The sequence below is a fragment of the Manis pentadactyla genome, chromosome 10, assembly GCF_030020395.1.
Source record: "Manis pentadactyla isolate mManPen7 chromosome 10, mManPen7.hap1, whole genome shotgun sequence".
NCBI classification, from domain to species: domain Eukaryota; kingdom Metazoa; phylum Chordata; class Mammalia; order Pholidota; family Manidae; genus Manis; species Manis pentadactyla.
The window spans coordinates 18,752,863-18,877,985 of NC_080028.1; the positions used below are offsets into that span (position 1 = coordinate 18,752,863).

At 42.4% G+C, this 125,123-nt stretch overlaps 1 protein-coding gene and 2 long non-coding RNA genes across 5 annotated transcripts; 1 reads left to right on the forward strand and 2 right to left on the reverse strand.

Moving 5' to 3' along the window:
• Positions 1 to 2,438: 2,438 nt before the first annotated feature.
• DRAM1 (DNA damage regulated autophagy modulator 1) lies at positions 2,439 to 84,474 on the reverse strand. Of its 3 annotated transcripts, XM_036891259.2 has the most exons (7): positions 84,200 to 84,474; positions 66,000 to 66,067; positions 61,050 to 61,192; positions 54,387 to 54,564; positions 42,582 to 42,640; positions 39,535 to 39,627; positions 36,642 to 38,947 (listed from the first exon to the last, which is right to left on the reverse strand). In XM_036891259.2, exons 1-7 carry the CDS (start codon positions 84,328 to 84,330, stop codon positions 38,903 to 38,905), a joined length of 717 nt encoding a protein of 238 aa, XP_036747154.2. In that variant the 5' UTR covers positions 84,331 to 84,474; the 3' UTR covers positions 36,642 to 38,902. The 3 variants fall into 3 exon arrangements, with proteins under 3 accessions (XP_036747160.2, XP_036747154.2, XP_036747156.2); XM_036891265.2 differs by lacking the exons at positions 36,642 to 38,947; positions 39,535 to 39,627 and adding an exon at positions 2,439 to 2,738; XM_036891261.2 differs by lacking the exons at positions 36,642 to 38,947; positions 39,535 to 39,627 and adding an exon at positions 39,634 to 41,441.
• On the forward strand, positions 7,995 to 17,096 carry LOC118915418 (uncharacterized). Its single transcript, XR_008991937.1, has 3 exons — positions 7,995 to 8,183; positions 12,463 to 12,573; positions 16,753 to 17,096. It is a non-coding gene; the product is annotated as an uncharacterized LOC118915418 (long non-coding RNA).
• An 8,824-nt stretch (positions 84,475 to 93,298) lies between the features above and the next one.
• On the reverse strand, positions 93,299 to 101,914 carry LOC130678957 (uncharacterized). The gene is made up of 2 exons (XR_008991938.1): positions 101,617 to 101,914; positions 93,299 to 96,626 (listed from the first exon to the last, which is right to left on the reverse strand). It is a non-coding gene; the product is annotated as an uncharacterized LOC130678957 (long non-coding RNA).
• Between the last annotated feature and the right edge of the window lie 23,209 nt (positions 101,915 to 125,123).

A 125,123-nucleotide genomic window follows, 5' to 3' on the forward strand; every position in this document is an offset into this window, starting at 1 on the left:
GGAATTTCTGTTATGGGGAAGGCTAGAGGTTCCAATGCGCCAAGAACCATGTCTGTGTTCACTGTTGTATCCTAACACGTAGTGTAGATGCCTGGCATACAAGTAGGTACGAATAGAAATTTAAGTGAATAAATGAATTACACATGTAAAGCACTCAGCACAATGTCTGGCATATATCAAGTACTCAATGAGAGCTATTTAAAGTATTTTTAATTATTGTGTGGACTCCCTCAATAGAGCTTATGTTCAATCCTGACCTCTGTGCACAGTAGTGGGAAGTCTTCACTCCCTGGAACTAAGACCCCCAGGAAGCTCTGTTCAGTGACATTACAGAAGAAATTCTTAGGCCTTGACTAGAAAGGATTTAGTGGTAAGAACATACAGCCAAAACCCAGGAGATAAAGATTCAAGTCCTGATTGTACAATTTCCCCTTACAACGTTAAATTTTGTTCTCTGTAGTTGATCACTGACCTTCAGTAATTACTAGTCATGAAAATCGAAGAATACAATTAGATTACAAAGACAAAATTTGTTTTTAAACTTGTCTTGAGAAAATTTAGTTATATTTTCACTTCAAGTATTTGGCATAACTTTAATTTGCTTGGGCCTTTGCTGTTTTTGGAAAATACTCTTTGTGGGGACATTGTGGAGCAAAGGAGACTACTACACCTTTTGTGACTACTAATGCAAATAATTTGACTACAGAGAAGCAAGGGAAATACTGAAGGCTAGTTGGGCCCAAATAGAGGCTCACAGATGTTTGGATTATTTTATAAGCATTTTGTGATACACTTAATGTGAAAGACGCTATATGAAGTTATAACTATCTAAGACCGTTGCACTTTCTTTGGGCCTTTTCTTAAAGCCACACTTAAGCCAAAGAAATTAATGTTCTTAAGCGGACAGTGGGTGGGTTTTCCTGTGAGCTTTTGTTGGTTTTCCTGTGGGCCCTCTAATGGAATTGATCTCTTTGGCTGTTCAGTTTTTTTCATACTGTATTTTTTAAATTTGTTGTATGGTGCCCTGTGAGCATCAAGTACTCCCAGATGAATAAAACTTACTGTATCTAAAGTCTTAAAAAAAAAAAAAAGTCATTTCACCTCTTTGAGTCTATTACTTCAATTGTAAGATGAATAGTTTGGGTTGAAAGGTGCTTTTCTAACTCTGGATTTCTATAATTTTAGAAATTATGAATCTTTGTTCCTGAGCATATGAACAATATTGTGGCTTATCCCTCATGTACATAGCATGCCTATTACACACACAGACACACAAAAATACACACAAATTTATATGTATGAGTCAGCAATGCCTTTTGAACTTTTTTTCTGCAACAATGAATGTCTCTCTCCCTTTATACCTTTTTTGATGATGCCTGCATGAGAGTTGTACATTTGAATCTGGCATCCACATTAGAATATAAATGAGAAATGTCCTAAAAGGAAGCCTTGATTAAGAAAAATTAATGACTTATTTTATTCATTTCAATCCCATGTGATATCCCTCCTCCACACTCATCCAATTTTTCTTGTTTGTGCCAATTATTTGCGATTTCTTATACATCCACTGGTCAGTAGTGTCTCCCTATATAAGAAGAATTTTCATCCACTATTTGCCAGGCATCATGCTAGGGCATTCTCTAATTGTCCCAACAGTCCTCAAGAATTACAGATGAGGAAGCTGAATTTAGGTGCTTACACAGGTGCACCAGTTTAAACCTCAGAAATTGATGGAGTCAGAATTTGATCCTGGGTCTGTCCTCAGTGAAGTCAAAGCCCTTTCTACTCTATGCTGTCTTTCAACAGCTGCTTCCCTTATCAAATCCCAACAGTCTAAAAAGTTCCCTGGAAGCACATCTGTTTATTACGGTTATTTGAACTTTCCCCCCACAGTGCACACACACACCAAGCTGTGAAAGTAACAGGTGTTCAGTAAATGTATGTTGAGTAAATGGAAGAAATACAAGGGGCACACTGGACCTTCTTCAAATTTGTGGACTCATTTCTCTCCTAGAGTTTTCGGATCAAAACTGGAAGTCATAAAGTCACTTGAATACAAATCAAGGAGTTGTGACAAGTGCCAAGCTGGCTTTTAGGTATCAAAGACGTCGAAGCATAGTCCCTTCTATTTCTTTGCCAGCATTCAGCATGCCTGAATGTCAGTGTTCCCCTTGTATGACACAGCCTCTGCAAACAGCAGCCTGTCCTGCCCAGAGCGGGGATCACTAGACACTTTCCTATTTTACACTGAAGAGTTTTCTCTGGGCTTATATTATTCTCTGGGTACATATGCTCAGGACAGTATATTTTTAGAAGTTGGTCAGTGCTGGGCTGCTACCATTCACATATATTTTGAAGACAACAAAAGTGAGAGGTTGAATAAGGCCATTATTTCTGATCATGGAGATGAGAAAGCTCATGGAAATGAGAGGTAATAAATGCAGTTTTAGAGTCTTCTTTATTGGGTACTCTTTTGAAAAGTCGGTGGGGCCATGATAAATCTAGGAAGGTTGCAATATACTTAGTACTTGTATTAGGCAAGTAAAACTGACAACTGTAACAAGCAGTCCCAAATATTCAGAAGCTCTACAAATTACAAGTTTATTCCTAACTCATGCAATAGTGCAATGCAGGTATTCTCGGTCAGCCAATGATCCTGCAAATGGTTTCTCAGAGGTGCAAGCTCCTTCCTTCTTGCAGTACCACCTCCTCTAGATCTTCAGGTCCTCTCCATTAAGCTTCAGAATGAAAAGAAAAAGAATGTGGAAGATTAAACAGAAAGTTCTTATAGGCCAGGCCTAGAAACTTATCACTTCTGGCCCACATTCCATTGGCCAGAATTCAGCCACCTGGCCATGCCTAACTGCAAGGAAGGCTAGGAAAAGTAGTCTAGCTGAGTGCCCAATAAGGAAAAGAAATGGGGTAGAGTGAACACAGCAGTCTCTGTATAGATGAGTCTGTATTTCTCATCTAGCAATGCTAATGCTCCCATAATCAGAAAAGGCCAACAAATGGTTTGTCTTATTACAATAGATGCATCTGACACAACTAATAACCATTATCTGAGACACTATATGGTACAAAACCAAGTGTTAATTGTGGGCTATAATAAATAAGGCATTTTGTGCCCCTAGGAATTTTTCACTAAAATGGAGCTTTCAACCAACCCTAAAATGGGGAATAAAGTAAGGGTAAAATAGAGGTGAAAGTCTTTTATAGCATTTGAGTATATGTCTATCTCCCCTAACTTTAAGTCCTGGAAGACCAAGACCTGGTAACACATCTTTGTTTTTATAGTCTTTGTTTAGTGCCTGGCATAAAGTAGCTATTATATAAGTGTTTTTTAAGTGAACAAAATAAAGTACCATGTTTAAAGAGCACAGAGAATGAAATAATTATTTATGACTTTGTTTTAAGTTGTATACTGTGCAACTCTAGGAAATGCAATCACATCGTAATTGTTGTGAGTGGCTCTCCTCAGAGTTGTACAGTACACAACATGCACAGCTGTATGAGGCAGACTTGGGCAAAAGAGCAACCAGAAAATGTATTCAGAACATGGAAATTGATTTGGGTATTCAGATAGACAAAGGATTTCTGTATGTGTTAAGGAGAGCAAAGGCATCACAGACTAAAGAAACAGCCTACACAGAAACCCAGAGTCCTAAAAAGGCAGCTAATAGACCAGGTAGCTGGGAGTTATGCTGATAAAGGAAGGTAATGGATGAAAAGTGAAGTTACTTTGTCACTCAGTAATGAAAGGTGTTGATTACCACACTGGGAAGTGTGAAGTCTTTTGGTAAATGTTCAGGAACTATTGCTGTTTTTCAAGGGCAGAAATAATGTGAGCAGCCTCATAATTTAGGAATATCATTTTGGCCATCATGTAGATGATGAACTGAAGAAATGATAAGCAAGGAGCCCTCTTGGGAGGCCATAACCATATTGCAGCTGAGAGAAGATAAAGACCTAACTAGGACAATGGCAGAATGCATAGAAAAAAGGACCAAAAGGACTCTCGGACTTACTGGCAGTCCCTGGTGAGAGAGAGGTGTGAAAAATTACTCCAAGGCGACTTGGAAGATAGTGGAGGCTATTAGTTTCAAAAGAGAACAGCAGTTTTAAAAAGAGATATGATATGTTCGGTTTAGTATGTATGATGTTTGAGGTGCCAGCAGGACATCTATACAGGTACCAAGTCCAGAACTCAAGAAAGAGGTGAAATTATTTTTGAACTGTCAGCCCCTGGATAGTGGCTGAAGCCATAGAGGCCAGGCAGATAGTATAGAGGGATGGTTCTTAATAGAGTTGTGTGTGTATTGGGGTGAGGGGGTATAGATCTGGTTTACCTATTATTGAGTCACAAACTACCCCAGAACTTAATGACCTAATACAACCATTTCTTTGGCTCATGATTTTGTGGGCCAGGACTTTGGGAAGGACTAGGGTAGGTAGTTTTTTTCCATGTGGTACTAGCTGCAGTGGGTGGTCCTGGAGGATCCATTTTCAAGATGGTTCTTCACCCGTCCAGCCAGGGAGTCTTAGTGCTCTGCACATGGCATCTTATCCTTTGGGGTGCTCCATATGGCTTGGGTTTCTCATATCAGGCTGGTTTCAAAATATCTGATCATACTTCTCACAAAAGGCAGGAGTTAAAGCAACAAGGCCAGTAAAGGCCATGCCCAGAAATGACACAGTGTCACTTCTGTTACATTTAATGGTTATAGGTTCTAACCACACTCAAGAGGTGAAGAAATAGATTCCCTCTCTTGATGGAAAAATGGCATAGTCTTGGGAAATATCTGGGGGCTATCTTTGGAAAGTATTATTTGCTACAAGAGTGCCCATCAAAGTCACCTGAGGGTGTTTTTCAAATTACGACTAGTATGCTGCCAAGTTTTAAATAAGCTCCACAGGGAATTCTGATACATATCCCTGGCTAAGTATATAGCCACTGATATAGAACAGAACAGAAAAAGTGTTTAGGGCTTTTGTTAAAGGAAGAACAACACTTTTGATAGACCAGAGATAAATGAGATGGAGGCATTATGGGTGCCAAAGAGGAGAGAATTTCAAGGAGGGTGTGGTCAGAAGCACCAAATGCTATGGAGACAGTGAGAATGAGGAGAAGTAAACACAGGCTACCGAATTTGGCTTTAAAAGCTCACCAGGCGTCTCTGAACTGTTTCAGTTGAAATTGGAATCCAAATTCAGAAGCTTGAAAACTGAGTCTGCAACCAGAATAGGTTCCTTTTTTCCCCAGTAGTTTGGCTATCCTCATGAAATCCTATTCATAAGGATTGAAATAAGAGCTATATGAGAGCAGTACCCAGTCTGCAAGTGATAAAATGTTGTGACAAACTTTAAAGGGAGTTGAGGTGTGAACTTCAAGAAAATGAGGACATTTTCTTCTGCTCCTCCCCTTTATCTTTGCAAGTAAGTTGGTTGGCAGTCAGTTTTGTGCTTTTCTTTATTTGGGGTATCAATTCAGAATTATATAGTGTATCAGCTAGCTCTTGTTGTGTCACCCCCAAACTCAGTGACTTATAATCAGGGGCCGGCAAACTGTAGCCTGTGAGCCAGATTCCTGTCTTTGTTAATATGTAAATACATATTTGTTTTATTTGGGCATAGCCATATCTGTTCATTTGCGTATTACCTATTTCATCATATATCTGTTTTCTGCATTACAGTAAGCAAAGGGGAGTTATGATAAAGCTAATACTTAATGAATCTATAATAGTCACTATCTAGCCCTTTAAAAAAACTTGACTGTATTTCACTTGAAACAATAAGTATATATTACTGCTCATGAGTCAGCTGGGCAGTATTCCTGGTCTCAGCTAAGCTCATTCTTGACCAGCCATTGATCAGGGCTAGGCTCTGTCATATGTGGTGGTTGACTAGGTTGCTGCCTAGTCTAACTTCAGCTGGGGTAACTAGGATCTTCTGCATGTGACTTTTCCTTCTTCAGCAGGCTCATCTAGGCTTGTCTCTATGGCGGTGAGGTTCCAGTGGAGCAAGCAGTGACACACAGGTCTCTGGGGAGCAAGGCTCAGAAGCAGCATATGATCACTTTGGCCATATTCTATAGGCCAAAGCAAGTCACAAGGCAGCCTAGATTCAAAAGGTGGGGAAACAGAGTCTACCTCAAGATGAGAGCAGCTACTAAGTCATATTGCAAAGGACTTGATCCAGGGAGACATGAAGAGTTGTGGCCATCTTTGCAGTCCATCTACCACATAGAGTATGCAGAGCACAACGGGCTGGGACTCTAGAGTACTGAGTTCAGATTCTGCGTTTGCTGCATTCTCACTCTATGATCTTACACAGGTCCCTCCGGGCCTCAGACTCCTTAGCTCTGAATTCTATATTAATGTTAAAAATGCCATATTCTGTTCCTGTTTGCATCCAACAAATGTTTAATTTCTTGAAATATTTTTTAGCAAGACTTGAAAATACCCTCTGTTTTCTAATGTGGTATTACTTGGGGCCAGCATAAGGGAAAACATCTGCTTTTATTTCATTCCCTTGACAGGGAGTCTAAATATTTGTAGTTTACATGAAAAAAAATTAGAACAGTCATACTGGGTTTCTTTCAAATGTGAAGAAAGAGAAAAAGTTTTTGCAAATAAAAATGATAGAAGCCACCTTAGTAGAAAAATAATCTGAAAATGGTGTTAGCTCAGAATGGCTCAAAAAAAAGTCCCCAAGCCCTTGCCTTCACCAGGAAGTGCTTGCTGGTCGACAGGTAACATAAGAGAGATTCAGGTTCATAGCGTCTCCGGAGAGTGCTGTAAGAAGAGTTATGATGCCTGGGCTTGCTTCATGCTCATCAGTCTCTTCCCAAATGAAACTAGTAAGACGTGGTATAAGCCTGGAGGTTCCTGGATCAGCCACTGGAGAGATCCTCAAGGAGTGTCCTTCCTACCCGGCCCCCAGCAAGGCTTGCCAGGCATCTGCCTTCAACGAGGCCAAGGCTAAGCGGAGTTTGCACAGCTGGGCCTGGGTTTCATGGGGATCTTCGTTCTTTGTAATCTGGTACTTCAGTGCTGTACCTCTGGAGATGGGGAACCAATCTAGCACCGATCATCAAGTCAATGACTAATCAGTCCTCCCATTTCCAAAAACAGACCCTTTTATTTCAGCCAGTTCTTCTTCCCCATCTGCCCAGTTGCTGCTCGCTGCTCATTCCCAGCTCCATGTCTTGTTCAGATTTTCCCTTCCTCCTCTTTCTCCTTCTCTTCTTCTTATTTAAATCCTAACCAGAGTCAGAGCCAGGCTACATTCTGCCCCTCCCTGGAGGGTCCCCTGCTAACCCTAGGCCTCTGTGACCTCTCCTACACAGACATGAGGAGTGACCAATAGGCAGGCTGAGTGTGTACTTAGAGCACTGGAAGTCAGGGGTCTTACCCCACCCCACCCCTGCCTTAACTCTGCCCCCTCCCCGCCACACAAAGAGAAAAACCTCAGCTTCAGTGAATGTATCCAGTTTTGAAATGGAAAAATCTAGAGAAAGTTTGTTTTAACTTTAACTTTGTGACATTTCAAGAAATAACATTAGTCCTCCATTACATGGGGAGGAAAGGCATTAAAAAAGGTGCTTTTTTTTAGTGTCTTTAAATTTCTTAATTTTATGCCTATACTATAAAACCTAAACTGATCTCTCCTCTGAAAATATATTTTACTGTATTTTCCATAGACACTGGCATTTAATTATATATTGTCATGTGTAGGTATATGACCTAGGGGTTGAGCAGGTGGATTATGAAGTCGGACTGATGTGTGGGAATCCTGATTCTGACACTCTGTGACTTGAATTATTTGTGGTAGATAGTCTCCAGTCTTGGCTGTCAACTTCCCTCCCTACCACTCCTCTGCTGAAAGGTGAAACTTATTTCCCCTTAAGTCCTGCTGGGCCTATAACTGCTCTGACCAATAGATCTTGGCAGAAGTGATGTTCTGAGATTTCTGAACGTGGGCCTTAGTGAACCTGAAGCTTCTCTTCCTTTCCTCTTGGAATGCCCCTTTTTGGAATCCAGCTGCCATCCCAGGAGAGGCAATGGAAGAGCATGGATGTGTTCTGGTGGACAGTCCCAGCCATGATCCCAGCTGTCATCCAGCACCAGTTGCCAGCCGTGTGACTAAGTCATTTGGATGTCCTAGCCCAGTCGAGCCTCCAGGTAACTGCAGCCCCAAACAGCATCACATAGCTCTGTCACTGGTTAAAAGACTTCAAGAATCAGAATGCAGAAGGTGGTGGAGGTAGGGGAGAAAAGAAGATATAGAAAATAAAAGGAACTAGTATTTATTGGGGACTTACTTAGTGCCAAGCCCCTGCTATGTTTTCACATATATAATCTCACTTGCTCTTCACAGAAACTTTGTTAGGCACCTGTTTTTTAGCCTCATCATGTAGTGGACATTCAGAGAGGTTAAGTAATTTATCCCACAGACAGGACATAGTACAAGTAGGCTTCAAAGTGGCCTGTCTGACTGCAAATCCCATTCTTTTTCTGTCACCCTCTCACATATTTTGGACAGAGGAGATCCTGAGAACTTTCAAAGTGTAGTTTCTGTTTTCAATGAGAAATTACATTTTCAGCCAGATTGTATTCAATGCAACCAATATTCTGCCTCTGATAAGAATACCAAGGGAAACATAAGAACATTCCCCAAAGTCCTTCACTTCTAGTAATAAGTTATTTCAAACACAGCACCAAGGAATCTGGATAAAGCCTTCAGGAAGCTAGTTATTTTTAGCTTATGTCACTTCTCTGAGAAACAATTTCCAGACGTGGAAAGCTGTATGCCTTCTGTTTTTTTCCTAATGTATCACCTTTGACACTCTAGGAAGGGCTGTGCCATCATGCCTGTATACATTGCTGTTTAATTTGTAAATGAGAAGTTATCTTTTCTCATAGAGCCGGTTTGCTTGGCAATATCAGCACAACACTGACCAGAAAGCCTATACTAGGCCCCTCAAGCGGGCCTCTGAGATCCTGGCTGAAAGCTCACCCCAGATCTGTGTCCAATAATAAACTTGCCCTCAGATCTGGGAGTGCTCAGCTCATTCCTGCCTTCTCAATCTTCTCAGTGCCTCCTTCCCATGCTCCTCCTTTTCCTTTCCCCAATCTCTTGCAAAATCTTGTTCCAAAGTGTCAGTCAACCATCAGCTAATGGGATCAGAAGTTGCCTCATAATCACAAAACCTGCTGGTCCCCAGCCCGAGAGCCCCCCATTACCATCCAGAGTCCTAAGATGACCTCCCACCCTCCATGACGTAAGAAGACATTTCACAGCAGCTTTATAAATGGAGAAACTCATTCGTTATTTTTTCAAGTGTCCAAGAAAAGAAAATGTTATGAACAAGAAAATTGTTGGTTGTTCATTGGCCGGGACACTGAAATTTGAACACTGAACAATTGATTTGAAGATAATATAAACAGGTTTCATTATACGGATTTTAGGAATAGGATATGAATAGTCTGTTGTTTTGAATTCTAGAATGTTCTTCCCCCTACAACCCCCACCCTTCCCCAGGCCCTCTCACCGAGTTGGCATTCTCCCTCCTGCTACTCTGCTTGCTGGTTTTCTCCATCTACGCCTGCTGTTAGAGTACAGATGAACTCACTCTGTGATTGGCTTTATGTGGTTATCTTACCTACATTTTCTCTGGTTTCCTATTACGTTACCAACACACATTTTTAAGAGTTCCATTATCTTAGTTTTTTTCTCCCTGCTGTCTTCAGAAAAATTGACTATTCAAAGGACTATTTTTTAAAGATTTTTTGTTGAAAGAAATAAGATTGTTTCTAGCCTCTTGTCCTCTTTCACAATTGCAGCCGTGTAATCCATACGGAATCCATTAACGTGTGAGAGGCTTTGAAGCTGCTGTGTGTGCGCGCGCGCTGTTTTTTTTTTTTCTTTTCTCTCAGCGTCTTGCTGCTGCCAACCACTGATTTAGGAATGTTAAGGGGTATATGCCAACTCAATAATCAAAATCATTTCGGTACTGGGAACCCAACCACAGTCTCTGTAGACCAGTGGAATTTATTGCTTGCTCCAGTTTATTAAGTAATAGTACCAACAACATTTTGAATAAAGAAGAGTCTGATAAGATGTGATAGAATGTCAGGATAATTCATTTTGATCATAAAACAATGCTTGTTTTGAATTTAAAATACTAAATGCATAAATAGACTCATGGTCCGTGGCTTCCTTCCCTCGACCTGGTATAGGAATATGATTCATAGCTCACTTCAGGAAAGAGGCTCAGTAAAAACTTCGCCTATATACACAGCCCTGTTTTCATTCCACAAATACATACCTAGTACCAGCTGTGGGTCAAGCACTGACCTAGGCATTGGGACCACAGTGGTAAACAGGATAAACACAATTCGGGCCACAGGGAGCTTTCTGAAGGAAGATATCTTGGCTGCATAGATTACTTGCTGCTGAGACGTTTGAAGCACATGCAAAATGAGTAATGGTGAGGCTTGTGGACTCGAGAGTCCTACTGAACTATCTTCTGACACGGAGTATAGCACGCAAAGCTGTGTCATCTTGAACACTTTATGAGGCCTCGCTAAGTGTCAGATCCTTAAATTGCAATATACTTACCTCACAGGATTATTTTGAGGGTTAAGTGAAAAAACCATAGCTCAGCTTTTAGCAAGTGCCTGGTGAATTTTGGTTTTGCTGGTTTTAGGCAGAGTAGTAGTAAGAGCAGCGACAGAGAAGACGCACACTGACCCTCAGCAGAGGCTAAGCAGACAAGACTGTTTCCTCATCCTGGACGTGGCACATCCAGGCGCCCGATCTTCACCAGGAGGTGGCAGATCACCACACCCTGGGCGGCTCTTTCATTTGAGGGAGAGGAAAAAGGTTTGCCCAAGGCTTGGAACCGTATCCTCTGCCTTCTAATCTGCAGTGCCTCCTATTGCTCAGGGAAGGAAATGCAGCTCCTTCCTCGCCGGGGAGTGTAGTTGTCAGCCCCACTGCGGCAAGGATCCCTCGCACGATCTGAGCGCTGACGTCTCCAACCCCAAAAGATGCAAAAACCCCCCATCACCCCTGAGACCTGCCACTAGTCGTAGTGGCTGCAGAAACCTGCCATCCTGTGGCATACTGGGGCCTTCAGAGATCACAAGAACCCATCTTTATGATGGATCTAGATTGGTTTTCCCTAGGGATGACCCTGATTTCAAACATTTATCTCCAAAGAAGCACTCAGGAAGCTGTGTGTACCTGGTTCCTCTGCTCTTCTGACTCTCCAGAGGCTTCATCTTCTACCCAGCAGGAGAGTTAATTTGTTTGGTTTCCTTTCTAGGGACGTAGGTGCTAAAAGAACCCACCGAAGCTAATCTGCCCCATCCCTTCCCTATGAAATGGGCACATCAAATCCCCCCTCCAAATCCTGCCCAGCTCATCTACCCCTGAGGGGCCTTACCAAAAGTAGTATGTGGGAGGAGAGCAAATTTAAATGAAATAAACATGAGTTTCCTCCTAACAATAATAGTTCTAGTCAGTCAACACTGAGTGCCAATTACCTACTTGATGTCAGAGGAAAGACAAATCCCAGCCTCCTTCCTGATAGTTTAGCAAGAGGCTGGCTGAGCAGCTCTATATTCATTCGAGGGAAAAACAGGCTGATGCCAAAGGCTGATCTCTCAAGATTCTGTCTTCAAAAAGACTGCTTCCTCAACCAGGAAATGCCTAATATTACATAGTCTACCAGATGTTCTCTGCCATGCTCTTCCTATAAATCCATAGAATAGACCCTGGAGCTGTTTCCAGGGTACATCCAGCTCTGGTTGACCAAACACACATCTGTGTTGGGTGACGGCAGCCCAGGGTACCCATTCTGATGCCTCTCCACATAGACACTTCTCCATAAACTATACTTTATTTTCTGCTGCGTTTTCATTGTCGCTGGTATGGTGTGTGTGTGTCTGTGCCACCTTGGCATGACAGCATCATGCCCCTGGAAACTGGTCAGCATGCAGGTATGAAAAACTCTTTACCTGAGGAGTTCACAGTTGTAAAAAAAGGAATCAAAGGCTACTGTAAAAGATGTAAATACACGTGTAGACACTGAAGGCAAGAAGGGACTGATGGGCTCTCAGTGCACCCCAACCCCAGGCAGCAGATTATAATCATAACCAAGATGCATACTTCTGCCTGATCAGCAGAGTCCTCTGGGGTCACTCATAAAGGGGGTCCAAACTGACTCTTGGACGCTCACTTTCACTCCCCCAGGGAAAAAGAAGCCAGCCCCCCAACACACCCCACCCAGATGACAGTATCTGACAAATTCCACATGGAACAAACCCAAAGAGTGGAGGTATATACTAAAGGAGACCTAATTTTTGTGGAGTATGAACCATAGACTAACTCTTTACTTACATTGACTCATTTAAGACATTAACAGAAAATACTAAATTTTTGCTACACCCACAGGTATCACTTCAACATGAGCAGACACGCCAAGTGGATGGAAACACGGTGGTTGGCCCTTTGAAGTGAGATGGCAAACCTGGGAAAACACTCTGCCTGAGCTGCTGTGTTCAGGTAGGGCCTCACAGATGAGTGCAGGGCTGGGGGGGAGAGGGGCTGCTGAAGTCTGTCCCACACTCCCCGCTTAGCCTGTCTGTGCAGGTACAGTCCCGAGAAGAAGGGGGTGCCACAGTTACATTCCACACACACTACACCAACACCATGCACCACAAAGCCTAGAGATGCCACTTTTCCTAATTCATCTGCCTCAAAGGGCCCCTTTTTATAATTGGTATAATTTGTATGTGCTAGCAGGTACCTCAGTTTCCCTCAAAGCCTTGCAGGACTTGATGGTTCTGAGGGCAAGTTGGGTACAGGGCATCTCCCATTTGGAAATGTCAACTGCTTGAAGACTTGTCTTGGATTCTGGTCTTCTCCCTAGAAGATTGTCCCCAGGGAGTAATCAGGGAGCTTTAGAAAATAAATGGCTCTGTTCATTAAGTTTTTTTTTAATTAAATGTTTTTATTTTGAAATAATTGTGGATTCACATGCAGTTGCAAGAAATACAGAGAGATAGCAGTGCACTCTACCCTAGGTTTAATTTTTTTAAACCAATGTTTATTGACTTCTTTTTCTGTGTCCAGGTATCAGGAAAACAAAGATAACTCAGATAGGACCCCTGCCCCTCGATACCTTATATTCTCATGATTAAGGCAGACACAAAAGATCTCTTTGATGAAGTTCATCATGCAAACTGCCACGAGGGAAGTAAGCATCTTGGAGGAAGAATGCCGGGCAGTGTCTTAGGGGATGAATAGAAGTTTTTCTAGAGATGGGTGTCGGAAGGGCAGTCTGGGCAGAGAAAACGGCACGGGCAAAGGCTCAGAAGTATGAAATAGAGTGATGTGTGCTGGGAGCCATTCAAATAATTCAGCATGCATTGGAACAAAAAAATCAAGAAAGGGAGTTCAGAGGCATCTGGGGAATGAGAAGGGAATGTTGTTTGATCCTGGCCTCCCACATTCTATGCTCGGAAAATGAAAAACAGATGGGAAATATGCTCCCAAACATGGCCCAAGCCTGGTTCTGGGAGAAGCAGAAGAGAATCTTGTTCTGGTTTGAGGAACCCACAGAGCCTTCACTTCCAGTCCTTGGCTATGGCCCACTTCCTTCTGTGACCTTCACTGAAAGCCAAGAGCAGGAAGTCTAGTTCACACCCTTCCTCTTCTGCAAAAGGGCCACAGCTGAATGAAACCAAGCGCCCCCTCTACCAATCTGGGCTGCCACCTGGGGCATGCCTAAGCCCAGCCATCCTCATCTCCCATCTGGCATGGAGATTATCCAGAAGCCACTCAAGGACCCAGTGAAGGACACAGAAGGTAGTGGACGGTGCTGTTGGCAAGCTCGGCAGAGGGTTACCAAAGTGGGGGCTGCAAAGCAGACTTCCTGAGCTGGGAATCTAATGGGAATCCCTACTGTACTTCAAAGAAATAGACAACCCCAGAGACCGAAGAGGAGGCCAGTTCCAGGAGGTCACCAGGCCCTGACTGCTCTGAGAAACAGCAGAGCCGGAGTATTCTAACCCCCTGCAGAAGATGCTGGTAGTGAGGAGTGACCAGATGCACAGGGAAATCATTTCTTCAGACATGACAATCCAAAGAGCAGCCTAGGATCTGAGTTCCCACCCACTTGCCACGCGGACATGATAAGCAAACCCACGCGCTCCCAGGCATTATGGAGGAGAAGGCAGGAAGGTGACGCTAAGATACCTCAATGGGAGTTTCCTTGTTCCTCAGCAGGAGGGGCTCATAAGGAAGAGTAGGCAATTTATAGAAAACTAAGCCATATTTTCTTTGAATATATTCTAAATGCTAAAAGATTCTCTTACTGAAGAAGAGATGAGCTCTGTTTTTACCTGTCCTCAGGTCCAAGGACGTGACAACCTTGGTCCATCCCCAGAAAATAGCGACATGGCCTTTAGAAGAGGACCGGGACAGACTTTAGACCTGTGAACTCATTTGCTTCAGGAAAACCTCATTTTGTAGGATCCACCTTGTAATGGAAAGAAAGGGAGGAAAAGAGAGGTGTGGGATAAAGAAGAAAGTGGTGTCCTTTACGGGCAGGACTTAGAATTTGGTGACTTACAAGTCACTGGTGGCCATGCTTTTAGGTGTGTTTTTTTAAAGTAAAAGAGGAATTTTCTTAGGGAGGTTTGCTGTGTTAACAAAACCCCTCACATCTCAGGGACTGACAACAATGGTTTATTTCTTCATCATGCTACTTGGAAGCTGAGGTGGGCTGTGGTTTTCACCAAGTCCCATTAAGAAAAACTCACCTTTCCTTCTGTGTCTACCCTTTACTCTCACACAACTGCCATTCTCACTACTTCTGACACCAGATCTGAGGAGGGTTTTCCCACACAATTCTCTGCAACCTGAGTTCAACTCAGTTCTGTTACTATCTACCTGGAGACAGCATCAGATCCCACAGGTTAAGGGCTTGGTCCCACAGACAACCCCACGCCCCTCCAACCACCACCACTTCAGATGCTAATCGCAAGTCCAGGTGGTTACCTGGGCTTCTGACCAATTAGCTGCAGATCAGAGGTTCCCACCACTCTCTTGTCTACTATAGTTAATGTGATAGAGCAGCTCACAGAACTCAGGAATTGCTTCCTTACTGCTTACCAGCTTATTATGAAAGGACATGACAAAGGATACAGATGAACATCCAGACAGAAGAGATGCATAGGGCACAGTATGGGGAAGGGGCAAAGAACTTCCGCACCCTTTCTGGGCTTACCACTGTCCAACCACCTCCATATGTTCACCAACTTTCCCAAACCCCATACTTTTGAGATTTCTATGAATGTTTCATCACATAGTCATGATCAACCATTAACTCCATTTCTAGCCCCTCTCCCCTCTTTGTGGAGAATGTCTGAAAATCCCAAGCTTCTAATCATGACTTGGTCTCTCTGGTGACCAGCCCCCCAACCAAGAGTCAGCTCATTAGAACAAAGACACTGCTGTCACTCAGGAAATTCCAAGGGATTCAAGAGCTCTGTGTCAGGAACCGGGTCAGAGATCAAGTATTAGAACAAAAGATGCTCCTAGTGCTCCAATCACTTAGGGAATTACAAAGGTTTCAGGAGCTCTCTGCCAGGAACCAGAGCAGACACCAATATGTTTTTGAATATCTCATATCCCAGGCTCTGCTCTGTTTTCTCATTTCAGGACCCAGGCTGAAAGAGTAGCCCTGATGTGGGTCATGCCTGGGAAAGAGGAGGAGAATTGGCCAGAACTCAAGATGAGGCTTCAATTCTGCTCCAATACAGCAAATGCCATATTTACTCGAATTTCATTGGCCAAAGCATATCACATGGCCAAGTCCAAATCCAATGAAGTGAGGCTATAAAATCCTCCCATAGGAGGCACAGTAAATCACCTAACAATGGACCAGTAGGGGATGGGCTGTGATTGAAAAAAATATATGTATAACCTGTCCTGATAATACACACTTATTACAGATAATTTGGGAAATATAGAAAGGAAGGAAGAAAATGAAAATGACCTGTAATCCCACTATTAACATTCTGATATATTTCCTCCCAGAGCATCTGTGTGTTTGCTTCTTTTGACAAATTTAGGATTATTAACATATACAAGTATATACCTGCTTTATAGGCTGCTGGCTTACATAGAATTATTTAATAAACCCTTTCCCACATAAATAATCTTCTTCTAAAATATCACCTTAATTCCTACACAACTTTGGTATTATAGATAGGCTAGGTTTTGTAGCAATAACAAAAATTCTCAACTTTCTTGCACAGCTTTAACCCAAAAATATTTATTTCTTATTCAAGCCACACATCCAGTACAGGTTGGCATGGAGGCTCTGCTCATCTTATTCACCCAGAGCAGGCAGACACAACTACCATCTCAAAAATGTATCTGGCTATTGCACAAGAGGAAAGGAGACTATAGGAAAGCATTCATTGGCTCTTAAAGCTTCTGCCCCCAAAGTTTTCACATTTTAGTAGTCAAATCAAGTCCTGTAGTATAATTTCTTTTTAAATGGCCCCAATATTTTGCAGATCGTCCAATAAAAAGGCTGTCTATTTCTCCACCCCTTGACTCTGAGCTTGGCCCTGTGACTTGCTTTGGCTAATGACACGTTAGCAAATGTAATGTACACAGAGGCTTAAAACATGCTGTGCACTGGAGCTTCCTCTCTCTTAATGCTTTTAGAATAACCCAAGATTGACCTAGAGGGAGACAGACCACATGGAGAGGGAGACCCTGCTGTCCCAGCTCTTCCTACCTTCCCAGATGAACGTGAGGCCGTTCTCAACCACTCAGCTCCAGCCAGCCAAGAGCAGAAGAATCATCCAGCCAGTCCACAGAATCTGTGAGTTTTTAAGCCACTAAATTGTGTTTGTTATGCAGCAAGAGTTGACTTATACATGTGTCTATATCTAATTTCATCAGGAAAAGACCGGTGATATTTTTTTAAAGTCTCAATGACTACTTCAACATTAAATCTAATGGATGTGCCATCACTTATTTAACCATTTTCTTATTGTTAGAATCACACTGTTCCCTATTGTTAGAATCACACCGTTACCTAATGTGTTACATCACATTTATTACAACTATAAACAACATGACCATGAACATCTTTGTGTATAAATTTTTATTCAAGTTTTTAATTATTTCATTATAACAGATTGGTGGAAGAATTACTGGATCAAAATTTAAGCCTCTTAACAATTACCAAATTATGAGCCAAAGGACTGTACTAGTTTATGTCTAATGAAAGTATGTAAGCCTACCCATCTCACTGTACCTTCACTCACCATCACTGAGTGTGAGCTTTTAAAAGTATGTTTGCTAATCTAATGAGGGAAAAAAGTCTCCTTTAAATTTTAATTTCATTACACATTGAGGTTGGCTTTTTCTTTCAATATTGTTAATGGTTAACAATTCTTATACAACACTAAATCCAACTTGAATACCCCACCTGACAAAATTGGCAGGAAGCTCAACACCAGGTATCTTTCCCCATTTCCTTTCCCACTCTTAAATAATGAGGAACCTAGAGCTCTGAATGGTTATTGTAAGGTTTGGGAGGCTCTGTGCTGGTGCCTCATCCATCCAAGCTAGGTGTAAGGGAGACTTCTTCAAGGGGTAAGGCCATCTGAGTTTCCACAACCTTGAAGGTGATGTCCAGTTCTTACACTTACACATGCCTTATTCAGGTCCATCTATCTCAGACGCATTGGAGTGGTTGCAGGTCTCATCCTGCTCAGATCTTTAACCACGTGATGCTTGCCCAATATTACATACTATTAGCACCACAGGAAGTCAATGTTAAAAGCATGATATAAATGTCAAATATCTAAGAAATCATATATGGAAGTATGCAACCATAAATCATCATATTTCCTCTGTATTTCTTGGCTGTATTTCTTGGAGAAAAACAACCCACAACAATTTATTGGTTAGAAAAGAAATAGAGTCAGACTATGAACACAACCACTTCATAGACAGACTTACTACCAAGACCATCTGTATTCACAACTCCCACCTCCACTATTTTTTCATACCCTGCTCTTTGAAAAATCTTCACTTCCATCAACTGTAAAGAGATATCACTTCAGTCAGTCAACGAATCAACAACTGTGCTCATCACTTGGGGTCAACAGTCAGTTTCTTGCCTCCAAGGACCATATAGTCCTGTCTCTAACTCTTCTTCCTGGAAAAGTTGCTGAGTAAAAAGGCAGTCTTCATGAAACTGACTACCCATTCGCCAGCTTGCCCGTGTTATAGTGGTCAGTCAGCACCAGACCCAGCTTGCCTGCATCTAAGGCAAATGAAGAACTTTCAAGGAAACTCAAAAAGGGTGCTTAGCCAAACCTGTTGTGAGGCAACGTTTGCCTGTACAGTCTGAGTGCTATGTTTTCTATAAAGGAATGTCAGCAAAGAAAGAGAATGGAAACCATTCCCAGTGTGGGCATCTTCCCTCTCCCACACATGCTAGAGCCGGGACAGTGGGCACAATAGTGAGTGGAGGAGCAGGGGGTGCTGAGAAAGCAGATCAGGAAAGGGGCCAGCTCTTGTACTTTGATCTGTTGCTGGAAAAGAGTTTTTATATGGGGCCCCCACAGAGCTGTTTTACTCTTCCAGGTCTACTTAGGGTCCTTTTGATGTAGGTCCACCACATCTCCTTAAGATTCAAATTCAGCTAAAGGTCCTGAAGAAATAATGCCTCTTTTGAAAGAACAGAAGGGTCCAGAAGCTTCTGGATTCAACAGGCCACTGTCTAAATTGACAACCTGTTCTCAAGCCTGAGGGATGATGAAACTTCAGACTGGGAGAGAATTCCACATCAAAAACGTCTGCTTCTGAGGTCTCACTCTGATTGCCCTCATCCCCATTAACAAAAACAGATGTGTGCTCACGAGTAAAGTAAACATTCAATGTCAATATATGTTCCTCTCCACCAATCTAATTTGGCACGTCAATATGAGCAAATAGTCTGTGAAGCAGAGTGGAACTTTTCTATAACATTGGTGTCAAGTGACAAGGCTGACATCTGTGTATTAGTTTAACTTATATTAAGTATCTATGGAATAGACTTTTTCATGGGGAATGATTCAAGCTATGGTAAATATACTGACATGGAATACATAGTTTTTCTCTACTAGAGAAACAAGGAAGTATGATATTTAAGAGCCCGAGTTTGAATGCTGTTTCTAGTGCTTACTGTCTGTAATCTTGGGTAAGTCACTAACCTGTTTTCTCTCTCTACAATGGATTTGTTAAATACTACATATCTCCTACCTTGTGGGTACCATGCAAAAATGTGAGGTCACTCTAGGATTATTCAATTGTACTAGAGGAAGTAGGATACCGAACCTTTTCTTCATTCATTATTTCATTAGATATTTATTGAGTACCTACAATGGGCCAGATAGAAATATAGCAGTGATAATGAAAGACATCAAAGTCATCATTGAGTTTATGGCCTCCTGATTCATCTGCCACCCTAGATGTGACCATCCCCTAACACTCAGTACCCTGAGCATGGTGTTTCTCAAAGTTACTTGAATTATAAGAATCACCTGGCACTCGTGTATAAAGACAAATTCTAAGACCTCCTCTCATCCAACTGAATATAACATGGGGATTCTTTCTTTTCCTCATTGGCAAAATAGGCAGCAGAGCAACCCCAACCACCATCTTTTACTGTGTGTTCCAAGAGAAATAGCAAATAGCAAATAGCTGAGTAAAAAGGCAGCAAATAGCAAATAGCTTATTGTGTGTTCCAAGAGAAATAGCAAATATGATTTTGGAAATCATGAAGTTGCTTGTCACTGTGTGGCATCCAGGCCCTCTCTGGAGGTTTAGAGAAGGCAGCCAAGGGCCACTCAGAGCCCAGGGTCTGTCTTGGTGTCCTCCCACTTCTACCTCCTCTTTCTGGACTCCCTGAAGACATGAATCAGAAGCCGCCAATCCCCATTTTCACCTAATGAGCTATGAGTCTCAGACTGGAACTAGCCTCAAGTCTACCAGAAAGGTGGATACTTTCATCATATTCCTAGAGTGCCTATGATGAAGCTTCAGAAGGCCAGTCAGTGGCATACTGGTGGTTTTCAGGAGAAAGCCCTTCCTTCCCTTGGTACCTGACGATATGAGAGATGAACACAAATAGTAGTAAGGTCTTAGGTCATTATTTTATTAAGGAAGTAGGGTCTTGGAAGTTCTCATCACCCAGCCCCTGCCCATCTCTCCAGCTTCATCTCCCGCTCCTCTTCCATATATCCACCTAGCCCCTTCTTTCAATAATTAAATACTCCCATTTTTTATGGGTCATGAAGCCATCAGGAATAATGACTACATTGCCCAGCCTCCTTGCTACTATGATCAATGGGATGTAAGCAGAAATGTCATATGGCCACATCCAGGAGTAGTCCACAATAAACAAATGGCACGTGTTTTATCCCTTTTCCATCCTGTCATTTCCTCCATCCTGCTGCTTGGAATGCAAATCTCTTTTGAATGTTGGAAATGAGACTACATTTAGCAGTACTGGAATAGAGGAGGAGCCCTGCGCACTGTGTGGAGCCGAGCCTCTAGACTAGTCTTGAACTATCAACATCTGGACTTTTACATAAGAAAGAAACTTCTATCTGGTTTGAGCCACTGTTATTTTGGGTTTCTGCTACTCATATCTAAAATGAGTCCTAACTGATAATAGTGCTCAGGAGCATGGGTTCTGAAATTAGACTACTAGGTTCAATCACTTATTAGCTCATAGTGACAGGGCACTTACTTTACTTTTTTGCCTCAGTTATAAAATGAGGATGCTAAAGACAGCACCTACATTCTAGGATTGCTGATAGGAATGAACTGATACATGTAAAGCTTAAAACATGTAAAGCCTGGCACAGAATAAACATCCAGAGTAAAGTTGTGCCCAAAAGGAGCAAGATTGAAAGTTATTCTTCTCAGATCAAAGGTAGGCTTTTCTGGTGTTACAGCAATAGCAATGGTGCTAATAATATCTTTTAAGTTTTTTATGGAGCACTTTTCAGGAATCCTTTCAACTACCCCATGAATTATATATCATTACTTGCATTCTGCAGAGAAGAAAATGGAAGCGTAGAGAGGTTAAGTAATGTACCAAATATCACAGCTATAAGGGGATGGGATAGGATTCACACCCACATCTCTTACCTTCACATTCTGTTCGTTTTCTGCAAACCTTCACTTGCTCTTAAATGTGAATGGTTGTATATTTTTCTATCAAGTCTATTTTTCTATCATGCCCTAGACATATAAATTTTGCAAAACGATTCTCAGGCTAGATTTTTCTATTTATAAGTAATCAAAAAGGGTGTCCCAATTCCCGGTGTAAGAAGTTTTATTTTTTGGTCCCTGAAAGCTCAGGTGCAAATAGGCCCTGTATCTGTCACGTAAAATATGAGCCCTAGAATATACAAGGAGCTTGATCAGGGCTCAGCTCAGAAATGTGAGTGGAAGAAAAGCCTCAACCCATCTTTGATGGCAATCTAGGTCATGGGGCCTGAGTCTGAGTCTATTTCAGGGGCAGGGGTGAGGCTCCGTGCATGTGTTTGGGTTGGCAATTCTTTTGATTGAAGGAGTGTGGAACCAGGACTGGGCAGCTGCTACTTACCTGAAACCTTGTAGCTATTTTCCACATTCCCTAAGGGCAGGGCCAGGGGCACTTGTTGCATCTGGAGGGATTTAACTTAGATGCTAGGAAGAGTGCTTGCTCACTCTAAGAAATGTGAAAGGCAGACACAAATGTGGTTGTAGAATATTGGTACCTGTGCAGATTTAAAGAACATATAGGAAAAAAATCTTATGCATAGAGGGGATAGATTGAGCATCACCATGGTAGAAAATAGGAAGTGAGAACAAAAGGTAATGGTTTAACAGTTCTAAGCAGGGAAAATAGACCTGAGTTCAAAGCCTAGCTTGCTAGTTCAGTGAGTTGAGCCATTTACTTATGTACTCGGATCCTCTTTTTCCCCTCACTATAAAAAGATCACCGTATACCTACCTCTGAGACTCACTGTAAGGTTGAAAAAAAAATACATCCAGTAATATGGGAGGTGTCCAATAAATATTCATTGTTTTCTCATGAATCTTTTCCTCTTCTGTGACTCTATGATTCAGCACTTCCTGGAATTCTAAGGCACTAGAAACTTTCCAAAGAGCTTAAAGTGCTTAATCTCTAGCTTCTGAGCTCTTCCCAGCATTACTTCTTGAGGTAATGGGGCCTGATTCTGAGTGATATTTCAAGCTCATGTTCAGAAGGGCCAAACAAGAGGTGAGTGCGAGACGTGGGTCAGCAATCAGCAGCCACTTTGGGCTGTTAGCTGGCCCAGCGGCTTCCTCACGTGTCGTTTTCTCCACTGCTTCATGGGGGAACAAGAATGGGATTGTCAAAAACAAGACACTCCACACAGTGTCCAGAATCAGTGTGGCTATTGCTTGTGTTCCTTGCTGCCTGGGGTCCAGCATGAGGCCCTGGGAAAGGCAAAGCCGTGAGAAAATCAGGCATGGGCCACGCTGGTCCCCTTCCCTGCATGGCCTGGGGACTCCAACACCCTCACAGGCATAATGAAAGGACGAGAACTGGTGAATGCTGAAGACTCTTCAAACTCAAAGTTCCTCTGAGGCAGAATGTAGACAGTTTCTATCAGTGGAAAATGATTTCTGTGTCCTCTGAATCTTGTTCACACTTTCTCTTGAAGAAGACACTCTTTAAGTCTCTGTAAGTTTCCATCCTAACTGGGGGGGCTCCATGTAGGTGCAGCTTGGTGGAAAGGGGAAGTTAACAATGAGGGAGAGTGTTGGGGAAAACGGCAGCATCATCTCAGAACCAGTCCTTCCAGTCTCTCCTTTCTGACTCTGACAGGGAGGACTGCCTGCCCCCTTCTGCCTCACTGGAACGGAGGTGGAAAGTGGGAAAGGGTGAGGCATAGTTCTTAGCCGCCAGCCTCTCAAGCCTGCCATGTCATTAGAAAGTCTTATTGTGCAAGTCTTACACCCAAAGTTTAGAGAAAATAAATTAAAAAGAACTTATATCCTAATAAAGGTCGTTCTTGTCCTGTACAACTTTTTTACTTTAAACTGACAAAATTGACAAAAGAAAGAATTGTTTTTCAACTTGTAGGCTCTATGTTTAGTCCAATAAGATCTCCCACTGCCAAGTGTACCTGCCGCAGTGTGAACGTGACCAATGAAAAGCAGTTGAAAAGAGTTGCTTTATATGATTTTCTATCTATAAAAGGTACAGTGTACAATGCTATCTATCCTAATTCAATCCCAATTTTTTCTCTAAAGGAGAGGGAAAGACCAACAGAGGGAGAGGAGTTGGCTCTTGCAGTAGCTTTCCATTCAGCTAGAAAAGGAATTGCTCTGTGGCTACATCTTGGGTTTGCCCTTTCTTGCTGATTTTTTTTTGGAAAGGTGGCCATTACTACAGTCCTCTAGTGCCCTCTGTTGTCCATTACTGGAAACTCACAGGGCAGCATGACACGCTAAACGTGGGCAAGTCATCTTAACACCTCTAAACTTTTCCAGCAAAGAAACCTAAAGAATTCAAAACTGTGATTCCACTGTTAGCTCACTGAGGGGAAGTTTATAGTCAAGTTACACTGTTAGTTCAGAGACTTACAGAATGTTAGGAAGGATCTTTAGAAAATATTTAGCCATTTTTTTCTTTTTTACCTAAGTGGGGGAATTAGCCCTGAGAGATATTAGCAGTTATTATGTGAAACTGCAGAGGGTTACAAAATGCTGGGTTAAATCAACATTAAATGAAACATTAAATAACCAGGTTCTTTCCTGCTGACCTTCTCAAAGCCTTTAATATGGAGTGTGTGTCTCCCAAGGGGAAATGGATTTTCCCAATAGCAGTTGACAGTAGAACCACTTTTTTATACGAATTTCTCGTAGGGCCAGTATTCCAGGGAACACACTTGGGTAGTGCTAGTCACATCCAGATGAATCATTCTATAAATTTAGAGACTGAGTGTCAGGGAGGAGCTGGTGACTGGGTGGCAATGGAGCCGCCTTGAGGATCTGTGAGGGAGGCCCCCGGGCTCCCAGAGCTGCTGCTTCACCGGAGCGCCCCCTCCTTAGCGGGCCTTCAGGGTTCCGTTTCTATCAAGTGTGTTTGTGTGGGGCACGGGAAGTGGCATTCCCTTCAGCCAAGGATATTGGGGAAGTGAAGTAGACCCTTTCAAGTGCGTTCCAGCTGTTTACGGAGAATTTGTTTCTGGCATTTTCAATGAACTTGCAGTCTCTTGTGAAGAACTTCATTATTTTATAAAAAGCCTATATCCAACAAACACTTATTATGCACACAGCCCATGCTAGCTAAACGATACAAAGAAGGGCAAGATAATAGTTCTGCCACGTTCCGGCTGTGTGGATTTGGACAAGTTACTTAACATCTTTTAAGACTCAAAATATGGAAACAACCTAAATATCCATCAACAGATGCATGAATGAAGAAATTGTGGTAAATATACACAATGGAATAGCATTCAGCCTCTATAAAGGAGAGTTTGCAACAACATGGATGAACCTGGAAGACATGCTGCTTACTGAATAAGCCAGACCCAGAAAAAACTGCATCTCACCCATCCATGGAACCTTAAAAAGCCGAATGCATAGAAGCAAAGAGTAGAATGGTGGTTCCTGGGAGAGGCGGCAGGGGAGATGGAGAAAACGGGGAGATGCCGGTCGCAGGGCGCAAAGCTGCAGTTATGTAGGATGGAGATCTGACATATAGCATAGTGACTGTAGTTAACACTGGAAATTTGCTTAGAGAGTAGATTTCAAGTGCTCTCACCACTCACAAGAAAATGGTAACTATGCAAGATTTGTTAATTAGTATGAATGTACTAATCATTTCACTATATATGAGTATCATCATGATGCACACATTAAATCTTTATTTACAATTTTTATTTTTTAACAAATCACACTAATACCTAAATAAGAGTCAGACTCCCCAGCTATAACATGGGAATAATACTAATACCTTCTCCACAGGATCATGTTGAGGATTAAATTAGAAAACACAAGTGAAATGGATACTACAGTGCCAGCACACACACCGAAGTATTTAATAAGTATTTGCTACTACATTTATTAGTTATTCTTATTGATACTACTGTTATGAGTATTTTTATTATTATTGTTACTGTAGTCCCCCATTATCCATGGGGGATATGTTCGCACACCCCCCGTGGATGCCTGGAACTGCACAGAGCACCAAACTACACATGCTCTGTATTTTTTCCTACACATACATAACTATGATAATGTTTAATTTACAAATTAGGCACTGTAAGAGATTAATAATGACTAATAACTGAACAGAGCAATTATAATATACTGTAATAAAATTTGCATGAATATGGTCTCTCAAGATATTGTATTGTACTCATCCTTCCTGTGATGTGTGAGAAGATAAAATGCCTACATGATGAGATGAAGTGAGGTGAATGATATAGGGACTGTGATGCGGTGTTAGGCTACCACTGACCTTCTGACCCTATGTCCGAAGAGGATCCTGTGCTTCCAGACTGCAGTTGACTGTGGGTAACTGAACCCACAGAAGGGAAACCGTAGGCTGGGGGACCACTGTTGTTATCTCTGCCTTCAAGGACTCAATAGCTCAGTTGTAGAAAGAAGACAAGCATGCTCAGAAACTTCAAATAACAACATAAGGGAACGGATCTGAGATAGCAACTAGGTTTCACATCCCTTGCCAACCAACCCCAGGGAGCTTTTGGTAGCTGCCTCAAGTGTTATGTTAAGAATTCTGAGGTTCTTGACAGCGTGGGAGGGAAAGAGTACCAATATCAGTTATTTTTTTCTTGTGGGAATGGGGAGTGTGACTATGAGGTTATATTCCAAGTACTTGCCATTCTTAGAAAGAATAACAAAATGCCACGTGTGACAGATTAGGTAAAAGAGTCATTTCTGGAGAAGGGTTTGATGCTAAGTATTAGCTTCTACAAATATGGTGACCAGAGATACTGAGCTGGTCACCCAAGATCAAATAAACTGTTCCTTGTTCCAATAAGTTCCTTCATGTGCACTGGGCCATGTGCCTGGATTTAAAGTTCAGAATATATAAGCACCAGGAAGTCTCTATATACCACCTTGTCTACCATGGAGCTATTTAAGTCTCTTTCCTTTTGGCCTTGCTCATGAAGACCATCCTCTCATGTTCAGTCCATGGCTGCTGTTCAGAGCCAGTCACTCTTATGTGCACTTTAGAAAGTCCTTACAAATGTCTTCCACTGCAGCCCCAAGCATCTGAGATTCTCAACAAATGCACGTCAGATAAAAAGTCACTGAAGATGAGAAATGGATCAACCAGCCAGAAACTGCAGCTTCCATTTATGCCATGTGCCTCCTCTATATTCAGAACTGTGCTAGCTCTGGGACGAATATCAAAGAGATATTTATTAAAACCACAAATAAGGATGGGAAGTTGTGAAAAGTTCCTGTTTGCAAAACTTCATAACTTGGCATAATTGAGATTTTATTCATCCATTCATTTTTATGGAGACTCTACCACAAAGCAGGCACTGCTGTATTAGTTAGAACTTGTGTGGTTACAAGTGGCAGAAACCTAACTCAAACTCATTTAAGCAGAAGAAGTTATTAATAAGGGATAATGTTCCGTGATGTTTGTGACACCCAGACAGGAATGTGCCCCGGACATGGGAACGTCTGAAACCAGAAACTCAAAGACCATCAGGGTTCTCATTTATTCTTCTTGTCTCTGCCTCTGTTCACTCTCTTCATTAGTCCCACTCTTCATTCTAGCTAGTGGTCAGCTTCTTCTATGCGGTGAAAAACATGGGAGCCGATAGCTCCCAAATTTACCAGTACATCTATAATGCTTGGCTCCTGGCAAGAGACCTTAACATTCTCTCTAGTTCCAAGTTGAAAAATCCCAGGGAGGGACTCTTTGAAGCAGTACAAGTCAGGGAAACTCCAGAGAGTCATGAAACAGCACGGCAGCTCCTGTGGGAACCACAAAGGTGGGGAGCAGAGAGAGAAAATTTCTGAAAGAGGGTGAGCTGCTGGGCAAACAAAACTAGAGGTGCCCGTTACATCCTTCCATGTTTATTTTTTCACTCCAACTCAACCCAGCTACCTGCCAGTAATTCCATTCATTCACAAGCACCTATGCATTTAGTGTCTGCTGTGAGCCAGGCAATGTGCTAGATTTACGGGATGAAAAGATGACCGTGAGGCCTCCTGAGAGTTCTAGGCACTCAGAGATACAGAGAAATACAAAATGCACTTGGTACAGAACCTCTAGGAAGTTACCGTGTAACTGGAGAAAGAAGCTATGGTTTGGAGTCATTCAGTGGCAAGCTGTGTGCTGTGCATTATGAGAGTAGACTATGGTAAGTAGGGTCAGTGAGGCCTGGAAGATTCAGGGGAAGCATCTTGGAGAGGGTGATATGTCTATAGTGTCTTTAGTAGGTGAGGAAGTTTTTGTTTGACTACATGTGCTTTAAGCGCAGGATTTTCACAGCATCACACTGAGGCCCTCTGTTCATGGCTGTCGGCGTCCAGAGGCCATTGGGAATGCGGCCAGCGGCAGGGGGCCATGTTCCTTTCTCAGAGACAGGACTACCACCCACAGCTCTTCTGATAGTCTTGTTTTTAATTGTCACGGCCCGTTGGATGAAGTCCTCTGAGTTTGATGCAAGTTCAGAATAATTCAAGGATTAACTCATCTTTCTGGGCTCAAGGAGCTACACAAGCAACATCTGGTACAGCCTGCAGAGGGATTCTTCACCCAAGGAGTTTCAAATTTCAACATGTGAGCCATTGTCCTGAATAACATCATCGACGGGAAACAGCGCTCAGAGACCTCATCTCATAACAAAAGCTCTGTGTAACACCCCGTGGTCATGTTTTGCACATGACAATAATAAATGGTGCAAACTGTAACAGGTTCTTTATCACTTTGTTTCTTGCCAAAAGGAATAAATTGCATACTGATGGGGTTGGAATCCTCCTGTAGGTTTCCTTTGGGGCCATTCCATAGCCCATCTGAGCACCATTAATAACACCCTCCCCGTACCTGGACCAGCCCAGTCTCTCATTTTACTGTAGTCACAGGAACTCTCTTGGTCCGTTTCTTTGTCAGATTCCATCTGTCACCTGCCTGTCTGTCCAGGCCTTCTGGAAAATCCTTGGTTGGGACCGTTTTCTTGTCTCTTGGTAAATCCTGGCTTTATCCCTCCATACTGTTTTTGATACTCCTGGCCCTGCCCTCTGCATTGCAGGTTTAGGCCCAGCACTCCTGGAGTTCTCTCCAAGGTCAAGATTTTGCCAACTTCTTAAATGTGGAATACTATACTGCTAATAGTTGGGTGTTAAGTGTCGAGGATATTATTTAGGGGGGGGGGGGGCACTATTATCATCGCCCATGATTCACCAGTGAGGAAAATGAGACCCAGAGTTTGAGTGAATTGCCCAGTTCCAACATATAAACTCATGTTTGTCTCACTTCTAAAGCTGTGCTCTTTTTAAGGGATAAATATAGGGACCCAAGAATATGGTCATGGGAATCCTTATTTCCAGGTGTGAAGGGAGAAGGAAAGAGAAATGGAAAACACCAAGAACAGTGGCTCTGAATTCAAAGAAAGGGAATTTTGAGACATGGTGAATTGTGTCTACACCAGAACAGGTTGGAGAATTTTGAGACCATTGGCATGAAAAAAGCTGTTGGCAAATGTTTTCAAGAGTAGGGCAGTGGGTCTGGAAGATGTTAGGAAATGGGTAGAACTACCAGACAGCAAACAAAAGGAAAGACACCAGACAGAGGATGGAATGAAGGAGAGGGCTGATCTGTATCTACTAAACTTGAAACTCGGGGGCTGGGGCACAGGAATTGTTTTAACAAGTTCTCTGGTGATTCTGATACATTAAAGTTTGTGGACCGCTGCCACAGTACGGTTTCTCAGCCTTGGCTGCACACTGGGACACCACCCAGAGCACCACTGCTTCTACTCCATTTTCTAAACAGATTTCATTGCTCCAGGCAATGGTGCTTTACAGACAGAGTTCTCCAGGTGATTCTAACGTACAGCCTGAGTTGAAAATCAGTGCTTCAGTCAAAGAGGAGGTGGACGGGGTAATGATAGCCGCAGTGCAAGCTCTGGCTGTGCTGGGCATTGTGCTAAGAGCATACTTTTCAAGCTTTAATGGGCCTGAGATAGCCCAGCAAACTCCAGGGGCTTCACAGCCACTGCTCTAATGAATCCTCATGACAAGTCACGTACCGTAAGGCAGTACCCTCATTATTCACGTTTTACAGATGAAGACACTATGGTTCCACGAGGTTACCAGACTTGCTTGGGATGTCACAGCAAGGAGATGGCAAAATTCAGACTCTAAAGTGCCCAATCTTTTTTTGTGTGTGATAAAATATACATAACACAAATATGGCCACTTTCACCATTATTAAGTGTACAAATTCAGTAGCATTAAGTGTATTTGCAATGTCATGCAAGCACCACCACTATCCACTTCCAGAATCTTTTCATCATTCCTGACAGAAACTCTGTACCCATTAAACAATAACTCTCCATTCTCCTCTTCCTGCAGCCCCTGGTAACCTCTATAATCCCGCCTCTATGAATCCAAGTATTCATTCCAAATCCGATGGGCTCGAAGAAGAAATGGAGGTGCTGAAATTGATACATGTTTCTTCCCTGAATGAGGGTATCTCTGAATTAAGTGAGGCTCCCATCTGCAGCCCATGCTCCCAAAATGCTGAACACCTTGTAATTCCCACCAAACAGCACGTTCTTTCTTGCCAGTTGAGCCCTAGCACAGGTGAACCCCTCCCACTGGGTGTAGCTTTTCCCACTTTGCCTTCCTTTAGAAAACTGTCTCCTCCTCTGCATCTCCCCCCAAGGCATGACCGTCCCTGGGGATCTGAGCCAAGTGTCAGAACCAGCTTAGTCCCTTAGCCCAGGATTTGCAGACTATTGGGCACTCGGATCACCTAGGCATCTTGTTAAAATGCACATTTGGACTTAGTGAGTCTGGGGCAGAGCCCAAGATTCTGCATTCCTACCAAGGTTCCAGGTGACGCCCATGTTGCTGGTCCCCAGACCACACTTTGAGCTGCAAGATCGAAGAGTGCAGGATTTCACCACAACATATTTTGCTGTAGTGTTTCTTTGGCTGTTTTTCCACTCCACTGTAAACACCTTAAGGGCAGAAACCCATCTTTTTGTTGTTATATTCCAGAGTCTAATATTGTATCAACCCAAAGAAACTCTCAATAAAAGTTGAATGAATAAATAAATGAGCTCACAGGCTGGAAGGTTTAAAAACCAACCAGATCTGTGAAGAGCCTCATAAACCATACTGAGGAACTTGAAATTTATCCTTATGAAGTGACAGGGAGCCACTGAAAGATTTGAAGTAAGGTGATAAATCAAATGTTTATGTGCAGTGTGTAAGATGTGTTAGAAAGGATCAAGACTGAAATCAAGGGAACAATAGTGAGCTACTGGAGGAGTCCAAGCAAATAATTGTGAAGGCTGGTACTAAGACGGTGATGGTGGGAATGGAGAGGAAGTGGAGGATTCAAGACCGTAGATGAGTTGACCGTGCATCCCCATTTGCCTCAGACAGACCCAGTTTACTCTGGGTGCCGTTATTCATAGTGTCCCTTTCATTCTGCTAAATACCATGGTTTGGCTGATAATTATCTGTTCACCCTGTGCATGAGGTAGGGGTGGGGAGCAGAGTGAGCAGTCTGGGATGTGACTCAAGTTTCTGCTCTGGGTGACCTGATGGATGGTAACACCATTCAGCAAGCTAGATCCGCTAGGAGGAGAAGCAGTGGGAAGAGAAGTTTCTCTTTAAAATAAAAATAGTTAAGCTAAATAGCGAGTTATTAGTATTAAATACATTGCAATTAACAGCGTGACAAAAATTGCAGGGGAGACACACAAATGGCTGAAGTTTTGGGAATACAGATCTAGCTATCTCCAAACTGAGAACAGCCTTCCTCCCTGAAGCTCTGGATGAAGTTAGTCTCAGAGCAGTTTATTAGAAAAATCTGTTCTAATCTTTCATTCAGAGCAACTGCAGATGGGAAGTCAACATGGCCAGTTAATTCTGAGTTTGTTTCTCACTCCCATTTGCTTCCTTTCAAGTCGCTGTTGCACCTATTCCCTACACCTAATGACTTTGGAGTTACCTTCAGGATTAACTGCATCACAATAGATAGTCGTTTGGACAGTCAATATGACATACAACCCCAAAGCCTAGTTAATTGAGTCAGAAGAACACATTCCCTGGTTTGACCTGAGACAAAGGTCAAGGAACACCAAAATGTTCTGCCTCTTCTACAAGCCACACGAATCAAGATCCTGACTAAACTCTATTCATACTTGCCAACGCTTCAACTCTTTTCCTCCCCCTACATGTCAACAACTAGGTAATTACTTAATAAACCTCAGAACATACCCTTGCTTCTTCTCTTAGCCAGAGAGACCTGGGATTTTACTGGTTTCAATTTCAAGGTGGCTCTTACTTAAGGGTTCCAAGTGCGGTCAAGCCCTTGGAGAATAAATTCACCTGCTGGAGCTTTTTGAGGGAACTTTCAAACAAAACTGTGGCTTTTCAAGTATTAAGAGGAAATGACAGACTGAACTAAGCTCAGGATTCATTTTAATACACGTGTTAAAGGTTATGTTAGCAGCTGTCAAATCACTGGCCAACTCTAAATACATCACTCTTCGCCTTAAGTCAGAAGTCTTGCGTGGTACCCGAAACTGGCTACTCTGGGCCAACTCTGAGCAAAAGGTTTGTTCAAGAAGGTTAAAGCTGTCTTCTGGCCATTCCTGTCATTCATGCTAATATTAGCCTGATAAGCAAGAGAGCTGGAACCAGGGACCCTAAGTCCTAAGGCCTTCACTGCTTCCCGCTGCTGGAGGCTCAGAGAAGTCTTAATGGGCGCTTGAGGTCTGATGCCAACACCAAACCATGTATCTGACAAGTGGGACCGCTGAGGACTTCTTTTACCCAGCCTGGGACAGCCTAAACGGTCTTTACTCTGGGCTCCACCATGTCTTCTCCCTTGGGAAGTAGAAGCAGTTCCTTTCCAAACAGAAGACAACGTGAAATCCATCTTACAACAGCAACTAGAAGCAAAAGATACTAAGGTGACAGTCCTAAGAAAGCACACCTCACAGTGACCAGAACCTTAATCATATAGAAAGCCGCCTCCTCCCACCACCCCGAGGCTCACTGCCCGATGAACCCCTTGGCCATTTCTGTGTTCCTCCTCTGGGGTCGTGCACGGGTGGAGGGCTAATTGCAAACTCCCACCGAAGAGCAGGTATGCCATGCAAGCCCTCCCTCTCTATTGTGTTTCTACCTCTGATTCCCACCACCTGCCCCCTCCCCATTTTTGAAGCAGTAACACAGAGACATTTCACCCATTTGTCTAAACTTGCAAGTTTAGGGATTTCACTCCTCAGGACCTTATAAGGCCCTAGAAAAGCCGACAGATTCATTTTCACATGGTAATGGTTGATGATCACATTGTCCTGGTGAAAAGGTTGCTGGTCGGAGTCCCAGCCGTTGGTTTGGTCTTGGCACCATCACTGGGTACCTGGTGACAATCTCACTGCACCTTAATTTACTTGAATGAGGCTAATTATGAGGAAATGCCCTTTTCAGTGTCTTTGATTTGGTTAGATGCTCAATCAATGCTAACAGAACCTGAGTAATAATGCAAGCAGGCAAAGAAATACCACTGGTGTTTGAGCAAAAGTCCATGAATACCTGGCAGTGAACAAAATTGTACTGCCTTTTGTTAGGTAGTTCCAAAACAATTTTCCTTTTCAAAATGACAAAAGGATTTTTAGGACAGTGAAACTTTTCTGTATGATACTATGATGGTGGATACAAGCCACTATACATTAACATTCATCAAACCCATAGTGTATCCACCAGGAGTGAACCCTAATGTAGATGATGGACTTTGGTGACTTAGGTTTATCAACTGTTTATTAATACAAGTACCATTCTGGTGGTGGGTGTGGGTATGGGGGGGAATGCGCATGGGGGCAAGGTGAGGAATGCAGTACTTTCCCCTCAATTTTGCTGCGAACCGAAACTACCCTAAGAAGTTAAGTTTATTAATTATCTTAAGTGGCATAAAAGGTACATTTAAGCAAATGTGCATGGAGGCAAGGTGAGGAACACAGTACTTTCCCCTCAATTTTGCTGCGAACCAAAACTACCCTAAGAAGTTAAGTTTATTAATTATCTTAAGTGGCATAAAAGGTACATTTAAGCAAAATTAAAGCCTATTATTTCTAAATAAGTTTTTTAAAGTCTCCCAAAGCTGGACTTTCCATTCTCTCTCTTTGTGGCCTCTGTGTTGCTGTGTACCCCCCCTCACTGGGTCGTTTCATACTGACCAAGCTACAAGGTCAGGGAGGGCCAAAAGGTCTGGATTCGCCTGTTCTGTAATGTGTCAGTTTTCGAGAAGAGGGAAAGGGAACACTGCGGTTGATGAGTCGTGTCTGTGTCGTGTCTGTAAAAGCAGCATGTTCTCAGAAGATAAGGAAGTGTAAGTGGCAGCCCTACAAGGAGATACCAACTAGAGAAAGTGGATACAAAAGAGATGAGATTAGAAGAGGCAAGATCACAATGAGAAACCCGGTGAGACAGAGACGCTCTTGACCATGAAAAGGCGAGGAGGAGCCGGAGGGGATGAGGCAGAAGAGGCTCCGCTGCCCGCAGAGAGGGGAGCAGACAGCGTGCCCTCCCTGCCCTAGGTGTTCACATCAAAGGAAGAACGAAGCGGGAGAGTGTCTGTGGGATAGTGACACGGTTAGTGGGCCTCTGTCCCACACATTTGTGAATCCACATCGGTGCCAGCTGAATGAGTCACCAAGACAAAGTGAACTTGAGAATCAGCACCCTCAGTTCAGAAGGGTGACCAGTGGGAAAGATTTGCCGCCAAAAAATGCTCAAGTGAAAAAGTTCTAAAGGCAAGACGACTATTTGTCAAATTACAGATGCAGTTCCCATTTGTCCCAGCCTCCCCGCCATGGGACTCTCTCCCACAGAGGTCCTCACACATGTGTGAGATGATGTATGTACAAGGGCATTCACTTGTAATTGCAAAAGTTTGGAAGCCACACAATTGTTCATCAAAGAGGGGGCTTGTTACAGATAAATAATGGCACAGCCAGACAGTGGAATACCATACAGGTGTAAAGAGAACAAACGAACTAAAAACAGTGAGGAAGCTCTCCATGTGTCAATGAGGAAACATGTGCAAACACACTGCTTTGTCAAAAAAGGTAGGCTCAGAACTGTTTGTAGTGTGCTACATTTAGGGTAGAAGTCAAAAGGGTAACATTTGAAAATCAGTGGGTTTCTGCCTGAATTTACATAAAAAGTGTACATCAGCAAGAAGAGGGGTGAATTGAGTAAATGTGGGTAGAGAAAGGTACAAAACAAAGGCTTTTCATGGAATACTTTTTCATGCTGTTTTGATTTTTTGATCACCTGAATATGTACTGATTCGAAATGTTTAAAATAAGAACGAATGGTTCAGAGAGCAAGGGCTGTGAGAGGGAGATGAGTCCCCACCTATCTAGACATTATCCTCCCACCCTAGCACAGTAAGTCCAGGTAACAGTAGTTTACCGTATTTGTGTGCTAGAACTCGGGTCTTTGTATCAGGGCTCTTATGGGGATAAGCATCAGAAATCCAACTCAAGTTTATTGAAGTTCAAAAGAGATTCTAGTCACTCACGTAACTGGAGTCGAGGTGGGCTGGCTTTGGGAATGGTAGGGCACAGAGCACTGCGCATTGTGGAGGGACTGCCTAAGCCACAGGCTTTCGAGGCATCTCGTGGCAGCCTGGCTCCCACCACGAAGCAAACTTGGTTGGTATGTCCTTCAGCATTTTCAAGCATCAATTTTGGAAGTCACAGTCATCCCCCCCCATATGAGTTTGGCATCCTGCTGCCCTTCGTTTTAGAAGATGAATCTCCTGGGGATGATTAAGGAGAGTCGAAAGCTGCTCCTTCAGGGCTTGAGGCTGTGGTCGCTCTCTTGTGCAAGAGACAGGACACAGACGCATGACATTCTGGCCTTGAGAATGCGGGGCATTCAGAGCCAGACCAAGAGTATGTGTGTGGGGAGACAGCCGGGCTTACTGGCCTGCCAGAATCAGGGAGTGGGAGACAATGGGATACCACTTACCTCCCTCCCACTCCTCCTGCCTCATTCCGGGCCCCAACACCAGACCAAGATGTCTCCAACTGAATAAAAAATGGGAACATGGGACAATGCCACATGTAAGGGATGTTAGGAAACCCAAACACAGCACAACACTGATGCACTTAATTTGATTTATGAAATGCAATTTCTGTGGAATTCTCTGTCAGTGTTTTTTTAAAAAAAACAAAACACCCCCCGCCCCCACTTGATTAGAAGTCAGACAAACTAGAATCGCAGACGGCATGTGTTGCCATCTGGTAGTGAACTTCTTGCAGGTCACTGAACCTCTCTTTGCCTTAGTTTCCTCATCTGAAACGCATGACAGTTAACTGCCTGGCCAGCCTCACAGAGGTGATAAGAGCACAAGCTTGAGAAGGTATAAACATAACTTTGAAGTTTCCTGGAGGCATGTTTAGTACCTAAAGGGCTTACATTTCCTTTTTTCTGACCTGAAAAGGCTGTCAGCAAGTATAATTTGGTTTACTCTGAAACAAGGTAGGCTGGCTTTCCTGGCTTCAGAGGTGTGAGGAACTTTAATGCCAGAGTGGAATCTGCTGCTTTGTGTCTGTCCAAGATCCAGTGCCCATCCCTTTCTTCTGGGAAACAGCTTTCACCCACCATCAGCCCTGTAGTTTGGGCTGTGTTGACCCTCCCCTGCTCCAGAGGTGGACATGTGACAGAGTCTGATTAATTGGAGCGCCACACCTCCCTGGGCCACAGACCAGCCATGTGATCCAAACCAGCCAGTCAGAGGCAGTGGGTTTCAACTTGCAGGCTTTTGTTGAACTACTGAGAATTCCTGCCTTTTCACTGGATAATTTGTAGGCCTGGGTCCTGTAGAAGTCATCTCACCCCCACCAGAGAAAAGCCTGCCTCAGAATCATACCAACAGAGAGAAAAGCAGAGCTGAAAGAGAGCATAGATGGAGTCCTGGTAGTAATTCTGGATCCAGCCGTTCCCCAAACCAGCTATGGCCCTGGACTTCTCTCTTATTTGAGTCAACAGACGCCCCTTTCCCCTCCAATTCAGCAAATATGAATTGTATTTCCGGGTGCCTTCAAACCTACGAGTCTTGACTGATGCAAGCTTCTGATACTAATGTTCAAGAATCTCTACAAAGATGAGCCACTGTGCCCATGTGCAAAGCTCTACGGTTAAGAAAACAAGGCTCAAACTATACCTTTATAGAGTCCAAGTGAAGCTAGAATTATTTCCCCAATAAATACACTTCATAGTAGTACCCAGTTGACATATTATAATTTAACAGAGACAAAAATTGCTAAAATAAAGAAATATTTCATTTTATTTTACTCTTTTAGCCATGAGGTCCAAGGAAATGCAAGTTCATGGAAATTAGAAATAATAACAAAATGTGGTTAAGACCAGCTTTAGAGGTTTCATGGACTCAGCAGAATGTGACTGTCTGGAGTGATTTCTGGCCTTCTCAGTTTGCCAAGCCAGGTGTACCATTTTGTCTAGCCCATGTTAACAATTTCTGGTAACTGTCCAGGTTGAAGAGAGTTGTCATAGGATGGTGAGGCTCAAACAACTGAAATGTTTACAGTACACAAAGCAAAGCAGTCAACATTACCAGGTGATACAGACTATTTGTTTAAGACTTAACTACCAAACCAGAATAACTGTCATTATACACACTACAAATATCCCTAGTTATTCCTTCCTTTGCTCACCCATTCATGCACTCAACAAATACTTATTAAGCACCCACTGTGTACCAGGAGGCACCCTGATAAATACTGGAGTTACAGTGATACAGATTAAGGCACATACTCTGCCCTCAAGGAGCTCCCAATCAAATCTTGCAGAGAGATGTGGGAATGAAGGGCAGGGCATCAGGTGAAGTGTTGATAACAGAAGTCTGTTCAAAGTGGGAACCAACCATGGATTCATTCTATTATGGATTCCACAGTACAGGTATGCGGCACCCCAGCCCCTCTGCAGAGCAAGGAATGCTTCACACAGCTTTAATCAGTCTTTTAGTGTTACAGTGGGGATCCACAGCATTAAGACAAGGTACAACAGATCCAGAAATGGTTACAGGCTTCTCACTGCTGAACACAGAGGGCAAACACAGTTTGTGCCTGCATAAGTGGCTGACCAAAGCTGCTTCTCACTCACTCAACAAACAGTTATTGCAGAGCCAGCACATGCTCACCAGTCCCAGATGCCCCGCAAGGCTCCTCTGGCCTTGGTACATCCCCTCAAGGTCTAGACCCACATGGCCAGAAGCGGGTTGTGGTCCAGAGGATCTGTGAAGGAGACTTCCTTGTCTTACTCTCTAACCTACACCTTAACATTCCAAGGCCCACCTTTTTCCTCTGGAATGACTTGCTTTTCAAAAGGGGGTGTCTGTGGGTCATAACAAAGGACCTGATTCCCTTTTCATACAGTGTGCAAATATCCAGCCACAGGCAAGAAAAGGAGGAAAAAAATGGTTCCCTGTGCCCTCTCCCATCAGCTCTCTTGGCCCTGTGTTCTCTTCAGCATGTTTATGGGCATAAAATAAATCTGAGATGTGAGCTGAAGCTCACATCTGAGTCAGACTATATATATCAAGTTATATCAGCAACAAAGGGTGGTTTTATAAATGGTATTTTTAATGCTTTTCACAGGTTGGAATTTTGTAGAGGTTTAGTATTAACTGAAGGTCTCCTTATAACCCGACCTTCCACAAATGTTCCCTGAGATACTTTCCCTCCTTGCACATCTAGCAAAGATAATAACCCGGAATCCATTGAGGTTTTCCTATTAGTTGCTCACCTCCATTTATTCTGTTTTTATAAGGCTTTTGATTTCTAATCTGCCTTGCTGAATCCACCCATCCCACCTGGAATTACACCCACCATGGACTTCCAATTGGCAACAAGAGTAAAAGCTGCGGCTGTGTGAGCAGACAGGCCCATGGAGAGGCAGATTTTAAAACCTGAGGTCTTCTGTGTTCACTTTGAGTTAATGTGCATAGTGATTTTAAGGCTTTTCAATAGAAGCATTTTGCTTAGTTATCTAAAAACCAAAGTATCTTAGTGTTAATGTATTAACTAAATCTTTATGATCATTAAAAAACTGTATTCTATAAATGCTCTCATGATATAAAATTAGTTCATTCACTAAAAATGAATTTTAAAAATGAATATTCCCTGATATTTTGTTTTTAGTGAATTCCTCCTTTAGTGTATTTCCATAACTCACTCACACACCAAGGAAAAACAACAGAGTCTGTACAAAAATAAGAGCTCTCCATCCTCTGTAATACCTTATCTTTTCTGAAATGAATTTGTTAATATAAAAAAGTGTCTACTTAAAAAATTATAAAAACATTGCTACAAAGTCATAAGTGCTCTACATTCGCTAGGAAAACATACCTTTGGAAATAGTACAACTACTGGGAATTCTTAATGAAATTCAAGTCCTGGATATGCCGCAGGTGCATTGCACTCAGGGCAGCAGTAAAACCCTGTCTGTCTTCTGCACCACTTCTAAAAATTGTAACTTTCACTGAGTGAGATATAATTCTTCTTCTTCAAATATCATCATTGATTTCTGTGGATATCCTTAGGGTGACACTCTATTTAAAAAAAGAGAAAAGATTTAAAAGCAGGTAAATAATTCCAATGCCAGCTATGAAACTCTCAATAGCTTTCCACCCCCTCAGAGATGACCTTGCTCTGGTTCGTGTAAAGCTTCAGCTGGGTCCTGTAGCAGTTCCTGGCTTTCTATATACCCTTTTAGCTAATAATTCACTTGTTTCAAAATGTAAGGTTTTCCCTGTTGCCACATCTGATGAGGGCCCACCTTCTGTCTGCCTTGGGAACGTTTTTTCAACAACACACTTTTATCTTCTAAGAAGATGTATTTCCTATTATTTGGGCAATAACCAGTAAATGAGACCGCTTTAGAAAGAAAATAACCAGGATATATGACTATAAGTATCAAATGGCAGAGGACACACGAACATGTCACTGTCTGGGAAAACTCCTAAAGATGCCTGTGTTCGGGAATAAACTAAGTTGCACAATAGTTAACTTATTTTTTCAAACACATGAAGGTAAAAAGAAACAGTGCTCTTACTTTTTTAATGCAAGAAATGTCCTATGGATTTCTACTAATCCTAATTGTCAGCTATTTATTGCACCTAAGTTGATATATACCCACCTGAAAATCTTGGATGAATGTTAGGAAGTAGAAAATAAAACCAAAGGCCACTGTCCATTCACAGATCGCACTCACTACATGAAATACATAATCCTAAGAGCAATAATGAAGAAACAGGATTTAGCCTACGTAGATTCACTTTAGTGTATATACTGAAATAATAACAGCAGGTCAGATCAGGGGAAAAAACTATCCAGTGAGCATAAATCAACTCCTTGAGGCAATACAGTAAGCCAGGCACCCGCCCGATGAGAACATGGATGCAATTATCCCCAAGGTTCTTGCAGGCCCTCACATACTCTGGCTTTAAGACTTAGCCTATACAGCCTCAGAAGGTAGAGTAAGGATGCTGGGAAGCAAATTTGGACTCTAGAGAAGAAAGAACTTTCTGTACAGTGCATGACTTGCTTGCCCAACTGCTGGGAATCTCAAAGTTGAAAGACAGCTGAAACAGCATCTATTCAGCATTCATGCAGTTACTCTGAAGAATGAATGCAGGTGTCTAGAGGAAACTGGCGGACTGTCGCCACTGGCTGTAAAGTTTCTGTTACTACAGAAGATGTCAGTTCAAAATAGTCCTGCTTAATATTGGAAGGTAAACACAGCTACAAAGAAATGGTAATGAGACATCTACACGATCACCTCGCAGGCAGGAATGAGAATGGGAGTCAAAGGAGAATGACTTTAATCGGGGGTTTGGAAATCAGCGCCTGCGGAGGCCAGAATATTAAAAACAAATGAACCTGAAGGTTGCAAAACAAGAGGGGAAGATGGGGAGCCCACTTGTCATCAGCTCAATTCTATTTTCACCAAATGAGAAAATATGACCATCTGATTTTTAAATGCTGGAAACTATCCTAGCATTTTTAAACACTGTCCACGGGAAAAAAGGCATGTCTGTGTCTGACTTTCGCCCCCATGCCACATCAGGTCTGTGGACTATCATCAGTTCATCTCTGCTTTCAAATAGTGACCTGGTTTTTTCTCCTACTTCACTTTCTGCTCTGCTATAGTTCCCAGTGTGAATAAACAAATGCAGATCTGTTTGTTGTACAGTGACAGCTGTTTCCTTTGATCCGGTTTTCATCCACACAGATTTAATTGAGGCCCATCATAGATACCACTCCACTCCGTGTTCTCATCCAGGTCACACGGGGAACAACCCGGCCAGCTTACAGGATGGGGTTGAGAACAGAGGCCGCCCCCTTTTGGTGACCGCATCAGGGGCTCCACCCATCCCGTATCATCCCTGCGCAGTGAAGACAGTTTACAAAAACAAGCAGAATTTTGGGGGAGGAATTTCTTCAGCCTGAGATTAATGAATGCACTGAACGAGGAATCCAGATTCCTCCACTACCTGTGTGAACACAGAGCCCTCATCTGCTTGCTACCTAAAATGAGGCAATGACATTATAATTCTCACCCTCTCTACCAAGGAAGTCACTGCACAGGGATGATCTGGGAAAGCTCTGAAGCACCCACAGGACTTTGCCGGCAGTACCTGAATGAGTATTCTACCCAGTGGACTAAGTAAAGGCTTTTCTTTGCATTCACTGATATTGGGAACAGAAGGCAATACAAGAGTGGCACGGTAATTTGTGGAGAAGATAGGAAACCAGGTACTTTCCCCCTTTTTAAGATAGAAAATGAAATGAAAAGATTTTTAACTGCCTGGATGTGCTTCGATGAATGAATGCCTCAGCCGCTGATTCGTGATTCGTGGTGGAAAGTCTCCCCCCAGTGGTTGAAGAGCAAAGTACACCTGCAGCGGCTCTGCGAGGAAGTCTCACTTTCAGGAAGCACTTTCTTTCTTCTTTTTAAACGTCTGTCCGAATCCTTCTCTTTCTCTCGACGGTCAGCCTTCCCCGTCTCCTCCAGACTTCCATCACATGCCAGAATCCTCTGTCCTGGGAAATCATTTCTCTGAGCCCGCTATACCTAAGCCACAATCTTATTTCTCCTGTTCTCACCTCCACACATTGGACTGAGAGCGGAATGAATGAACCAGCCCCTCACCGTTTCTTTTACCTCCTACAGTTGGCTTCTAACTCCAACATCTTATTGACACTGCTTTTTGAAAAACATCTGTAACTGCACCTGAACCTTTGAAAACAAAAACAAAAACAAAAATCTCCTGCTGTTCTCTTCTCTCCTGGGACACCATACTCCCATATGGCGTCCAGATGGACCACCACTGTTTAAGTGTCTGAGGGCGTGAGTCCATCCCCGTTCCCGACATTCAGTTCCAGGTATTCTGAGGTTTGGTCTGGAAATCCCCAGTCACTCTAACCTGTGGTCTGATGGCTCTCAATCCCACCCACTGGACTGGGCATTTCTCCTTGAGGTTCTCCTAAAGCCTCAGATGCAACGATTCTAACACTCGCCACTTTCCCCCACGCAACCATTTATTCCTGTCACGGACCTTGGCTCTGTTCAGTCTTTGGTTCACCCAAGATGAAAACTCGAAGTCAGCTGCAATTCATCAGGTCCTTTTATTTTCACATTAGTCACTTGCCGTGCCCATTAAAAACTCACCCTATTCCTTCCAACTTAGGCTAATCTTGACTTGAAATCTAAACTAGCAGAACTGCCTTCTCCCTGCCATCCTAACCCTGTACTCTCTCTTCAGTCCACCTCAGGTGTTGCTTCCACTATTCATCCATAATATTCTTTTACTTTACTTCCCTGTTCAAAAGCCTTCAAAGCCTCCTTCTGGTCACCTCCGCCAAGTATGAGTCTCTCTGCCCACCTCTAAAGGCCTTGCACAAACTACTCCCTGAAAACATATCCCTGGCCACCCTGACTTCTCACTCCATCCTGAAACAAACTTCCCTGTGCACTGGCTGGCTTTGTCCCCTCCTCTCTCACATCCTGTGTTTCCTCTGACCTCCATACACCTTCAGTCACATCATTCCCCTGCCCTTCAATCTCTGGCCCCTTTTTTAAGCACAGATGGTAGAAGTGTTTAAGAGAAGTATGAGGAATTCTTGAAAATAATTTCAGGAACCAGGATCGACACTCATATTAAAAAAGAATTCAAATTTTACCTTTTCTTTTGGATTCCACTCCAGCTTGGTTGTAGGAATTAGTGAAGCACAGGCAATCACTAAAAAAGAGGAAACTGTTAAGGAAACGTAAGAAAACAGGTCCTTTAATGTCATGGTCAGGATATTTTTCTAATAATATAAACACTACACAGTGTTGAAATGTTCGTACCAACATTTCTACAGTCAAACCAGTTGTATTAGCTTCCTATAATCTCCAAGCCTTCATTTGATAATGGCAGCAGTTACATGACAACATGGAAATATAGTCATTCTTCAGCTATACTTTTTCAGTTATGTACAGCAAAATTTTAATCTGTGGGTACATTTTGCACAACCCTGCTATTTAAATTTGGTCGAAATGGGTGACATGGGTGTCCGAGACAGATATTTTTTCGTTAAAATGCTATTTTCAAAGCAACGGCTTTAGAGGAAAAAAAATTAACATTTCAAAGTACCAGAGCATCATAAAATATCAAGGTTCATATACAAAAACACACTACAGAGGAGAGGGGCGGAAGATGGCAGCAGCATTGAGCAGAGCAGCGGAAATCTCCTACCAAAACCACATATATCTATGAAAATATAACAAAGACAATCCTTCCTAGAATAAAGACCAGAGGACACAGGACAACATCCAGACCACATCCGCACCTGAGAGAACCCAGCGCCTCGCGAAGGGGGTAAGATACAAGCCCCCGCCCCGCGGGAGCCGAGCGCCCCTCCCCCCAGCTCCCGGCGGGAGAGGAGCAGGCAGAGCGGGAGGGAGACGGAGCCCAGGACTGCCGAACACCCAGCCCCAGCCATCCGGGCCAGAGCGCAGACAGAGTGCGTGCCCAGGGGGCCCTGGATGCTAGGGAAACAGGGCAGCAAGAACAGTGACCGGGCACCGGAGGCCGGACGCCGGAGGACATAAGAAAAGTACGCGACCATTTTTTTTTTCTGCTGTTTTGTTCTGGCGAGCGCTTTTTGGAAGTCTGAAAGGGATAGGGACTCCAATAATAGGGAAACAGGGCAGCAAGACCAGTGAGCAGATGCCTGAGGCTGGCGCCAGAGAATAAAGAGAAACGAGCGGCCACTTTTTTTTTTTTCTTTTTACTTTACTTTTTTTTTTTTTTTTTTTGTGGTCGTTGTTTTCTTTTGGTGGGTGCTTTTTGGAAGTCTTAAAGGGGCAGGGCGGGTCACTTAATCCAGAGGTAGGGAATCCGGGGATCTCTGGGCACCCTAACCCCTGGGCTGCAGGGAGCATGGAGGCCGCTTACGGAGATAAATAGCCTCCAGGCCTCCCCCCCTCCAACGCGACTCCACCACTTTGGAGAAGCTGCCCAAACCAGGCCACGCCCACAGCAACAGCGGAGATAAACTCCATAGCAGCCCAGCAGGAAGCAGAAACCCTGTCTGTGCGCAGCTGCCCAGCACAAGCCACTAGAGGTCGCTGTTCTCCCAGGAGAGGAGGGCCACAAACCAACAAGAAGGGAAGTTCTTCCAGCCGTCACTCGTCCCAGCTCTGCAAACTATTCCTATCACCATGAAAAGGCAAAGCTACAGGCAGACAAAGATCACAGAGACACCAGAGAAGGAGACAGACCTAACCAGTCTTCCTGAAAAAGAATTCAAAATAAGAATCAAAAACATACTGACAGAGATGCAGAGAAATATGCAAGAGAAATGGGATGAAGTCCGGAGGGAGATCACAGATGCCAGAAAGGAGATCACAGAAATGAAACAAACTCTGGAAGGATTTATAAGCAGAATGGATAGAATGCAAGAGGCCATTGATGGAATTGAAACCAGAGAACAGGAACGCATAGAAGCTGACATAGAGAGAGATAAAAGGATATCCAGGAATGAAACAATGTTAAGAGAACTGTGTGACCAATCCAAAAGGAACAATATCCATATTATAGGGGTTCCAGAAGAAGAAGGGAGAGGAAAAGAGATGGAAAGTATCTTAGAAGAAATAATTGCTGAAAACTTCCCCAAACTGGGGGAGGAAATAATCGAACAGACCACGGAAATACACAGAACCCCCAACAGAAAGGATCCAAGGAGGACAACACCAAGACACTTAATAATTAAAATGGCAAAGATCAAGGACAAGGAAAGAGTTTTAAAGGCAGCTAGAGAGAAAAAGGTCACCTATAAAGGAAAACCTATCAGGCTAACATCAGACTTCTCTACAGAAACCCTACAGGCCATAAGAGAATGGCATGATATATTTAATACAATGAAACAGAAGGGCCTTGAACCAAGGATACTGTATCCAGCACGACTATCATTCAAATACGACGGTGGGATTAAACAATTCCCAGACAAAAAAAAGCTGAGGGAATTTGCGTCCCACAAACCACCTCTACAGAACATCTTACAGGGACTGCTCTAGATGGGAGCACTCCTAGAAAGAGCACAGCACAAAACATCCAACATATGAAGAATCGAGGAGGAGGAATAAGAAGGGAGAAAAGAAAAAAATCTCCAGACAGTGTATATAACAGCTCAATAAGCGAGCTAAGATAGGCAGTAAGATACTAAAGAGGCTAACCTTGAACCTTTGGTAACCACAAATTTAAAACCTGCAATAGCAGTAAGTACATATCTTTCAATAGTCACCCTAACTGTTAATGGGCTGAATGCACCAATCAAAAGACACAGAGTAATAGAATGGATAAAAAAGCAAGACCCATCTATATGCTGCTTACAAGAAACTCACCTCAAACCCAAAGACATGTACAGACTAAAACTCAAGGGGTGGAAAAACATATTTCAAGCAAACAACAGCGAGAAGAAAGCAGGGGTTGCAGTACTAATATCAGACAAAATAGTCTTCAAAACAAAGAGAGTAACAAGAGATAAAGAAGGACACTACATAATGATAAAGGGCTCTGTCCAACAAGAGGATATAACCATTCTAAATATATATGCACCCAACACAGGAGCACCAGCATATGTGAAACAAATACTAACAGAACTAAAGGGGGAAATACACTGCAATGCATTCATTCTAGGAGACTTCAACACACACTCACCCCAAAGGATAGATCCACTGGGCAGAAAATAAGTAAGGACACGGAAGCACTGAACAACACAGTAGAGCAGATGGACCTAATAGACATCTATAGAACTCTACATCCAAAAGCAACAGGATATACATCCTTCTCAAGTGCACATAGAACATTCTCCAGAATAGACCACATACTAGGCCACAAAAAGAGCCTCAGAAAATTCCAAAAGATTGAAATCCTACCAATCAACTTTTCAGACCACAAAGGCATAAAACTAGAAATAAACTGTACAAAGAAAGCAAAGAGGCTCACAAACACATGGAGGCTTAACAACACGCTCCTAAATAATCAATGGATCAATGACCAAATCAAAATGGAGATCCAGCAATATATGGAAACAAATGACAACAACAACACTAAGCCCCAACTTCTGTGGGACGCAGCAAAAGCAGTCTTAAGAGGAAAGTATATAGCAATCCAAGCATATTTAAAAAAGGAAGAGCAATCCCAAATGAATTATCTAATGTCACAATTATCGAAATTAGAAAAAGAAGAACAAATGAGGCCTAAGGTCAGCAGAAGGAGGGACATAATAAAGATCAGAGAAGAAATAAATAAAATTGAGAAGAATAAAACAATAGCAAAAATCAATGAAACCAAGAGCTGGTTCTTCGAGAAAATAAACAAAATAGATAAGCCTCTAGCCAGACTTATTAAGAAGAAAAGAGAGTCAACACAAATCAACAGTATCAGAAACGAGAAAGGAAAAATCACGACGGACCCCACAGAAATACAAAGAATTATTAGATAATACTATGAAAACCTATATGCTAACAAGCTTGGAAACCTAGGAGAAATGGACAACTTCCTAGAAAAATACAACCTTCCACGATTGACCCAGAAAGAAACAGAAAATCCAAACAGACCAATTACCAGCAACGAAATTGAAGAGGTAATCAAAAAACTACCAAAGAACAAAACCCCTGGGCCAGATGGATTTACCTCGGAATTTTATCAGACATACAGGGAAGACATAATACCCATTCTCCTTAGAGTTTTCCAAAACATAGAGGAGGAGGTGATACTCCCAAACTCATTCCATGAAGCTAACATCACCCTAATACCAAAACCAGGCAAAGACCCCACCAAAAAAGAAAACTACAGACCAATATCCCTGATGAACGTAGATGCAAAAATACTCCACAAAATATTAGCAAACTGAATTCAAAAATACATCAAAAGGATCATACACCATGACCAAGTGGGATTCATCCCAGGGATGCAAGGATGGTACAACATTCGAAAGTCCATCAACATCATCCACCACATCAACAAAAAGAAAGACAAAAACCACATGATCATCTCCATAGATGCTGAAAAAGCATTTGACAAAGTTCAACATCCATTCATGATAAAAACTCTAAGCAAAATGGGAATAGAGGGCAAGTACCTCAACATAATAAAGGCCATCTATGATAAACCCACAGCCAACATTATATTGAATAGCGAGAAGCTGAAAGCATTTCCTCTGAGATCGGGAACTAGACAGGGATGCCCACTCTCTCCACTGTTATTTAACATAATACTGGAGGTCTTAGCCACGGCAATCAGACAAAACAAAGAAATACAAGGAATCCAGATTGGTAAAGAAGAAGTTAAATTGTCACTATTTGCAGATGACATGATACTGTACATAAAAAACCCTAAAGACTCCACCCCAAAACTACTAGAACTGATATCGGAATACAGCAAAGTTGCAGGATACAAAATCAACACACAGAAATCTGTGGCTTTCCTATATACTAACAATGAACCAACAGAAAGAGAAATCAGGAAAACAACTCCATTCACAATTGCATCAAAAAAAATAAAATACCTAGGAATAAACCTAACCAAAGAAGTGAAAGACTTATACTCTGAAAACTACAAGTCACTCTTAAGAGAAATTAAAGGGGACACTAACAGATGGAAACTCATCCCATGTTCGTGGCTAGGAAGAATTAATATTGTCAAAATGGCCATCCTGCCCAAAGCAATATACAGATTTGATGCAATCCCTATGAAACTACCAGCAACATTCTTCAATGAACTGGAACAAATAATTCAAAAATTCATATGGAAGCACCGAAGACCCCAAACAGCCAAAGCAATCCTGAGAAAGAAGAATAAAGTAGGGGGGAATCTCACTCCCCAACTTCAAGCTCTACTATAAAGCCATAGTAATTAAGACAATTTGGTACTGGCACAAGAGCAGAGCCACAGACCAATGGAACAGACTAGAGAATCCAGACATTAACCCAGACATATATGGTCAATTAATATTTGATAAAGGAGCCATGGACATACAATGGTGAAATGACAGTCTCTTCAACAGATGGAGCTGGCAAAACTGGACAGCTACATGTAGGAGAATGAAACTGGACCATTGTCTAACCCCATATACAAAAGTAAACTCAAAATGGATCAAAGACCTAAATGTAAGTAATGAAACCATTAAACTCTTGGAAGAAAACATAGGCAAAAACCTCTTAGACATAAACATGACTGACCTCTTCTTGAACATATCTCCCCAGGCAAGGAAAACAACAGCAAAAATGAACAGGTGGGACTATATTAAGCTGAAAAGCTTCTGTAGAGCAAAAGACACCATCAATAGAACAAAAAGGAACCCTACAGTATGGGAGAATATATTTGAAAATGACAGATCCGATAAAGGCTTGACATCCAGAATATATAAAGAGCTCACACCCCTCAACAAACAAAAAACAAATAATCCAATTAGAAAATGGGCAGAGGAACTGAACAGACAGTTCTCCAAAAAAGAAATTCAGATGGCCAACAGACACATGAAAAGATGCTCCACATCGCTAATTATCAGAGAAATGCAAATTAAAACTACAATGAGGTATCACCTCACACCAGTAAGGATGGCTGCCATCCAAAAGACAGAGAACAACAAATGTTGGTGAGGCTCTGGAGAAAGGGGAACCCTCCTACACTGCTGGTGGGAATGTAAGTTAGTTCAACCATTGTGGAAAGCAGTATGGAGGTACATCAAAATGCTCAAAACAGACTTACCATTTGACCCAGGAACTGCACTCCTAGGAATTTACCCTAAGAACGCAGCAATCAAGTATGAGAAAGATCAGTGCACCCCTATGTTTATCGCAGTACTATTTACAATAGCCAAGAATTGGAAGCAACCTAAATGTCCATCGATAGATGAATGGATAAAGAAGATGTGGTACATATACACAATGGAATACTACTCAGCCATAAGAAAAGGGCAAATCCAACCATTTGCAGCAACATGGATGGAGCTGGAGGGTATTATGCTCAGTGAAACAAGCCAAGCGGAGAAAGAGAAATACCAAATGATTTCACTCATCTGTGGAGTATAAGAACAAAGGAAAAACTGAAGGAACAAAACAGCAGCAGAATCACAGAACTCAAGAATGGACTAACAGGTACCAAAGGGAAAGGGACTGGGGAGGATGGGTGGGTAGGGATGGATAAGGGGGGGGAAGAAGTAGGGGGGTATTAAGATTAGCATGCATGGGGGGGTGGGAGTAAAGGGAGGGCTGTACAACACAGAGAAGGCAAGTAGGGATTCTACAACATTTTGCTATGCTGATGGACAGTGACTGTAAAGGGGTTTATAGGGGACCTGGCATAGGGGACAGCCTAGTAAACATAATATTCGTCATGTAAGTGTAGATTAGTGATACCAAAAAAAAAAAGGGCAGTTCCTGTGTGGTAACCTCCAAGGAGTTCTACACAAGAGTATAAAGGGCATATAAAAGTGTAGGCAAAGGGTCTGTTTGTGTTTATACAGAGGATCAAAGCCTAATTGGGCTACCCCAAAAATGAACTAAGATACGATATGAAAGAGAACTTCCAACATCAGCACTCTCTGGAACACTCATGCCAGAAGATGATCAGGAAAAAAAACCCCATCAAAGATCCACGCACTGCTACAGCTGTAGATGCACTCATCCCACCAGTTCCTGGACTTGCCATGGGAATGAAGGAGATATCTAAGCTGGCCTGTGCATACAGTAAAACAACAAATTTGACTGGATCTATACTGTTGGAACTCAACCAAGAATTAGGAGAAGTGCAAATTGTAGCACTCCAAAATCTTACAACTACAGACTATTTACTGTTAAAAGAACATAAGGGATGTGAACATTCCCCAGGAATGGGTTGTTTTAATTTGTCTGATTTCTCTCAGAGTGTTCAAGTTCAGTTGGACAATATCCACCATATCATAGATAAGTTTTCACAAATGCCTAAGGTGCCTAACTGGTTTTCTTGGTTTCACTGGAGATGGCTGGTAATTACAGGTATGCTTTGGTTATGTAACTATACTCCTATTATGTTAATGTGTGTGTGCAATTTAAGTAGTAGCTTAAAACCTATACATGCTGAAGTTACTCTACAAGAAGATATGTCAAAGAAATAATCAATCTTCCCATGTTTTCTTCCGCCTGCTACTTCTATAGCTTTTCTTCTTCCTTCCTAAATACAACCCTTAAATAGAATTCGTGCCTCATATCAAATTTACCGAGTATCATAATTCTTCCAAGTGGTAAAGATACCTCAAGACAAATGCTGGGCATAGAAGCTACAGGGCATAAATATGCAAAGAAATAAAAAGCTAACCTTTTCAAACAATAAGGCTTCTCTCTCACTTACCAACTTTACATTTCCCTGTATGGCCCCGGAAGATGACTGGTTAGCCAGAGACGGGTAAGATTCCTCAAGGGAGGAACAACCTAAGACAGGCAGTCGCAGGGGGGTCATCAGGTGAGAAATTGGGGATCAACAGAGGTGAGGTTTAGAACCTCACTCCCCCGTTCTGAGAGAAATCTTCTGCATACGTGGATGTTTTATTGCCCTGGTCTAGCTTGGATTAACACATAGTCTACAGGCACACACCTGATCATCTACATTTGCTCCCTTACAACACTAAACTATGTTTTCTACCTTTATCTTGTATCTACCACTTCAGCTTTTATTAAAAATAATAATAATAAAGAGAGAAATGTGGTATCCACATATAAATCAAGTATAAAAATCAAAGGAGTATTCATATTTGAACTGTTTATAGTTCATAATGCATGAGCAAAACTGAAAGCTTCTGTGATGACAGCCCTTGTACTGTTCACTATGTAACTTATTCACTATGTAAGAATTTGTTCTCCATGTAAGAACTTGTTTGTTATGCCTCAGAAGAGTGGTGACTGACGAAAATTAGGCTTCGGGTGGATTAATGATTGTGCATTGAGCATTGACTCCCCTATACAGAATTTTATTGTTGTTAACAACCATTTGATCAATAAATATGAGAGATGCCCTCACCAAAAAAAAAAAAAAAAAGTACACACTTCCAGTGGTAAAATAAATAAGTAACCGGGATGTAATGTATAGCATAAGGAATATAGTCAAGATATTGTAACAGCTTGGTAGGGTGATAGCTGGAACCTAGAATTGTCATGTATATAAATGTTGAATCACTATGTTGTACACCTGAAACTAATGTAATACTGTATGTCAACTACCCTTCAATAAAAAATAATTATCTACAAAAAAAAAAAAAAAACACTACAGAGATTCAAACTACTGTCTTTAAAATATAAGACTATTTTCATTGAGTAATTGGGTATAAGCAAAGCTCTTCCTTCTGGGCCCAAAGAGTTTAAGAATCAAAGATACATCCCACACCTGCCCTTGGGGATGAATAACAAGCCCCAAGAGGCCACTGTAACAGTGCAGGGACAGAGGCTACTGCCCTCTGTGGACAAGACTGTCTGTACAAAGGTGAAGATGACAAAGAGAAAGCTATGGAGAAATGAGATGCTTTTAAAATGCTTTTGCAAAGAATTAGGAACTCAAAGTGTAGAGTCAATGCCAAGTTAAGAATGCCTCTGAATTCAGAGTCTTACCCCCATTGCCCCATATTTTGCATTGCTTAACACTCCTTGGTTTCTCACAATAAAAGGAGATAGCATAGAAGATTCTCTGGTCATACTTCTGACCATTCTCCTGTTTCTAATAGTAAAAGCCTCTTAATTCTTCCATTTGTTTGTTCTTTAGTCCCATCTCCTGGGCACTAGGGACCATGCTAGGTGGGGAGGATGGTAGAGAAAGCTCTGGCAAGCAGGCTTGGTCGCAGTTCTGAGAAACATCACAGCCTTGTCGGGACACAGCCCAGGGAATGGACCATGTCAGGGCACGGTGATGACTCAGAGGGAAGATTATTAATTCAGAGCAGAATGGGGTCTGAGGTGTCAGGGAAGGCTTCCTGGAGTCGAGCTTAATCTCAACTGTGAGGTTTGAGGAGCTCTTAGAGCAGCAGCATCCCACACAGATTAATGCCAGACACACGTATAAATGTATAATTTTCTACTACAGTGGCCATAGTTGTTAAAAACTACAAAGAAGCAAATGAAGTTAATTTTAACAATACACTTATTGAACCCAATATGTCAAAAATGTTATCATTTCAACATATAATAATATAAAAGATTATTAAGGAAATATTTTACATTCTTTTTTTATTATTATTATTAAGTCTTTGAAATCTGTCTCCATGCAGACTAGCTATGTTTCAAGCCCCAACAGCCTCACGTGGCAATGGCCACACCTCAATGGACAGCTCAGCTCTAGAAAGACAAGGATGGGGGTGGTCATCCAGCCAGGGAGAAGAGCGCGGGCAAAAGCAGGGAACGGGGAACAGCCGTGTCCAGGGAGAAAATGAAAAAACAAGGTAAAAGAAAAAAATAGGCAGTCTCAGACCATTTGTTTCAAGTAAAGGAACCTGGACTTTATACTGTCAGTGATTTTGTGAAGGTTTCTGAAAGCTTCCGGAGCCAGGTGCCAGAAGAACGGTCTGAAGCACGGTTCTTCGGAGGCCTGCCTGTCTCTGTGTTTCAGTTTCTTCGAGAAGTCACATAAGGCCTTTTCACAGTGAGGAGAAACAATGGCATTTTAAAGATGCTTTGAAGTCTTTATAAGGAAATATCAATACCATGCTAGCATTTAAGATAGAAGACCTTTTTCCCATGAATGAATTTATTGCAGTTAATTTAATACAAGGACGTGATCTGTTTCGGTCTGGGGATGCTACCCCTGGGCATGACTCCTAAGAACCTCCCAGAAATGGGAACTATTAGCATGTGAAACTCTGAGGCCTGAATTGCTTATTCTGCTAAAACTTCCTCTGATTTTAATATCTAAAGACCTATCTCCAAAGTTGGGAACAAACAAAGATCTCCTGTATCAAGAGACATTGCCTTTAACGCTAAAGATACTTCTATAAATTTTGTAACACAAGCTAAAAATTTTAAGGCCAAATAATTGAAGAGAAAGCATGAAGAGAATCCATAAATAGCACAGGAAATTGAGAAGGAACTGTTCTTAAGAACCAGGGCATATATTCTGTTACTAAATTTCTCAGTACCAGGATTTGGTTCCTCTGGGCTTGGGCAGTTTGTAATTAAAAATTTCCTTCCCTAGAAATGAGGGATTCACATATAAATCAAGTATAAAATCAAACGAATATTCATATTTGACCTGATTGTTTATAGTTCATAATGCGTGATCAAAACCGAAAGTTTCTGTGATGACTGCCCTTGCACTATTCACCATGTAAGAACTTGTTTGTTATGCTTCAGAAGATCAGAGACTGATGAGAATTAGGCTTGGGGTGGATTAATGATTGTGCATTGACTCCCCTATACAGAATTTTATTGTTGTTAACAACCATTTGATCAATAAATATGAGAGATGCCCTCTCAAAAAAAAAAAAAAAAGTATAATACCTAAAAAAAAAAAAAAAATTTCCTTCCCTAAGAGGAAACCAAACCAAACCAAATCCAAAACCATACTTAAGACTTAACATTTTGTGTAGCTTCTATAAGAGAAATGCAAAGCTTAATATTTAGAAGCACACGATGTATTTGCACTCAAACCTGCCCACTGTATACCACAACTCAGAACAAGAAAATTGCCACTAATAAAATAGCTTGTTTTCCTGCCATCTGACAATAATGACCACTTTTTAATGACTCTGCAGCTTTCTCTGATATGACTGCAGATGGTATTTCGAAAGATGGGGAATTTTCCACCCCTTAAAGATGACAGCTTTTCGTTCTCTTTGTGAAATACCTCTTGAGAGAGAGACAGACAGAGAAAGAACAAGCTTTCGTTTCCTCTTTCAAATCAGAATAAGCAAGCATGGTATATTCATGTTTTCCTTTCACGCTGTTGAATTAGAAAATGAAGTGAAATTTTGAAAATGAAATCCGTCATAAAAAGAAAAGGCTAATTGTATTTTAACTGACTTAGAAATAATGATAGCTTTTTAAAACCTCTTAATACGAACGAGTAGATCAAACCATCTAATCACCTATGTGTGAGGAGAGGGGACAGTCTGGCCTCTTGCAACTCCACAGGGCTATCAATTTAAGTACAATATCAATATTTGGTGTCTTTAACCAAACACTACAAAGAAAAATAAATATTTTCACATGGCTCATGAAACCAGCCCTGTTGGAAGGAAAGTAAACAGAGACTGAAGTGTTCCCACATTTTTCCATCTTCTTGTCACACCATTCTCTTCCCCAAAGATTCTTTTGATCTCACCAATGTTGAGATTATTTTCTTAATGATTTACGCACTTCTCCCAGTTCTGCTGAAGCATGTGGAAACATGGCTGCTAACCCTTGCTTTTTTCATGCTTTTTGGGGGAAGGTGGGGAGTGTCAAGTTTACAAGGACACCAACAGATGCAGAAAGGATACTGGGGATGACGGCCGCGCAGGACACAGCAGAGATGGCCATCCGTATGTGGCACGTGGACAGGGAGTTCCACTGGGGACACGATTTGTAAGAGATGATGGATTGCAGCAGCGTGTACACAACACCGCAGATGAAAGCCAGTAGGGCGCCACCATCGTGGACCACCGGGACAGCCAGCTCCTGGAGGGAAATCACAAACAGGCCGTTACTCCACAGCCATCCCTGAGCGCGCGCCCACTCTGGGCTACACAAAGCCACCGGTTGTCACAGATGCACCCACCACTCCCTGGAAAACGTGCTGCTTGCAGAGAAAAGCCATACAGAGGCTGAAGTAAATGCCAAGAACTTGGTTGCTCCACAACAAACTTGGGCGTGTGGGCCCAGACAGAGTGACATCTACCTTAGAGTTGAGGAAGTTGAATATAACGGGCTTTGGAGTCTAGCAAACTTAGGTTAAAGATAATCTCAACTCCACCCCTGGGCTCTATGACCTTAGTTTAAAACCTCAATTTCTGTACCTGCAAAACAGGTATAACAATTTCTACCTTGCGGGTTTGCAGTGAAAATTACATGATGTATTACATTTCAAGGTACACGACTTGTCCCGTTAAGGTGCCAAGGATGGCTTAGGGTTTTTAGCTTCCCTTCTCCCCAGTAACCTCTAATTGTACCTCCTAAGCCACCCCAAATTAACACACAAGTCTAAATTAGAACACTGCCCTTCTGATACTAAGCCAGGTTCAAATTGAGCTCCGGGCCTCCACCGTCCTCTAACCAGCTATTTCAACCAGAAGGCAGCCCCTTCACCCAGACTAGGCAGAAAGACCCAAACATGCTCCATGACTGATCAAGTTGCTCACTCTAGGCTCCTTTCAAATGTGCAGTGGGCACCTACCTTCCAGTATTACAGTGATGTTTAGAGTGAGCGACTGAGCCTGCCCTTGAACTTGAAAATGCGAGCTCTGCAAAAGGGCAAGTTAAAGTGTTGTCCCAGATGGTCTGGTTTGGGCCCCAGATCCCTGCGACCCTCGACTCACTATCCACACCCTTTTCTCCGGGACTTTTCTTTGACCTGGGCCACCAAGGCTTCCCCAGAACCAATGCTCTCCATCCAGACTGGTTAAGAATAAACTGATATTAAATCTTTTTTCTCCACATGGGAAAAGGAGATTTAAGAAAAAAAAAACTACCTATTTCCTAAGGAAATTTTGTTTCCTGGTATCAAACCTAAGAATACAGGAAAAAATCCACTCCTTGATTTTGGTTTGTGTTATATTCAAATATGGCTGCATTAACTTAACGTTCTGCAACCTGCCATATCAATTACTCATTTATTAGGTACAGATTCTATTATTCCTGGGATACCTAACATGGGTGTATAGACTTAAGGGATGTTACATAGGAAAAATAAAACACACTCTGTGCATTCTTAAATACATGTACACATTTAAGAACTTGAAAAATAAAGGAAAATAACCACTAAATTTGTACACTTAAAAGTGGTTAAATGGTGAATTTATGTTATATGTATTTTACCATGATTAAAAATGATAGTAACTTACTATCTCAAAAACATTCCTGCACTGCCATTTGCAGACAGAGAAAGGAGGACATTTTTCCTCTTTTTGCATTAGCACGAGTGGATCTTGAGGGCATTATGCTAAGTGAATAAGTGTGGCAGAGAAGGACAAACACTGGATGATCTGACTTTTATGTGGGGTTTTAAATAAAAAACTAAACTCACAGATACAGAAAACAGACTGGTTACCAGAGGTGGGGCATGGGGGTGCAGGAAATGGGGGAAGATGGTCAAAAGGTAAAAACTTCCAGTTTTAAGGTCTGAGGATATAATGTACAGCATGTGGACTATAGTTAACAATACTGTATTGTATATTTGGAAGTTGCTAAATCTTAAACATCTCATCACACACAAAAAAATGTGTAACTATGTGATGTGATGGGTATTAACTAACTCACTGTAATATTTCACAGTATATACATGTATCAAATCACTACGCTGTATACCTTGGGTTAATACAATGTTATATGTCAGTGATACTGTAATAAAACTGGAGGAAAATATTTAACCAAAATAAGAATAGAATTAAGAAAAATAAGCCTTTTTCACCCCTTGAATGTTAGGCACATTTGAACAAAGGAAAATAAGCAAAAGGCAAGGCATCTACTGCTAATAAGTCATTTCTAAGAATAATCTTCCGAGGATCCTGATGCCTTCCATGCTCCACATTCTTCTCATGCTAAGTCAGTCAGCCTCCTGAATTGCATACTTTGTTTCCTCTCACTCACACTCTCAGGCAGTCTGTTTCTTCAACCCTGGCCAGTTCAAAATAGCGTTTTGGATCTTACTCTGCAAACCTCACCGGACCCTACGTTAACCCTGACGTCATCAGACCACCTCGCCCTTGAGGCCGTGGGAGCTGTATGTGTAAAGTGCCTTTTCTGCTGTGGACTACATTCTCTCTCATCAAAGGTGTCTTTTAGAAGGGAGATGATTCTTGAATCAAACATGAATTTTCGATAGAGGAGAACATGAAAACCTAGCACCACCTATGGCTCTTATTTTTTTTTCTTTTTCTTAAAAGGAATAAATCATGACCAAGCCGGGTTTGTTTCTAGAATGCAAGGATGGTTCAACATACAAAAATCAATCAATGTAATATACCACATTAACAAAATGAAGGGGAAAAGAACACAATCACCTCACTTGATGCAGAAGAAAACATTTGACAAAATTCAACACTCTTTTATGGTAAAAACATTCAACAAAATAGGAATAGAAAGAAACTACATCAAAATAATAAAATCCATGTATTTTGGAAAACCCACAGTGAATGTCATACTCAATGGTGAAAGACTGAAAGCTTTTCCTCTAAGATCAGGTACAAGTCAAGGACTTCAGTTTTCACCACTTCTGTTCAACATAGTACTGGAAGTTCTCATGAGAGTAGTTAGGCAAGACAAAGAGATAAAAGACATCCAAATTGGAAAAGGTAAAATTATTTTTGCTTGATCTTACTGTACAATGATTTTTTTTTCTCCTTTTGATGTATAATTTCTGAATGACAATGAAGTAAGTGTAGGAATCAAATGATGTAAATTGTATTTCCTTTTCTTTTTTTTTTTATTTGAGAGGGCATCTCTCATATTTATTGATCAAATGGTTGTTAACAACAATAAAATTCTGTACAGGGGACTCAATGCTCAATGCACAATCATTAATCCACCCCAAGCCTAATTCTTGTCAGTCTCCAATCTTCTGAAGCATAACGAACAAGTTCTTACATGGAGAACAAATTCTTACATAGTGAATAAGTTACATGGTGAACAGTGCAAGGGCAGCCATCACAGAAACTTTCGGTTTTGATCACGCATTATGAACTATAAACAATCAGGTCAAATATGAATATTCATTTGATTTTTATACTTGATTTATATGTGAATCCCACATTTCTCCATTATTATTATTATTTTTTTTTTTTTTAAATAAAATGCTGAAGTGGTAGGTAGATGCCAGATAAAGGTAGAAAACATAGTTTAGTGCTGTAAGAGGGCAAATGTAGATGATCAGGTGTGTGCCTGTAGACCAAGTGTTAATCCAAGCTAGACAAGGGCAATAAAACAATCTGTGGATCTTTTTTGAAACTCTCTTGTTAATTAAAAGGCGGTAAAAATAGATAAAACTAGAATATTGAGAAGACTGAACCTTGGAAAAACTTGCCTTTTCCAAAAACTTAACGAGGAAAAACTCAGAGGCTGGTGAGTTCCCACTGGGAAGCAGGCCCCCCGCCCTCCAGGTCAGGGGAATGCTATCCGCAGTGCGGGTTCTCCTCCTCAGAAAACCACCAGGCAATGCTCTCCCACCCACACAGCTCAGCTTCTCCTCAAGGGCACAGCTCCCTCCGGCCTGCTCCTGGAGGGCTGAAATGAATTACAGGACATCGAACAAGGAAGCTGTAAAGATATATTCATGGGAACAATGACAAGGCAAACACTTGGCCCTCAGGAAGGTTAAGGTTTCTATTTCTGGTTTTTATAAAGATGTAATTCTCTTTGTGGAAGCCCTAAAGAGAACCAGAAATTCAATTATCCAACCGTCGAAGTTTTCTTCCTCAAGTCTACCCTTTACAGTTTAAGAACTGACAGTGGTCCCACTTAGGATGCTGTGTTACTCGGAGAATGCAGCGATAGGACAGTACAGCGCTGCTGACCCCCCGCACAGCTCCTATCCTCACTCTAAGATGACTACATCAGTCCAGGTCTCCCCTTCCCGTTTTAATTTTTGTTCCATCATCGATGCTAGACTGTGCATCGTGAACATGCTCTTTTCTCACAGAGATGTCCTCATTCTGCACTGAGGTGAACTCCGCCCCACAGGTTTTGGACAGACTGCTCCGATTCAGAGGCCACTTCTGCCTTTCGTTACTCAGGTGATCTCGGGCAAGGATGAACCTCTCTGAGCCTCCATTTCTCCATTAATTAATGAGGAAAAGACTACTACCAATTTTCTAAGGTCCTTCTTAGAATTATGAGTTAAAGCACTGAATGTTTTCATAATGTCTGTCACATAGAAAATTTCCAATAGATGTTTTGAAAAAAATGCAATCATAAAACGTAAGGAAATATCATAAAGAGTCTCTACCATGTGACAAATGTCACAACCACGAATGGCCTTATTTTTCCCTATAGGGACAACCAGGGCAGGGAAGTAAAACAGAGTCAGAGGCAAATTCAGCTCCCTAACTGCCCCCCACGAAGCCCATCCGCTTGCACCAGAGAGGCTCTGAATCTGGCTGTCAGCTTTCTGGCTCCCAGTGTTAACAAGTGTTAACAGTGTTAATAACTATGGCTTTGTAATGTTCAAAAATGAAAAGTCATTGGCCCTGACTTGAGAGAGTATCCCTGCCCTGTAGGTTGTCCGTGTGATCTAAGGAAGGACGCCTTCCTCTGCACCCCTCACAACACAGCCCTGCGTTTTCCAGAGCTCCTCCTCATCCGGATCCCTCTCATGACCCGATGGACAGATGGCATCCCCCAGGGCGCCGCAGCACAGATAGGGCGACTCAGTGAGGCCCATGTGGGGCAGGCCAGACAGAGGACACCCTGACCAGGGCCTGACTTCACGCCACAGCAAACAGTAGCCAAGGGGTGGAAAGCAGATGGTAGAGGGGTTTTTGGCCTCCCAGATCAAGCTCGGGGGCAGCACCCTATGCTGCTGCTTCAGTGCGCCCACACGCACTTCGGCCGCCATCAACAGTGAAGGCTGGCTGTGAAAAAAGGCACCGCACAAGATCAACCCACTGCTGGTGGGAAAAGAGCAGAATGCCCCTGGGCAGAAGCAAAAGTCCTCCTGGAGCAACTAACTGCCTTTCTGCTGTCCTGGAGACAAGAGAGAGAGAGAGAGCAGGGCCAGTGTTACGGCACGATGACCAACCGAAGGCAGCCACAGTGGCTGCCAAGGACACGCTGCTGGCCGCTACGCCGCATCTCTTGGCATCCTTGAATCCCAGGAGGCTTTCAAGCACTGTGATAATTAATACGAATTTGAAATAGAACAATTGTTACTAGAATATACTGTCTCCATAGCCACCAGGCCCCAGGCCTTCATGGAAGAGACCTTGGTATGAATGGGAATCCACCAGTTGGAATGAATGGGAATCCACCAATTGGAATAAAACAACCAGGGTTTTTTCCAACACTTGACACAGTAATAATATATTGAATAGCCTCCGCACTATTGGCATGTAAGGTAATTTGCTCCAGTGGGGCCATGTTTTAGGTCTACATCTAAGTAGCTGAGTAGCTCTGAGCAAATGATTTCACCTACAAGTACCTATGTCCTCATCTGCAAAAGGAAGAGATCAGAGGCCTCTCTTTGAGCCGAATGTCTGAGGTTCAAACAGTAGACTGGGTCAGCAGCATACACACGCTCATTCACACTAACATCCTCACTCTCGGTGAAATCACTGCGATGGCTCCCTGTGGGGAAGGACCCCCCACCACCACCACCTTCCCTACTGTTCTATGGGGACAGTTGTCCGCTGCTTCACCCCAGATATGTCTGGCCTTGAGAAACCTGAAAACACATGAGTAAGGAGCTAGCTAAGGGCCTTGAAGGCCAGACACCTGGCCGTGATGGCCACAAGCATGTGCGTCTTCAATATTTATGCAACCATGAGTTAGCACCGCAGCAGTATAAGAAGTACAGCTTTATGCAGAATAAAGTGGCCTCTTTTGAGCACCCTCCATGACGAATCCTGCCGCCTTCTTTGCTCTTCGCATTGCCCCAAGACCTCAAAGGCAACCCCGGGGCCCTCACACTCCCTCAGCTGTGATGACTGCAGCTCCCTCAACACATCAAACCACCCCAAGAGCACACGGGGCCACGCAGTGCCCCGAGCACCGTTCACAGCCCCCACACTCTCACAGCTGCGCGAACGTGCACCCCACCTCTCCCGAGCTCCAGGCACGACTAACTTGCAAACAGTAAAGATTTGTCTCTAAAAAACAAACTCTCCCCATTTTGATGGACTCATCAAAGATTTGACAGCTGCACTGGCACAGGCGTGCTTCCTATGTTCTCGCTTCTCTCCTCCAGACACATAGACTCTGCAGACCCCAGTGACTCAAAGAACATCAGGTCATACCTGAAAATTGGCTACAATGCCCATTCCAATACATCCCACCAAGCCAAGAACCAAGGACACCAAGTTAAAAACAGGAGTGCTGACATAGCTGGTTTGGTTTTGCTTCTCTACGACTTTATATCTTGTGTACATCGTGGCTGCACCTGGAAAAGAAAGGCACTTGGATAAATTTTTATTATTTGACTTTTTTAGAATGAAAAACACAGGGACAATCTTGTATTGCCTTTTTTAAGTTTTTATTTTAAACTTCCCGATTGCAGTATCTCCCCACTCCACCCCTATCCTTCCTCACCCCATCTTACTCTCTCCCCAGTGTGATGGACACACACGCACATGCGCACATACACACACAATCTTGGCTGTTAGCCTTTTTACAGAAATGCTCTTGTGCATGTATTGTTCTGTGACTTGTTTTTTTTTCCACTTAAAAATGTACCATGGAGGTCTTGCTGTCAGTGCAAACAGGACCACCTCATTGTTCTTGGGAGCCCTGTCAAGGTATAGAGTGAGATGCCATGTTTATTTCATCATTTTCCTAATGATTGATTTCCACATTGTTTCTATGTTTTTCCTGTTCCAAACAATGCTCAACAAACATCCTTGTATAGGGAAGTCTTTGGCACACTTTTGGTGTTTCTAAAAGATGAATTCCTAGAGGCAGTATTACTGGGTCAAAAACTATGCACAATTAAAATGCCAAAAAGTATCTCCAAATTGCTCCAAGACTGTACGTAGCATTTACACTCCCACAGCAGTTTGAAGGCGATTCTCTATGCCTTTGCCTTTCCGATTATTGCCAATCTAATGAATGAAAAATGGCAGCCTTGTGTTTTATATTTGTTGGGCACACAGATGGACACAAGTTATATGCATTTCTGACCATCAATGAGATTGAGCCACTCTCAGTATGTCCACAAGTCATCTGAATTTTTTCTTTTGAAACGTACACATTTATCATTTATTTCCTCTTGAGTATGCCTACTCATTGTTAATTTGTAGTTGATTTTTACACATAATGTAAATCAGTCTTCTGTCTGCTATAAATAAAAAATTTTCTTCTGGTCTGTTGTTTGTCTTTCACTTTGTTTTTTGTGTTTTTATCACTTCGAAATTTGAATTTTTTATCTACTCAAATCTGTCAGTTCTTACCTACATAGCTTCTGGGTTTTGGGTAGGCTAGATAAGCTTTTCCATTCTAAGGTTTTTCAAATATTTTCCTATAATTTAATCCTCTTATACTTTTGCTTTTCATGTTAGTTCTTGAATTACCATGGGTTTTTGGAATAGTGTGAAACAGTCACTAAAGATATGTCTTTCCAAAGACCAAGGCCATTAACCAAATGCCATTTATTGTTGGGAGAGTATTTGGGAATAAAATGTAATTTGCATGGGAGCAGGATCCTTGTCTGTCTGCCATAGAGCTCCTAGTACTAAGCATAGGCACAGAGCAAATCATCAATATTGACTAAATGGACAGCTATCAGAATTTTAGATCTATATTCCCTTTACCACAGCAAACTTATAGAAAAACTCATAGATATGCAAAGATATGTTTAAAAGGATACTCACTTTAGTATTGTAAATGGCAAAATCAGACATAGCCTACATGTTTAAAAACAGGGGACTAAATAAATAAATTATAATACATCCATGAGATGGGTATCATGGGATGGATATCAGGTTAAAGTAGATTTCTGTATATTAAAATGCTGTGTAGGAATAAACCTAACCAAGGAAGTGAAAGACCTATACCCTGAAAACTATAAGACACTCTTAAGAGAAATTAAAGAGGACACTAACAAATGGAAACTCATCTCATGCTCCTGGCTAGGAAGAATTAACATTGTCAAAATGGCCATCCTGCCCAAAGCAATACACAGATTTGATGCAATCCTCATCAAATTACCAACAACATTCTTCAACAAACAGGAACAAATAGTTCAAAAATTCATATAGAAACACCAAAGACCCTGAAAAGCCAAAGCAATCCTGAGAAGGAAGAATCAAGTGGGGGGGGGTCTTGCTCCCCAACTTCAAGCTCTACTACAAAGCCACAGTAATCAAGACAATTTGGTACTGGCACAAGAACAGAGCCACAGACCAGTGGAACAGAATAGAGACTCCAGACATTAACCCAAACATATATGGTCAATTAATACTTGATAAAGGAGCCATGGACATTCAATGGGGAAATGACAGTCTCTTCAACAGATGGTGCTGGCAAAACTGGACAGCTGCATGTAAGAGAATGAAACTGGATCACTGTCTAACCCCACACACAAAAGTAAATTCGAAATGGATCAAAGACCTGAATGTAAGTCATAAAACCATAAAACTCCTAGAAAAAAAAACATAGGCAAAAATCTCTTGGACATAAACATGAGTGACTTCTTCATGAATATATCTCCCCGGGCAAGGGAAACAAAAGCAAAAATGAACAAGTGGGACTATATCAAGCTGAAAAGCTTCTGTACAGCAAACGACACCATCAATAGAACAAAAAGGTACCCTACAGTATGGAAGAATATATTCATAAACGACAGATCCGATAAAAGGTTGACATCCAAAATATATAAAGAGCTCATGCACCTCAGCAAACAAAAAGGAAATAACCCAATTAAAAAATGGGGGGAGGAACTGAACAGACAGTTCTCCAAAGAAGAAATTCAGATGGCCAACAGACACATGAAAAGATGCTCCACATCGCTTGTCATCAGAGAAATGCAAATTAAAACCACAATGAGGTATCACCTCACACCAGTAAGGATCGCCACCATCCAAAAGACAAACAACAACAAATGTTGGCGAGGTTGTGGAGAAAGGGGAACCCTCCTACACTGCTGGTGGGAATGTAAACTAGTTCAACCATTGTGGAAAGCAGTATGGAGGTTCCATAAAATGCTCAAAATAGATATACCATTTGACCCAGGAATTCCACTTCTAGGAATTTACCCTAAGAATGCAGCAGCCCAGTTTGAAAAAGACAGATGCACCCCTATGTTTATCACAGCACTATTTACACTAGCCAAGAAATGGAAACAACCTAAATGTCCATCAGTAGATGAATGGATAAAGATGTGGTACATATACACAATGGAATATTATTCAGCCATAAGAAGAAAACAAATCCTACCATTTGCAACAATATGGATGGAGCTAGAGGGTATTATCTCAGTGAAATGGCGGAGAAAGACATGTATCAAATGATTTCACTCGTATGTGGAGTATAAGCACAAAGAGAAACTGAAGGAACAAAACAGCAGCAGAATCACAGAACCCAAGAATGGACTAACAGTTACCATAGGGAAAGGGACTGGGGAGGATAGGTGGGAAGGGAGGGATAAGGGTGGGGAAAAAGAAAGGGGGCATTATGATTAGCATGTATAATGTAGGGGGGTGGGCATGGGGAGGGCTGTGAGACACAGTGAAGACAAGTAGTGATTCTACAGCATCTTACTATGCTGATGGACGGTGACTATAATGGGGTGTGGGGGCGGGGGACTTGGTGAAGGGGGGAGCCTAGTAAACATAATGTTCTTCATGCAATTGTAGATTAATAATAACAAAAAAAAAATGCTGTGATGGCTTCAATATGTTTGGTGAATTTTAAAAAGCCAGCTGAAAGCTAACCATTTATCACTGACTATTTTAAATGAAGATATTCATGTCAGATTCTGCCTTGCCTAGAAGCAAAAAGCGCTATTTATTTCCACTTGTTAGTGACAAAATAATCTCTGTCTTCTAAATCTGGGTTCTAGGCAAGAATGGCATAAAAGGCACTGGAACAGACTGACTGACTCCTATTTCTACTTCCCCTCACTCACCTTCAAAACCTTGGGAGAAGACCACAAATGCATGATAGGGTGAAACTCTCTCTCTATCAAATAGGGTGGCGAATTAATTCCAAAGACACCAAGTCACTAAGTAGGGTTCCCAGCACCTGTCCCCTCCCCCCTGCACCATCAGGGAGGGACAGAAGTGCTGGTTACATGATAGGCCCCTGGCAAATGTCTGATCGCTCATAGGGGACTGCAGGGATTTACGGAAGGAGTGGGCCCTTTATTTACGATCTAGACACCCAGATCATCACTCCCCCTCCAGAGTAGAATGAGTTTTTCAGTCATGACGTTAACTGGCTCCTGAGAGGTTTGTATCCTATCAAGGGCATCTCAGATGTGTTCGAAGCATCACACCTGAGTTGGAGACAAAGTGCTCCCTGCTTCACCTTTCCCCTTCCTCTACCAGGTGAAAGGATACGTCTGTCAGTGGTTGGGAAGCTCAGTGATCCAAGTCCCCTAGAGTGCTTGTTCACAATGTAGACCGCACTCCCAGAGGCTCTGATTCTGTACGTGGCCCCGGAACACACATTTTAACCAGCACCCAAGATGATTTTCATGTAAGTTGCTTTCAGATACCAGTCTGAGAAACATCAGCCTGCATATCGGGTGTCTTTATGGGTGTCTTTGGCTTATATAAATGCATTGGATATAAATCACAATTTTAAAATCAAATCACATTTTAAAATCCATTTCAAAACCCTGTGGCAAACTGCCAGATAAAGTTAAGAACAGTTCTGTAATGAAGCCATAAATAACCTTGGACTTCTGGTCATTTTAGTTGCTCAAAGTAGAGCAAAATTCTAGTTGCAAAGTTTATACTTTTAAAAACTCGTACAGACCAAGCGTGAGTGCTAATGAAACTGTGGACTCTGAGTGGAAATGATGTTTGCCTCCCTCCGGCGGGGGATGCCGGTAATCGGGGGAGGGCTTGGGGGACACAAGGCATATAGCAAAAACCTCTACCTCTTGCTCAATTTTGCTGTGATCTTAAAACTGTTCTAAAAACTAGCCTTACAAAATAATAAAATATACACAAGCTGTAAACAATATAGTTCACTTCCCTTGAGATTATAAATTTTTCATTTATTTATAACAGTTCCTGCATACTTACCAAGAAATGCAGAGAAGTTTATCATAAATCCAAAAATACCACTCTCTGGAGGAGTTGTTCCTGTATCACTGAGAAAGAGAAGGAAAGTCCAAATTATTAAAGAAATTTAGTCCAGACTCCGGAGCAGGCATGGAATTGGCAGGTTTTATATTGTGTTTCCTCTGGATGTTCAGCCACTTTCACTTTGAATTCCAAAGATTTGGCCTGATTTTGTTCTGAAGTATTTTCATTTTGGCTCTGAAAAAAATCTAAAATTCATTTTTCTACCATGAGACATTACATTTAGGTTTTTTTCCATTGAAAAAAGCTAGAAAATAATTACAGTGAATGGGGATGGTGTTTTTCAAATGATTGAACCTGAAACTTGATGTGTGTTCATTCTCAGTGAAGAATTGAGTGTGACTCTTTCAGGGCAAAAATGAAGGAGAATCACATCAGAAAAATGTCTTTGGATATTAAATACACATAAACATTTAAATTTTTTTTAACAATTTGATTTATGCATAAGCCCTTTCACTGCTGAAAAATACAATGATAGAAAACTGAGCAACATTATTGATACCTATCACTTCTGGAAATAATAGGGTATTTTGATAAATTATTTTAACAAAAAAGAGTTTCTATAAAACTTTTCAGGTGCAGCCTATCAATTAATTAATGAGCTGGAAAGTAGTGTTTGACATGTTCTGTTTCCTGTTCATTAATGGCAAGTTTTACATTTTTACATTTTCAAACTGTTGCATCAGCAACACTTTAAAAATAATGGCAAAAGTGCTCCCACCATGAAACAACTCCTACTGTCTTGAGTGTTTCCATGTTTGGAAATAGCTCTGAAATTTAACTGATCCTGTTGAAAAGATACACTTCAAAGTGTTTGAAGAATTCCACAAGAAGCCTGTGTGTACAGAAAGCAGGAGCCTGTAAGTTTTGCAGACACCTAATATTTGAGGAGTGTAAAGAAGTTAATATTCTCCCTTACAACAAATGCCTCTATTCCCACTTATTTCCATCTCAGTGCCACTTGAACCTGTAAGAATCAGAAGGGTTTAGAATTGAACATTACCATATTTTCCACGAATAACCATTTTTCTCCCTAAAGGAATGTTGAGTAGAGAAGGCTGCCTGCCATGCAGGACGCCATCCTGAGCACTGCACGGTACTGAGCGGGTGGCTGGAGGGGACAGGCACCTGGGATGGGGAGATGGCAGAGAGCGCCCGTACCCTGGGCCAGCACTTTCGCCAGGTTAATTGCCACAAGGTAACCGAGTCTATTCTCGGCCTCGGGGTTTAAACAAAGCAGCTACCAGGTGACTCATACGTGAGTACTTGTTACCACAGGTCTGAGAGTCAGCTGCCACATGCCAGCAAGACTGTTCACTTGTTCGTGGAAATGGAAGAGCGTGGAGAATATTTAGGGGAAGAAGTACGAGGGTCCTCTAACAGGAGGTGAGAAGACAGACTCAGGGACTTTCTGTTCATTGATAACAAGCTGGGACGTATCTCAGGGGCCCAAACACGCCGTCCAGAAGGCATCAAGCCATCTGAAAGCTCAGAATTTCGGGGAGGTATTTTATTCTTGTTTATCTGTACAGGGAAAACTCTACCAGCTAAAAGAAAAGCACTTTACAAATAGCCTTATTCCATTTGCAATTTGTTGAATGAGTGACTATAAGAACTATTAAAAAAAAAAACCTTTTTTTTTTCCCCTAATAGATACTATGATTTAATGAGTTACAAGAAATACGTATTTGACCATTCAGATAACCAAAGACATCTATTTCCCGGTAAATGTGGTCTTCATCCACAGGTCCTGAAACACTGCAGAGCCATAAAGGGGAAATGGGTGTCCGGTTATATTAATGAGAGACTTTTGGGGGCTGAATTTGAATCAGTCAATGGCCAGTGATTTGGCCAGTCACGACTGTGCAATGATTGCCTCAAAAACCCCAGGAGAAAAGCATATTCTCTCTCTCTCTTGCATCGCGCCCTCTGTAGAGAGAACGACTTTGCTTGGGGAACCAGAAAGCTTCCACGGGCCTCTTGAGCCAGGCCCCAAGCTCCACGAGCACAGAAGCTCCTTTAGTTGGGATCTTGCCCCATGTATGTCTTCATCTCGCTGTTAACTTGTATCCTTTATGGTATCCTTTATAAACTGACAAATGTTTTTTCCTGAGTTCTGTGAGCCGATCTAGCAAAATTAATCGAACCTAAGGAGAAGTCGCTGGGACCTCCAATCTGTAGCCGGTTGGTCAGCACAGCAAACAGCCTGGGGCTTGCTTGCGATCTGTCCGGAGCGAGGGTGGGGAGAGGAAGGGGAAGGGGGCAGGGGGTAGGTTGGGGCGCTGCAGTCTTGTAGGACGGCGCCCTTAAGGGCCTCTGCCGCTGTCTCCAGGCAGACAGCATCAGAACTGAGTTGAGCTCTTGGAACACATTCTGCTGGTGTTCAAGAATTGCTTGGTGTTGTACATGGAAGGACCCCCACCCCCACCCCACAACACACACACACACACACACTGGAATCTGGTCCAAGAACCTGAGAGGAGTTACAGTACTGCTGTGTATTAAAAAAAAAAAAATCGGTGTCAGAGTAGTGGGACTTGGTAGAAGAGCCCAGGCTCACGGAAATACGTGATTTTTGAAGACAAAGAATGAAAGGCAGGGGATGAGGAACCTTTGATGTCTGGCTGGGTCACCCATGGTATGAAACGTCGGCTGCGCTGCAATCAGCAACTAAGGTAAAAGTTACTGGTGGAATTTAGAAATGGCAGTGGGCCCAGCTCCTAAGTTGACTCATTGGATATGTAAGGAAATGCAAGGTAATGAAAAGCAGGCTATTAACCCTGGTTGTTGTTATGTGAAACAGCCAAAATGAGAATGAAAAAAGTGCTGGGTCAGGGCTTGATGCTGAACCAAGCTGGGGGGTCACCCTGAGCTTCGGCCATTAGCCTCAAAGCCACCGAGAAAGGGAAAAATTATGTCCCAGCAACAGGGAGTTCCTCTAAGACCTCTGGGCACCAAGAAGATCGGTGCTACAGGGGAGGTGAAAAACCAGGAAATGACTGGAACCAGGGGAGACAGAGCGAAGGAACTGGCTCGTTTCGTGGCTCCGTTATCACCAGCTTCCCGAAGAACCTTTACTGAGGTGGATTGTGAGAGTAACCAGTTTGGGGGCTGCATCTCTGGTTTGGAATGCTCCAGAGCAGAAGAGCACGTCTGGGCTGATGCACACCCACAGCTCACTATTGAACAATCATCAGAGGTGGCTGTAACATGATCTAGACACTCCTGATCCGGGTTATTCCCAAGGGAACAGCCAGCCTGGTGGTCTGGACAAAAGCCACTGTGAGGTCTGTTTGTCCTGAGAACGAGGACCACCCAGCTCCCCTGTAAAGGCCAGCGGCAACACCCCAGATGAAGCAGCTGATACGCTTCATGTTCTAGCCCTGTGGGACTGGCTCTACGATGACTGATACCCACTGAATATTGCTGTTACACATAGATATGGTGAAAGCTATGATGAAGGGGACCCCTGTTATGTGGGCACCCCATGTAACTTAACTGCTATAAACTCAAACAACCGTTTCAAGAAGCCTTATCAGATTTGTTAGCTTCCCTATATGGGAGGGACAAAGGGGACAGTCAAGGGACTGGACCCAACAGAGTGGAAGTCTTCAGTTGGTTATTGAAAAATGGGACGAATAAAGCAGATGTTGATGGAGTTGAAACAAAGGTGTTAATGCAGCCCTACTGGCGATTGGGTGGGCCAAGGGGAGCCCCTATTGCTCTCCCAACATTACAGAGGCCCAAACAAGCCCGCTCTATTTACCCCAGTTTGGAGGAATTTAAAAAGTCTGAAGGCCAAGATTACAATGAGGAAACCTGACAAGGAATCCCCTGGAGGGGTAGGGGTGGAGGGTGGTCAAGCAGGTTCATTAAGTTAAAGACTGACAGAAGGGCCAGCATCTTCTGGCCACACCCCCAGCCAGGGACCTGAGGCTATTTGCACATGTATGGGTAAAATGGCCAGGAGGATGAGAAACTTTCCTGGGACTCCTTGGGACCAGATAGCCCAATGCACTGTGATTCCAAAACCTGTTGGTGAAGTCTCATCAGCGGCTATGGTTAGATTGGGAGGATATGGAGATGCAAAGGCTGAAGGGATTAAGGTGAAAATTTGGATGAAAATTGGGGTATTTGAGCAGATCTTGAGTGAGGCGATTGCATTTCCTTTTCCTGAATGTATTATTGGGATGGATATTATGTCTGACTGGGGATTGCTTCCCCTACCTATGCTGAAAACAGAAGGCATGTAAGCCTGCCCTCAGGCCTGTTTTAGCTGGACATGCTAAACAGGGACCACTAGAATGGCCCGAGCCCACACAGGTGGCTAACATGAAGCAACACAGAATGCGTGGGGGACAGAAAGAGATCACCACTTTAATGAGTGACGAGCTGCATGCTGGAGTGCTGGTGCCCGTGAATTTGCTGTACAACAGGCCTGTGTGACCTGTGGAAAGGGCAGACAGACTATCACGCTTAAATGAAGCTGCACCTCCCATGGCCTCAGCACTTCCGACATGGTCTCAACCATACAGAAAACACAGCAGGCTGACCGAGGCTGGTACTCCGTGATGGGCCTTTCAAATGTTTTCTTCTCCATCTTGATCTCTGAAAAGAGCCAACCCCAGTTTGCCTTCACATGGGAAGGATCCCAGTTTACTTTTACTGTGGTGCCACAGGGTTTTCTGAACTCACCGGCTTATTGCCACAACTTGTCAGGAGGGATTTGGACTTAATGCAGGTCTCCAGTGTAATAATACACTATTATTGACATTATGATACTATCAGGAACAGAATATTAAACGTGATAGTGACACACATGGCCAACCGGGGCTGGTACATAAATCCAGCAAAGGTCTCAGGGCTGCTCCAACAGTGAGATTCTTAGAAATGACGTGGCAGGAGCCACCCGGGATATTCCAAAAGTGACTGAGAATAAACCACTGTCACCAGAAGTAAACAAGAAGCCCAGCATTTGGCTGGTTTATTGGATTTTGGAGAATGCACATTCCAAACCTGGAAATACTGCTAGCTCCCATCTGGCTATATTTGAGTGGGGACCTGACCAAGAGCGGGCCATGTCTGAATTACAAAAGGCAGTTGCGCTCTTGACACCTCTGGGCCCTTATGACGCCCACTGCCCCAGGACCCACGCAGACTGGAGCTTGTAGCAAAAGCCTGAGAGCACCTCCCAGCAGTGACTGTTGGGATTATGAGCCAGAAAATTCCCAGAAGCTGTTGCCGGTACACATCATTTGAGATAGTTAATTAGCATGCTATTGGTCATTAATTGAGACTGCCTCAATGACTGAAGGACATAAAATAATCCTAAAACTGAGATACCCATAATGTCCTGGGTGATGTCAGATAAACTATCTTAATTAATAAGGAAGGCAGTGCCCAGAATAGTTCTATAATAAAAGGAAATGGTTCAGACAGGAGCAGGCTGCCCGGGGGAATGCACGGAGGCCCACACCATATCCGTGAGCCTTGTTTTCTCCAGGGGGAACGTTGGAGCCCGATGAGCTGTCAGGACGGATTGCTGCACGGGCTGTGCTCTAGGAACAGCTCTCAGCTGAACAGCAAAGAGCTGCTTAGTTTACAGAGAGCAGTTCCAAGATGAATGGACAATGTCCTATTTGGAAACTGCTGCATTAAGACCAACGGATGGCAAGACTTCAGTTGAGGAAGGTAAGAACAAATCCGCTAGTGGGCTGAACTGCATGCTGTTTGCCTGGCAGTAATGGAAAAATTGAACAATGATAGGGCCCGTTTGAATTTTTACTGACTTGTGGGCTGTAGCCAATGCCTGGTTGTTCGGTCAGGTAGATGCACAGTGGAGAACTGGACTATTAAAGGGATGCCCGTGTGGGGCACAGCCCTATGGAAATCACTCTGGGAATTTAAGGGGCAAGTTAAAGTAGGACATGTCAATGCCCATCAAAAGAACTCCCTTCCAGGATGGGAAGGTGATTGGAACCACTGCGTGGACCTGTGGGTGCATTCCCTTGAGGTGACCACCTGGGTCTGTGAAGCAAGGAGACATGGGGGAGCTGCAGCAGTGCAGAGATGGGCAGAATCCAGACATATTCCTCTTGCACCCTGTGAGGCACACAATGCCAACAAGAACTGTGCCATCTGTCAACAGCAGACAAATTCCCTAGGGGGGAAGGCCTCACCCAAGACTGGCAAGTGGATTACAATGGACCAATGCCAGTAGCCCCTGGGAGCTATAAATGGTTCCTAACGCAAATAGACACTTTAGACTGGGCTTTGCAGACCCAGTGATAGATGTAAATGCTCAAAATACCATTAAAGGATTGGAACAGAAGATACTGTACCAATTTGGACCGCCAAGTTACATCTCTTCAGACCAAGACACACTTTACAGCCCATGGCGTCCACCAGTGGGCCAGGAGACATCCTATCAGATGGACATACCATGTTGCTTATCACCCTCAGAACAACGGTTTAATAGGAAACTGGAATGGGCAGCTGAAACATATGCTGTCTAAAATGGGGGGGGGCATGAGGGGCTGGCTTACACGCCTTCAGGAGTGTAAGCTCACACTTAACATGAGGTGGCTAAGGGAGGGTCCCCAGTGGATAGATTCCTCTGCCTTTCTGGGGGAATCTGAGAAGAGGGGTGGGGTTGGATGCTGGTGCGACCATACATTCCCCCCCCCATGTCACCACAACTTTCCTTCTTCCTCCCAGATGACGTGGTTCTGGGACCAGGGCTGCATCTGCGGGTGCCAGAAGCATGGAAGCTTACTAAGCAAGAAACCATACCCATAAATCTTTATGGCAGACTTCCTAAGGACCTGATGGGGTGGACTGGGCCTTCCCCCCATTGGGACAGGTTGAGAGCAGCCGAGCCGCCTAGTGGCAGGGACAGCCCGCTAGTTCTGAACCTGTGTAACCTACCTTACAGAAGAGGGAGTGGACTGAGGGGAGGCACCTGCTAGACTGGTACTGCTGCCAGCAATAGGGACCAGCACAGTAGCTGAAGCTAATGTCCCTTCCACAGGGGGAGAAGTCTGGAAAAATTTAAATGACAAATGGAGAGGAGAAATTATATAGAAGGTAAAGGGATGAATAAGTGGGCTATGCAACGAGGGAAATCCAACATTTACTAATACCTCTAGAGAGGCTGAGAGCAAGAGAATAATAGTATCTCCTGGCAAAAGCAGACCAGATACCCAAAAAGGTGAAGCTATGTCTGCCAAGACCACCTCTGCATTTGGGACCTGACGAGGCTGAATGACGGCCTGCAAACTGGAGTTGTATCACTCTAGGAGAAACTCTGCTCATAGACACATTGATGAACTGGACCAAAAGAAGAATGTCTGTAATGACTTTAAAGACAAATGAGTTGTCTTTAAATCTGTCCCCACCTCACACTGGCTTCTCCAAATGTCAGGCCTATCTGCATTGGTACTATTGTTTTCTCTGTTGTGTGAATGCTATACCAGATTAAGTGCTGTGACAGGCATGATCATTTTGCTGTGAGAATCCCTGACCTGGGGTGGACTGTGATATAATGAGTTATAAGAAATACATACATTTGGTCATTCCCAAATATGTATTTCCAGGTATATATGGTCTTCATCCACAATTCCTAAAAACACCTCTGAGCCTTAAAAGGGGAAATGGGTGTCTTGTCGTGTTAATGAGACTTTGGGACCGGGCAGGGGCAGAGGTTGGATCAGCCAATGGCTAGTGACTTAGTCAATCATGACCATGCATCTCTGTCTCTCTCTCTCTCTCTGTCTCTCTCTTGCAGCCTGCTGCTGTTGGAGAGAGCTTCTTGAGGAACCAGAAAGCTTCCACGTGCCTCTGAGCCAGGCCCCAAGCTCCACAAGAACAGAAGCTCCTTTAGTTGGGAACTTGCCCTATGTAACTCTTACTCTGGCTGTTAACTTGTATCCTTTATGGTATCCTTTATTAAAATGATAAATGTGTTTTCCTGAGTTCTGTGAGCCCCTCTTCAAAGTGACTGAACCTAAGGGGGGGTTCATTGGAACCTCCCATCTGTAGCCAGTTGGTCAGGAGCACAAGGAACTGCCTGGGGCGTGCAAATGGCATCTAGAGTGGGGGTGTAGGGCTGTCTTGTAGGATGGAGTCCTTAACCTGGGGAATCTGGTGCTGTCTCTGGGCAGACAGCCTAAGAACTGAGTTGAGTTCTCAGACACCCTGCTGGTGTTCGGGAATTACTTGGTGTTGTGCATGGGAAGACCCCCTCACACACACACGCACTGGAATCAGGTCCAGAGGAGTTATACTGCTACATAAAAAAATACACAGATACACTTACTGAGCATTTACTATTTTCACGTACTGTTAGGGGCTCACCATACATTTCATTTCATCCTCACAACCTAACCTAGGACTTAGTTCAACTCCATTTTACTAAGGAGGAAACTGGGCATTAGAAAGCTTACATAACTTGTTCAAGGTCACAGAGCTATTCAGCTGAGGAATCTATAGTCTAGTTCTTAAAAACAAAACAGGCCCAAAATGGAGTTACTTGTGCTAAGGCCTGAGTCACCAAACTTACACTTACTTACAGCTTTCCCAGAATGGTATCTTAAACGAGTCAATTAGGAATCCCTGACTGGCTTTGGTTGGGTAATCTGCCTGATAGGATCCCTGCCATCCCCTATAGGAAAAGTAACCTTGCAAAAACCAGTATGAGTTTTGCCTAGTATAACCTCTTTGTTCTTACTCCCTCCTTTGTATAACAGTCTTTCATTATGCACAGCTCCTCAGAGCTCCTTTCCATCTGCTACATGGGATGCTGCCTAATTCATGAATCCTTGAATAACACCAATAAGATCTCCAAAGTGTACTCAGTTGAATTTGGTTTCTAACACACTTCAGATTTCTGACTCCTGACTTACCTGCCCCCAGTGTGCTTGAACAGCAGGCAAGGCACAAAGCCATTGGAATGATTGGGGTGGGGGTGGAAAACGAACCCTGATGCGCTGGTAAATATTTACAGCTCTGGAGGGAACCTGATTTGTGGCATAGGCCAATTTCCATAGTGTAAATACTCCCAACGTGTCAAACTTGAAGCTACCAAGATGCACATGGAGTTTGGGAGAAATGCACACAAGGGGTGTTCAGGAGCGCACACCCACTGGCTCCACACACAATGGGAAGGAAGCAAAACAGTAATGAGAAAGGATCATCAGGCTTGGATACCAGGCAGATGTAAACTAGGCAAGACCTCATAGCTTCTTAAATGCCATAATTTAATTATAAATTAGTTTGACCATTAACAGTCAATCCACAAGCCTTCTCTGTGGACTAACCACCTATCCCCAGACTCTTCCTGCATCCCTCCTTCTCTATGGCCAAAGTGAATTTAAAGAACTTTCTTTCCTAAGACCCCTCCACAAATGTGCTATTTCTTGAGTCTAGTGGACATGTTGCTTCTGTAAACTGGCCTTGCTGCTGGTGAAGCAGAAACTTCTGGTCCCAGGACTCAGTCCTTTATCTGGCTAGTAAACCTTTTTAATTATTATTTTTTACTATCAATTTGTATATCACAATGGTTCAACATTCCCCTCCCCCCACCGCCCCTGCCCACTCCCCTCCCTTTTGGTAACCACTAGTCACTTCTCAATGTCTATGAGTCTAATGTTGTTTTGCTCCTTCTGTTTTGCTTTGTTTTTATATTCCACAAAGAAGTGAAATCATATGGTATTTGTCTTTCTCCGCCTGACTTATTTCACTGAGCATTAATACCCTCTAGCTCCATCCATGTTGTTGTAAATGGCAGGATTTCTTTTCTTTTTGTGGCTGAATAGTATTCCATTGTATTTATATACCACCTTTTCTTTATCCATTCATCTATTGATGACACTTAGGTTGCTTCCGTATCTTGGCTACTGCAGTGTGGTGATAAACATAAGGGTGCATTTATCTTTTTGAATCAGGGATTTTGTTTTCTTCGGGTAAATTCCTAGAAGCGGAATTACTGGGTCAGTAAACCCTTTTATTTCAGAGATCTCTTGAACTAGAGTTTCTGATTTGTCCAAGGCTCTCTTACCTTAAGCTTTTAGGCTTTTCAGTCTCTGAGCTAATGTGTTAGAGTGTAACTAAATGTTGCATCTCATCTGCTGACTGATGTTGGAATCCAGATGAGCAGAAAACCAAAGGGGTACCGAGAAAACCTGTGGGCAGCCTCTTTTATTTTTAAGCTCAAACTAAATTATCTCACTTTACAAAAGCAGAGGTAGTAGTATTTGGAGGGCAGAGCTGTACTTGGGTGCCTGATACAGGAAACTGGAGAAAGAGTGAAAGGTGAAACCAGCTATCTCCCCACCCAGCTCCCATCACATGATTCTGCACCACAAAGCTTAAGCAATATGGTTCTGGCCCTCCTCCAGGCCCATCTACCTCCTCACTTGCCTCCCAGGCAAGAGGCCCTTCCTGGAAACTGCAAGACAGACAGGAACTGCCTCGCATGTGGCTCCGGAGCTATTGAGGCTATTATGTGTGCACTGTTGTTTCTAAGGTTATTACTACATGTGCATTTCTGCAAGTTAAATTCACCGTGGAAAATTCCAAGTTGTTTGTCTAACCTCCTTCTCCAAACTAATTTATGATGTTGAGCCAGTGCAAAATCACTTGACACTTCCTTGTGAATGAAAACTATACCAAGAAGACATGCATGGTAATGTAAGCTTGGTCGAATGCTGTTCTTTCAACCACTGGATAACCGTGATTCCGTTACTCCAAAGGCTAGAGTCATGGTTTACTGGGGGGGCTGACATGCTGACAAATTCAGTTACCTGATTGCCCACACTGAGGTCTACTGCATTGCCCTAAAATGCACTTAATGCACCAGTAAAAGGAGACCATTACTTCCTCTGTCTTCACAGTATTTAAATATATCGTTTAAAAGGAATATGTATGATAAGAAGTGAAGTCATTACATTTTATTAGATACTTTTAATTATAGGGCTAACTTCTTGGCAGCTTCACATGGTGACAATTATTTTACAATGCGAGACACCATCTAGCTATATCACTATTTTTAAACTTGAAAAGAATTTTCTACTCATAAATGTAAACAATCTGCTCTTTTTTCACATGACCCACATGCAATTTGCCCTCTATCCAAGTCCCTCTTCTTTCACTCATACAACCCAATTTTTAAAAAATTGTTAAGTACGTAAGTGTCAGGACCTATACCAGGTGATGGGGATTCAAAGATGAAAAGCTAATTCACTACCTTCAAGAAACTTCATATCTAACAAAAAAACTAAACGATTCATTGATTCAACATATAGTTATCAACTGCTTTCTATGTAATGGGCACTTTTGTAGGAATAGCGAATGTCAAGCTAAATAAAACAGAAAAAGCCCCTCCTTCATGGCATTTATATTCTTATGGGGCGTAAGAAAAATAGTCTAGGAGGGAAGAATGTTATGAAGAAAAGGAAAGCTGGGTAAGAGGACAGAGAGAGAAATAAGTGAGCCGTCTTACTTGAGATGGTAATCCTTACTTGTGCAGTAATCTGGGAAGGGTACTCCAAAAGCATTCTGAAGGAAATGGAATATTGGGGCCAGGAAAAATACAAGCAGAAAGAACAGCAAAGTCAAAGGCCTTAAGATGACAATTTGTTAGAGTTGCTGCAAGGAAGTGGGTGTGGCTGGAGGGAAATGAGCAAGGACTCAGGGCGCATCACGGGGGAGGAGGTCGTGAAGAGGCCCCGGGGGGTCACAGTAAGGACCCCAAGTGTTATTCTAAGCATGATGGGAATTCACAGAGGGCTGAGAGTGGGAAAGTGATATGAAGTTGACTGATGTTTTTAAAGGATGTTGTGAAAAGACTGTAGAGAAGCAAGTGTGGATCAGGAAGACCTTAGGATGCTATTTTAGTAGTTTGTCAAGAGAGGACAGTGGCTCAGACCAGGGTAGTAGTGAAAAAGGAGGTGAGGGGTCAGATTCAGGAAGTTTTTTGAGGGAAGCCTCTAGGAGCATTGCTGCTTGGACTACAGGTGCTATTATTACAAAAGAAAAAAACAAACATTTCCCTAGTATTTACAACTGGACGGGCACATCTTATTTGGTCTTCATAACTTTATAAGTACTTATTGTAGCCAACTTAAAGATAAGGAAACTGAGTCTTAAAAAAATACCTTGCCCAAGGTCACCTATATGGTAAATGGGCAAGCCAAGTCACGCTTCTAGAGATATCTGATTTCAATGGACGCAACTTAGGAACTCTTCTCTGCTGTGCTCTTTTCATATTACCACGTGAGCTTACAGTACCGTTTGTCTACAGCCAGGTTCATATCGGGTACTTCACCTGGAGCGATTAGTAAGTTGCCCTTGACAGGCAGTGTTTTTGATGAACTGAAATGCAATCACTGTCAGGTAAAGAGGACTGTTAAATGCAGCACTTTTTTTAAATTGAAATTGAGCCCTTATATTTAAGAGTTGTCAGCGTTTATCAGTCAAGACTTTTGAGCAGTACTCGGCCTTTTTAAAAGTTGGGATAACAGAAGAAAAATATTCATGATTTAACTTAATTCAGTGAAAAAAATAATTTTATGTAATCAAATGACAATGGAAAGTCAGAGTGCAACAGAAGAGAAATCACCTGTTTACAGTTGGCTCAGAACCTCCAACGCCGCAGCCCTCACCTCAATCAATTCTCCAGCTGTGCAAGTTTGGCATCTTTAATTTTCCTATTATGCTTTTCTTAGAACTAGCTAATTTGGATAATGCTTTTTTGAAGAAAATACTAAACTGCAAATTATCATTTCAAGGATGATACTTTCTTCCCTAAAGGTTTCAAATGGCGTGCCTGCCTTTTTGTCTTTATGACACTGTGGTTTAGATACTTGAGGTAATAAATAATCTTTGCACTGTACAGACCGACAAGCCATTACCTTCATGTCTGAATACATGACTGTATAGATACAGGCTTTCTTATCTGGTATTATTATCCCAGACCCCATTGTTACGGTTGAGCAGGGAAGCAAGAGTCAACTACTGCCTGAAATTCTATGCAGTTAATCATCAAAAGGTTGGTGCTAACGGGAAGTCATCAACAATTTTTTATGGCTACACACACCACAAACATAAATGTATATACATTCATTTGCCTACCTGTTGATGTCGGCCAAGGCCGTTACATGAGTACAAGTCCACTCTGTGTCTCCCTGGTATATAAACCACACCTACCCTGCATCATCACATTCCCAGTTTTGGAACCAGACAAACGTGGAACCAGGGGCTTTATATCATGCAATTATGAAACTGTATTGGAGGAAAAATCACTATGTTGTATGATATATCCACTATACTTCAACAGGAAAAGAAAAAAAAACTAATGGAAAAAAAAAGGTAACCCCCCCTTAAAAATCAGCACCTGAATCATTTTAAGATTCTTGTACATTATAAGAATTTTGTCTTTTCATTTCATCTTATTGTAAGAATTCTTCATTATAATGAATTTTGCTTATTACAAGATTTAGCACCTAGTTTGTTGTGATTGTTAACTAAATGAAAGATAAAATAATTTCCCTAATTTTGAGGGTTTTCTTGTTTTGTTTTGTTTTTTTAGTTGACAACCCAAACTCTTACTTTTATTTACTATATATGCCATTTTGGTGCACTTTTTCTGGTGGCTTAATTGTAGGTGACCCAGTTTTCTTCCACCAGGGTTAGAGGTCATGAGGAGGAATAATGGGAGAGGCCAAAGCCCATAATCTATCCAGCAAATAGTATTTGCACAAAAAGTGAGATCAGGTTAATAAATAACAACCAGAATAAAGAACTGGCAAAATCTTAAAATAAAGGGCCACACAATATTCTGGAAGCAGGAGACAAAGAACAACAAACAAAAGAGAATGACTTATCAGCTGGCAGGAGTTGATAAAGTTGATTCAAGATAGCCTGAGGGATTTAGTCACAGGAAACATTAGAAACAATAACAAATTAAGCAGGATGGTGGTGCTCAAAAATGTGGGTGTGGCCTTGTAAAAATATAAACTAGTCCCTCTGAGGTTGACTTTTACTTGTCCTTGGTTTTGATATCCTTGCATTAATGGTTTCATAATACAGAAACATTGCACTATGCTAGTCCAGCTTGTTAAATGTAGTGACTTTTGAATCATACATTTCTAAGTTAATTTTCTGATAGGAAACCCATCCATTTGGATAAAAAATACAAAAAGGTTTCCCCAATTTGGAAGATGTTTCCTTTGGAAGGAACTGGCGAAATGATGCATGGGATCTTTCTGTATATTTTTTATAACTGCATGTAAATCTACAATTATTTCAAAAATAACAAGAAACAATAACAAGCAGTATGCCAGGAAAAATCTTATCCCCACCCTTTTTCCCCCATCCGCTAAAGTTTTGCTGACCATGACCTCCTCCATCAGACAGATAAACCACTTGTACTTGGTTTCTTTAGGCAAGCAAATACAAATGTATACTGTTCCCCGCAAAGCCCATACACCTCTACCTTAATAGTAGCATAGTTTTGCATCTTGCTTTTTTTCCATGTAACAATGTATTGGATATTTTTCCACGTCCGTGTACTAATTTAAAAAGAGTATTCTATATAGAGAGAGCTGTTTTTGAGGTGTTCTTGGGATAAACCCTATGTACTTAGCCAGTCCTTTACTGATGGGAATTTGTATTGTTTTCAACCTTTTGTTATTAAAAGCTATGTTATGAGTAACCTTGTAGATACATTTTTTGCCATTTTGATAGATAATGCCAAAGTCCCTCCATAGGGATTGAGTAAATTTATATTCCCAACATGCGAAATATCGGTGTCTCCAAAGTCTCACCAAGGGGTGTGTCATCAAACATTTTGGGTTTCTGCCAACCCAGTAGGTGAAAAAAATCACATCAGTGAGTTTTAACTTGAATTTTTATTCCGTTCATGAAGTTGAGCCTCTCTCCATATGACTAAGAGCTATTTACCCATTTATTCAGGATACTGAAGAATAACAATGTTACAAGAAAATGTCTGATAAGGAAGCTGAGTTTGAATGTCAGGCTTAGGAGAAGTTCCCCAGGGTTCTGGCTCTTAATTAAAATGCCGTGGCTCTTATTTAAGTGCTCAACGTTGTTTTGAAAATGTCAGACAATGTCATCCTGTAAAAGGGGGCTCATCCTAAATAATCCTAATCCCTTATTACTGACCAACCAATGATTTTATTAAGCCTTCCCTCTAAAGGGATCCGCACTGCCCTAAGAGGAAAAATTAAAATACCCATCATGAGTGCCCAAAAAATACTAACTCAACAAATACTGACAGCCTTCACAGCTCTTACATTCCAATGATTTAAGACAGATAATCAACCTAATAAATAAGTAAATCACAATTTATTAGAAAGTGATAAATGCTATGGTGGGTAAGACCATTTATGGAGGGTCAGGAGCAGTAGGGTCATCCAAGCAGGTCTCACCCAGATAATATTTGAACAAAGGAGGTAAGGGAGGAAGCTTAGTGATAGTTGCAGGAAGAGCATTCAGGCAGAGGAACAGCCAATGGGAAGGCCATGAGGAAGAAGTATGCCTGAACTGTTCAAGATACAGGAAGGAGATCAGTGTTGCTGGAGGGAAGTGGAGGGAGAAGAGGAGGCTTTGAAAAGAAGAGAGGAATTACAGGAGATAAGGTCAAACATTCCCGGGTCAAATGGATAAATCTGGCATTATTCCCAGCATACCCTGACGTCTTGTTCCTGTCTACATCTCGCCTTTGCCTCAGTGACTTAGTTTTCTAGGAGGGGCAGAGGCAACCCAGAGCTCCAGCTGCTCGGGTGGGCGGAGAGAGCAGACAATCTAAAAGCTCCAGCCCAGGTGGGCAAGCAATACGTTTACTGTTTATAGGCTGACAGCTGCTGACAAGGGGACAATCTAAAACCTTTCTCCCCTGTAATTCTGCTTTTCCTGAAGCCTTCCTTTCCTTACTAAATTTAAATCCTTTCCCTTGGAACTTCTGTGATTTGAGCATCTCACAAATGGTTTGTCCCGTTAGGTTAACCCCATGTCTGAATGTCTTCCATTTCAAGTTCACCTTGGGGTGATGTTAATCAAAACCACATCAGACACCTTGTCTCTGGCAAGCTGGCCAACAAGTTATCAAATATTATCTGTCCCTGACCTTCAGATCTTGGACAAGCACAACTATATTCTCCACAAAAAGCATTGCAGGAAGAGAAGCTCTACCTTTTCACACAAGTCTTAAGAGGATCTGTCTTCAGAGAAGCAAGACAATGGCACTCAGGACAGAGATAAGCCAGGGGACAACAAGCCCAGGTTTCTGCAGGGGCACAGGACTGATGGGAAAATCTCCTCCAGGATGCACCGAACACCTCTTGCATTGACAAAACCGCCATAACTGCAGACTTGCGTCTGCACACTATTCTCCACATTGCTCTCATCCTTGCACCTTTCAACTCTAGTCCCCTCTTGCCTCACCTTCCTTTCCTCTTCCTTACCGCCCACCCCCGCCCCAAACACCCAAAAACAGAACATTGCTCACCAGGCAGAATGGCTGAGAGAGAGAGAAAGGCCCTACAATCTCTACAATTCCAAAACTCATAAAGCACTAACAAACCTTGGGTGTCGCCTACTTCATTATCCCCTCACCAACCACTACAGATCCAGAAGGGTCATGCCACTTGGATAAGAACAAACTGCTCTAGCGTTTAAGGAACGCGCACTGCTATGGGCTGGTGGCATGGAGCTGGAAACCATTAGAAGACCATCAGGACATGTCTCTTGGACGAAGTGACCCTCATGAAAAGTGGAGGCCAAAACTCAAGAGAAATGAAATGGCATAGTTGAGACAGGGACCATGGGCTTAGACAGAGTAGGGTGAGGGCCTCTGGAAAAAAACAAAGCAAGATAACCATTGTGAGATTTGCTTTGGCCTGCTAGGGGGCCCAGCTTATTTTTCTAACTTTACCCAAGTGCTGCTTTTCTTCCTCCAGCCCTAAACAAATGATTTGTTGCAACTTGGGCAATGTAGCAAGCAAGCCCAAAACTACTGCAAGCCCAAAACAACATAGTAAAAAACAGGAAGGATTCCATCTTGAAACCCAATTAGTTAAAAAGTAAGACAGTAACTCAGCCCACCTTGGGAGCAAAGCAAGCAGCCTTGAGTGATATGCTCCCAGACCAGGAAGCTGCTATCCTGGGAGGAAATCAGAGCAGTAAAATTCTTGTAAATAACCAGGAAGGCCAGTAAGAAACTTAGTGTTTCTTCAAAGGTATATGGGACCACTTAGCAGGTGTACATCCCTAGCACTTTGTCTCTCAACTGCCTATAAATTCCCTAGACAACGCACCACCCCGGGGCTCTCTTGTCCCCTCCTGGCTTAAGCCAGGAGCTCTGTCTTTCCGCTTTCTCTCTAAATAAAAGCCTCTGCTTTGCTCTTCTACCTTGACTGTTCACAAAGTTCATTCTTTGGCTCCGTGAACAAGAACCCCGGCATCAAAGTGACAAAACAAGATGTCACAAGTTGTTGACAATGTGAGGGCTCTGACTTAGGGGCAGAGTACCCAGAGGAATTCTGGGCAGCTCCAACCTGGAGGGCTTAAGCGGGACTCCCAAAGACCTGGTAGTAGCATAATGTTGCATGCATTTTAGCATGGGATGGATTTTCCTGGCTGTGGCATCAGTGTCACATTGATAATGTCAACATCTGCTTAAGTTTAGTTTCCTTGCAAGAAAAATGAGCCAGGTATACACTCCACGAGAACGCTGGTAAGTAGAAATGAAATATGTGAGCTGCTTTTTAGCACACACCTGCGCATCTGCCTACCCCACACTCAATAACTGGCATCCATCGGGACCCATCCTTGTTGCAATATCGCCAAAGAAGCGTCTTCCGGAGATTGTCCCACACCCCATCTAGAAGTTTTACTGTCAAGGCTGAAACCCCCGCCTGATGCTACTCTGTTCAGTGCTCAGGTAAGTATGTCAGAATTGCTCAGCTCGCACCTCGGCCTCCCTACTCAACCCGGGCACCCGCTCCTCGGTCGTCCTGCCTCGGTCGTGGCTCCAGTCGCCGCCGTCCGTCCGGACCCTGCCCTGCGCGGGCACAGCGCGCCCCGAGGTGCCTGCGCCCGGCCGCCCACCCGGCCCTCACCTGATGAAGGGAAGGAAGGGGTTGACGTGCCCGGAGAGCACGGCGACCACGTAGGAGATGATGAAGGCGGCGGACGACCAGGTCACCAGCAGGAAGGGGACGAAGGCCATGCCACTCAGGAAGCGCAGCATCGCGCCGCCGGGAGGGCGCTGGGCGCTGCGGGCCGGGCCGCTCGGGCTGCGGGGGCGGGAGCCGCGCACGTGCCGGCCCGCGGGGCAGCGGCCCGGGCCCGGAGCCGCGGGCGGCGGTACCGGAGCTCCGCGACGGCGGGCAGGCCGGGCCCCGCGGGGAGGCGAGGCGTGGGGAGCGCAGCGGGCGGGAGGGCGGCGGCCCGGTGGGAGGGGCGCAGGCCGCCCGGGCTCTTCGCAAAGCCGGTGAAATCACCCAGCGGCGGTCCGCCTGCTCGGAGGCGCGTGGCGACCTCCTGAGAACGCGCCGCGGGGACCGCGGGGCAGCGGCGGCCCGGCTCCTTTCGCTTTTGGTTCGGACTCCGCGGGGGTCCGCGCGGACCCCGCCCTGGCCGTCCCCCGGCCGCCCGGCTCTTGCGCAACTCCGGGAAACAGAGCGACCGCTCCCGGCCCTCCTTCCCCCGGGGCTTCCGGGCTGCCCGGCCTCCAGCCCCGAGGGCGTCCCCCCCGCCGTCCCGCCGCCCGCGAGTCGCGGGGGAGAGGGTGGCCGCCGCGTGGTGGCATCCACGCCGTCCCGCCGCGCGGCCGCTGCTGGAGTCCGGGCGCAGGTGCTTGGTGACATTCGCCAGGCCGCGCGGCACGGATGTAGCGCCCACCTGCCTGATGTCCACCTGGAAACCACAAGTGTCGGGGGTGGGGCGGGACTGAGCCTTACGGAGCCTGGGCGGCCCCTCGTGCTACCCACAGTTCCTCTTTCCACCAGAGCGGACTTGGAGTGTTTCCTAGAAATTAGACTTCTTTCTCCTTCCACGGGTCAGCGTTAGCTCATGCTTGGAGCCAGGACTTAAGAGAAATAAAGATGACTTGATACATTTCAAAACCTGCAAAAGGGAGTTGTGTTCTGGACGCGCTTTTAAGCATGGTGATTTTGAGGTACAGTAAAAGGATGCTAAGCCCCAGGTATGCTGCTGAGGTCCTTGGGTCATTAGGGACCAAAGGTGGATTTCTTTCAACTACGTAAACACTTTTGGGGTGCCACACCCAGCTAGGAGAGAGAATGCAAAGATTAAATTATATTATGGGATCTGACATCAAGATAAAATACCATTATATGGAATATTAAATAGACAGGAGAAGATAAAAAAAAAAAAAAGATATGCACATTGCTGGGAGGCAGGGACCAGTGCCCGTATGAAGAACCAGGGAAGAATCCTGTCCGAGGACGTTAAGAATTTTCGGAAGTAAATGATTGGTAGCCAGGCAAAGAAAGGTGAGACTAGCATTACAGGCAAAGGACACAGCAGGAGAAAATGTTTAGAGGGTGAAATCGCATGTTTTTCTGTAACTAGAAAAGCACTAAAATATGCGGAAGGCAGAGAATGGAGAGGTGGGCAAAGAGGCCATGTCAGAGCAGCTCTCTTAATCATCCTGGGGTTTGTGTTTTGTTGGTTTTTATTGTAGTGAGGACAGTGTAGGGATGTGGACAGACTAATTTTTCAGAAAATCAGTGTAGCTCTAGAGGGAAATGACCTTATTAAATAAAAAAAGAAGCCTTAAAATTAAGGCATCTTAAAAATAAAAAACTGTCATCCACTGTACTTCTCTACCTAGGTTTCTGTGTTCCGAAAACCACTGCTGGTTTTCCTTCTTTCCCTACCCCATCCCTTTTCTTTTTTCCTACTCTACTACTACTTTATCAGATTTTAAAACCCCCTGAGGCAGAGAAATTATAATATCAATAGAATTCACCAGACAATCTTACCTTTCCTTTGTTTAAATAATTCCCTTCAGCAACCTAACTGGCTAATCATTTTTAACACAAATGTAATAGCAAAAGTTGTCTGACTATAATGGTAATAGTATTTTATTGTTTAAAATAACTATGTATATATTTAAAATACGAATATAACTTGATAACCATATTTGTATGCATATGGTGTCAAGCAGCCTTAAGAAGCAGTGCTGCTTTCCCTTCTGAAAGATTTTCTATACCATAGGTCTAATAATACTCTCTCCTTGGAATAATAAAGTTTACCACAGTGAGAAATGCAGGAGTCCCAAGCGGAGGAAACCAGAATATGTAACCTCAAAATATGCCTGTTTAATGTAAGAATTGTTTTGACCTGAAAGCAGTTAAGAAGCAGGAAAAGCTCTCTACCCTCCTCCTTTCTGTCTACAGGCAGGATATACATTTCTTTACTGGAGATCCTCAGAGATGGCACTAGAGGAATCTGCAAACAAATCTTACTCCTTTAGTGCCCCTGTCCCCCATGTTTACCCTCCCACAGTTTCTGTCCTTGGAAGTCTAAAAACATTTTCCTCTGTCCTGTCATTTCTCTAACATTTATTGTTTATTTAAGATGCTATACCCCAAGATGTGTGCTATTGTGATTATTTGAAAGCTGAAAACAAGGCCAAATGAGTCAGAACACACACACACACACACACACACACACACACACACACACACACACACACACATTTCCAAACTGCATTAAAAAAATTCCGCACTGCTCCAGGAAGATTTCTGTGCGGCCCAGCAAACGTTTGTTTAACCAAACATTTACTCTTTCATATTCCTGTGAATTGCTTCCCCTTTCCTTTGAGGTCCCAGACCCCTATCTGCCTCTCCTTAGTTCAGGATGGCATATATATCTCACACATCTCATCTTTGGAATCTCATATCTATGAATTCCCCGTGTGTATGTTGTCAACCTTTTTTTTTTCCAGCTTCAAGGAACATTAAGTTAACTAAAGAAAAGTAAGCAAAATTCACATTACTAGTCAAATCCTGTTACAAATTAAAAGGGACTTTCCAAAACCTAGGGCTGTGGAATTTTGTACTGAACATCATTGAAGTAAATAGTCCACTGGACTGGACCTTTGGACTTTTGAGTTATTTGGCCTCTGCTATAAGAAGATGTAAGAAGATCTCAATTTTAAATGCAAAGTACATTCCTTGCTATAGTTTTCAGGCCTGTTAGCACTGTTCAGCTTGTTCTCAGCCTTATGAGTGACAGTTCACATTGGAATCAAAGATGAATTCACGGGAGTGAAGCGACATCCTTAGGCAAGTCATCTTGTGGGGAGCCTTACGCATTGCTTCAATATCATTATCATCTGCATTTTCTCTAAATGCCTGTGCGGCTCTCAGGCCCCTGTGATGTGTGTACCCTGAAAGAGGGTGGCTGCAGTTAAACTGCTAAGCCCAGGCCCAGGTACCGCCCAGGTGGACTTTTGATTTGGGGGTTCCAAGGGCAGATAAGCCAGAGCGAATCTGGAAGAAACAATGAGATTGGACGTCCCCAAGCAGGAGTGCAGGAAGGTGGCTTTGGCAGCTCAGGACCCACCCCTGGGACAGCATCGCACGCTCTCTGAAAGGGCCAAAATGTAATTAAACTTTGTTTTTTAATCCTGTTAATCTGTCCCATGTCAGTTTGAGTCTTAGACCAGCCAGAAAAACCTTAAAGGGTAGAGGAAAATTCTCTCTCTCCAACACTGTACAAACCCAAGCTCTAGCCATCCTTTGAGTTACTCATTCCTGAGTTTCTCACATGTATACATGAGATATACATGTTAATAAACTTTGGTTTTATTATCTCATTAGTCTTGTCTTTTGTTACAGAGACCCAGCTGAGAACCTAGAAAAGAAGATGAAAAAATATTTTTCCTCCTCTGTCCTGGGTACTTTTAGGATATATAATGCAAGTTGTGCATCTCCCCTTGAATTGATTCCTGACTTTCTCTCTGTAGAAGGAAGTCACACTGACTCAGAGGGTCTAGATAGACTATTGTCCTTTTGAGGATGAAGTCACTCTTCCTTGGTGGCTGCCATTTTTTGAAAAACAGTGTACTTCCTGATCGAAATAATCCTCACACAAGCGCTCAAGTATCATCCCTTTTCATGGATGAAGAAACTGAGGCTCAAGTTTATGCAGCTAATGAACTGAGGTGCAGAATTTTAATCCAGGTCTATCTGGCCCAAAAGCCTGCAACCCTAACCATTGTGAGGAACTGTCTTTTCTAATTCCTCAAATTCCAGAATCACAGAAGGAAACTCCTTAAAATATATGTAGTTATCTTTCATTTTTGTATTTTTGTGTATGTATTTACGCACAAATATATTTATGCAATCTGAAAAAAATTACACAATATAAACAATAGAGAAGCATGCTTACCTCCCTACCACCAAGTCGACTTTCTCAATGTATTAATTTCCTTTTGGTTCTGACTCATAGGAATATTCAAAATCAAATTGTAGTTACAATTTTGTAGCTTTATTATTTTATGTATCAAATATCTACTCTGTGTTGCTATAATCTTTAAGTTAACCATTTTTCTCTGTATTTGTCCATTGAATTAACAAAATTTACTTCACGCCCCCAAAGCTAAAAACATGTTTATCCAGATATTTCTCTACTTTAAATAACATTCTACCAACATTTCAGTTTGTTCTATATTTCTTTTTCTTTTAGGTAAATTTCCATAAGTGGGATTGCTCTGCCAAAAGGCCTAAATTATTTGAAAGTACTATATCAATTTCATTGCCTCCAATATCCTAAGTGTTTTGGTTTAATTACTTATCACCTCCATTACTTTATTTCTAATGTTATCTAACATAGTAGCTAGAAAATACTACTTGAGATTTTAATTTACATTTCCTTTTAAAGCTATCAATCTCTTATTTCATTGTTGTGATAGAGATCACAAGTCACCTAGTTGTAGCTCTGGGAGGAGGGGGTTCCCCACCCAGGGCAAGGTATGAAATTGATGAGACCAAAAAAAGGCAAGAGCAAAAAATTGGGGGTAAAGGGGGCTACCACATTTATTCTCATGGAGGTCACAGGCACCTTGGTACATGCAGCTGGCTGGAATGCACTCCCCAGGCCGGGTGCAAGTTCTGCTCCCCAGCACGAACTTAATCCTCTAGGCAGAAGGCCTCAGTCTCTCCTCTCTTCCCACCCTCCAAGCTCCCTGCTCCCATTCTAGGGCTTAATTCTTCTGGAGCACCAGGGCTCCATGGCTCTCTCTCCACTCTCTTGGCGGGCAGCCAGCCCCCTGCTCCCACAGTCCAGGACCAACTCTGTGGACAGGTCCCTGGTGACTCGCAGATGCCTGGCCTCTTTTGTACCAGGAACAAAGGAGAGGAGAAAATGGGTGTTTCCTCTCCACCCCTGCCCTGAGCTTGCAATCCTATGACTGACCAGCTAGCTCCTCTGTCCCTAGTAAACATCCCACAGATGTGCAAACAGACATCTGTATATACAGTGGGTACTCTTTAGGCCAGGTGGGAATCCTGATCAGAAAGTCCCATTTTCCCCACACTAGTGCAGCATCCATTTCTTCTTCCACCTTAATAATAAATCTACAATTTACAAACACATTCTCTTCTAAACAAAATGATTAGATTTTTCAACCTTATCTTGCAACTAGGGGTGACCACATGACTTGGTTCTGACCCATGGCATGTAATAAGTGTTATGTGAGAAGCCTGCTTAAGAAAAGCTGACTTGCAGTGTGATGGAATGGCTAGACTCCAGCAGCCTTCTTGGAGTGTCTAGTCACTGACCTTGAAGACAGAAACCATAAATGAGAATAGTGGAGCAAAAAACGATGGGTGCCATAGTCCCTGATGACATCATGGACCTTCTGAGGCAGCCCTGAGTTATCTAGCTCTGGACTTCTTTTATGTGAAAAAAGAAATAAACTCCCATCACTATTATTTGGGAAGTTTTCTCTTACATGTAGCCACACCTAACACTTCTGTACTTGTTGCTTTATCACATCCCCTTTGTGATGTCTAAATCCTAGGTACCCAGTTATTTTATGGACCATCTTTGAAAAACTGTAATGAATCCTCTTGTAAATTATTCCATAATGTATCCCTTTCATAAATCTGGATTTGCATATGCTAAATTTACTTAGCATGTTTGCTTATTTCTTCTACCAGGTCAGGATAACTTTACAAACTCAAACTGCAGTCTTTTCGTTCCCTTCTTAAAGTGTGTTTTTATATGTATCCCTGCAGTTCTCACATTAAGGACTGTAGTCAGTTACCCTGCATCAAATATTTGAAAATATGAAAAATTATTTTTAGACTAATTTTATTTCTAGAAATAATTTTAAGTCCTGAGTGATAGTGTCTTTCCCCAGAGAATATTTTGTTTATTTCTTGCTAGCCCCAGGAATGCTTCATTAAGCATCATTTATTAGGGCTTAAGGTTTTCTACCCACCTAGATACCTTAAAGCCAGACTTGTGGTATTTCTGAGGGCTTAATATTAAGTATGTCCACCCTTAAATCTGCCCCATAGCCCTGGACTACTTCTCTGGATTTCTATTCTTTCTGGAGATCTTGGCTGAATAACTCCTCATAATTTGGTTAAATCTTTGACGCTTTTAAGAATATGTCTTTACATGTTCCCAGATTTTTCAGGTATCTGGATTTCCTTGTCCATCATTATTAGAAGCAGGAGCTGGAGCATTGCATCAGGTCCATTTCTTTTACTAGGATTAAATCATTGTGTTTCTTGCAAAAGTAATCTAAAAAAAAATAGCACCAGCAATTCCATTTCCCTCACCATTTCTTTACTTATTGTACATACTTTTATTCACAGGCAGTAAAAACCTCAATTCTTTCTCCATTCTAAAAGTTGTAGTGTCTCCTCTCCTTGAATGTGGACTGAACATAGCAACTTGCTTCTGAAGAATAGAGAATGGAGAGGGAAATAAAGTATCTTTACAAAGGAGAAATTTTCAGGACACCACCTGAACCAGATGATCAGAGTTAACAACACCAGTAAATTGATATTATATATATTAATATAATAAGCTATCATACTGTGGTGTGGTAAGAAGGTACTTCACCTCTATGGTATTTTCCCCCAAATCCATGCCCACAGTTTAATCATGAGAAAATAAGACAAACTCAAATTGAGGGCCACTCTATAAAATCCCTGATTAGTACCTTCAAAAGAGTCAAGGTCATGAAAAACAAAGAAAACCTGAGAAACTGCCCCAGACTAGAGGAAGCAATGGAGACACGATGACTAAATGCAGCATGTACCCCAGATTGGATCCTGGAATAGGAAAAGGACCGTAGTAGAAAACCTGGTGAAATTTGAATAAAGCCTGTCTCTTAGTTAATGGTAATTTGCCCATGTGAATTTCTTAGTTTTGACAGATGGACCACGGTTATGTAAGATGACATTAGGAGAAACTGGGTCATATATCAATATATCTCCATTTCTGTGCCATTTTTGCAACTTTTCTATAAATATAAAATTATTCTGAAATAAGTTTACTTTTAGGAGATGCAGTAATTTATTCACACAAACTCAGTGTTAAGATCTCTTATTTGAAATCTCACATCATTAGTCACCTTAGGACAACCATATTACTTTTCTAAGTTATACTGTAGAAACAGAAAGCAGGCATTGTGGCAGAAATGATTTGATGGTCACCTAGAATTAAAGATTCCTGCTCCTTTCCCACTGTGTAGTTCTTGCTGGGAAGGGATTTCTCACACAGGGACTTCATTTTCTCCTGGCAGGATCATAGAACTAGATCTTGCCAATGGAAGATGTGAGTGGAAGAGTGGGGGTGCCTTCTTCACTTTCTCCATTCCCCCATCAGCTGGCTGGATGCCAATGCTGATGGTGATCTTGTAATCCACATGTTATGGGTAGAAACTGTCCGTGTAGATCCCTGAATAACTGTGAAGAAAAGCACTGTACCTAAACCCTTCCCATAGCCATTTACAGACACTTACGTGGGTCTTTACATAAATGAGAAACTGAAACCTTTGAGATTTCTGAATTTATCTGCTTATGTTATCTTAACTAATATAAACATCTACTTAACTTGATATCCCACCTTGTCTAGCTCATCTGAACTGGGTTGACAATACTTAGTATTTCTAGATTCACAGAGAGTCTCAGGCAGATGTTAACAAACACTGTTCTGAACAATAAACAAATACAGGAGAACTAAAGTGAATAAAAATTATTGTGAATTGATTCATTGAGAATTAATTCAAAACAGTATATTGTTCAATGAATGGCCAAGCCACAAGGGTCATTCTACCCAAGTGGCACGTCACCATCATTCTCCTTCCAAGAGTCTTCTGGAACAGTCAAGTAAATTGATGTGAATTAATGTGTGTAACCATTGCTCTGGGAAAAAAGGGCACACATCCTAATATGCATCACCTCTTCAAAAACCATTGTGTATAAGTTTTACTTTCCTTTTTATGATCAGAAAGAAACTTAAAATATGGGGTTAGGGGCAAGATAGTATCTCTTCCCTTTATTCCTGCTTCTGGCAAAGGGACATTGTCAAATGGGGATGCCACTAGGGGTGTTGGTCACCCAGTGAACTGCCCACCCTGTGTGTGTGTGTCTTTATTATGGCAGGGATCCCTGAACTGTGAATGGATTCTGGTCCTGTTCCCAGGGATGGAGAGCAGTCACCCCCCTGTTCACAAAGGCAGGAAATTTCACCATGTTTTGACTAGGATAGAGATTACACAGTGAGCCAGATTTTCCTGATGCCCAAGCTATACTCATTTTGTACATAATTAACCTTAAAAGATACATTCTTCATTTTCTTTTTAGATTGTTCATCTCGCAAATTTCCTTCAGTATTTTCTCCTTGAATATAAGTTCCATAAGGGCAGAACTTTCTTCTGCTTGTTTCCCTGCTGTGTTCCCAGGCATGGAGCCGTGACGTAGGCAGCTTAGTAAGTACTTGCTGAATGTATTCGCCTCAGCACTGACGGTCTTCAGAAGCCTTCCCTAACACCTCCCTGGCCTGTGTGCCACTCCTCTGCATCCCGAGGTACCCTAGGCTACTTCTTTTATATGTTTTACAATGTCACCTCATCAGCCTGACCACTAGACTCTAAACTCTTCATGAACAGGAGCTGAATCTCCTATATTTGTGTCTCCAGTGCCAAGCACTAGGACAAAATAAACGGTTAATGCAAGTTTATTGAAAAAAACATATACAGTTCAACATTATTACCAAGAGAAACTGATCTTTACATGATTGTACATACCATCAGCATATTATCATCTCATAACAGGCATTATATTTTTAGCCCCATATCGCTGAGAACAGAAATCAGAGAGATACAGGAAAGGTTTAGAAATGTTACTTGAAGGGGGAGAAGCCAGAGCCCTTCGTGGTGGCACCTGTTTGTGAGGATAACCTGATCACTACAAGTTATTGTAGGTTTTGGCAGTGGCATCAGAGGCTTCTTCAGTTTCATAATATTTTCCAGAAAATGTTTTTATGCCACCAGAGATTACATAGAACAGACACATTTGAGAAATTTGGGAACTTCCATTATGACAATGAGTGAGAATTTCTTGTAAATTTTAAGAGGTCGGGTTTTTTCTCCCTTCCCCTTACAAATGCTTTCTAAACTAACCTCTAAACAGATATAGGAACTCACATGATGTGACTCTCAGTTTAGCTAATCTTAAATCTCTATTTACTTCAACAGTCCTACACAGGATGTTCTTACAAGGAATGGTTCATGTGTTGTGGTTATCTATGGAAAACTGAGGTATGATGATCATGTTTAGAATGAGCTCATTAATGTATTTTTCTACATAAAGGTATTTCAGAAAATGTTGGGGGGAAGGCATTGTCAGCTGTTTTTTGACAGTCTGACATGAACTGAACAAGATTTGAAAATGACGATGTTATTGGCAGAATGTCAGGTTAGCAGGCAATTATTTGCCTCTCCTTGTCCAAAAAAAAAAGTGATTTTTTTAAAGGAGGCATATCTTTTATAATTCTTTTACTTACTTAATTCATAATTAATGTCTTGTTGAAGAACCAGCATCCAAGATTCATGGTTAATTCCTTCAACAAACACTGACCCAGGATGTGTAATTACTCAGATGTTATGTTCTGTGATTAAGGACGTATAAAGAGAACACTCAGGGCCTGCAATTAAGGTTGCAGTGTTCAAGTGAACTTGGTTTGCTTAGAGGATGAAGATTGGTCCAGTGTGCCTGAAATGCATGAAGATAAGGCTGGGGAGATCAGATCGTGCTCATCACGTGGTGAAGGGTCTTACATCAGTGAACTTGGATATAACCTGAAAGCAACCTTCAAGGAGAAACTGAAAGTTCGTGAATAGGGTGGTGTCTTTACCAGATGTATCTTCTCAGGTGGGAACTCCAGCAGGCCCCAGGTGGATAGACTAGCACAGCTCTGGAAATTAAAGAGAGGCAGGTCCTTTTAAGAAATGCTGATGCCCTGACCTAAGGCAGTGGATTGTGGATGGAGAAAAGAGATTTGATGGCCAGTTGAATGAGTGGAATAAGAGAAGACAATTAAGATGAGATGGAGTTGGTTTCCTACTAGGGAGGCTCTGTATTAATCGTTCATTGAGCCAGAAAACCAAAGAAGTATGGAGGATTATGAGCTTGATTTTAGATATACAACATTTAATGAATAGTGTTAGATGCTGTAAGTGTAGACATCTACTAAGTAGTTGTAAATTGACTTGGGAGGCATCAATGGACAGGGGGTAGTACACCATTAAAGTAGGTGAGTCAGCAAGGGAGTAAATGCTGCAGTGAAATTAAGCACAAGAAAAAATTCATTTGGGCAGATAAGCAATCTGACAATCTTTATAAGAAAAATTTCGGTAGAGTGGTACAAATGAAAGTTGGATTGCATTGGACTGAGGACTGACAGCAGTAGGTGCAGACTTCTATTCCAAGATGACAGGTAAAGTACATGAATATAAAATGGGGAGATGCTCACATTTATGGGCTAGGACAGAATCCTATCTGAGGGAAAACTTTGAAGACCCACTAGCAGAGGAAGTAAGTGATGAAACAAAGTCATGGAGTAGGAGGAAATAATTAGGAGCAAAAATGTATTTTGTTTTCAGGACTTTTTTGAGTTTCTCAATCTCAGTCACAGAGTTTCTGTGCTTGTGCTTAGATTGGGCCTATCATTCAGAAGTTCTTTCCTTTCTGAGTAACTTTTGTATCCCAACCCTTAAAGGGCTGGAGGGTGCATAAAGCAGTTTGATGTATTCCATTCCCAGTAACGGGTTAACATGTGACCTGTGAATAACAACTCAATGCCTCATTTATGGGTAATGGACCATCTGCGTATTTAATCAATGATTCACAAATAAGAGAGAGAGAGAGAGAGAGAGAGAGAGAGAGAGAGAGTCAGAGTCCTTCTCTTTCCTGCTTATGCCTTATATAAAGGAAGCTGGCCTATGGTGATCAAGATCATGCGTGAGCTGATTGTTAGCATGCCTTCTGCATGAGTTGAGCACGAGCGCGGAAGCATGGGGCAAGCCTATAGGAACAACTTCCTTATGCTAATGCCACCAAACCAGGAAGGGTGGTGCCCAGGAAGCGGGCGCCATCTTAGGGCGTTGGTCAGCTACAGTGGAAGGGCGGTGTTCAGCCATAGTGGGACTCAGCCTCGGCCGTAGGCCGGCCCCTACATCTCCCCCTTTTTTGTTTTTTAACACAATGAGGCTCGGGGACCATGCCTGTCTTAGGTTGTCAGGGAGGCACAGCATCCTTACCCGTCATAGGGCAACAGACAGCTAAGGTCTGCGCCCTGTCTTAGGTTGGTATGCTTACCTCCTGATCTTACCCGTCTTTGACTACTGGTCCAACATATTGAGCCACACCCTAGGGGAGATGCCTTCCTCTATAGCTGCCATGGCCTGCACCAGAGCCATCTGCACTTCCCGATGTTGCCGTTGCATGGAACAGACTTTTCTCCCAAGTAGGAGAAGACCTACAAGGAGTAATATACCCATAACACTCATGCCTGACCAGGCTTTGGTGGCATTTAGCACGGCTTCAGCAAACTGAGCTACAGACAGCGCCTCTACCTTTTGGGAACTAACATTCAATATTTCTAGCCGTAGCTGAGTGGTGAGCACGTCAAACTCACTGGACCAATTGGTGGATAACATCTTGCCTAATTCCCTGGACAGATTGGCAGCTTTAGAGAGGTTATGAAAAGGAATGCCAGTAACACATAGAGCTGTCAAAGGGCAGATATGGGAGATTAAGTGTACTATAGGTAGAGAAAAAGGCAGGAAAGGTATGTGCAGTTTCAGTCACCGGGAGTGGTAGAGGCCAAGCCTTCACCAGACCCCATAGTTCTCTGGGTTCCGCTATCGCCTGCTGAAGGATCAGTAGCAGGATGAGCATCAGTGGGGTCGGCATCTCGCACTTCCGGTTCTGGTCTTGCCACTCTCCGTGTCAGGCGTTCAGGCACCCAGATGGGATTGTTTCGGTCCTGTGGGAAAACACAAACAGAGCCTCGGTTCCAGATTAACACTGGATCCGGGCCTTTCCATGATCCTTCCAATACATCCTTCCACATAACTGCGGGCATGTCTTTAGGCCTGGAACGGCGATTATGCCGCTCTGCTGCACTGTGGCCATCTTTGTCCAATGTCAAAAAATTTAAAATGAATAATATGATGTTAAGTTTGTCTCTGGGGGATCTGAAGTCTGCCCCTATTCCCCCTTTTTGTTTATAGAGAGCATTTTTAAGGGTCAGGTTGGTGCGCTCTACCACGCCTTGCCCTTGAGGGTTGTAGGGAATACCTGTGGTATGGGTGATATCCATTACCCTTAAAAATCTAAGAAAGGATTGGGATGTATATGCTGGTCCATTATCAGTTTTTACATGCTTGGGCTTTCCCCAGGCCAAAAACGCCTGAAGGCAGTGAGTTATGACATCTCTAGTTTTTTCCCCTATATGGCAAGAGGCGAAAATGATGCCTGAGCAGGTGTCAACAGACACATGAATATATTTCATCTTGCCAAACTCTGGAATATGAGTGACATCCATTTGCCAAATGTGATTGGGTAGTAGTCCCTTTGGATTGACTCCCTCTGAAACAGTGGGTAAGAGTGTAACACACCATTTACAACTTACTACTATGGCTCTAGCTTGGTCTCTAGTAATATTATATTTTAAGCGAAGGGTGTTTGAATTCACATGAAATTGTTTGTGAAATTGTGTGGCTTGTTCTACATGGTCATATATCACTGAGATGTTAGACTCACGGGTCAGGGCATCGGCACGTCTGTTTCCCTCAGCAATGGGTCCTTGGGAGGGAAGTGTGGGCTCTTACATGTCCAATAAAGAAAGGTGTTGATCGATCCCAGATCAGTTGTTGTAGCTTTCTGAAAATACTGGCAACGGGGGAAGACTGGCTAATATAACTTACATTCTCTAAGATGGACACAGCATTCACTACATACTGACTATCTGCTAAAAGGTTAAAAGGTTCCTGTGAGAAAAGCGTAAAGGCTTGTGCTACAGCCAACAGCTCTGTTTGTTGGGCTGAAGTGGTTGGAAAACTGAATGTCCAAGATTGGTCACCAGTGACCACAGTCCCGATGCCATTCTTTGACCCATCAGTGAACACCACCTTGGCTTTGGGTATGGGATTACATCTTGTGTTTTTAGGAAAGATGACGGGATTAGAGAGGCAGAACTGTAGCCAAGGATGTTTTGGGTAGTGGTTGTCAAAGGAAGCATTGGTGATGGTGTAAGCAACAGCCCATGCATCACAGCATGCAGTAAGACATTCAATCTGCTCAGCAGTATAAGGTGTTATTATTATGTTTGGGGGAATCCCAAATGTTTTTATAGCTGTCCTGATTCCCTTGATGATCAAATCAGCTATACTCTGAGGATACCATCTTAATGTTTTTCCTGGAGAGTGGGCCAGACATACCCAGAGAATTGGCCCTTCCTGCCAAAGTACCCCTGTTGGGCTATTATTACTGGGTATCACTATAAGGAATAGCAATTTGCCATAGTCTATTCTATCTACCTGGGCAAGCTGCAAGCGGGATTGGACTAGGCTCAAGGCTTCCTTGGCTTGCTTACTGAGAGAGCGCGGAGATGATAAATCAGAATCGCCCTTCAGTGTCTCATATAATGGACTGAGCTCTTCATCTGTAAGCTTTAGGAATGGCCTTACCCAATTTATATCTCCAAGTAGTTTTTGAAAATCATTAAGGGTTTTGAATTGATCTGTTCTTATGGTTATTATTAATGGCCTAGCAATAGTATCTTCCAATTTAATTCCTAAATACTGTTTGGTGCAAGTTGCCTGTATTTTCTCTGGTGCTAGTTCCAGGCCCCATATCTTAAAGTGTGCTTGCAAGAAGCAGAGGGCTTCTTCTACTTTACTATTCTTTTCATGACACAAGAGAATATCATCCATATAATGATAGATAATTACATCAGGGAACTTTTTTCTAACTTCTGCCAGGGCCTCATGCACATACAACTGGCACATAGTAGGGCTATTTGCCATGCCTTGTGGCAACACTTTCCACTCAAACCGCTCATCTGGTTGACCATGATTGATGGCTGGTACAGTGAAGGCAAACCTTTCACAATCCTCAGGATGAAGAGGGATGGAAAAGAAACAATCTTTGATATCTATTACAATGGTCTTCCAATCTTTTGGCAGGGCCATAGGCAATGGTAAACCTAATTGTACTGATCCCATGAGAATCATCTGATTATTTACAGCTCTTAGATCATGCAGCAATCTCCATTTTCCTGATTTCTTTCTTATGACAAATATGGGTATATTCCATGGGGAAGTAGAACTTTGAAGATGCCCTGCGGCAATTTGCTCTTGCACTAATGTGTGGGCTGCTTCTTTTTTCTCTCTGGTAAGGGGCCACTGAGGAACCCACACGGGCTCCTCTGATCGCCATTGTATTTTTAGTTCTTGTCTGTCCTCAATGGCCCCGAGGAAAAAACCAGTCCTGGGCCTCCAATCCTACTGGGTACCACTCCTGAGAGTGGGATAGGTGTCTCTCTGCCAGTCAGTTTTTTTTCCTATGCCTCCGGTCCCTGTATAGCCCTGCTTCCGCATTATGGATTTTGCCTGATCGCTATAAAAGGTCTCTGTTGTTAATCTGAGGTTCATTTGAGTCAGTATGTCTCTTCCCCAGAGAGACATCGGTATGTTCAGCACATAAAGTTGAATCACTCCCTCATGTCCCTCCGGGTCCCTCCAGGGGAGTGTGGCAGCACTACATAATGGGGCTTGGGCTATGCCTAGCGCTCTTAAAGTCTGAGCAGCTCGGTTTAAAGGCCAGTCCTTCGGCCACTCTTCTTCCCTTATAATGCTGCGATCTGCTCCTGTGTCTAATAGTCCTAAGAAGTTCCTATCTCTAATCTTCAGGACAAGCATAGGCCTGTCTCCCAGCTCTAATGTGAGACAGGTCAGAGGTGCCCCAGATGATCCAAATCCTGATTGGCCTCTCTTAATGTTCTTGTGTCCGTATTGTCCATGCTTGCTAGGAAGCATGAGAATTTGGGCAATGCGGTCTCCAGGGTTGATGGCCACAATGCCTCTTGGGGAAGAGACCATAATCTTCACTACTCCCTCATAATCTGGGTCAATAACTCCTGGGTGTACTATTAATCCTGCTTTAGTTGTGGAACTCCAGCCCAATAGAAGTCCCACTGTCTGTTTAGGCAATGGTCCTTTAAAGTCTGACTCTACTAACTGGACTCCCATCTCGGGAGTCAGTACGAGTCTGGTGGTGGCACGGATGTCCACTCCTGCGCTCCCTGAGGTGGCTCTCCTTGGTTCTTCAACTCCAAGCTGGATCCTTGATCTGTCAGATGAAAATGTGTCCTGGGAATTTGTTGGATCACCGAATACATTTGAGGGCCCTGAGGTGGGGGGCCCGGCCTCCCATTTTTTGCCTGCTGCGGGGGTAGTGGGCATCCCTCCACATCTACTACTGATCTGCACTCTCTTGCCCAATGGTTTCCTTTTCTACATCTGGGACATAATCTCGGTTGTGGTTTGATGTTGGTCACACTGGCTCCTCCTCTGCCTAATTTCAGGCAATCTCGCTTTAAATGACCCATCTGCTTGCAATGGAAGCATGCCCCGGGAAGGGTACCCCTGCTACGCGCCTGTTGCAGTCCCTGAGTTATGGCTGTGGCTATCACTTGTCCTTGCACTACACTATCATTGATGTCTCGGCAAACTTTGAGGTACACATTTAAATCTTTATTTTTCCAAGGCCTGATAGCTTCTTTACACCATTTATTTGCTTGCTCATAGGCCAACTGTTTTACTAGGGGCATGGCTGTGTCAGCATCTCCAAATATACGGCCTGCGGTTTGCATCAGTCTCGCCAAGAAGTCTGCATAAGGCTCATTTGGTCCTTGGAGTACTTTAGATAATTGACGCTGTAAATCACCAGTGCCCTGGAGTGTCTTCCAGGCCTTGACAGCTGCTGTAGCTATTTGCATATACACTGCAGGCGGGTAATTTATCTGATTATGCTGTCCTAAGTAAGGTCCTGTGCCCATTAGCATCTCTAGGTTCCACTGATTGTTCCCTGTGGCAGCGTTGTGCCAGGCAGTGTCTTGTGAAAGCTCTGCCCACGCAGTTTTGAAGAGCAGGTACTGACCTCCAGTAAGGCATGCTCTGGCTACATTAGCCCAATCATCTGGTGTTAGATTCTGAGTGGCTAATGACTCCACTATGGCCACAGTGAACGCTGCTTGCACTCCATAGGTGGTGGCAGCTTCCTTTAGGCTTTTAACAAGCTTAAAATCTAGGGCTTGATGGTATCTTTGCTGGGTGTTTGGATCTTCTATTACTGGGAAGGCTGCATTCCCCTCCATGGTTAGCCATTCCCTCCATCTATTCTTGCCCAATTGTTCTTGGCACCCCTGGCCACCACAACATGAGTAACTCTGGTAAAGGGGTGGCTCTGCTCTATAGGTTGGAGAGCAAAATGGATGATTTGGGGCGGTTGGCACAATCTCTTCTACCTTACTGCTCTTATTGGGGAGAGGGGCCAAACTAGTCTCTCCTTCCTCTCTGCTTATTCTCAGTTGGCTCAGTGAGGGGTACAATGTGGGCCGATGTCCTCTCTGAGCAGCCCTAGCCTCTAACTCTTCTCCTGATAATTCTTGGTCCTCTTCCTCATCAGAGGACCCCCCCTGTATCAGAGGCTCTTTCTTCTTTCAAGAACCTCCTCTCCTTCCCTTATGGCTTATCACTAATTTACATTCGTCGCTATACTGCGAACTTTCCTTGCTTCGTCGCTATCCCGCGAACTTTCACTGGCGCCCTAACTTTTCATAACATTTTTGACAAAACAAAACAGTACAACAAAGAACACTATGACGGACAGACAAAACAGAAATCCCCACCACAGCTGCTTGCTATCTCCTTTTCTACTTCTACATTTGCTTTGCTCGTTGGTCCACTCACCCTTCTCCTCTGAGGCGCCTTCCCGAGCAATCCTTCCAAATGGGGTCCACAGGTACTGCTTCAGGGTAAGAAACTCTATGGCGTCCACATCCGCCAGTTTCTCCTCTGGGTGGTTGGAAAAAAATTCCCGGGTTTCGGCACCAGATATCACGTTCGCTCCTTGTGGCGGTGATGACAGCGATACGTACACAGACCTGGTTCACTTCAGTTCTTTATTGTTGCTCGGAAGGTCGGGAGAAGGTGAGTGAGAAGAAGCAACAGCCGGGGGGAGCGAGTGAGAGGAAGAATGAGAGGAGAGAGAGAGAGAGAGAGGGTCCTTCTCTTTCCTGCTTATGCCTTATATAAAGGAAGCTGGCCTATGGTGATCAAGATCATGCGTGACCTTTAAGCTGATTGGTAGCATGCCTTCTGCATGAGTTGAGCACGAGCGCGGAAGCATGGGGCAAGCCTATAGGAGCAACTTCCTTATGCTAATGCCACCAAACCAGGAAGGGTGGTGCCCAGGAAGCGGGCGCCATCTTAGGGCGTTGGTCAGCTACAGTGGAAGGGCGGTGTTCAGCCATAGTGGGACTCAGCCTCGGCCGTAGGCCGGCCCCTACAGGAAACTAAAACCAAAGCGATAACATGTCCAAACTCACATGGTCATGTGGTGGCAGTCTCTATCATAATGATCATAATCTAGGTCTCATTGTGCTATCCAGGACCTTTGTCCCTACATTATTTTGGTTAAAGAACTAAAAGAAGAAAAATATTTTTTAAATTGACTCTTGAGTTCTCATCAGCAGACCAAAATCTGAAGTATGTGTTCTGATTCCTGCCAAGTCCAGTTATCTATGTTTTTGCTTAACTCTGTCATTGTTGTCAGCATCATCCTAATACTGAGCTCTAATGTTTTATGATCAAAAATTTAAACAATAGATCTCAGCTATATAAAAATGTATCACTTTTTGATTTTCTATAATTAATCTAAAATAGGTATGTAGGTGAGGTGGGAGTGTTGCCAGGAAGCTGCATCTGGGCAAGTCTTGCCCTGCACACTAGGTGAAACCTCAGTCTGGGTTGGGGAGGATTCTTGACTCTGATCAAGAGAGAATTCACAAACAGGTCCGACAAGTGTAGGTAAGGAAGGAATTCTTTAAAAGGAGAGTGGTAGCAAATGGCAGCAGCCATGCAGGCAGTAGAGAGCAAAGAAGAACAGTGGAAGAAAAAGAAAGTTTCCTGCTTGGCACAGGGCAGATCCCTTCCGACTCCCAAAGCCAGGGTCACCTGATGCCCAGTGTCTGCTTGAATCTGCACAGCATTGGAACAGAGCCCCTGCCACCCTAGGATTTGGGGGAGTCGCAGAGCACTGGATGGAGTGAGATTATGTTCTGAGAACTTCTCCAAAGGCAAAGAAGATTTTCAGGCAGGCTACTGAAGAGCACGATTGTGCAGCTACAGGTTCATCTGGGTCGCCCAGGCAAGGGAACTTGCAAGCCCAAATCAGAGATCTTAATAGGCCTTCCTTACTTGTCTGAAGTAGAAGAGATTGAAGACTTGTGCTTAAGTCAAGAAAATTGAATGAAATAGTGAAGTAACAAAGACACTTACCACTGGGAAAAGGGATCTCTTATTAACCTCCCAAGAGGCTTGGAAGACCATAGGGATGAAACACGATAAGCTGAACAGCAAGAAATCTTTGTTTAAGGCAAAGTACATACTCGAAGAAAGGAGAGTATGGGCAACCTCAGAGAGGAGGTGTGCTTAAAGCCTAGGATTTGTGTCTTTTAAGAATTTCAAGAATGGGGCAAAGGGCCAGGGGAACATAGTCTTGACATGAGGTCTCATGATGTCTACCTCCAGTGAGAGACATTAGGTCATTACCCACAGTCAGTCCTCTGGATATTCTGTAAGATAAACTTAACACAAACAATTTATTGATCGTGTTCTTCTCCAAAATAGTGGTTACTCTCAAGCAGTGGAAATGTTAGGCAGGAAAATAGATACGAGCAGGGGTGGAGAGAGAATTAAGGCCAGTAAAGCCCACTGTAACTCCGGGGGGAAAATCCCAGGGCAAAATACCTCTAAAACTGAAATCAGTCAAAGGGAGAAATAAAGTTTAAGAAATCCATTTATTTCTTACAAGCAGTTGTTCTGTCTCTCTCTTGTCCGGGCTGCAGCACAAGGGAGGAGAGCTCCACCCAACCTCTGGGATCAAGATAAACCCTTGCCTGCCCCTGTAATTACCTATTGATATGGAGATGCTACTGATCTCCACCCCTTGGAAACACTTATTGATATGCAGATGCACTAAAGCCAGGTGAGAAATTCTGGAAATATTACAATTTTACTCACACCCACTACAAGGGACTCAAGAGTTAATGAGTTAAAACTAAAAACCCAGAAAAGACTCAAAGTTAATGAGTTAATCATTTGAAGCTCAAAAGGCCAGGAGCAACTTAGCCTGGGATGTTTGAATATTCCCCATATAAAGCAAAGTATCTGAGCACAGCCCGGGTCTTCATTGTGTCAATTAGATCATGCCATTTTAAGATTTACTTTAGCCTGCTAAAAGGCCCAGTTCGAGAAACAGCATAATAAAGACAGGAAAGATTTCATCTTAAAGCTAAAATTGCATTTTAAAACCCAAGAAATTAATAAGTAATATTCTTTAACATATTTTTTTACAAACAGACAATAACTCAGCCCCCCTGGAAGGCAGGGCAGACAGTCTTGATTGATATGCTCCCAGACCAGGAAGCTGCTATCCTGGGAGGGAATTAGAGCAGTAAATTTCTTGTGTTAAACTAATTTTGCAGAATTACCTGGAGGACTGATAAGAAAAGAAACTCAATATCTCATCAAAGATAAACATCTTGAGACCGCTTAACAAGTCCACATCCCTAGCCCTTTGTCACATTCCTGAAAAATCCTTAAAAGGGTGAACCCCCAACCTTTCAGGGGATGCTCCTCTCTCTGAGGTCACCCACACTTTCTAAGTGCTTAACCTTTTTGCCTTAAGACTTTTTCCCAATCCTTCAGGGCACCTCTCTTTTTCATTAAGTAACTTTACATAAAAGTTTTACTCTGCTTCACTACTGTGTTTCTGCCCTTCAATTCTTTGTTGCTGCGGGGACAAGAACAGAGGAAAATAAACAACCACCCCCTAACAGAAACACACCTTTAGGACTGCTTTCTCTGACTTAAGATAATGTCTGTTTTTGGTCAATTACTGTAAGAATATATAATTTATCCTCCTTTTGCCCCATGGTCCCAAGCACATAAGCCAGTGAGAATTATGCCTGGGCTTGCCTGGGGCTCACCCCGCCTAATCTCTAAACATCCTGACCCTCCCCCAAGGCAACAGGCCAAGCAGATCTGCCACAATAAAAGGCACCCCGCTGCTGCCCTCCCTCTGTCTGTCTCTCTGCTGCTTACTCTCTCTGCTCTCTATCCTGCTGCTCACGCTCTCTCTCTCTTCACCCACCCTCCCTCTGGGGCAGCCACTCTCTCTTTCACATAGTAAAGTCTCTTGCGTGGGCCCGTGTCTCCTGAGTCATTCTGGGTAAGGAGGGTCGCAGCGAGATACCTTTTCAATTACCATAAAGTATGTTAGGTAACTCCCTGCATTTTAAAATGGAATCTTATCCTTAAGACAGAATCCCTCCTGTTCTTACTATACTATTCATATCTTCACATTTTTTATCATAGAGAAAATTAATCATGATGCTTGTCTCATGTCCCTGCATTACCTCAGGGGAACACTAAAATTTTCTAGTTAAAGGATGATGTAACCGGTAGAATATTACAGTAAAATCTCCTCTGCGAAGTTTTCTCTCTGTAATCTGTTTCCTTCTGTTAAAATACTCTTACCTGTAAGGCTTGGAGGGTTTTATTGCCACAGAGGAAGGGAGCAAAAAGAACTAGCTTTAAATTAAGGAATGTAAAGTAGAAAAAAAATCTTTTTCCTCTACCCATTTTTGGTTCTTGGACCGGTGCCTTATAAATTAGATGCCAAAAGACAGTTAAACAAGAGAAAAACAAACACATTAACGTGCATTGCACATACACATGGGAGCACTAACTAATGAGGAACCCAAAGTGGTACTTAGAATTTGGGCTTTTACACCATAGGCTAAACACAGAAAGGGGGTTTTGGGTTTCTGGGTTGGGGGAGGAGAGGAAGGAGCAAGTTAGGGGAAAATGACCTGAAATAGTATGGTAAACAAAGGTTGTTAGTAAGACTTGTTATGCAGATTTAAGTTTTAAGTGCTTTCTCATTGATAAGAATTGTTGAGTCTTTCTCTTCCTGCTAGGAACATTTTTGCAAGTGGAAATTTCTTTTTAAATGTAATTTTCCTTTACAGAAGGAAAAGTTGCGCCCATGGTTTGTGGGCTTTTCCCAGGTCTGCTGTTCCTCAATGACCTTTAGCTCAAAATGATCCGTATGACAAGGAGGCATGTTTTTGGGGTGGTGTACTGTGGTACCCTTCAGAATGAAGGAAGGTTTAATGAAAGGGAACTCTACCCATTGGGAAGCCTTCCTCTGGACTAGTGGTAAAAGTGTGGAAGATACGGGGTGAAATATTAGACACCAAGACCCTTGATACACACAGGCCAAGCTTCCTTTTGAAATTATAAGGTGCTGTAGTTGATGAGAAAAAGTAAAATCATAGTTTGAAGTGAGAAGATAAGCCAAATGCAAAGGGAGCTCTGGCCCGGCTTTTTGTTTCCTTGTTTCAAAACAGAAACCACTCAACAGAATGCTCCTCAGTAGCTGCAGATGTAACAATAGCTTAAGAGAAGGAACCAGCCTCCCTTGATGACTTGGAGGGAGCCAAAGGCCACCTCCCTCTCATTCCTTTTGGTAAAGTGGAAGGTAATTGAATAGGACCTGCCAAGGGGTCACCGTGAGGGAGGTGTTGTGGGGACAGGAAGTGACCTGGCAACCTCTGCCACATGTCTGAGGGAGGCAATGCTTGTCTAAGACGGGGCCAAGGGGCCAAAGGTGGGACTAAGCATTTGCGGGTTACTGGGACCCAGACCAGTTAAGAGTACAGGCCAGTAGTCTTAACTGCACATTCCAGTAGCAAATGTTCCCAGGGTACCCAGTAGCAGGCATACCCAGGATATCCATACTACATTTAGCAGTGGCCCCGAGGCCCACAAAACCTACAGAAAGATCCATTTATGGATACAAGGGCTCCCTCTTCCTGCCAAGAGGGCACATGACTTCTCCCACGGAACCCAGACATCTTGAAAACTAGGGAGTTTCTTGAAAACTAGGAGATTGAAACAACTGTAATGTAGAGTTAGAGATTAGGTGTGGGTAAAATTGCAGTATTTCCAGAATCTCTCACCTGACTTTAGTGCATCTGCATATCAATAGGTGTTTCCAAGGGGTGGAAAGAGGTAGTCCATCTCCACATCAGTAGGTAATTACATGGGTGAGCACGGGTTTGTCTGGGCAGGAGAGGTTGAGTGGAGTTCTCTCTTCTGCAGCCGGGTAGAGAGAGACATGGGACAACTGCTTGTAAGAAATAAATGGATATCTCTCACTTTATTTCTCCCTTTAATTTTAGTTTAAAAGGTATTTTGCCCCAGGATTTTCCCCCCGGAGTTATATCTGGTGGTAGTCAGCAGGACCTCTGAATCTGAAATCTGTCTACATGGGTGCAACCCTTGGATGTTCTCCCTCTAGGTATCGAGGGGAGACCCCCATGGCTGCAGTGATAGAGGGTGCAGCTTCACTCGGCCACCCCCTATGTGTGGGGCTTCCAATTGGGGAGCCCCTAGTGGGGAATTGGTCTAGGGTAAGGCACCTCCTAGAATGGTGGGTCTTTCCCCAGAATTGGGGAAGGGTAGAGACACCCAAAGCTGCAGAATTAGCCCTCCATCAGGTAGAAGATGGAGGCCTTGACTGCTCACTTAGCAGCAGTAAAAGCAGCTGCACATGCCTCATCCCAGTCCCACCTGATGCCCTTTGTACCAACCGGTATAAGGGCTTCAGAATTTGTGCCGAGTGTGGGATAAACTCTCCAGTAGCACAAAGGACCAAAAATCTAGTAATACTGCCACAGTGGTAGGGGTAGGGAAAGCCTGGACCTTGTCTGTGACGGCTTCAGGAATAACTTTAGTTTAACCTGACCAGACAACCCCCAATAATTTTACAGACAAACCAGGTCCCTGAACATTGGTGCTTTTCACAGCCCATCCTTTTTCTTGTAGATATTGCGGCAGTCTAGGAACTGTCCCTTATAAATCTCAAAGAGAATCAGATGTGAGTATAATGTGGTCAATGTAGTGATACAGCCACACTGTTTGTGGTTTCTTCCATGTGGCCAAGTCCTGGGCTACAAGTCTGCAACAAATGGTGGGACCATGGAGGTATCCCTGTGGAAGGACAGTGAATGTCCACTGCCAGCCTTCCCATGTGGTAAACTGTTCCTGATTTTCCTGTGCTAGGTCAATAGAGAAGAAAGAATTAGTAAGGTTCACAACATAATGATATGGCCCTAGTTCATGACTTAGTGTGTCCATAAGGGCTGCTATAGAGGGCACAGCAGCATGCATAGGGGGTGTGACTTTACTCAATTCCCTGTAGTCCACAGTCATATGCCAGGAGCAGTCTGGCTTTTTCACTGGCCACACTGGAGAATTAAAAGGATTATAAGTGGACTTTATGATGGCCACCTTCTCCAACTCCTGTAGAGTTTCTCCAATTTGCTTGTGCCCCCAGGCAATTTATACTGCTTAGTATTTGTCACTCACCAAGGTACAGGCAGAGCTACAGGTGGGTACTTAGCATGTCCCCTCAGAACTGCTTTTATCACAGGTGCCCTCAGTCTGAACTCACCTGCAGTGGTCTGTAACCACAGGCCCTGCAGGATGTCTACCCCCAAAATATATTCAGGGATGGGAGAAATGTACACAGTATACTCTTTTGGGGGTAGATGCCCTATCCCCAATGGGATTTGGGCTTTCTTCACTCTAATTGCCTTACCCCCATAGCCTATCACATCAGGGGTCCCAGGAAAATGCTCAGGGTTGCCATAAATTAGAGAACATTGAGCTCCTGTGTCCACCAGCACCAGGAGCTGTACATTCACAGGGGACCAATGAATTGCTAATTCTACATGTGGCCTCCTAGCTGTGTCACTTATGAGATGTGTGAACTTGGGCAAGTTTCTTAATTTCTCTGTGGCTCAGTGTCATCTGAAAAGTAAAGATGACAGTTGTTCTCACTTTATAGGGTTAAATTAGTTAAGGTATTTAAAATACTTAGGGTCACTTCAAGTATATAGTAGTCACACAACACTGTTATAATAATGATAATATTTTGTTGTTACAATGTTATATATTGTTGTGATAATACTGTTATACTACTAATTATTATTACTACTGCTATGGAAGGAGTTTCAAAAGCTCTATGAGAGCAAGAAGTCCCCTGATTCAGGAACTGAGTTTTTTTCCTCATCAATACAACTCCAGGGCCTCGCACATAGTACACGCTTGATAAAAAGTACTGACTTCTTGAATGAACAATGATGTATTTATAGAGCAAGCTGTAAATCAATATGTGTAAGATGATTTTTAAAAGGCAATTTAGGAGTGAAGAATGTAGGGAGAATGTGTACTGATCTTTACCACTAACTTTGAAATTTAAAAAAAAGATGGATTGATGACTGGGACATAGATACTGGCATGTATTGGAATAGACATGTGAAAAATCAAACAAGGCTGCATGTTAATAATAGAATCTAGGTGGTAGATTTTCAAATTGTGTTTTACTGTATAATTCTTGCAACTTTTCTGTTGGAATGGAAAAAAAGGCTCTGTGTGTTGTTGTGTGCGCGCTTATGGTCCGCATGGGGGTCTGGTTTTGTGTGTGTGTGTGTGCTTACGGTCTGCATGGGGGTCTGTCTGTTCTATGTGTTGTGTGTGTGTGCGCGCTTACGATCCGCATGAGGGTCTGTGTGTTGTGTGTGTATCTATGTGTGTGTGCTTACAGTCCGCATGGGGGAGAGCTCAGGGCTTCTAATGGGGGCGCTAGTGGCGCTCCAGGAGGAACAATGTTCCCTCACATGGGGCCCTTCCGGCCACTCCAGAGTCATCAACAGCTGACCACGGTGCCCTGAAGGATCACAGAGCTCCCCAGTCACCGTGACAAACAAAAATGTCCTCACACACTTCCAAATGCCTAAGTGTTGAGAAACAGAATCCATATTCAACCAGTAACAGTGATTATTTCTCTGCAGTTTCATTTAGAGGGGGTGAGACGGGGGTGCTGAGAGAATATTATTTGCGTTATACTTTTAATAAAACATGCTTAAACTTAAAAAAAAAAACTAATCTCAAAAGAAAATTGTCCACAAGAATATGCATCACGTTAACAATGGTTACCACTTGGGAATGGCCGAAGGGCCTTGGAGGGAAGGAAGTCTTCAACTTCTCACTTTACGCACTTACATTGTTTTTATTTTTACCAGTGTGAATTATTTTTGGAACAATAAAATTTAAAGTCAATTTGCTAAAGAAGAAAGCAGGGGAAAATATTTATGGTGAAAAAAACAACAGCAGGATGAGCCATAGGTTTTGTTTCCTTTGGGCTGTTCTGTACTAAGAATATAATATTTTCATAATGAGAAAACTAAACTAAACTTTAGTTAAAAACAGGATTAAAGATGGCGGCATGAGAGGAGAGACAGAGGCTTTCTCCTAAAACTGGATACAATTAGAAAATTTAATTGGAGCAACTAATCCTGAGAGAGCAACAGGAAAGAGGACGGCGTCAGACTGCACACACCTGGAGAAAAGAGCAGACCTCACGAACGGGGTAACGTACCAGAGCTGTGGCGCCGTGGGACCCGAGCCCCTCCCCCACCCCAGCTCACCGGCGGGAGGAAGAGAAACGGAGCAGGGAGGGAGTGGAAGGCTTGGGACTGCTGAATACCTAGCTCTGGAGATCTGTGCTGGGAGGACAAACCTACATTTCATGGTGCTTTCATGAGACTCGCATGACTACCAGGTTGGAAAGTTAATACAGGCAGAGTTCCTGGGGAGACTGGGATTCCAGCCACTTGTGGAAAGCAGGGATCCATATCTGGCTGCTCTGGGACAAAAACTTATACCTGTGTGCCTGGCCCACTGGCTCAGGCCGTGGAGACAGGCACAGCAGCCAGGAGGCGGGGAACAGCTCTTTCCTACCCCTAGTACCGCTCCCCTGCGATCCCTGACATTGCTTCGGGGGCTCAGCAGCTTCTGGACACTAGAGGGCGCCATATACAAACATGAAATGCCAAAGGAACCTTGTCCAGAGTAAAATTGTTAATACAACTCCCGAGAAAGATTTAAATGATATGGACCTCGTGATTCTTCCTGAAAGGGAGTTCAAAATAAAAATAATCAACATCCTAATGGAGGTAAGGAAAGACATCCTAGAACTCAGGAATGAATTCAGGTCAGAGATCCAATCATTAAAGAACATGATGGAGGGTATTAAAAGCAGATTGGATATGGTGGAGGAGACAATAAATGAAATAGAAACTAGAAAAGAGGAATACAAAGAAGTTGAGGCACAGAGAGAAAAAAGGATCTCTAAAAATGAAAGAATATTGAGAGAACTGTGTGACCAATCCAAGTGGAATAATATTCGCATTATAGGGATACCAGAAGAAGAGAGAGAGAAAAGGGGATAGAAAGTGTCTTTGAGGAGGTAGTTGCTGAAAACTTCCCCAATCTGGGGAAGGAGATAGTCTCTCAGGCCACGGAGATCCACAGATCCCCCTACACAAGGGACCCAAGGAAGACAACACCAAGACACATAGTAATTAAAATGGAAAGGATCAAGGATAAGGACAGACTGTTAAAAGCAGCCAGAGGCAGAAATAAGATCACATACAAAGGAAAGCCCATCAGACTAACGACAGACTTCTCAGCAGAAAGCTTACAGGCCAGAAGGGAGTGGCATGATGTATTTAATGCCATGAAGCAGAAGGGCCTGGAACCAAGATTACTTTATCCAGCAAGATTATCATTTAAATTTGAAGGAGGGATTAAACAATTTCCAGATAAGCAAAAGCTGAGTGAGTTTACCTCCCCCAAACCATCTCTGCAGTCTATTTTGGAGGGATTGCTATAGATGGAAGTGTTCCTAGGGTTGGATAGCTGTCACCAGAGGTAGTAAAATCCTGGTAGGGTGGGTGGAGCAGCTGATTGTGAGGCAAATGCAAAATTAAATTGACTATCCCCAAAGTCAATCAAGGGATAGAGAAAAAGTATAGAATCTGATACCTAATATATAAAGAATGAAGGAGGAAGAAAAAGGAGGAGAAATAGAAAAGAACCTTTAGATTGTGTTTGTAACAGCATACTCAGTGAGTTAAGTTAGACTCTTAGATAGTAAGGAAAGTAACCTGAAACCTTTGGTAACCATGAATCTAAAGCCTGAAATGGCAATAAGTACATACCTATCAATAATCACCCTAAATGTAAATGGACTGAATGCACCAATCAAAAGACACAGAGTCACTGAATGGATAAAAAAACAAGACCCATCTATATGCTGCTTATAAGAGACTCACCTCAAACCCAAAGACATGCACAGACTAAAAGTCAAGGGAGGGAAAAAGATATTTCATGCAAACAATAGGGAGAAAAAAGCAGGTGTTGCAGTACTAGTATCAGACAAGATAGACTTCAAAACAAAGAAAGTAACAAGAGATAAAGAAGGACACTACATAATGATAAAGGACTCAGTCCAACAAGAGGATATAACCATTCTAAATATATATGCACCCAACACAGGAGCACCAGCATATATGAAACAAATACTAACAGAACTAAAGGAGGAAATAGAACACAATGCATTCATTTTAGGAGACTTCAACACACCATTCACTCCAAAGGACAGATCCACCAGACAGAAAATAAGTAAGGACACAGAGGCACTGAACAACACACTAGAACAGATGGACCTAATAGACATCTATAGAACTCTACACCCAAAAGCAACAGGATACACATTCTTCTCAAGTGCACATGGAACATTCTCCAGAATAGACCACATACTAGGCCACAAAAAGAGCCTCAGTAAATTCCAAAAGATTGAAATCCTACCAACCAACTTTTCAGACCACAAAGGTATAAAACTAGAAATAAATTGTACCAAGAAAGCAAAAAGGCTCACAAACACATGGAGGCTTAACAACATGCTCCTAAATAATCAATGGATCAATGACCAAATTAAAATGGAGATCCAGCAATATGTGGAAATAAATGACAACAACACAAAGCCCCAAATTCTGTGGGACGCAGCAAAAGCAGTCTTAAGAGGAAAGTATATAGCAATCCAGGCATATTTAAAGAAAGAAGAACAACATAATGCATGAGCAAAACCGAAAGCTTCTGTGATGACTGCCCTTGTAAGGTTCACCATGTAACTTATTCACTATGTAAGAATTTGTTCTCCATGTAAGAACTTGTTTGTTATGCTTCAGAAGATTGGAGACTGATGAAAATTAGGCTTGGGGTGGATTAATGATTGTGCATTGAGCATTGACCCCCCCTATACAGAATTTTATTGTTGTTAACAACCATTTGATCAATAAATATGAGAGAGGCCCTCACACACACACACACACACACACACACAAAAAAAAAAATATATATATATATATATACACACTTCCAATTGTAAATTAAATAACTGGGATGTAACGTATAGCATAAGGAATATAGTCAAAATATTGTAACAACTTGGTATGGTGATAGCTGGTACCTAGAATTATCATGTATATAAATGTTGAATCACTGTGTTGTACACCTGAAACTAATGTAATACTGTGTGTCAACTACCCTTCAATAAAAAATAATTATCTAAAAAAAAAAAAAAAAAAAAAAAAGAAAGAAGAACAAACCCAAATGAACAGTCTAACATCACAGTTAACAAAATTGGAAAAAGAAGAACAAACGAGGCCTAAAGTGAGCAGAAGGAGGGACATAACAAAGATCAGAGAAGAAATAAACAAAATTGAGAAGAATAGAACAATAGAAAAAAATCAATGAAACCAAGAGCTGGTTCTTCGAGAAAATAAACAAAATAGATAAGCCTCTAGCCAGACTTATTAAGAGAAAAAGAGAATCAACACACATCAACAGAATCAGAAATGAGAAAGGAAACATCACGACGGACCCAACAGAAATACAAAGAATTGTTAGAGACTATTATGAAAACCTGTATGCTAAGAAGCTGGAAAACCTAGAAGAAATGGACAACTTCCTAGAAAAATACAACCTTCCAAGACTGACCAAGGAAGAAACACAAAATCTAAACTAACCAATTACCAGCAAAGAAATTGAAGCAGTAATCAAAAACTACCCAAGAAAAAAAACCCCAGGCCAGATGGATTTACCTCGGAATTTTATCAGACATACAGAGAAGACATAATACTCATTCTTCTTAAAGTTTTCCAAAAAATAGAAGAGGAGGGAATACTCCCAAACTCATTCTATGAAGCCAACATCACCCTAATACCAAAACCAGGCAAAGACCCCACCAAAAAAGAAAACTACAGACCAATATCCCTGATGAACATAGATGCAAAAATACTCAACAAAATATTAGCAAACCGAATTCAAAAATACATAAAAAGGATCATACACCACGACCAAGCGTGATTCATCCCAGGGATGCAAGGATGGTACAACATTCGAAAGTCCATCAACATCATCCACCACATCAACAAAAAGAAAGACAAAAACCACATGATCATCTCCATAGATGCTGAAAAAGCATTTGACAAAATTCAACATCCATTCATGATAAAAGCTCTCAGCAAAATGGGTATAGAAGGCAAGTACCTCAACATAATAAAGGCCATCTATGATAAACCCACAGCCAACATCATACTTAACAGCGAGAAGTTGAAAGCTTTTCCTCTGAGATCGGGAACAAGACAGGGATGCCCACTCTCCCCACTGTTATTTAACATAGTACTGGAGGTCCTAGCCATGGCAATTAGACAAAACAAAGAAATACAAGGAATCCAGATTGGTAAAGAAGAAGTTAAACTGTCACTATTTGCAGATGACATGATACTGTACATAAAAAACCCTAAAGACTACACTGCAAAACTACTAGAACTGATATCGGAATACAGCAAAGTTGCAGGATACAATATTAACACACAGAGAAATCTGTGGCTTTCCTATACACTAAGAATGAGCCAATAGAAAGAGAAATCAGGAAAACAATTCCATTCACAATTGCATAAAAAAGAATAAAATACCTAGGAATAAACCTACCCAAAGAAGTGAAAGACCTATACCCTGAAAACTATAAGACACTCTTAAGAGAAGTTAAAGAGGACACTAACAAGTGGAAACTCATCCCATGATCTTGGCTAGGAAGAATTAATATCGTCAAAATGGCCATCCTGCCCAAAGCAATATACAGATTTGATGCAATCCCTATCAAATTACCAACAACATTCTTCAACGAACTGGAACAAATTGTTCAAAAATTCATATGGAAACACCCAAGACCCCGAATAGCCAAAGCAATCCTGAGAAAGAAGAATAAAGTGGCGGGGATCTCACTCCCCAACTTCAAGCTTTACTACAAAGCCATAGTAATCAAGACAATTTGGTACTGGCAGAAGAACAGAGTCACAGACCAGTGGAACAGATTAGAGAATCCAGACATTAACCCAAACATATATGGTCAATTAATACTTGATAAAGGAGCCATGGACATACAATGGGGAAATGACAGTCTTTTCAACAGATGGTGCTGGCAGAAGTGGACAGCTACATGTAAGAGAATGAAACTGGATCACTGTCTAACCCCATACACAAAAGTAAATTTAAAATGGATCAAAGACCTGAATGTAATTCATGAAACCATAAAACTCTTAGAAAAAAACATAGGCAAAAATCTCTTGGATGTGAACATGAGCGACTTCTTCACGAACATATCTCCCTGGGCAAGGAAAACAAAAGCAAAAATGAACAAGTGGGACTATATCAAGCTGAAAAGCTTCTGTACAGCAAAGGACACCATCAATAGAACAAAAAGGTACCCTACAGTATGAGAGAATATTTTCGTAAATGACAGATCTGATAAAGGCTTGACATCCAAAATATATAAAGAGCTCACGCTCCTCAACAAACAAAAAGCAAATAATCCAATTAAGAAATGGGCACAAGATCTGAACAGACACTTCTGCAAAGAAGAAATTCAGATGGCCAACAGACACATGAAAAGATGCTCCACATCGCTTGTCATCAGAGAAATGCAAATTAAAACCACAATGAGATATCACCTCACACCAGTAAGGATGGCCACCATCCAAAAGACAAACAACAAGAAATGTTGGTGAGGTTGCGGAGAAAGGGGAACCCTCCTACACTGCTGGTGGGAATGTAAACTAGTTTAACCATTGTGGAAAGCAATATGGACGTTGCTCAAAATTCTCAAAATAGACTTACCATTTGACCCAGTAATTCCACTTCTAGGAATTTACCCTAAGGATACAGCACTCCAGTTTGAAAAAGACAGATGCACCCCTATGTTTATCGCAGCACTATTTACAATAGCCAAGAAATGGAAGCAACCTAAGTGTCCATGAGTAGATGAATGGATAAAGAAGATGTGGTACATATACACAATGGAATATTATTCAGCCATAAGAAGAAAACAAATCCTACCATTTGCAACAACATGGATGGAGCTATAGGGTATTATGCTCAGTGAAATAAGCCAAGTGGAGAAAAACAAATACCAAATGATTTCACTCATCTGTGGAGTATAAGAACAAAAGAAAAACTGAAGGAACAAACAGCAGCAGAATCACAGAACCCAAGAATGGACTAACAGTTATCAAAGGGAAAGAGACTGGGGAGAACGGGAGGGTAAGGAGGGATAAGGGTGTGGAAGAAGAAAGGGGGTATTATGAATAGCATGTATAATGTGGGGTTGGGGGAAAGGGGAGGACTTTGCAACACAGAGAAGACAAGTAGTGATTCTACAGCATCTTACCATGCTGATGGACAGTGACTGTAATGGGGTTTGTGAGGGGGAGTTGGGGTAGGGGAGAGCCTAGGAAACATAAAAAAAAAACATTACTGAAATTCATTTTTTAAAATGCATGAAAATAATATTTGCTAAGCAGACAGACACTTTGGTTCTTAACCATATTTATTAGAAGTTATTTTCACAGGAAATAATTCAGTGGTAATTATTTTCACCAGTAAGAATTGTTTGACGAACAGGTCTGTTCTGAAACTCTTGTTACTGTGATCAGTGAAGCCTCAGTGATGTGCCGTGGGGACTGGGTCATTATCATTGTGGATGCTGCCACTTAGTGGTGAAATGTGTTGACTATTGTCAAAATTTGTAATTCGGACAAAGGATATAGGCAAGTTTTAGGCTCATTTCTGCATCATTTTACAAACATTTACTGAGTCTCTAACCTAAAAGAAAACTGATGGGCACAAAGAGGATTTGAGGAAGTATGAGGAACAGACCATCCTAAAAATGCTTATAATCTTGTACGACATAAATATACACATGAGAATTTCAATAAAATCATGATGCAGTGTTGAATACTGTAAGACCATTGAATGCCTCATTTATAGGGGATCTCTAAATGAGTCATCTGGTTCAACCGTATGAGATGGTTAAAATCAAATAAGGGACAGAGTATTTCTGAGCAGAAAAGACCACTGGCTGAGGGCTGGAGTGTTTTCTGAGGTTCCATCCTGGGTGACTGGGAGAGTAACGGTACCATCGACAGAGGCACAGAGTTAATACAAGGAGATGATGTAGGCACTAAGATAATGAGATCTGTTGTAGAGATTGAATGTGAAGGAATGGTAGGACATTATGCTGGTTGTTCTCCATTTGCTCAAGATTCCTGTACCTTTGCTGACCTTATAGGTGGCTTTACTGAGCCTCTCCAAGCCTCTGGCTTCAAGCACTGGGAGGTACAAATAAAAGATCAGAGGGGAGAAGCATATTTCTTTCCCAGTGCTCTCACTGCCTGGCTGCGTCCCTTCTCGCAGTGGTGCATTTCCAGCCCACCATTGTAATACTGCTGGGCTGTCTCCCTTCCGCACCTCGAGCTCTCACCAGATTCTGATAACACCATTTCCTTGAAGATATCATTAAATATCTGATTTTCTTTTAGACCTTTCCTTAAAGGTATAATTTGCCACAGAATAAAATGTAGATGGAGAAAAGCAAAAGGCAGAGGTGTAGTCTATGTAGACTGGACAACTTACAGATGGAAGGAGGAGGACTAGAAACCAAAAAAGGGAGTTATCATAGATCTTTGAAAAGAAGGAAAAATATTCAAGGAAAGTATTCTGTCTTGTCCTGAACAGCAAAATAAGACATTTTCAGAAGGAACTCTATTGAAGATACTATCCAATATTGCAGAGGGTCAAAAAGACATAATAAAATACTATTGAATTTGTTAGTATTTCATTATTTCAGAGGGTAGTTTTAATTGGGGTAAGGGTAGATCAGGTTGCCAAAGGTTAAAGGGGGAACCCAATTTAAAAATGGGCAAAGGGTTTGGGTAGAAATTTCACCAAAGACAATATACAAATGGTTAATAAGGATCTGAAAAGATTCTTACATCATTAATCATCAGAGCAATGCAAGGAAATGCAAATCAAAACTACACTGAGTGACTATAATTAAAATGACAGACAGTGCCAAGTGCTGGAGCAGAGAAGAAGAAACTGGAACACTCCTGCATTGCTGTTGGGAACTAAAATAGTACATCCACTTTGGAAAGTGGTTTGACAGTTTCTTAAAAAGTTAACTAAGTTTACCATATAGCTCAGCAATTCCGTTCCTCCATATTTACCCAAGAGAAATTAAAACAGGTTCAGCTGAAGACATGTATGTGATTGCTCACAGCAGCATTATACACAATAGGTCTAAACTGGAAACCATTCAAACGTCCATCAACCAGTAAATGGGTAAACCACATGTGGTAGGCATATAGCGGAATACTACTCAGCAATGCAAAGGAATGAACTGTGATACATGCCACAACATGGATGAATGTCAAAAACATCATTCTAACTGACAGAAGACAGACATAAGAGACTAAGTATCATAGATGTTGCATGATGCCATTCCATTCTCTAGAAATGTCTAGAAAAAAACACACTTAGAGAAACAGAAAGCAGATCTGTGATTGCTTAGGGCCAAAGCTGGGAGTAAAGATTAACTGCAAAAAGGTGCAAGAGAACCTCCAGAATAATAGAAATATTCTACATTCTAATTCTGGATTGGAGTGATGGTTGAATCACTCTATAAATTTACTGAGATCATTGTTGACCTAAAGTAGGTCAATGTTATGGTGGATAAATTATACCTCAATAAGTTTGGTCTTTTAAACAATTAAATAGGGAATATTCAAGAAGATTGAGTCAAAAGAATCAATGCAGTAAGTGGAAATAGAAACAAAAAGCATTGTTCCATGATTGTTCAATAGACAGTGAGGCTTTGACCCATGCCTTTTTGTTTATTTAATCTTATTTGAGAGAAATTTGTCTTAATGTAAAAGGATGTTTCTAGATTATCTAGAGGAAAATTATCAAAATGAATTAGTGGTGAATGTACATTGTGAAGTGAAGATAAAGCCAGGAGGAATGACCTTACTTATAGAATGTAGATCAGTATGGAGGGAGATGGGAAACATGAATAAAACTAGCCCTACCTTACCTGGATTGCAATTGTAATGCCACTGCTTTAAATTAAGAACTCAAAGAGTATGTCAGCCCTGGAAAGGAACAGAACTGTCCACATTGTGAGGTTACTTAAAATGGAGCTTTTAGAATGATTTTTGTTCACATGGAGCAGCTGAGGGAAATCTGCAGTTTGTTTGTACTTGATGATAGACGACAAAATAAAATCTATTTTTCTTTTTCATGAGCTTCCCTCTCTATTCACACTAACTCTAATAATCATTAACTTTTTCCTTTGGTACCCTCTAGAGATTCTTACCAGGGCCATTTCCTTACTCTTTTAGCCTGAAATGTCAGAGGACTCAGTTATATTAATCTTCTATTGTGACACTTGTACTTTAGGTACATTAGTTTGCATCACTTGGGTTTATACTGGTTCCTTAAGATTAGTTACAGTGGTATAGTAAAATTAGAGCATTGCCAAAACACTGTAGCAAAATATCAGAGTATCCTGGTTAGTCTTCTACAAGGATGATTATGCAAGATATAAAAGTCTTTCTACTTAATTATGTGCTTAATATTGCAATGAGTTAGATAATAATCAGTGTTTGATGATAATCAAATGTATATGTTGAGCACTCACTACTTTAACGCTAAAGAGTAGAAAACTAAAAATCAATAAGAAAAATCATGGAGATCAAAAAAGTTCCAAAGGTTTCAAGATCAGGAAATTAATCTAACTTTCAAACATAAGGGTAAGAATTAGCTTTTTCAAATAATTAGATTCTGCAAAGTATATCATGATGGGCTTATATTGATCTTGGGAAATATTTGGAAACTATTGTTAAATGAATGGCTTGTGAGAACTTAAATAGGGGAGTAATTAGGGGCGGAGAGAGAGAGAGAAAGGTAATACATATTCTTTTTGAACAAACCTGACAGTTCCACAAAAATTGACTATGTACTAGGCACTAAAGGAAGCCTCAGTGAATTTGAAAGACTCAGTATCATACAAAGTATTTTCTCTTACCTTGTTTCGGTTATATCAATTATTTGTAGACTAAATAATGTGCTTATTGATTTAAACAGAAATGGATTCAGTGTTTCACCCAAGAACCATTAGAAGGGCTGACTTTGTAGGAAGAGTTCCCCAAATTTCAGCTGAACTGAGCTGCCAAAGGAGCTGCCAACTCCTCCATGACCAGGAAGAGCAGGAGCAGGACATCTTCTACAGAGACAGGGAGCCACTTCCCGCGTGCTGGCTTCAGAACCACACCGCGTCTGCATTGACTCACTAGCAAAAATGATGTCCTTTTCTCTGCCTCTCTCCCCATGTCACTTCCTTCTGTGAATTCACCTTATTAAGAGAACCTAAATCACAGCTGGAGCCCTAGTTTCAGGGATGTGCTAGTTATCAACTATTGTCTCTCAACTCCAAAATCACCCCCTCAGAACCTGCTCTCTGGTAATGGACTGGACTCAAGCTCAATTTCTCCTTTGCCTTGATGATGATGCTAAACTTTGCCGCTAGAGGGCGACGGGGGGCTACTGCAGGAAGAAGGGGGCTCTTCCTGAGTCCAGGGTGTGGTTTTTGCTTTTTTACCCACCTGCTGCATGGCGGGTTTGTGTATTATATGTGAACGTATCAGTGGTCCTATGCCCCAGCCAGGCACTCCCAGAAAGCACAGTTACCACCTTGACTGAGGCGAAACCTGGAACCATCTTGCCACAGTTCTTCTGATAAGGACACTGTGTGCCAAGGCCAGGCACCCACAGCTGAGCCCTAATTCTCAATGTGCACCTGCATTCCATGCCATTTATGGGATGTAATAAAATTAGTATTTAGGGGAGAAATTTACAGTTTTGAAATATATATTAAAGAAACAATAATGACAAAAAATAGTGCTAAGTATGAAATTTGGGAAACTAGTTCAAGGGTGACAGCAAACTCAGAGAGGAGGAAAGGAAATTAATAAAGACAAAGGCACAAATCAATGAAAAATAGAGAGGATGAGCCAAAGAGCAAGCCAAAAAAAAAAATTTAGGAAAAACTGAGAAATTACAAAGAAGTAATGAACAAAATGAAACAACAGAGTACATAACAATAAACATAACAGATTTTAAAAACTAAATGACTTGAGTACATTCCTGGAAATGTCCTATATTAAAATGATCTAGGTTCAGACAGTTTTCAATGTGAGTTCTGGCTCACAATTTAGGTTTGTTCTCCATAATACTCTACTTTCCTTTAATAACACATCACAATTCAATTCACCAAAACTTTAATAGTCACCCGCTCTGTGCTTGGTACTTTTATGAGTGCAAGATACATTCATTCATATCATAAACTGTTATCAGTTAGGACTGTTGGCAAAGCACAATGCTAAGAGTGGGGATATAGTTATGAATAAGAGGGTATGTCTCTTGCCTTATGATGCCCGTACTCTCTGGATGAAACATATTTTTTAAAAATCCACAAGTAAATATCAAATAAATAGAAAAAGTATGGCCACACTTATGTGAAAATTTATGTATATTTTGTTTATATATACATGATGTATTCTGTAACTCCGGGGAGAGGAAATCCCGGGGCAAAATACCTAGCTGAAACTGAAATCAGTCAAAGGGAGAAATGAAGTTTAAAACCCATTTATTGCTTACAAACAGCGGTCTAGGGGCCATCTCTCTCCTGCTCCAGCAGAAGTAAGCAAAAGCGAATCCTTCCCCCCAACCTCTCAGGTTCAGATAAGCCCTTGGTCGCCCAAGTAATTAACCACTGATGTGGAGATGGACCGTTGCTCTCCACCCCTTGGGAATGCCTGTTGATATGGAGATGCACTAAAGCCAGGAGAGAGATTCTGGAAATATTTCAATTTTACCCACAATTCAAACTCACAAAAAAATAAACCGTGAGCCATATTATGTTTTGACCCTTTAAATCCTATCAGAAGCAATTAAATTTCTTAATAATTTTGTATTATTTGCTATTTTTCAAAAAACTAAAAGCTGTCCCTGGCTTTCTTTTTTAGAATAAAGGAAGAACAGGATGAGACCACAAATAACACTCATGTTTTATGAATGCACACTATCCTGAAAGGAGAGAAGGGACAAAATAAAAACTGGCATTTCCTGGCAACAAGCAAGTTTTCCAAGCTAAAGCTTAAAAGTAAAAGCATTTCAACAATATGAACAAAAAAATTGTTGTTTTTACCTTGAATGAAGCAAGGACTCAGCTAAATACAGTCTTATCAGGAAGTATTTCAATTTTGCTTAATCTGCTAGTTAAAAGATCTTTGTTTAGGTTCAATTTTCTTATCAGCTGAAGGTAAGGCCTTTGAGTGCACCATTTCTGAATATAACATAGGTTTCGTAGGCCCAGGGTAAGGGGTTCCTCTCTGTGCAGGACTGTTTACTCTGGCTGTTCATTTCTCATTAATGCCTAAAAAAAGGAGACTCAAAAGGGCCCATAAACCCATTTTCCCTGTCTCTTGAGTTTTGAACCAACTGAGAAAGTAGAGCAAGTTACAGACAGATGGAGATCAAAGTATAAGCTTTTGTACCGATAAAGTTATTTGGGGACTGTTGTTCTACTGATGCCGGGGTTCTTGTTCACGAAGTCAAAGAATGAGCTTCACAAACACTCAAGGTAGGAGAGCAAGGTACAGGCTTTTATTTAGAGATAAAGTGAGTGGAAAGAGCTCCTGGCTCACTCCAGGAGGGGACAAGAGAGCCTGGGGTGGTGCATTGTCTAGGGGGTTTTCTAGGCAGTTGAGGATTTTTCAAGAACATGAAAAAAAACTTAGGGTTGTGGACTTGCATCACCTGCCCTGCCCTCAAGGTAGGCTGGGCTTTTGTCTGTCTACTAGGGCTCTTAACAGTGACGTCATGGGTTATGCTGAGATACCCTTGCAGAACACTCAAACATTCCAGGCCAAGTTGCTCTTGGCCTTCTGACCTTTAACTGATCTCACTGAAGATGTCTATATTCTTAGTCTGGCATCTTTCCTTAGAGAATTAGTGTGACCTTGACTTTGCATAACGCTTAGCACAGAGTTTCAATAGGGACTTCTTTGCCCATTGTTACATTGCTCTGACTGTAAATATTCCACCCAGCATTTCCCGGAGGCCCTCACCCTACTCTGATTACACCCACGGTCCCTGTCTCACTACCTCTGTGGACAAGCAGGGAGCCAGTATTTCATCCTTGAATGAAACAGCCCAGGCCTTGGTGCAGATGCTCCCATACCTGGTAGATAGCAGATCAAGACTTGGCAGACCAGCTCAATTCCTTTCCAGCAGTCAGATACGTTCCGCCTCTCCTTGGATGAGGGGTGGCAAGCGAGAACAGGAGTGTGAATAAAATGTTGAAAGAAAAAAGTGCATCTTGAAATGAAAGATAGTTATTGCAAACACCTTGAGAGATAAGCCCTTCATTTTATTCGCATGTGGTACTGTCCAAACCCCTTCATCTACCTGAGGGCCCCAAGGGCACATTAAAATTTAAGTCTTTGTCTCAGATGTGCAATTAACATTTCTGAGGTGCTCTAGTAGCATTCTAACCCATTTTACTGAGATTCTGTTGATCTCAGGATTTATCCCCTGGGAACAAGGCACTTTATTTTATTTATTTATTTATTTATTTAGTTAGTTATTTAGGTATCATTAACCTACAACTACATGAGGAACATTATGTTTACTAGACTCCCCCCATCACCAAGTCCCCCCCACATACCCCATTACAGTCACTTTCCATCAGTATAGTAAGATGTTATAGAATCACTACTTGTCTTCTCTGTGTTGTACAGCCCTCCCCATGCCTCCCCACCCCTACATTATGTCTGCTAATAGTAATGCCCCCCACCTCCATTTTTCCCCTTATCCATCCCTTCCCACCCATCCTCCCCAGTCCCTTTCCCTTTGGTAACTGTTAGTCCATTCTTGGGTTCTGTGAGTCTGCTGCTGTTTTGTTCCTTCAGTTTTTTCTTTGTTCTTATACTCCACAGATGAGTGAAATCATTTGATACTTGTCTTTCTCTGCCTGGCTTATTTCACTGAGCATAATACCCTCTAGCTCCATCCATGTTGTTGTAAATGGTAGGATTTGTTTTCTTCTTATGGCTGAATCATATTCCATTGTGTATATGCACCACATCTTCTTTATCCATTCATCTACTGATGGGCACTTAGGTTGCTTCCATTTCTTGGCTATTGTAAATAGTGCTGCAATAAACATAGGGGTGCATCTGTCCTTTTCAAACTGGGCTGCTATATTCTTAGGGTAAATTCCTAGGAGTGGAATTCCTGGGTCAAATGGTATTTCTATTTTGAATTTTTTGAGGGACCTCCATACTGCTTTCCACAATGGTTGAACTAATTTACATTCCCACCAGCAGTGTAGGAGGGTCCCCCTTTCTCCACATTCTCGCCAACATTTGTTGTTTGTCTTTTGGATGGTGGCGATCCTTACTAGTGTGAGGTGACATCTCATTGTGGTTTTAATTTGCATTTCTCTGATGATTAGTGATGTGGAGCATCATATCATGTGTCTGTTGGCCATCTGAATTTCTTCTTTGCAGAAGTGTCTGTTCAGATCTTGTGCCCATTTTTTAATTGGATTATTTGCTTTTTGTTTCTCGAGGTGTGTGAGCTCTTTATATGTTTTGGATGTCAACCCTTTATTGGATCTGTCATTTATGAATATGTTCTCCCATACTGTAGGGTGCCTTTTTGTTCTATTGATGGTGTCCTTTGCTGTACAGAAGCTTTTCAGCTTGATATAGTCCAACTTGTTCATTTTTGCTTTTGTTTCCTTTGCCCCGGGA

Bases quoted from the DNA above. Each gene is read 5' to 3' on its own strand.
- DRAM1 (XM_036891259.2), bottom strand. From the start codon at position 84,330: ATGCTGCGCTTCCTGAGTGGCATGGCCTTCGTCCCCTTCCTGCTGGTG. The intron at 66,068-84,199 runs GTGAGGGCCGGG...TCTCTTTCTCAG, and splicing joins CCCTTCCTTCCCTTCATCAG to TGATACAGGAACAACTCCTC. The intron at 38,948-39,534 runs GTGGGTATATAT...TTTTTTAAATAG, and splicing joins CATTCATCCAAGATTTTCAG to AGTGTCACCCTAAGGATATC.